General features: G+C 36.1%; 3 protein-coding genes across 12 annotated transcripts; 1 reads left to right on the forward strand and 2 right to left on the reverse strand.

The window, feature by feature from the left end:
• Positions 1-14,458: 14,458 nt before the first annotated feature.
• On the reverse strand, positions 14,459-81,786 carry LOC128224771 (uncharacterized). The gene is made up of 9 exons (XM_052934810.1): positions 81,759-81,786; positions 71,361-71,473; positions 70,976-71,111; positions 52,616-52,678; positions 48,748-48,813; positions 20,211-20,338; positions 19,358-19,461; positions 16,557-16,676; positions 14,459-14,510 (listed from the first exon to the last, which is right to left on the reverse strand). The coding sequence occupies exons 1-9, from the start codon at positions 81,769-81,771 to the stop codon at positions 14,459-14,461; spliced, it is 795 nt and encodes a 264-aa protein (XP_052790770.1). The 5' UTR covers positions 81,772-81,786.
• Positions 81,787-86,613: 4,827 nt separating this feature from the next.
• LOC128223837 (uncharacterized) lies at positions 86,614-95,916 on the reverse strand. Of its 8 annotated transcripts, none has more exons than XM_052933265.1 (2): positions 95,893-95,916; positions 86,614-89,540 (listed from the first exon to the last, which is right to left on the reverse strand). In XM_052933265.1, the coding sequence occupies exon 2, from the start codon at positions 89,335-89,337 to the stop codon at positions 87,895-87,897; it is 1,443 nt and encodes a 480-aa protein (XP_052789225.1). In that variant the 5' UTR covers positions 89,338-89,540; positions 95,893-95,916; the 3' UTR covers positions 86,614-87,894. The 8 variants fall into 8 exon arrangements, with proteins under 8 accessions (XP_052789225.1, XP_052789227.1, XP_052789222.1 ...); XM_052933267.1 differs by lacking the exon at positions 95,893-95,916 and adding an exon at positions 94,919-95,348 and having other exon boundaries at positions 86,614-87,278; XM_052933262.1 differs by lacking the exon at positions 95,893-95,916 and adding an exon at positions 94,919-95,020.
• On the forward strand, positions 94,411-105,132 carry LOC128223838 (band 7 protein AGAP004871-like). Of its 3 annotated transcripts, none has more exons than XM_052933270.1 (9): positions 94,411-94,626; positions 95,419-95,544; positions 95,938-96,059; positions 96,879-96,951; positions 97,171-97,253; positions 97,790-97,993; positions 99,171-99,226; positions 100,339-100,417; positions 103,754-105,132. In XM_052933270.1, exons 2-9 carry the CDS (start codon positions 95,421-95,423, stop codon positions 104,012-104,014), a joined length of 1,002 nt encoding a protein of 333 aa, XP_052789230.1. In that variant the 5' UTR covers positions 94,411-94,626; positions 95,419-95,420; the 3' UTR covers positions 104,015-105,132. The 3 variants fall into 3 exon arrangements, with proteins under 3 accessions (XP_052789230.1, XP_052789228.1, XP_052789229.1); XM_052933268.1 differs by having other exon boundaries at positions 94,413-94,626; positions 95,416-95,544; XM_052933269.1 differs by lacking the exon at positions 94,411-94,626 and adding an exon at positions 94,656-94,802 and having other exon boundaries at positions 95,416-95,544.
• The last annotated feature ends 17,368 nt before the right edge of the window (positions 105,133-122,500 follow it).

Raw genomic sequence — 122,500 nt, forward strand, 5'->3', positions numbered from 1 at the left:
GCTTCATTTTTCACAATTCTTACTTAGCAAATAAATTCAAACTGTGAACTGAACAATGCCAAAATAAGTGTACATTGTTAAAAACACCTTGAATACCTGTTTATAAAAAAAAGGTTGCAAGCTGTCAACTTCTGAAAGGTTTTAACCGTTTAGCAGTGGAACGTTTTGTCTAAGGGCTTCCAAAAAAACCTTGATTTTAGAGATAACAGATAGTATGGTGGTAAAATGTTTTATCTAAACACTTTGATTAGCCTAAATTGAAATTGTAGACCTACAAAACAACTAAAAGCAATCCAAATTGCTACATTTTTGTGTGAGCATGTTACAAGAAGATAGTTCGCCCAAGTGCGAATACTCTTCAAAACTGACTAATACATTAGTATCTAAAGTGTTTCACTTTCATCTACACTTACATAGGGACTGCATGTTGAATTACTTTGAAGTTATAACAAATGACAAGACCACAACAGAAACTAGACAGAAAGGCGAACTGAAAGAACTTAAAATAACCTACCGCCATGCAATATAATAAGCAAGCTGAGTTCATCAGAGTCATTAAAGACTAAAAAAAACATTATACCGAGCTCACATAACTAATAAACGTCAATTAAGAATTCTGCAATGCAATGTCTTGTTATATTGTACAAAAAAATAGTGATATTCTTAATCATCAAGCAAGAGTATTTCTTTTTTAATTTAAAAAAAAGCAAAAGTAATGTCACATCAAGAGACAAAATAAGCTTATTTCTATGTGTGGTATGTCAATATACATCACAATCTGTTACCATGGAAATCAATGACTTAATTCCAACATACAAAGACAAGCAATAATGCTTTAGGTCCCTATGTCAACCGTCAGACAGAAATGAATCAGCTCTCAAATTAATCACAAATATTTCTTTGCAAAAACTTTCTCAGGGTTAAGAATGAACAAAAATGGGTAAGAAATGTTTTAAGTACAAATTCCTTAGAATCGGCACAACATGCTACGAGTTATTAGACATGGCCTGAAGGCTGCTTCTATAGGTATGCATGCAATTTCTGATGGACAACAGTCTATGGATAAATTTTAGAATGCAAAAATGTAAAATGAATACTTTGATATATATTGTATTATTGTGTTATTAAAATAACACAATAACTGTCGATCAATATAACACATTTCTTTCATTTTTCCTTCATCTAATTATTAAAGGGACTGTTTTAAATCCGTAAATAGATAAACAGGGATATAAAATATGTTTTTATTAAGAAATGTTAGTCAGATGGCAATAATGGAAAAACAACAAACTTTTCACTTTTCAATTACACTGGTCACACGTCCTTCACAGTGGTTATTTCCCTTTGTCAAGTGAAAAACCCACATGCTTGAAAATCAAATGCACATGATTATCATATGGTTTAATGATAAGGTAGCTCAGGGAACCAGTCACAGGTTTAAAGCAAATGACTTTAAGTTGATTACATTCTAGATCTGAACCTTACATTTATGGAACATTTTCCACATTTCTCCTACAAATATCCCACAGACATTTAATGCAAAATAACTTATTGACTGCCATGCTGGTGGTGGGATACATGTCATGTTCTATTTAATCTTTAACATGTTTCTGACTGGATTAAATATGTTCAACCCGGGTATATCAATTCATCATGTTACCCCTGCATATTTCCATTAACCCGGGTATATCAATTCATCATGTTACCCCTGCATATTTCCATTAACCCCGGTATATCATTTCATCATGTCACCCTTGAAAATTGCCTTTAACCCGGGTGTATCAATTCATCACGTCACCCCTGAAAATTGCCTTTAACCCGGGTGTATCAATTCATCATGTCACCCCTGTAAACTGCCTTTAACCCGGGTATATCAATTCATCATGTCACCCCTGCAAACTGCCTTTAACGCGGATATATCAATTCATCATGTCACCCCTGCAAATTGCCATTAACCCAGGTGTATCCCATTCATCATGTCACCCCTGCAAACTGCCTTTAACCCAGGTGTATCCCATTCATCATGTCACCCTGCAAACTGCCTTTAACCAGGATATATCAATTCATCATGTCACCCCTGCAAATTGCCATTACCCGGGTGTATCCCATTCATCATGTCACCCCTGCATATTTTCATCACTTATTAGGTGAAACTTATGTTTACCCTCATTAATATTATGATAAATAAATATATTCACACTCAAAACTTAATTCAGCTGCGTCTTTGATGTATTTTTACATCAAAATTTGCATTGTTTTAGCTTTAAATCGGTATTAATGTCCAAAAGAAGCTTTATAGTCGTATAAATGTCCAAAAGTAGCTTTATAACATGAGCAGCTTGGCTGATATTGAATTCCTATTTTCTAATCAGTGTTTGAAGATTGATTTATACCAGAAATATATTACCGTATACATACTATTAAACGTGCAGACTGCATGTTTTTTTAAGAACCCTGTGCGCTAAAAAAGAACCATTTTTCCCCTGTCAACAACTTTTTGAAAACCACTTTATTCAGTCGAAAATCAGAATCCGCTGCATCTAGCTGCATTCACACCCTGGTTTATAAATCAATAAAATAGTCCTCTGAACACATGGCATGAGTGAGGAATCGCACCTGTCATTGTATACAATAGGGTTTGTTCATGACGTCAGCCAGTGCTTTAAAATGGCTGCAGATTGAATGTTCATTAGAAAAATTAGCATTTTTTTGTAGTTTGGGAGTTAAGCACTGTTAATGTGGCAGAAGCAGCAAAAAAACACACACAAAAAGACCCCCCTGCGTATCTATAAGAGTATGCACGTTTAATAGGACATTTATGGTATCTATAACATTTCAATATGCATCTGATCATGAATTTAGGTACTGTGCTATACATGGAAGGGATGTTTAGATGTATTATAATGATGGGAAACATTCATCACAAAATAATGTAATAGGATGATTGCTAGCTCAGATACAGACCTGGGAAGCTGGCATGAAAATTGATGTAATCCTGGCCTATTTTCTACATTCAGCTCCTGTTTAGTTTAAAAACAGACCTATTAAATGGCTTGTGGAAGTATGCTTTGAAAATGTATGGCTTAGATTAAAATGATTACCTGGAGTTTTTTACCAAATATTATTAATGTCTTTATTAACTTTTTTTTTTTTTTAATACTTCAATTAAATATGAAACCCAAAACAGAGCATGTAATCCCCGTCCCCCATTGTGGCTGAATTTTCCAATATTTCCCACCCCAAACCTGTGTAGCTTAAGGGTCTGCATACCAAATTTCGAGTTTCTTCGTATGGCACAACACCAACAAGTGTCTGGAATACACCTTAACAAACCCCTGAATGGCATGAACAAGAAGGGTGTATGTGTGGGGGTGGGGGAGGGCTCAACCTCAAGGCATTAATTCTTTAGGTAACATTATGAACCAGTCAATTGAAACCATGCCCCCCCCCCCACAGGTCCGGGGATAAAATAAAATCCCCGTTCTGCGGACACAAACTGCTGGTAAAATCCCCGCCAAATTCCCCCGCACCTCGGAATACCTAGGTAGGTAGGTAAGGCCCGTTCCATGCTATTTTCCGAGTGAAAACAAACCCATCGCAATCACTCGGCACTGCGAAGCCATCTGTATGGTAAAAACAAAAAACACTTTCCCCCCGCTTTCCCTGGTATACCTCCAGACCTGGAAGGGGAGGGCGTGATTACAATTGACTGGTGCATTATGAACCTTCAAAGTTTAAAATTACACATTACTGGTGCATTATGAACCTTCAAAGCTTAAAGTTACACATTACTTACTACTTAACAACTGTAACAAATCCAATTATTTACACAGTAAAATCATTGCTACACCATATGAATTATACATTCGTGTATATATCTATCGAAGTAGCTTTTTTAAATGCACTTGAACACCCATAATTACTATAGTTGCTGTCAATTTGTTGCAATGTTAGGTGATTAATAATTATCTACTGGTATCACAGGTGCAATAATATTATGATGTAAACCACCGTATTTGTCCAAATAGATGCGCATGCCCTAACAGACTTGCAGTGTAAATATTTCAAGCCCTTGATGATGCCTATTCTCCAGTTTTCAGTACCAGCAAAATCACACAGGATAACATATTAAAAGAGAACGTTTATGCATGGCATCTTTGTCACTGGAAAAGACATGTGTATGACTTAAATTCTTTTGATGGATTTCGTGTGAGGCCCGTAGCGGCGAGAGTCTACCGGTCCACGAAGAGGCCCTGTGCTGTGGCTGTGCCAATTGTGTATCAAGGTGTTTTAATTTACATAAACTATAAATGACCCTATACCCTGCTTTTGTCATAAAGTTGTCCATTCTCCATAAATATATATCAAAATTATAAGTTTCACAATTTTATAACATGAAATAGCTGCCTGAGAAAAAAGGAAAGGTGCTCAACTTCATTGCCTGAACAACAATTCCCCTACGGTTATGCGTGACTCTATGTGAAATAATTTCTAGTAATTGTGCAACACATGTTTAAAAATGCCAATTTTACTTATTCAAGGGCCATAACTCTGGATATACTGTGTGCAGCGGCAAACATTAAGCCCCAGGTGCAAAACTTCATCACCTGAATAGCATTCCCTCAAGTTCCATAAATCTAGGTAAAATAGTTTCGGAGTTTTGAAGTCCAGAAATGCCAATCTTTGCTAGTTCAGGGGTCATAACCATGGTTTTATTAATAACAGCGAGAAACATATCCCCAGGTGCACAACATCTGATCACTTCTACAACATTCCAATCATTGTCCTTCTGAGCAACACAAGTTCGGCAGAATCACACACGGACACACACACGCAAGGGCAGACAAGGGTAAATCTATATGCCCTACCATTTTGTGGGGGCATAAAAAATACATCTATAAAGTCCTGCCTAGAGACCAATGCACAAATTATTTTATCTGCATTCTCCAATACCTTCTTTGTGTATGCTACCATCATATCCTAATGCCCTTCTTCGCCATTCCAATCTGCACTACTATATCTGTATGTCTTCTGCATTTTATATCAATGGACAAGTAATTCATTGTTATTCAACTATCGGAAAAGAACACTAAAGGCACCAAATCCTTATCCAATATAAAGAAGTAAATACAGAATGTAGCATAAATAAATATTCTTTAAACAAATACAACTGTTTATATTCTTAAGGCAAATACATGGAACATTGTAATCATCTAAATATTAAACAACTTCTATAAAATTCTGGCCTTCTGGTCAGCGACTAATACAAATTATTCACTTTTTATTAAGATTTAAGTTCATGTGAACAGCTCATGCAAAAAAGAATACAATGAATTCTTTGACATTTTGTTGAGATGTTTTGTTTATGAAAAGCCTGTACTGTCAGTGTCAACAATTACAGCATTTATGTTCACAATAGATGGCCTTCTTTTATCATTTTTTGCCCAACAATTCTTGTGTTTTTTACTTCTCAGGGTTCACTGAAAATATCTGCAACATGTTGTCCCTAAATTATATTACAACAAAAGAAATATCTCAAGGCTTCATTATAAAGTTCAGACCATGAAGAGAGTAACAAAATGGTAACCATATTTGATCATTCAAAAATCATAAACTAAAGAGCCTACCTGAATAATCAAATCCTTATATCTCTTGTTCAAGTGGAAGTTTTAAAAATCCACTTGTTTGAATTTCACTATCTCAAAATCTCAAAAGCGTTTCACTCTCGAAACCTACAGCACAGGTGCACTGGACTCAAAACCATCTATATATTTATAACAAACTCTTAAAGCAGTCTTGTAGTTAATTCACACTGCAGCTCAAGCAGAAATATTCCAGTGTTTTGTACATAAAAGTAATCTTGAAGAGTACACTATAATTTTAGGCACCAGCCACATTATGGCATATCAGTAGACTGATAATGTAAATAGGAGCCATTGACACAATACCATGTACTCAGCACTATTTGCTTTGAACAGTCAAATCAGTCTTCATGTACACATGTACACACAGGATCAGCAATATTCTCTTGGCACCAGCCACACAGAGGCTTATCAGTAAACTGATAGTGTAAATAGAAGCAAATATAAACAAGACCCAGACACACTTTTCAATATAGCTGAAGCCTTGGGTGATGTTTGATTCACATACATTCAGTTAAGTTATCACAAACCTGATCTACAACATAGGTTACAATATACAACCTTTCCACAACTATATAGTCACTGAGGACATGTATAATCTTTGTTTTATGCTCCATGTAATATTCCAATTCCCAGCCTCTTTTCTAATTAGGAGAGGTTCTAACAGCTGATAATTGTCACTCGTAAAAAATAGCTGGAAAATCTTGTTTGAGTACAGGGATTCCTGCCCACAGCAGGGTTAAGGGCTTCGACCCCTCCTTAAATTGCTTCTAAAGTCATATCAATAAAAGGTTCTTCCAACTGTTTTTGTTACAAATGTCTGAACAATAAACAATCTTGACAGCTAGAACAATAGGCTCTCAATCCAGATTTCGGGATTAATCGTCAACTTTAGAACCCCTGAAATAAGATTCGAGCTCCCTCGTCTGTTGTCTTTTGATTTTATGATATCTAGTCTTTTTTTTAAATACTACACGGGCTAAAAATAATTGGTATTAAAAACAATGCACAAGTATATCCAGCAAATTTTACAAATAAAGTAAAATGTTCACCAATTGATCTTCAGAAAGTATAAAGTCCATCCAACCATCTTCATGTATAATATTTGTATTTTCTTTCCAGAAACACAAAGAGAAATATTTCCTGTTTCCTGACCACAGATTAATTATTTAAACAATGTTACCAACATCACCGGAAGCCTGGCTCGAGCTCTTTTCACTTACCAGGCACCAGTTATTTCACATGCAGGAGACAGAAATGCTAAAACATATATCAATTTCAATTAGAGTTCATCCAAAATCCCAACAAAGAATTTCACCCCTAAATTTTAAAACTGACAAAATCCACTAAAACAGTTCAGAATGAAGGGAAACGTTTTGAAACATGAACACATTCTGTGATAAGTCCCAGGAAGAGATATTGATTTCCAGTAGTTCTTTCTGTTTATTTTTTCCCACCCTTGACAAAGGAAGCGTAACCTTTGACCCTTGACCCCAGCATCTGTTTTAACAAGTTGCTGTTTCTATTTATTGTCATTCAGGGTCTGACAGCCACCTTAGTCTAAAATAATAGAGGTGTTATACAGGATTCTTCCAATCCCTAACGTCTAAACGGGAATGTGCAAAAAACAGGGGTGTTTTAAAAATATTGAAATTGTTTTAAGTGAAGTATTTTATGGTTGAAATTGATCATAAAGAGTTATATTCATATTTTGCCATGTAAGTGAAATGTTATTTTGCACTAAACAAGCATTTAATGCATTAAAACAAGTTGTTTACCTTTCCAATAAAACGAAAGTTGACTGACACAGATAACAATTATACGAAGGGGAACAACTCGATACAATCGTAATAACTCAGCCTCTTCCGGCAAAGCTTCGAGATAGACCTCGTTATACAATCGTAACAACTCGGCCATGGCCGAAATGTTCCGAGCAATTTAAAACTGTGCGCTGAAGCCTTGCAGATGCCCTTCATGTATATATCGTTATGTTTTGACAGAATGAAATGAAGAAAACCCGTCAAACTCATAATTATAAGTTGGATATTTATTTTTGGTGTACAGAACTAATATAAAATAACATTATCTGGTAATATTTCTTGTTTTTATGATATTTTATAGACGCTATATGCTTTAACCCGGAATCCTGATCGGAGCAACTACCCACTTTTGATACTAAACAATTTGTACTTGAAGGATTTGCCATATCAAAAATTTAAAAAAAATCCTTCAACGTACAATTATTTGGACTAACAGCCACCTAGGCCATTATAACATATTTTACTGTGTTTCAGGTTAAACAATCTTGTAGTATGGAGTGTTCATAGAACATAAACCTAGGACATTATTCTTAAAAGTCGCCATAGTTTCCAATAATAATGATATAATATCAGTCGCCATAGTATTCAAATAATAATGATATAATATCAGTCACCAGTCACTGTAGTTTCCAAATAATAAAGATATAATATCAGTCGCTGTAGTTTCCAAATAATAATGATATAATATCGCTTCAATGCAAGTGTACAGAAATTCAAAATGCTAATTTATAGTGTACCTATCAATTGTTTTTAGACCCAGTTAAATATAATATTTTAAGGAAAAATTGAATATGGCTGACATGATTTTTAAAGCATAATTCTAACACTCACATTTGGTGCCAGAAGGGATGTTCAAATCCCAAAACTATTTATCACAACATCTTACCATACCATAATATGCTCCATCGTCTTGCATCTTAATTGACTTCAAAAGGTAAAACAGAAATTTGAGATATGAACCTGTTTTAAGTTCAGAATAACCTTGATCCATAGTAAACTTGATCCAAAGTAAAGTCTACCTCTATTACTTCAAATTGAAATGAAAATTCCTTACCTCATATGTTTGAACAAGAGGAACGTACTTGTATAGGTCTATTATAACCCCTCAGTAAACAAACTGACCATTAAAATGTGATAAAATGTTTTCAAAAAGTATTCCTTCACTTTAACACCACAAAGTATCACAATTTTCCCACCAGAATTTAGAAATATTCCATGAATATAAATCTCAAACTATGTCCTAAGGTTTTAAACACCTCAGATATTAAGTTACACATGTATAGCAATAGATGGTCTATAGATAACCAACTTCTGTCCTCTAGTACATATGCAAAATGTGGGTCACTTCGATTTATTTACATTTCTAAAGGCGAAAAACGAACTTAATTAAACTTTCCTATGTCACATTGTCAATTTTTTTTTTACAAGGAATCCGTTTAATGAAACACAAGACAGGTCATCAACATGCCACTGGTATTTCATTATTTGAAATATAATTGGAAATTTAAGACATAACTATTTCTTGCCTATTGATGAGTCTTGTTTCAATGAATAAGGAAACTAGGCTTAAATGGCAATGTTAGCTAAATAAAACTTGATAAAACTGGTCTCTTTTCTGTAACCTGTTAATATAGGGAAAAATTGTTTTGAATTAAATTTTGAGATTTTCTAAAAGTTACGCTGTAATTTGCATGCCCAGTTTATATTCAATTATTTTTTTTAAATCCAGTTAATTCAGAACTCACAGTAATGCCTCCAAGTTTCGAATGTTGTATGCTGAATTTTATCGGGAACATTTATCAATGAGTATATGAACAAAAAAACGACAAAATTATCTAAAATTTTGTATGATAAAGAGTTTCAAATACACATTCAGTGAGTATCATAAAATGAATAGAATTTTTTACTTGCAAAAACTAATCAACTTTGCCTAAACAGACTAAAATTACAAGTTAATAGAAACAAGAAATAAATATTACAACTACTAAAAAATATTCCTTCCAATAATTTATTATGTGACAATTCGTTGAAACAATAGCCCAATTTTAACTTAATTAATACAACTAAATTAACCTTTTAGTCTTTATAAACCATGACCACTGAAGGTTGAATTTATAAGTCTGATTCTGTGTCTGATTCAGGTCCTAGGTTAAATTCCCACTTGGTCAATGATTAGTTCCCGATTCAGGTCCTAAGTTCACTTCCCGCTTGGTCAATGATTAGTTCCCGATTCAGGTCCAAGAATCAATTCCCACTTGGTCAATGATTAGTTCCCGATTCAGGTCCAAGAATCAATTCCCACTTGGTCAATGATTAGTTCCTGATTCAGGTCAAAGAATCAATTCCCACTTGGTCAATGATTAGTTCCTGATTCAGGTCAAAGAATCAATTCCCACTTGGTCAATGATTAGTTCCTGATTCAGGTCAAAGAATCAATTCCCACTTGGTCAATGATTAGTTCCTGATTCAGGTACAAGAATCAAATCCCACTTGGTCAATGATTCCTGATTTAGGTCAAAGAATCAATTCCCACTTGGTCAATGATCAGTTCCTGATTCAGGTACAAGAATCAAATCCCACTTGGTCAATGATTCCTGATTTAGGTCAAAGAATCAATTCCCACTTGGTCAATGATCAGTTCCTGATTCAGGTCAAAGAATCAATTCCCACTTGGTCAATGATTAGTTCCCGATATAGGTCAAAGAATATTTCCCACTTGGTCAATGATTGTTTCCCAATTCAGGTCAAAGAATCAATTCCCACTTGGTCAATGATTGAATCCTGATTCAGGTACAAGAATCAATTCCCACTTGGTCAATGATTAATTCCGCTACAAGAATCAATCCCACTTGGTCAATGATTAGTTCCCGATTCAGGTCCAAGAATCAATTCCCACTTGGTCAATGATTGATTCCCGATTCAGTTACAAAAATCAATTCCCACTTGATCAATGATTAGTTCCCGATTCAGGTACAAGAATCAATTCCCGCTTGGTCCTAAGCTCAATTTGCGCTTGGTCAATGTTTAGATCCTGATCCAGGTCCTGGTTCAATTCCCACATGTTCAGCACTTTCAACTTTGAAGATTTAATGCTAATATATAGTAAATAAATGAATTTTACCTTTATCTTCCATACAGAATCCAATGATAATGACATTCCAATGTTTCAGTTAAAAAAAATGAAATCGGCCATGACAATTTTGAAACAATAATGGAAAACGACTGTGACTATTAGTATCGAAAGCAATCAAATATTACATCAATTTAGCTTCCCCAAAGGAAACCTATTTATTTGGCGTAAAACTAATATTTGTTTTAACTGCTCTGCTCAAACTAACCTTTGATAAAAGGTTAATTGAGCGATATATATTGATTTTATATTAACTTTCTGATGGAAAACTGTTTGATGTAAATATTTCATTTTTGCTTCATTGTTTACCAAATTGTAAATATTACATTAGTATTTCTAAAAGGTATGTGAGAATGACAAAAATGTTCAATTGTAAATGAAACACTTCTAGGGACGTAGTTTGGCTAAAATAGATGTTTAGACTGATTTCTAATACTTATATTGGTGCCACCCCAACCCCCACCCCAAGGAATTCTCTTTCAGCTAGATTGTTGGAGGTACACTTTGGCATATTTATTTTTTTGTACGTTTTACATATTTATACAATATAATAACAAGTACACTGATTTCCTAGAAACTAGAATTTAATTATTTGATTTACCTTTTTAGTTTTGTCATTTTTTTAGAAAAAAAGACTAAGAGTTACCATCACCCCTGACTTCTTTATAAAATATTATAACAAGACCTTCGCAGAGTTCTTGTTTATTCAGTTGAACAAGGGGCATAACTCAATAATTATAGAGTCAGAGTTTTGGGCCATGCATGCTTTGCATGAGCATTCCTGTATATTTCAACATGTATACCAAGATTCAAAGGAATACCTTGAATAGTTATCAGGTTTTGGCCATGGTTAAAGTTTTCGCATAATGCTGGCACAGCCGCCACAGACGATAACAACATTCGTGACATTTATTCAATATTTATCTTTACTAAAACCAATTAAAAATTGGATGTTATTTCAGACATAAACTTATATGATTTATGCTGAATTCCACTCTTTCCAAGGCCACATGAGGTCTGGTAGGACTTAAACCAGGGATGATCCTTTGGATCGGAGATTAACACCTATTCCACAACACCAACTAAGAAATCTTAAACAAATTGGTATTTGCCAGTGAATTCTTAATGGTGTTTTTTGAGCATTTTCGGAGTTTCTAAATACTTCCAAGATAATGCTTATAAATAACTTATAATGATGATATAATCATATCTCCTGCAACACAAATCTATTTCACTGAAACTTCACTTTTAATTCTAGATTTTGCATTTCACCCAAAAAAAACTTTCATTAATTCTCTTGAAATTTCTTGAAATAGTTTCCCACTCATTTATAACCGAAATAAGATATAGGTTATCTCAGATATGTCTCTGTAATGATTAAGGCTTATCAGTTAATTCCTGGTTTATTATTATAGGTAATAGGCCAGGAATATTTCAAGCTAATCGGTGTTAATTTTTTACATGAAAAATGTTTCTATTCAAAACAACTTTCTTTATTTCCTAAGCCAATGTATACAAATAAACTTTGTTGACATGATAAAGTAAAATGGATGCTTCATTTGAAGTTTGTTTACGAAATCCTGCACATATATTACGAAATCCTGCACTTACAAAGGAAATTGCTAATTCATGCATTTTATGTGCAAAAATCACAAATTTAAGATGTTAAAATGCTTCTAAACAAGAAGAAGCAAGTGTACCTTGAACAGATGCCATTGCTCACTTTTTGCTCAAGGGTTCAAAACTCTACAAAGGATTGAGACAGAGTGATGTGACTTGCATTATATAGGCACAATTCGTTATTGCAAAATTGTACCAAGCTAGTAACTTTGAATTGTTTTTGTATTTATTAAGTTTTTCCTTGCCTACGCCTATGCCAACAGTAGTTTCAACACCAAGGTAGCGATGATACCTTAAATGTTCTATTAAACGCGCCAGGCACATGACTCTTTTTGAAAACCCTATTCAGATTTTTTTTTTAAATCTGCTAAATTCGATGAGCAGTCATTATTAGAGTCAAAGGATATGAAATACAGACTTCTTTTGTAACAGTTACCCAAAAACATTCTATCGTGACATTTATTTTTTTAGTTAAGAGTTAAGGTAAGCTTCGTTCATGTGGCAGAATAGAAAAAAAGACCCACTAACAAAGACCCCCAGAACATTATTTAGGGCATGTACATTTATTAGGACATTAATTCTTTATTCACAGAACCGACAAAGGGGGCACCTGTCTGACTCATTTAAACAACAGTTCTGCGACCATTTCTTCCAAAATTATCCGCAAAACAGTTGTTTCAAGTCAAATTTATGCCAGTGAGGCCATTTCGCTTGTAAATGTTTCCAAGCATATTCATATTCATTTTCCCAAGCAAATATAGCATGCAAACTTAATTCATTTCTCTTCATACCAGTCATTTCATGAAATTTTCCACACACAAAAAATCGTTACCTAAACATCTTTCATGCTGATTCAATAAATTCCCTGATAACATCAATTTTCTGAGTTTCAAATCTTTTACCATCAACATCAATGGCAGTTGCTTCCTTCAGTTCTGATAAAAAACATAAACTGGATGCTGTCCAAGAATATTCAAGTGTTAAAAAATGCAATTTTTACTTAGTAGGATGTAACTAGAACTTATATCCTTTTTCAAAAGCTTAGATTATAGACTTAGATTTTAGACCACTTAAATAACAAACTTATCATTTCTTGCACACAACATATACTTATTTACTTTTTGCTGTTGTTTATATACACACATATAACAAGAGCAGCACAATCTGATGTTAACAGCTGGTCTGGCTTTTAATTCTGGCAATCAAGGGGAACAACTCATGATTTATTTCTGCAGCTTTTATAATGGACCATGCTGGATAAGAAAGTACGTATTGTCACTGGTGACCATGTATACAGTGCTTAATATATATATGCATATATACATATATATATATATATATATATGTTGAACATATTTTTTATCTAAAGTTTAGTTGAAGATTTTGCATAACATTTTTAAACAATCAAGGGACATCACTCACAAAATATTACAATCAGAGTAATAGGCTTGTTGCATACTAATGTATTTATTTGAGCTGGTATCATTATTACAAAGTTTCATGCAAATGTTTAGAATAAAAATGACCAGTGTATCAACGTTTTTGGAATCCAACACCACATCACTAAGTTCAACTTTTTTCTTCGAAAGCAGTCTCAGTTGCTTAAGAAATGAACATAAAATGCATGCAAAATACCATATTTGAACATAGTTAAAAGAAAAATTAGCCTAAAAATCATTCTGAAAGTAATTACCTTTGATAATTAATACCTCAGGTATTCATTCAACTCCACACTGTATCATCTTGGAGGCAATATGCAAGTCTGCATATTAGCCAAACCATTTAGATTACCAGATAATGCATGTTAAATTGTTCCAGACTTATTATACCTGTCTCCAGTTCAGGGAACAGCTAGGTAGGTTATTTGATTATAAGCCAAATTATATTGCAAAGAAATTTCATTTCATCAGAAGGCAATTCTTTTAAAGAGCTTTGGGTGGGGTTATGTGGGCTTTTTCCAACAAACAAGAATCCAACATAAATATTTGTTTTGGTTTCAAATTCATCCTATCATTTTTTTAACTGTATGAGTATGTTTGTGTATCAAATGCTATCTTAGGAGATTTAAAGATAATTTTCAGATTAACATCACTGGAATGTTAAAGTTAGAGACACTTGTTTTTATCTATATCTGGTTATCATAAAATATACAAACATATAGCAAACAAATGTTTAATGTCACCCGCAATGGTTTTTCTAAGGCAATTTAAGTGAAATGATAATGCAAATGCTAATGCAAGCTCCACCTACCAGGTGCTGCTAGTTTCTGGGCTTGGAGTGACGCAGTCGCATGGAGTGCTGGAAATGAGATGAAAAATGAATGAATGACAACAGAAATGTTATTGACACTGCTGCTACAGTGAGTGCTGATAAAGGCATTGTTGTTGCTGCTGCTGTTAGAGATGATGATATTTGTGGAGAAGTGAAATGTAAATGGTGATGCAAAGTAATATTAAAAGAATGATAACTGTGGCTGCTGCTGCTGCTTATGATGGTGATACTGCTGCTGCTGTTGCTCATATATATCTAACAATAGTGTTGATGAATCTTGATGCTGACTACTCTAGCTGCTCTTTATGTAATAATGCTCTTTATGTAATAATGACATTTTTTTTTTTTTTTAATTTTGTTGGAGCTCTAGACTGTTATTTGATGATGATGATGATGATGATGATGATGATGATGATGATGATGTGATGATGATGATGATGATGATGATGATGTGATTATAGTTATATAGACCAAATTGATGTTGTTTTTGTTGTTGTTATTGATAATCTATTACTGAGGTAATTATTTAAGTTGTGTAAATAAACTGACAGCAATGACAAACAACATGTCCAATGGCTGAAATTCCCTATCAAGAGCACAATGCAGCACAATCAATGCTGAAAAACAGAAATCCAAAGGTGAGTCATTCAATTTCCATCATCTGGTGATTTTTCTATTGATTAATCAAGGCAATATTGTCACAGAATCATTCTTGCATTCACACTGTCTGTACAATTACTTCCATCCCGATATTCAAATGTGTTAAACATGCCCAAATGCTATAGGTAAGTAAGACTTAAGTATTGTTTACAGATTTAGAATAACAGTATCAAATTAACCACTCATATACATTTCATAAGTTATGTTCATTTTTAGCAATACAGTGATAATGAAATATGTATCAGGCTCTTCAGCAAGGAGCTTTTATGACAAAAACAGAAGAACGTAGGAGATTGTTGTGACATTAAGAAGGAATTCAAAATAAGGAATTGTGTAAATCATTTTAGAATCATTTTAAAACAATTTTCTTTCTTAGCAATTTTTGAATGTCTTATACCCTTTTAATTGTGATGAAACTTAGCCCTAAATTGCAGTTAGTGGTAAAGATTATTGCCTAAAATGGGCCATCTCCGGTCAGCAATATTTCAATTTACTTATATGCATCACTTCAGACTAACCAGATAATTCTTGAACAATATATACTAATATATTAAATAAAAACTGAACAGCAGTTTTAAAAAAAACGAGAAGGAAAAATAGGTAATTTAACAGTAGACATAAGAAAAAGTAAGAGCTGGCCCTTTCGAACAATAGGAAAAGTTGGAAAGAGCTGGAAAGCTAGAGAGCCTGATGTACTATTGCATTGTTAAATGGAAACAGTTTTATGTACATATAAATGCTCTAAAACCTCAGAACTTTTGACAATTGTAACACCTAAGTAAGTTTTACGATTTCATAAAAATATGCATAAATAGCACACAAAGCTAAATTATCACACAGAAACCAAGTCAGAAACCAAGGAAAGCAAATAAGCTCCAACAAGAGCACCATGTGGGGATGTTAACGCTTGTCTGTTTATCTTGTTTGATAAAAGGGAGATAACTGTGTGAGCAATTGAACTCGAGTGATGAGACTATAGCATCTTGTATGTATAACATTGGGCCCGATTGTTCAGAACTTTGTTAAAGTTAACAATGTTGTTAACTTCATCTTAGTTAACTTTTTAAGGTACTGATATTCTATGTAAAACAAGTATAGCTGAATCAGCTCTCTCAATATTTGTGAAAAGTACCTGCAGATCAAAGTAGAATCTTTAAGGTATTAAAGATTTGAAAGTGAATTATGATCCAGGGAACAAAGTAATGTTAACTTTAACAAAGTTCTGAACAATCAGCCCGTTATGTGGTATTATTGCTTGAAGTCACATGGTACCAAGTTTCTATTAAAAATACAAATCTTGACTTCCTTCCTTCATTTCTTGATTTTCAACAACACCAAGGCTATGATTGAGTACCTCATCAGTTTCTACTTCAAAAGACAGGTAAGCCATTATACCAAAGACTAGCTACTCACAAGTGCTCGGGTGTGCTGTGCATTTTGTTCGTGCTCAGATCCGTAGATTTCGATCGCGCTCGTTTCCTGGTCAGTCGTCCAAGACTCATCGTTCGTTTTAACGTGCCAACAATTGTGTTGCTAGAGAATAACAAGAACAAAACAGGGACTAAAGCAGCCATTCCCGAAAAACAAATAAAAGTAAAAGCTACACAGCAAAACAAGTTGTCACACAGTGCAAATAAATGGTTAATACATGTGTATGGAGATGTTTGTGTAATAAATCTGTATCTAAACAAAATGCATAGCTGTACACTGTAATATAGTGTATGTAATAATAGTTTTTCAACAAAAATTTGCCTGAAAAATGCCACTAAAATGAATCCTCATATCAAAAAACAGAAAATATTTCATAATTTGTTTTTAAAATGTAACAACAAAAAATACTACATTAGACAAAATATGTTTTTAAACACTTAATTACTTCAGTCAGCATTTTTGTTCTCACAATTTCTTAGCTTATTTCTAAGAATAGCATTAATCTGAATTAAGTTCAGGAAATAAAAATCAAATGGTAACCATTAGTCCAAAAAGCTAAAAATGAACAATTTAACAGCTGTCCTGTTTACTAAACAGCGGCAGTACATAAACAGGATTCTGTTTCCAAATATCTCTCCTATCTATAGTACTTATATAGCTAATTAGACAATTTCTTGTCAAGAGATTACGTTAGCTATATTCACAAACCATATACAGGTGGGGGGTGTCATAGTTTCTTTATTTTCATATATGTTATGTACCAAAGGGCAAAGCTGGTGAACGGACATGCAATCATCATCTTTTAGTTGAAATGTGATAAATGAACACTTTCAGTAATGCAATAGAATGTATATATGGAAGGTGAGTGTGGGGGTGGGGGTGGGTGGGGTGGGGGGGGTCGGATGAGGGGATGAAGGCATATGACCCTCCAACCCATAGCTGATAGGCAACATCGTAATTGAACTATATCAACAACCCTGTGATAACAACAGGGATGTAGGCATTATTGGCAAAAACTAGGGATGCAATATTCGAATATTCGATCAAACGTTTGGTATTCGAATGTCAAAATCGGTATTCGAATATTCGATGTTTTTGTATTGAATAATTATAATAATAAATATTTTGCCTACAACTACGTTGTTGTGTTTAAGATTCGTTTGTCTTGTTTTAACAACGATTGGCCCATAGTGCCAGAGGTGTGAATGTGATGACAATAGACTAAACACGCGGCATGTGTCATTTAGAGACATATCGTCGGTTACTATAAAAAGTCCCCGTGTTTTTACCATAACTGGCTTATTTTAAAAACACGGGGAGTGACAGAAAACGACAAGTGACAGAAAAAAATCCAATAATTTTAGGTAAATTAAGAATTTCTGAAATAAACTAGTACCCAAGTTTGTTTAGTTTTTCCGTAGTTTGTATAGTAGAGGTCAATCCCAGAACGAGGCTGCTCGTTCTACGGAGACTCTCTATTGGCGCATAACGCCAATTGACCAGCAATCCATCTAGGTTCACGTGGTTTACAAATATGAAGACAGAGGAATATTAATTAAAAGTTTTTGTTTATTTTTCTTTGTTCATAAAGTATGAATTTTTGTCTTTCTGAAATGAAGAATTTCAAAGGCTCATTTGGTGAAATTCAGGGTCCGCCACGCGTAGTTGTTACGACAAAGTAGAGCTAAAATGCCCCGGCTATTACTTTAGAGAATATTATAAAAGTTTACTACAACTTTTAAAAGATGTATCTTGGTAATCGAATATTCGAATATTTGTTCGAAAGAATTACCGAATATTTGAATATCAATTTTGCCATTCGTTTGCATCCCTAGCAAAAACTATCATGATAAATCACAATATTTCATTTGTGGATCAGGTTATCCGAAACATATTGCATTATACCGTGTTTATTTTTTTTATATAATCCCTGGTGATTATTTAGTTTTTATGTTTATATCATCATTATTTCACTGCCTGTTTCAATAATCCATAAATATCAGACAAAGTAATTAATGTGTTCAGCTGTGTTCTTTATCATGTATTATACACCATATGTTTATTATGCATTTAGCTATCAGGAACTATGCATTCAAACAGGCAATCCCTTATGCCATACAATACAAAAGAAAATATCTACATTATTGCCCCTTCATATGGGTATATATATCTTCTGATCCCTATCATAATATATCAGTTTATCGATAATAATGCACTCAAAATGCCAACATGTCCTCAGATACTTTCAATATAAGGGACATCACTCAAAAAACTTTCCTAAAAATCTTAAGGAGTTATGCTCTCTTAAAAAGGCTTTAATGGGAAGTAACTGATTCCCTACAAACAAACAATAACTGAGAATTACTCCCCTTTAACTATTGACCAAATATTTGCACATGCTGTCCGACTGACTCAAGTATTCAAGGACCAAGACTATGCACATATAGCAAATATAAACCAGCTTTTCTTTTATAAATTACTGTCAACTGCATTGGCATCACAAGGATTTTGTTCTCTCAATATTTGTATTAATGATAATAAATGCTTTTTTTAGTGATTTTTTTTATAGGGACCATTACTAATAGAATTTTTATTTTTTAAACCATAGATATATAAAAAAATAAAATGAAAAAGAAAACCCAACCTATGTGATGGTTGAGAAAATTAGGCATGCTTCTGAAATTCAGTCAACATGGAACTCAGTTTTTATCGTGCATAACACTCTTTTAGTACCACATCTAATTGCTGAAAGATGCACAACAAACATAAAATGAATGACTTACCTTTCTGGTTCAGGCGTTGAAATTCCATTACGTTTTCTGTCCAACTTGTGAGCCGATTTTGTTCGCTTCAAATTGGTTTTGAATCCTTTTCTTATCAGAAAATTCTGCAAAAAATGACATTTTTTCAATTGTAACGACTGTTTTCAAAATTTATAAGCAGCTTTTTCCAAGTAAATTTAAATTGTTTAATCGATAATCTATCCAAAGAGGAGTGCATAAACCTCTTCCACCTTTGAAATTTAGAAATAATATTAACTATTTGAGAGTCTGCATATCAAAGAAAGCCAAATTTAGATTTTCTGCATACCCAGTACCATTCTCTTTTAGGAGAATACAATTAAAGAAAGCCATGATTACCTTGTACCAAATCGATAAAAGGGTATATAGTATGTTTTCATTATTGCTGCAGACTTCACTTGAAAAAAAAACTATCTAAGGGAGGTCACGCATTCAGTACTAATTGTAGTAAAGCTTACTAAGAGTTATCTTCCATTTACTAAAGTTTGACAAAATAATCTACCATCATATGCATGAAGAGGGAAAAAGCATTATGGCTATCATATCTTTTATTTTCTGATGTCTTGTTGAAATTAGTGTAAACTAAAACATATATAGTTACAGTTATTTCATCAATAAAATTAGCACATAATTTACTATGCAAGGAAGTAATTTGGCTAAGAATTTTGAAACCATGAAAACTATGTGCCCATAAATTTGGTTCCAAGTAAACATTGAATAATTTTCAGAGATTAATATGTCACTATAGGGAATTCTTCATTTTTCGAATTATCTTCTTATTTAAGATATGAATGAATATCTAAGACATGGCATAAGAAAGGGATGGCAAACTTACAGTGAAGCGTGAGGGCGTAGAAGTGGGTGTTTCCATGGCAACCGTGTCCTCGACGACAACAGATGGAACCACAGGCACACTGCCCCTCCGTGAGTCTCGATCTCCTGACAGTTTCTCATAGGATGTGTCTGAAAGTACACAAAACAAGAAAGCTTTAGGATGATACAATTTGAATTGTACAGGTAAGATGCTTTGGTTCTGACCAATGAATAGCCTTTTCAGTCCAACCACCAGGTCCAAACACAGGTGTATAAGAACCATTGTCATGTTCTGAAATACTGAAAAGATGTAGAGCAAATTCAATGTTGTTTTGATCTACAAACATTGCCTTGGACTAGTAGGTCAACAATGCCATGGTCAAGGTCAACAAATACTATGTCTTGAGCTGCTCCTCGGATTGTTTTTTCCCTTTTTTCTCTTTTATCAAAGCAGAAATTCAAGTCACAAGATGACGGCTACTAAATATAAGTACTAAATATAATGAGCATCGATTTGCAGGGCATAAGTAAATCCTGAACTTTCAGCGGTTGTCCGGTTAGCGCACTCGCTTCCACCAAGGCGACCCAAGTTCGATTCCCAGCCTCGGCGCATGTGAGTTTGGTTAGTGGTCACCAAGCTGGACAAGTGGGTTTCCTCCGGGTACTCCAGTTTCCCCACAACTCAAGACCACACTCTTGCTCAACATCGTGCCAATGAGAGTGTAATTTATCATAACTTTCTTCACAATACTTATAAAATATATAATGTGTAAACTTTATCCAGAATTTAAATGTTTACACATCAATAAGGATTGGGCATAAAACATTTAAGTATGTATATGTATTGTTTGTTTGCCTATTGTTGTTGAAGAATATAATTATGAAGAATATTGGATAGATACAAGTGAAAGGAAGTTGTGTCATAATCTTGTGGAAAAAATAATTGAACACAGTCTTAATATCATGTAAAAGATCTCTAATTTATTGCTGTTACACTAAACTGGTACTCAATTTCGAAATTCACTCAAATTATTTCTTTTAGATAACATTGACATGACATGCCAAAGTTTGACTTCAAGGACTATTCTTTTTTCACTAAAAATGACGAAAGATCCAAACTATTGGAAATACTATGAATAAGAGCAACTGGTTAAGAAGCTTGATGAGCTGATACAGGAAGGTCCTGGTGTTATACTGAAGTGTTCCAAAGGGCAGGCAGCCCTGCCGATGTCTCCAATGGAGCTCACAGAGAAGAGCCAATGAAGGGACAAACTGGAGAAGGTATGGCTAAAGTGCAGGCAGCCCTGCAGATGTCTCCAATGGAGCTCACAGAGAAGAGCCAATGAAAGGACGAGCTGGAGAAGGTATGGATGAAGTGCAGGCAGCCCTGCAGATGTCTCCAATGGAGCTCACAGAGAAGAGCCAATGAAGGGACAAGCTGGAGAAGGTATGGCTGAAGTGCAGGCAGCCCTGCAGATGTCTCCAATGGAGCTCACAGAGAAGAGCCAATGAAAGGACAAGCTGGAGAAGGTATGGATGAAGTGCAGGCAGTCCTGCAGATGTCTCCAATGGAGCTCACAGAGAAGAGCCAGTGAAGGGACAAGCTGGAGAAGGTATGGATGAAGTGCAGGCAGTCCTGCAGATGTCTCCAATGGAGCTCACAGAGAAGAGCCAATGGAGGGACAAGCTGGAGAAGGTATGGCTGAAGTGCAGGCAGCCCTGAAGATGTTTCCAATGGAGCTCACAGAGAAGAGCCAATGAAGGGACGAGCTGGAGAAGGTACGGCTGAAGTGCAGGCAGCCCTGCAGATGTCTCCAATGGAGCTCACAGAGAAGAGCCAATGGAGGGACGAGCTGGAGAAGGTATGGCTGAAGTGCAGGCAGCCCTGCAGATGTCTCCAATGAAGCTCACAGAGAAGAGCCAATGAAAGGACAAGCTGGAGAAGGTATGGATGAAGTGCAGGCAGTCCTGCAGATGTCTCCAATGGAGCTCACAGAGAAGAGCCAATGGAGGGAAGAGGCTGAAGGGGGTCAATATACGGGAAACATATTCAAGACCTGGCATTGAGGATGATGAGCAGATCAAGCCGGTATGGAGAGACACACGCTACATTACCTAGCAGGAGGGAGAGAACGAATGCCACGGTCTGGCCTCAGTAGAAAGGGCACAAGGGAGATGATGAGTGGCCTATATTGAACAGGAAACTTACTGATGCCTTAAATTTTTATAGTTAGTTGCTCAGAAACACTGGAACATGTTCATGGACAAAGAAATCATTCCTGAAGATAAACACTACAACTGTGTCTAAACAGGAAACAGACTATGAACCAACCCTGACAAGGTGTCATGAATCCATGTCTATGCATTTTGCTGTTGGATCTGAATACCTCCTTCGTAACAAGTTTGGTTATATCAAACAGGTTTTGAAACACAATGTGTATGTATTCACACAAGTATTTGTATGTAGTAACATTGTATAATTTTCTTTAAACTAAGTCTTGTTGATAATCACATAAAATCAGTTTCTTCGTGTTACCATACATGTCATTTTAAACATATACAATGCAGACACACCTGGATGTAAACAAAAAGAAGTCCACACATACGCATGAAGTAGTCTTTCGCATCCTCTACAATCTTGATTATAACAACATCTATCAAACCAAAACAATTTTTCTATAATTGTTCTATTATAATGGTTAAAATCATTATTGAACCAATTGGAGGGCAGTATTTTTCAAAACTGGACTTTTAAATTCTATATTGATTAACATTTTACGTCCTGTTCTTATTGTTTGGAACGCCAGCATATAATTGCCGTTCACAGTTAAGTTGAAACAAAATAGTTTGTCTGATTATTTGGAGATGTATTCAGGCGTCTTACTTCTTTATGGGTACTGAAAGATATCTGCAGTTATTTGCGGTTCTGCGTAGATTACACACTAAATTAAAATGCAGAATTTGTTTTGTTGTAAAACTGAGTTTTAATACTAGGCATGAATCACCAAAAAACAAGAGCTCTGCATGCAGACAACAACGCTTCTACGTTTAGCTGAATAAAAAAGACGAAAACAGTGTGTCCAAAATCAGACATGTTGAAATGACCTTTAACTTGTGTTATATTAATTCAGTCTCTTACGCGTTCATATTTAAGCAGCTATGGGAGAAAACATGTTCCTTTGAAAGGGGTGACACTGTCTTGTTAGTAAACATAAATGACTTAAACCATTATATATACATTTTCATTGATTTGGAGGTCTTTGTGATAATTGAGCATTCGCCTAGCTGCACTATGCTTGAAGGTTTAATTTCCATAATGACCTTCGAATAAATAATCACTCATACTTAGTAGCAGTTGACCTTGACCTTTACAAAACTGTTTTAACGTCTACTTACTGAAGAAAAGTCTTTTGAAAAAGTTGATGAGCATCATCGTCTAAGATTGGTTTTTTTCTTCCTCTTTACTTGGTTGCTAAGACATCATTGTCAATGAAATAATAGGCACCATAGTAACACATAGTCTCCATCCATCGATAAACATGTATACGTGTATTTTAAATTATTGTCACAAAATAATATCTACACTTAAAACTTTCATCCATGTTTTTTTCACAATAATAAACGTAACTTTCCTCCAAATATTAAAAGAATTGTTCACTATGAAAACAGCAAAGTCCGCATTCACATTTATTCGATACCAAACTTCTTCAAAATGATGAGTCGAAATACTTTTAAAACATAACCTTACACTGATTGGTCAGATGGACAGAACAATACACGATGTAACATAATATCCTTTTCACTAAGAACTTAAATTTTATTCATACTATGGTAAACTGTGTTCTATATATTGTCTGTACTAATTATCATATATATATATATATATATATATATATTACTGCCAAAAAACAAACAAAACACTTATGATCAATAAATTATTTAAAACCAAAGTGGTCCCAAATGGCCTCTGAAATGTTCACTCAAAATAATCTAAATTTATTGAACCCATTTCGGAATGAGTCAGATCTGCAAGCCTTATTCAATAACAATGTTTATATCCCCGCGCAGAAACTGCGACTTTCCCCGCTATTGCACATCGCACACCCCCATTGCACAAGGCCATATCAAGAAACGATATCCCATTACATAAAATGTCCCATTGCTGCATTGACTTATTTAGGGCTATTTGTGATTCCCTCGGCACCGTTATGGAGAGAAATATATGATGCGCAGACCAGACAGTTCCAGGAGCAGTAATGCTTGTAGGCATGAATATTTATGAGACTTCATTTTTTTTCATATGAGAATGAATAATTGTTAAAGTTGTTCAATTAAACAGAATCATAACAGCATACAAATGACCATTTTTACATTCAGGAAGCAATATAATTCAATGAAAGATAATATCAATCATAATTTTATATTTATTATACTAAGAAACGCCCAAAATAGGACTCAGGCCTTGAACTACTGCCATAGAAGTAACCCGGAATTCACACAACTGGATTTTCCCATGCCAGTGCAAAAAAATCCCTGTTATATTTAGGCTATTAAAAATTCATATCACATATAAATAAGTCAATTATTTTGAATTAAGGTGTGTCTATTAAAACTTAGCTTGGGGAACCCAGAATGTTTATTATTTCTGGTTTCAGCTAATGGGCACCCATTGTCCAAATGGAACGCTTTTATTTACAGTTTAAGAATTTTTTCACAACCAATTTCTTTTACAATGCAAACTTTAATGCACAACAGAATATAACTATAAATTTTAGAATAATTCAAGCTCTCTAAAAAATTACATGACCATGTGATTTCTGTAAATATTTTTTTCGATAAACAAAGTGTTCATCACAGTTATATTTATCACTTGTTTCAAAATAATATACTATACAATAATAATAATAATAATTAAATAATAATATTAATAATATAATAATAATAATAATAATAATAATAATAATAATAATAATAATAATAATAATAATTATTATTATTATTATTATGATTAATAATAATAATAATAATAATAATAATAATAATAATAATAATAATAATAATAATAATTATAATAATAATAATACTCATAATCATAATAATAATAATTATGATGAATTGCACAATACCATCTTCAAAGTATACACCAAACACATTTCAAACACAACACGCACATAGAGTAGTATAATATACAATATATAAATCCTGAACAACACTTTTCTCATTTGTCCAATCTTAACCAACACACATGCATGTTCTACCATAAAAAGTGAACAAATACTTCCTAGTCTTTAAGTACCGTACATCCTCCACAGGAGGTTCCTTCACAGTTTTGAATCAAGTTTACCTATGAGCAAAACTTTGTTCAGTTTAATAATATGAGAATTTAAAGCAACTGTGCACCAGATGATCAATTGCAAGAAAAAAAGAAAATTGTCCCAAACTGTCATGAACTTGGTATTAATGTGAACAATGCGTTGAAACTTACTAACTGAAGTACCACATAGTTTACAATTTATTAAAAAAGGTACCAAAATGTAAAAAAATATTGTGTTGGAGACCGGGTTCGAACCCGTGTCGCCAAAATTGCAGTCTAGCATCGTATCCACTGAGCTACGACGGCTTGCTCTAATCGGGTGACATAATTCAGCTATACACCTAACTCGGTAATATCACGTGATAACACCGACTAGCCAATCACGCATAAGGCATGAATTCTACTAGGTAGACATACCCAGTAATCTTTTTTATTGGAAAAATACGAAAAACTGCGAAAACTAAATTTATTGTAAACTATGTGGTACTTCAGTTAGTAAGTTTCAATGCATTGTACACATCTATACCAAGTTTATGTCAGTTTTCGACAATTTTCTTCATTTTTTTGCTGTTTCATCATATGTAGTACAGCCCCTTTAAAGAACAATTAAGCTAATATTCAGTAATAAATTCTACATTTTTTAAGAACAAATAGTTCTCTCTTTTTTCACAGCATTATAATCAGTTGTTTTATTGGAAATAATATGGTACCTCCACAATGGACATATTCATGAAATACCAAAATATTCAATCTATTAGCTGTAGAATAATGACTTGTTTATTCTTTCATTATTGTGTACTGGGAGAATGCCCACTTCACACCTGATACTCATTTAGTTTTAGGCCTACAAAAAAATCTGTGTAAAGGGAAACGGTTTCAAAAGCTATAAAAAAATAATATATAAAGTCCAATCAAAACAGCAAAGCAAGTCACAAACAACATTTTGGTATGTTAATTAAATCTTAACTATTCATGTTGAAAATTGTTATCAACACAATTAAGTTAAAGAATCCATCCATATACACATGATATCCAGATATATATGTATTATTATCAATTTAACTTCTTCAAAAATTACGGTTGAAAAAACTCTTGGGACTTGGGGTGGGGGTGGGGGGGGGGGGTGTCATCTGTCAGGTTGCCAGAAACACATATTTTTTCTTTTGGCCTAACCTGGTAGTGTTTCCAATCTACCAATCAACCAATATTTTTCCGGAAATTACAAGATTTACACAAGTTCCTTAATAAGTTTGCACTAACATTGTCAACCAGTCAGTCAGTCAGTTAATGTGATTTGGTCAAAGTGGTCTGTCTGTTTGCCTGCCTGTCTGTCTGCTGTCAGTCTGTTTGCCTATCTGTTTGCCTGTCTGTCTGTTTGTCTGTCTGTCTGTCCGTCCGTCCATCCGACCAAAATGCCCCCCGCCCAAAACCCGCCACCTGCCTGCCTGCCTGCTAGCCAGCCTGCCTGTCTGTCCGTCCGTCTGTCTGTCTGTCTGTCACAGTCTTATTGCTGCAGGTTGGTCAGCCTGAGTTAAGCGATGGTTGGATCTCTCCGAACATCTTTCTTCACTTCTCTGAGGAATCAGGATGATGGATGATAGTTTGTGAACAGACATGTCCACAGATTATAGATGAAACAGAAAAAAACCCCAGTAAGTCTTGATGAAAGCTCTTCTTACAATGGTAGCCATGGTAAATCAGTAATAAATCAGACAAGATGTCACTGATTAGCTATAAACATGAAGCATAATAAATGAAGACCAGTGCTATCCTTCTATATGTTCATCAGATGTTCCAGCTAGGACCACCACTGTACTTCGAAGCCCCATAATGCTTTGAAAACATAAGTTACTGTGGACTCAACACAAATGCTTGGCTTATCAGTAAATGAACCAAATGAGCAGGTTACACATAGGAACATGTCAAATGTAGTGGCTACTTATGACTGATAAGCCCTCTGTCTGGGAGATATTGTGTACATTATTGTATTTGTTGCCATCATATATTTATGCGGTAGCTGGGAGTACTGAGGGTTATTGGTGCCATGTGGTAGTGAAAGGAGGGGAGTAAAAGATGAAATGAGCATAAGATTAATTAACAAAACTAGTTTAAGAGCTTTCCTCATTTAAGTGATATTCTAAATTCGCAAGTAGCAATGTTAAATTCCAAAACTCCCAACAAATTATAGGGCTTTTTGACATATTCTACAATACATGGACATATGAGAAGTGACATTTACATGACATAAAATCAATTCTTATATTCATCAGTGAAAAATGACCATCCAGGAACTCAGTTGCATTATATTGACCCTTTTTCACCTATGATGTTATTAAAGGAAAGAACAATTTTATTTATATATATGTATATTTTTAAATTTGATTTCATATTTATAACATAAATTTTATGATATGAAATTAATTTAGTAAAAAATTGCTGGACTCAAGTGACCTTTAAATAATCGAGATGGTATTTTTCTAATTCAAATAATCTCATGAATTGTATCTGGCAATATACTCATTTTCTTTTAACAAAGGGAGGTCATCATTGCAAACAACCATTGGCCAAAGGGGGAGAACTCATTATACAGAAACTGTGTGTGTGTGGTCTTAAGCATTACATTGATTTTACTGTTTTATATGTTTTCAATCTTTTCCTGTTTCAACTTCATTATATCTGACCCATTGACATTGTATTAATATATCACAGTTTAGGTAGTCAATCTTAAAGAACATAAGTGTTATGGAAACACATGGTACAGCCGTGTTTAATAAATAAAAATATTTATGAATTAAAGTGACAATCTTATTTAAAATCAATACATACACATGTATAACAAACATATATTTTGAGTTATAAACCTTTAACTACTTACCTAAAAATACATTTATGGAAAATATTATTTACTGATAACAAAATTGTAACTGTGCTTTAAATCACTGAAAATACAAAAATATTTAATGATTGGTAAGTGCTTAAAGATTTACTGCAACCTACTATCGTCTCAAAAGGTAGAAATATCGTGTTTTCTCATTCTTTTCACTCTTTTCTTTCAAATTAAACTCAATTTCCTTTATGAGCACAATTGTTTTCAACATTTATTCATCCTTTTTGGTATATTAAAACAATTGTAGTAATTGTGGTAAATCTTATTTGGGAGTAAAAGTGCATTTTAAAGGAATTGTGTGTGGTAAACCCATGGTTGATCATTAAAATTATTTATCTATAAATCAGTTTTTGTTTAAATATACTTACATCAAACATCATCATTTGTTCTAAAATTAATACATGTCCTAAACATCTACTTATACTTAATGGCATATCATAAGATCTTTAGAATTAATTCTTCTTGTCAATATTTGGAATATCAAACTGTAATTATACTAGAGATAGCTTTTTGGCTAAAGCACTTTTCTCCGACATTGGTGACAAATGATCAATGATGGACATGAAATTTCTTCTTTAGGACTGGAGATAAACCAACGTAGGGGTCATGTACTGGTCATGACCAACCTGCATACCAAGTATGATGTTCCTGGGTCCAAGTATGAAGTTCCTGGGTTCAAGCGCTCTATAGCAATTGAGCGGAAACAAATTGTGACCTACACACTGGTGACTAACAAATCGTTTTTCAGCTGCAAGTCTCTTATCATGTACAACAAGCATAGCAAGCATGAAGTTCCTTGTTTAAGGCAGAAGTGATTTTCGAAATTAGAAGTTTTTCTTTTATTATTTTGATGTGATTTTAGGTTGAAAGGGATGGGTCTTCCAACTTGAATGACGGTAGTGATATTGCAGCAGTATACCACTAGACCACTATCACCCTGGTGGGGATCGAACCCACATCCTCTTGATTAAGAGGTGGACACCTATACCACTAGACCACTGTCTCCCTGGTGAGATCGAACCCACAACCCCTTGAGTGACAGGTGTACACCATAATACTACTAGACCACTCTCACCCTGGTGAGGATCAAACCCACATCCTCTTGATTAAGAGGTGGACACCTATACCACTAGACCACTATCACCCTGGTGGAGATCGAACCCACATCCTCTTGATTAAGAGGTGGACACCTAAACCACTAGACCACTCTCACCCTGGTGAGGATCAAACCCACATCCTCTTGATTAAGAGGTGGACACCTATACCACTAGACCACTCTCACCCTGGTGGGGATCAAACCCACATCCTCTTGATTAAGAGGTGGACACCTATACCACTAGACCACTCTCACCCTGGTGAGGAACAAACCCACATCCTCTTGATTAAGAAGTGGACACCTATACCACTAGACCACTGTCTCCCTGGTGGAGATCAAACCCACAACCCCTTGAGTGACAGGTGTACACCTTAATACCACTAGACCACTCTCACCCTGGTGAGGATCAAACCCACATCCTCTTGATTAAGAGGTGGACATCTATACCACTAGACCACTGTCTCTCTGGTGGAGATTGAACCCACATCCTCTTGATTAAGAAGTGGACACCTATACCACTAGACCACTGTCTCCCTGGTGGAGATCAAACCCACAACCCCTTGAGTGACAGGTGTACACCTTAATACCACTAGACCACTCTCTCCCTGGTGGAGATCACACCCACATACTCTTGATTAAGAGATGGACACCTATACCACTAGACCACTGTCTCTCTGGTGGAGATTGAACCCACATCCTCTTGATTAAGAGATGGACACCTATACCACTAGACCACTGTCTCCCTGGTGGAGATCAAACCCACAACCTCTTGATTAAGAGATGGACACCTATACCACTAGACCACTGTCTCTCTGGTGGAGATCAAACCCACATCCTCTTGATTAAGAGATGGACACCTATACCACTAGACCACTGTCTCCCTGGTGGAGATCAAACCCACAACCCCTTGAGTGACAGGTGTACACCTTAATACCACTAGACCACTCTCTCCCTGGTGAGGATCAAACCCACATCCTCTTGATTAAGAGATGGACATCTATACCACTAGACCACTGTCTCTCTGGTGGAGATCAAACCCACATCCTCTTGATTAAGAGATGGACACCTATACCACTAGACCACTGTCTCCCTGGTGGAGATTGAACCCACATCCTCTTGATTAAGAGATGGACACCTATACCACTAGACTACTGTCTCCCTGGTGGAGATTGAACCCACATCCTCTTGATTAAGAGATGGACACCTATACCACTAGACCACTGTCTCTCTGGTGGAGATCAAACCCACATACTCTTGATTAAGAGATGGACACCTATACCACTAGACCACTGTCTCCCTGGTGGAGATTGAACCCACATCCTCTTGATTAAGAGATGGACACCTATACCACTAGACCACTGTCTCTCTGGTGGAGATCAAACCCACATCCTCTTGATTAAGAGGTGGACACCTATACCACTAGACCACTGTCTCCCTGGTGGAGATCGAACCCACATCCTCTTGATTAAGAGATGGACACCTGAACCACTAGACCACTGTCTCCCTGGGTGACAGGTGGACACCTATACCACTAGACCACTGTCTCCCTGGTGGAGATCGAACCCACATCCTCTTGATTAAGAGATGGACACCTATACCACTAGACCACTGTCTCCCTGGTGGAGATCACACCCACATCCTCTTGATTAAGAGATGGACACCTATACCACTAGACCACTGTCTCTCTGGTGGAGATTGAACCCAAGACCTCTTGGGTGACAGGTGTACACCTATACCACTAGACCACTCTCAGCCTAGTAGGAGTCAACCACAACCTTGTGATTTAGAGGCGGACCTCCCTGTGACCACCGTAATGACTTAAAATTAATACTCTTACCTCTTCCTGCTAATTCCAAAAATAATTTCTTCATTGTGAATTATTCCAAGTTAAAAGTCATTAAAGGCACATGTTGTTAAATTGTTTAATTGGCTCAATCATTTTGACCAAAAGTTACTCCTTCTTTCTGTTTATAGTTTTTTATTCATGTTTTTTTTCTTTAACATGTATGTTTTGTTTTTCTTTTGTCTCAATGATTTATCAAAACTGTTGAAAACATTCTTTTTATACACACAATATATCGATCAGTATAATGTTGATGTTAAAATCACAACATTAATGAATGTCGACAATCATTATCAAAAGTTATTTTTTTATTATCCTTGTTTGTTTACTCCTCATTGAAAAACTGCACTAGTTCCACATGTAGATCAGGTATAGTTTCTAGTACATTATCCACAAAAGGTTATCGCAGTGTACTGCTTGAAATCATGTCACCGAAACAGGAATTAAATTCTTCATGAATAAAGAACAATGATTCATGAAAACTTCATTATTTTCCTCACTATAGCCTTCATTATGAACATTTCTTTAACACGTTTCAGCAGCTCAACATTCTGATTTAACAATAAATAAACATTTAAAAATCACTATTCAGGTTTAAACCATTGAAATGTTTATTATATGACTAATACGGTTGAACTATACGAACACAAAATAAACTGTTCAATACCGATTACAATCAAGCAACAAATACAAACTATTGATTAAAATTGATTAAATTCCATCTAAATTTTTGGTAACAAAATGGTTTCCCATTTTGATATAAAAGCCATTCAAATCAGTCACCATTTCATGCACTTGATCGATGGTAGCACAGTAATTCTTAAGGGATTTTTCACTGAATGGAAATTAACAAGCAGATGGCCCTGTTAAGATGGCTTCCCATATTTAGGGCTACAGAGGTATTTAAGAGGCAATCAGGCATGTGACAATTATGGGTCTGGTCATAAAGGCGCGACCCTTTGTTAGGTCAAATAATCTTTGTGATAAGTTGACACAGACATAGATATGCATGAGCGTTAAATCCGTTGGAAAAGTAAGGAAAAAAAAAAAAGTCAAAACTGAAAGTAACAAGAGCCGTTTTAAGACAGCTAGTGTGCTTGACTATATGCTGCTTTGTCTATCAGACATGAAATTGAATAGCATGCACTATTGATGAAAAGCCAGTGGCTATAATTTGTATTCAGGATCATTGATGGAGCTATCTAACTGTCTAATGGCCTTGAACACTAAGGCTAAGTTTAATGCCAATTACATAAAACATTTTCGAGATATAAAATTATTAAAAGTCCCAATATGCTCAACAACTTTAACCAAACTTTTAGAATCAATCAGGGGACATAAATTGTAACTAGGATCATATAGAGTTGTCTAAGATATTTTGTCTGATGGCCCTGAATAACTATGTGAATTATCATGCTCAGGTCAAACAATTTTTTTTTGAGATATGATAAAAACTCCCAATTAACATGCCAATAAAGTATAACATCTATCAGGGGACATAATTTGTATCTAGGATCATTCAAAGTTGTCTAACCTAATTTTGCTGATGGCCCTGAATAACTGTTTGAAGTATCAAGTGAATAAGATGAACAGTTTTAAAAACATGATTAGAATTCCCAATGTGTAAAAAAGTAAAACAACACTTTCTTAGACAACCAGGAGTCATAATTTGTATTGTGGATCATACAGAGTTGTCCATCTTAATTGTAGGATGGCCCCGAACAACATTGTGAGGTAAAAAGTCAATGAATAAAAAATAAATAGATTATGACATAAGACTAAAAACGCCAACTTGCCAAATATTTTAATTCAGATGCCAATGCAGACGTCAATGCTGGGGTGATTATTCTTTGAATAGTAAAAAAGAATGCATGACGATCAAGAGGTTGGTGGGAGTAGTAATTTTATACGTTACTTAGGTGTTACGTCCATAAAAGCACTGAAAGCCGATGCACGCATGTTGTTTTTTCAGTAAATAAAGGGGGATTACTCCATAGTTGTTAGTCTATGATACACATGTGCATAATGGCAGTGTTAAGCGTGTACAAAGTTTCAAATGAATATGTTGGACATTTGTTGATGTATGGCAATGTTTAAAGTTCATACATGCCATATATCTGGAGACCATTTCAGGGGATTTGTTCAGAAAGGCTGAAAATTCAGGGGGATTTTGGTAGTATTCAGGGGGATAATTTTTAGCAGGTCTAAGTTTGCAAAATTTTCTAGGTTTTTTCAGACGCAAGAACAAGAAACTGTATTCACATATATTTATTACTATGAAAACCGCTAACTTTTTGAATATACAGAATTATTTCATATATCATGATTCATCCTATTCTTATGATACTCTGTCATGTCATACTGTAATGAACTTACAGAACAAAATATGTCATATGAAAAATATGTTTTTGAGACATGGCATGTATGCAAGTTCTTCTTTTCAGACTATTCAGAGGCACAGCTTGACATTTTTTATGCCAAAGCAATCATATATTTCAGCAAGTTATGAAACTTTGTCATTATTAACATGTGTACAAAGTTTTATGTGAATATTTTGAACATTTGTTGAGTTATGGCCACGTACATTATAAGTTCTTGCATGACTTTCCAAACTTTTTATGGAGACAGCCTGATAATTATTAATGCCAGAGTTATCATACACTTTAGCAAGTTATGACTTGCTGTAAATGTGCACATTGTGTTGTTAACATGTGTTCAGAGTTGCATAAAGTTTTCATATCATGGCAGTTATTGATGACAACTTATGGATTGTTTTCTTCCAGGTACATACTTTGGCAAAAGGTTCGTGAACTTCTTTTGATGAACTTGATGAACAGCTCATGAAAAATTCATCAACTTTGGTTCATGAACTGTTGATGAACTACTTTGATGAATTTTTTCAAGAACTTGATGGACAGTTCATTAACGTTCATGAACAGTTTATTAACAGATTCTCGACAGGGAAGCTTTTAAAAAGTCTAGTTCATAATATATTCATGTAAAATATACATAAAAATGAATGTAAAGACTTTGGTGCAATTTCGGTGCAAAATCTGTTTTAAGTAGCTGTATGATTCAGTGAAATTAAGTTTGATGAAATTTGCCGGAAATGGAAAGTCAAGTGACTTCAGTGCAAAGTCCAATTAAAGTCAGTATCAGCATAAAAACTTAAAGTTTAAGTGATTATTATCTCACATCATGACAGAGAGATCTTTAAATATGAAGAAATAACATTAAAGGGCCACGAAAGAGGTTGATGACAAAAACATTTTTTTCAGATTTTAATGCATTGTTATGCACCAGTCAATTGTTACTACGGCCCCTCCAGGTCCAGGGTATACCCAGGATAGCCTGGGAAATGGGCCGTGTTTTTTACTTTAAGGTGGCCCCCCAGTGCCAGAGAAATACGGTGATTTTGACTTTGCGCAAAATATAGTGGGGAATGGGCCTAAGTTCCCTTGGGTGCGGGGGCATTTGGCAGGGATATTAGAATCAGTTTGTCCCCGCAGGGCAGGGATTTTAGGCAGGTTGGTTGGACTGAAAGTCAAAGTCCCCGCTATTCCCCGGACCTTTGGGGGCGTGGTGCATTATCGTTAACTCATTTGACTTTAATGATCACAACAAAAAAAAATCATATGATTTGTGTACAGAAAAAAAGGTGATGTTTGGGCGCTTTTTTACCTGGAGAATTTGTGCCCATGTTGCTCTTAATTTAAAAAAACCCACATTTAAAAATTATTTTTTTACATTAAAAATGTCATAATAATGCATTAAAATAATTTCAATTTTTTATCATCAAACTAAATTGTCCCCCTTTAATATCCCTTGTAATATATTTTCCTGAGTGCTGTATTTTCTCATAAATTGGGCAATCTTTCCCCATAAATTGTTTATATTCAGATGCAACCAATATTTGATTGTCTCGTCTTGTTTCTTAGAAACCATAAAAGTATTACCATTTTTGTTCTGAATCAATAAGCAGAGTAATATTAAAATGTCTGGCTTATATCAGACAATGATTTTGTTTTGTGCCGACGCCAACTTGCTGGCAAAAGGAAATATGAGACTTGTTATGTCTAAAGGGACAGTTTTTTTTGTTGAAAGAAACACTACAGAACTGCTTATAGATGCCCTCAAAATGAAAACACAAGTCTGTATTTGAATGATAATTACCAACTAATTGAAATTATAATGTATATATGACCACTTGTTATGACAAAAAGTTATACACTTAAAAGAGTTATAATTAAAATTTCTTTAACATTTAGCTGCAAAGGTTTATGAGATCAAGTTTCCAACTTTTGAAACTTTGGGATTGGTCGGCATTAGGAAATAATATAAGGCCAAACTTCTGAAACTCAGAGATATCAACATAAGGGAAAAAAGGAAAACTTCTGAAACTCAGGAAATAATATCAGGAAATAAAGCGCGAAACTCCTGAAACTCAGAAAATAAATAACAGGCAATAAAGCGCCAAACTCCTGAAACTCAGAAAATAAATATCAGGGAATAAAGCGCCAAACTCCTGAAACTCAGAAAATAAATATCAGGGAATAAAGCGCCAAACTCCTGAAACTCAGAAAATAAATATCAGGGAATAAAGCGCCAAACTCCTGAAACTCAGAAAATAAATATCAGGCAATAAAGCGCCAAACTCCTGAAACTCAGAAAATAAATATCAGGGAATAAAGCGCCAAACTCCTGAAACTCAGAAAATAAATATCAGGGAATAAAGCGCCAAACTCCTGAAACTCAGGAAATAAATATCAGGAAATAAAGCGCCAAACTCCTGAAACTCAGAAAATAAATATCAGGCAATAAAGCGCCAAACTCCTGAAACTCAGAAAATAAATATTAGGGAATAAAGCGCCAAACTCCTGAAACTCAGAAAATAAATATCAGGAAATAAAACGCCAAACTCCTGAAACTCAGAAAATAAATATCAGGGAATAAAGCGCCAAACTCCTGAAACTCAGGAAATAAATATCAGGAAATAAAGCGCCAAACTCCTGAAACTCAGAAAATAAATATCAGGCAACAAAGCGCCAAACTCCTGAAACTCAGAAAATAAATATTAGGGAATAAAGCGCCAAACTCCTGAAACTCAGAAAATAAATATCAGGAAATAAAACGCCAAACTCCTGAAACTCAGAAAATAAATATCAGGGAATAAAGCGCCAAACTCCTGAAACTCAGAAAATAAATATCAGGCAATAAAGCGCCAAACTCCTGAAACTCAGAAAATAAATATCAGGCAATAAAGCGCCAAACTCCTGAAACTCAGAAAAAAAATATCAGGCAATAAAGCGCCAAACTTCTGAAACTCAGAAAATAAATATCAAGGAATAAAGCACCAAACTTGGGACATCAACATCCACAAATAAACTTCTGAAACTTGATTGGGACATCCACATCCACAAATAAACTTCTGAAACTTGACTGGGACATCAACATCCACAAATAAACTTCTGAAACTTGACTGGGACATCAACATCCACAAATAAACTTCTGAAACTTGATTGGGACATCAACATCCACAAAAAACTTCTGAAACTTGATTGGGACATCAACATCCACAAATATACTTCTGAAACTTGACTGGGACATCAACATCAAGAAATAAACTTCTGAAACTTGATTGGGACATCAACATCCACAAATAAACTTCTGAAACTTGATTGGGACATCAATATCCATAAATAAAAGGCAGAACATTGAAACATAGGACCTCAACATCAAATAATAAACTTCTGTAAGTTGGGACATCAACATCAAAAAATATACTTCTGAAATTCGAGACATTATCATCAAAATATAAACTTCTGAAACTCGGGACATCAACATCAACATAAAATAAATAAATTGCTGTAAGTTGGGACAACTACATCAAGAAATAAACTTTTAAAACTGGGACATCAACTTCAACATCAAGAAATAAAGGACCTTACTTCTGGAACATGGGACTAGGGTCTGATTGTCATTTAATAATGTCCTACTGGTAAACCTTACCATGTTGTTTTGCTGGAGAACTGGGCTGGTTCCTTTTGCGTTTTCTTTTAAATGTCCTCCGAATACTGTACGAGAATCTGCGAGAAAATCTCCTGCTTTTTTTTCTTTCAAGCTTAGGAGTAGCCTCCATATCTTGTACCCCCTAGATAGTTTTGTTTCACCTTCCTATTTCCCTTATTCATTAACTATCCATTCTAAATTATTTCACAATAATAAATTTATATGCACTGCAGTTATTCACACAATTTTCACCTGTCTGTGGTTAAAAACCTTCAATGTTATCAAATTCTAATATCTTAAAAGCATACATATCAAATTTAAAACACACGTATCCTTAAAATATTATCCAATAAATAATCTATTGTAAATTTCTGATCCAAAACACTAAAAGCCTGATATTTAAAAAGTACAAATTCACAGCTTAATATAAAGCCTTATAAACTAGAAACATTCCCTTATTCCTCACATTTCAACCATACTCGACACTAAGCCTAAAGTGTTATACTACAAAAGTCATTATAAGTCAACCTTCAACGGCCATAAACACTTATTAAGGACGTTCGTCAATCATACGCCAAACACGGCGTAAGATAAAAAAAATATGTTCATGTCATTGAGATAAAGAAATTCAGCAGACGAAGATATTGATTACAAGTATTAAGTAAACAGAAAGCTTGGATTATAATATTGACTGAAATGCCTGCAAGCAATATTTGTGATTTATAAATTGGCGACTAAATGATGCTATTATCGTGACAATCTGTTGCGCTCGCTACAGTGAAAAAATTGTGAATCAAAATGACCGATAAAGCTGGGTCAATATTGTTACAAGGTGTCATTCGTCACTGTAAGGGTGGGATAAGTTTGCATTTAATAATTCATAACAAATAATCAAACATCAATGACATGTGACATTTAATAATCATTTTGATAAAGATTATAAGTCATCTTGTTTATAGTGCATTCAATAAGCATTGAGTAACATTATCCAGTCATCTGAACATTCTAGTACAAAACTGTTGAGTGACACTATGAAATTAACAATTCAAGACTCCAACAAAATCCAAACACAGGCCTAACACTTCAAAATACACAATGGAAATTTATATATATAATTTCCAAAGAGACATACATGATTACAATCGAAACAAACATCATCCAGTCATTCAAGTGTTCTATATCATGGAGGATGGTATTATGTAGTGCTCACTACACCATAAAAGGAAGAGAAATATTTATTTTATTTTTATGTCTATAAACAAACTCTTCTGCCAGGGGCAATATCTAGTCAATATATACTGTCACACAAATACTGTATTAACATATGGCCTAGCTGAAATACTCTATTTGCAAGTATTTGTAAATTTTAACAAATTAGAGGAGCAATAATATTGACAAGTGAAAATAAGAGCTTTCAGTTAAATAATTCAGACAAGATAAAACTGCAATCATTTGTAACATATGTAATTAACAATTTTCAAGTGATTATAAGGGCTGACAGAATAGCTTTCTTGCATGCATGCATGCTGACCATTGTTTTGAGATTGCATGCTAGCTATCTAGTATGTTGGCTTGCTATCTTGCTGATTGGCTTGTTTGCTGGCTTTCTAGCAAATACGTTTGCCTACTGTCTTGTCTGCCTCTTACTAGATTGCCTGCAAAGTGACTGGCTTCTCTGCTGTTTTGCTAGCAAGTTTGCTCACTAGCGACTTGTATGCTGTTTTGCTAGCAAGTTTGCTCACTGGCGACTTGTATGCTGTTTTGCTAGCTTCTCTGCTATCTTGCTAGCAAGTTTGCTCACTGGCGACTTGTATGCTGTTTTGCTAGCTTCTCTGCTGTCTTGCTAGCAAGTTTGCTCACTGGCGACTTGTATGCTGTTTTGCTAGCAAGTTTGCTCACTGGCGACTTGTATGCTGTTTTGCTAGCTTATCTGCTGTCTTGCTAGCAAGTTTGCTCACTGGCGACTTGTATGCTGTCTTGTTAGCTGTATTGCTAGCTTGTCTGCTGTTTTGCTAGCTAGTCTGCTGTCTTGCTAGCTTGTCTGCTTGCTGACTGACTTGTATGCTGTCTGTTAGCTAGTATGCTGTTTTGCTAGCTAGTCTGCTGTCTTGCTAGCTTGTCTGCTTGCTGACTGACTTGTCTGCTGTCTGTTAGCTAGTATGCTGTTTTGCTAGCTTGTCTGCTTGTTGACTGGCTTGTCTGCTCCATTGCTAGCTTGCTTGTCTGCTGTCTTGCTAGCTTGTCTGCTGACTTGCTAGAAGACGTTTTGCTAGCTAGTATGCTGTATTGCTAGTTTGTCTGCTTGCTGTCTGGCTTGTCTACTGTCTTGCTTGCTTGTCTGCGCTTGCTGACTGGCTTGTCTGATGTCTTGCTAGCTTAGTCTGCTGTTTTGCTAGCTTGTCTGCTGCCTTGCATGCTTGTCTTCTTGCTGACTAGCTTGTCTGCTGTCTTGCTAGCTTGCTTGTCTGCTGTCTTGCTAGCTTGTCTGCTGACTTGCTAGCAGACATTTTGCTAGCTTGTATGCTGTCTTGCTAGTTTGTCTGCTTGCTGTCTGGCTTGTCTACTGTCTTGCTTGCTTGTCTGCTTGCTGTCTGGCTTGTCTCTGTCTTGCTAGCTTGTCTGCTGCCTTGCATGCTTGTCTGCTTGCTGTCTGGCTTGTCTGCTGTCTTGCTAACTTGTCTGCTTGCTGACTGGCTGGTCTGCTGACTTGCTAGCTTGCCTGCTGCCTTGCTAGCAGAAGTTTTGCTAGCTTGTATGCTGTATTGCTAGTTTGTCTGCTTGCTGTCTGGCTTGTCTGCTGTCTTGCTTGCTTGTCTACTGCCTTGCATGCTTGTCTGCTTGCTGACTTGCTTGTCTGCTGTCTTGCTAGCTTAGTCTGCTGTTGTGCTAATTTGTCTGCTGCCTTGCATGCTTGTCTGATTGCTGATTTGCTTGTCTGCTGTCTTGCTAGCTTGCTCGTCTGCTGTCTTCCTAGTTTGTCTGCTTGCTGATGAGCTTGTCTGCTGTCTTGCTAGCTTGCTTGTCTGCTGTCTTGCTAGTTTGTCTGCTTGCTGACTTGCTTGTCTGCTGTCTTGGTAGCTTGCTTGTCTGCTTGCTGACTAGCTTGTCTGCTGTCTTGCTAGCTTGTATGCTGTATTGCTAGTTTGTCTGCTTCCTGACTGGCTTGTCTGCTGTCTTGCTTTCTTGTCTGCTTACTTACTGGCTTGTCTGCTTCTTGCTAGCTTGTCTGCTGTTTTGCTAGTTTGTCTGTTCCCTTTCTAGCTTGTCTGCTTACTGACGGCTTGTCTGTTGTCTTGCTACCTTGTAGGCTTACTGATAGGCTAGTTTACTGCTGTATAGCTGCTGCTTGCCGACTTGTTTACTTCCTTGCTTGCTTACTTGCAATTAGGCAGTCTTGTTTGCTTACTGACATATTGACAAACAGACTTGCTTGTGTGTTGCCTTACTGACCTTTTGCTGCCTTAATTGCTGTCTTTATTGCTGGCTTTGGGCAGCATAGGCGTCTTACTGTTTTGATGCACTATGTATGGATGTATGTTTTTGCACTGTCTGAGTTGCTGCCCTTCTTACTATCTTGATGGCTGTGTGTTGAGTTCAATTGACTAGCTTGCTAAACTGTTAGCTTGATTAATTGCTGTATGGGTCTGCTGAGGCTTGGTTATGCCATTGTTTTGCTGAAGTATCAAGTAATGAACTGACACATCAATGGGCAAAATGTTGAACCATGGCTTTCATTGACCAAAAAATGAGGAAAGTCTGACGACAACTGGATTAATGTATAGATGAATCAACGGAACAAAACAGAACAGAACAGAACAGAACAGAACAGAACAGAACGGAGGTTTATTAAGAATTTAGAATAACTGACAGAAAGACCACATTTTGCAGCTGAATTTTGATAACATCATGGTTTGACATTTAATTTTCAGTCCACTTGTCAAATTGCACATGTATACAGAAATGATTCGTGTTCAACCTAATATGCATTTGTCCTAACAGGTCAACCTTTTTCATCCCAAATGTTAAGTATGAATGGTTTCTAACAACATTAAATGGTTAAAAACACATGTATTCAATAACATTTATTACCTAAACTTTACATGTTAATTGTCAAGTATTATATATGGCAAAAAATGACAGGAAAAAGGTCCAACATGGTTTTTAGATGACAGATGAAAGTCTATGCAAATAGATTCCTTAATTATGTAGCGAATCTATGTTATAAAAAAAATAAGACAATATTTATAATTGATTTAAGCAAACTTCTTAGAAGACTGAAATATCCCCTATTTATTTCACTGGTTTTACAACGCAAAACAAACTGTTTACGGCTGTATTTCTTTAATACGCACCTGCTTCCCCAACTTCAAGTAAGATGCATACATGCCATATTTTCTGGAGACCATTCAGGGGGATTTGTTCAAAAGGCTGAAAATTCAGGGGGATTTTGGTTGTATTCAGGGGGATTTTTTTAGCAGGTCTAAATTGGCGAAATTTTAAAGTATTTTTAGACGCAAGTATGAAAAAATGTATTCACATATAGTTTGCTTTGAATACCTTTTAACTTTTTCATTATACAGAATTATTTTATGTCATGATTTATCATATTTTTATGATACACTGTCATGTCATACTGTAATGCACTTGCAGAACAAAATACGTCATTGGAAAAATATGTTTTCGAGACAATTAAATTATATTTACCTTCCTCCAAAGTCTTAAAAAAAAATTGTGCTTAATTCTATCAGCTTTGATGACAATAAGAGAATAGAATAAATATTATTAATTTCTTCCTTCCAAAAGAGTAATATTTCTTTGCCTTTGATAATTACTACAAATTAATTGATCACTTGTTGTAAAAGTTTCCTTTTGGAGAGTTTCACTCACATACTGTGGTTTCACTTTGTCATTATTGCCTGATGTAAAAATCAATTTTTTTTTAATTTATTTAAATTCCGGGGGATTTTTATCTCCCGCCGGGAGATCGGGAGATGGATCGAAATTCCAGGGGATTTTTCCCCCCGCCGGGGGATATGGCATGTATGAAGATGTAAACATAGTCATGCAATGTGATGTTCCCCGAAACACTGGTTTTTAAATGCTATGATTTTTCTTAATTTAAGGCACTAAAGTTGATCTTGAGATTTTTCTTATTTTAATTCAACTTGTCTCATTGCCAGCTACCCCCCCCCCCCCCCCCCCCCCCCGAACATCGGACTACCATTAATGTCAACCCCTTACCATGATACCCTTGATCCCATTAACTCAAAGATTCCATCAACACGATCATCAACTGACACACCATGGGGGCAAGTTGTGCCGGCACAGCACTATTCAGTAGAATTGCAATGAGCTCCCGTTACATTATGCAACCACTTTAATTCCAAAGATCGCTTCTTGTTTAAAATAGATGTAGTTAACAAATAGACAAAGAGTTAAATAGTCAAACCAAGTCTACAGCAAAATAATAGTTCATTTGATATGGAGATTTCTATGCCAAACATTGCTGCTAAAAAGCACTATTAGTGAGGCAGTTTAAACCTTTTGCTTTGTTTAGTACTGATGTACTTTCTTGTAACTAACCTGTTTGCTACAGGACCCTTCATAGCAAAACTCTCAATACCAGATCCAATTTCAAGCCATTCATAGGTAGTGATGTTCCAATGACCAATTAAAATTGAAAATTGATAGGTTAGGCCTGAAATCAACAACAATCGATTGAATTTGGTCATAATCGATCATTGGTTAAACCAGTTGTTTTGCTTCTGTAACGTGCGTGCGAGCCTAACAAGGCCAACAGATCCCTTCACAGAAAAGCATGCTTGAACCTGAAGGGGTCCCCTGGTCTTTATATACAGTAAGTTCTCAATCCACACAGAGCCCGGGCTTTGCTAATTTGCATATAACCAACCATACATACTATGAAAGGTTCGATCTGCTTTGTTTAAAACCGTCTATAACGGAATGTTATACTATGAAGGCACATCAGCCACCTACAGCGGACCATTACACTTCTTTCCTTTTGTTATTTGTGTTTAGTTCATTTTCGCCAATTTTCTGCTTTCAGTTTATCATACATTCAGAAATGTTATCGTTAAAAATATGGCCAAAAGCAACAACAACACTAAATAACTTCAAACATACATATAGCATAATTGAGGATTACGAGTTATTGTACAATAATAAAACTGCAATATATAAAAGGTATTGTCAGTAATCGATTGTACTACCGATAATCGATTACTTCGTAGAACTGATTATCGATAATCAAACTGGAATTAATTCTCAATACTATATTCAATGGAGTGCAAACAAAACATTTCATGATATTTATTTGGTTAATTATTGGGAGATTATCAAGTACTCAATGCAACTTTAATTTTATGCAAAGATTGTATAAAAATTAAACATCTGGAAATTGCATGCATACTTCTTCCCTTTCAGAAGTGTAATATTATCACTGATCAGGATATTTCAGCCACTGTCAAACTTATAAAGGCTGCCACTTGATTCACTAATTAAGTAATTAGTTTCCTATATCAGAAGCTGGGTTAAGTGCAAACCCATGATGGTATCTTATATAGAAGCACAATGTATGCTTTGTACAACCAGAGTGTCATTTACAGCAGTTGAAACATATTTCCTTTTCACAATTGTGTGTTCTATCTTCCAATCACAAGTATTCGGAACACATTTCTGTGTTCCGTTTAAGATTATCCTGAATATCTTATTGCTTAAATATTATAAATTACATACATTATATACATATATAAAAAAATGTCATGTGTTACATAAGTGAATTAATAAAAACAAGAGATGTTAGTGAAACATTTATGCCCCCTTGGGAGCCAAATTGTTAGTAGGATTTGGACACTTAAAATATGGACAATCAGAAAACCTTTTTTCAGCTTACAGTCACACTGACCTTGACCTTTGACCCACTGACCTCAAAATCAATAGGGTTCATCTGCTGGTCATGACCAATAAGCCTACCTAGTATGAGGTCCCTGGGTCAAAGCGTTCTCAAGTTATTGATCGGAAACCGTTTTTCATGTTAAGGTCACACTGACCTTGACCTTTGACCCACTGACCTCAAAATCAATAGGGTTCATCTGCTGGTCATGACCAATAAGCCTACCTAGTATGAGGTCCCTGGGTCAAAGCGTTCTCAAGTTATTGATCGGAAACCGTTTTTCATGTTAAGGTCACACTGACCTTGACCTTTGACCCACTGACCTCAAAATCAATAGGGTTCATCTGCTGGTCATGACCAATACACCTACCAAGTATGAGGTTCCTGGGTCAAAGCGTTCTCAAGTTATTGATCGGAAACCGTTTTTTCATGTAAAGGTCACACTGACCTTGACCTTTGACCCACTGACCTCAAAATCAATAGGGTTCATCTGCTGGTGATGACCAATACACATACCAAGTATGAGGTCCCTCGGTCAAAGCGTTCTCAAGTTATTGATCGGAAACCATTTGGTATTCCGACCGACCGACAGACAGACAGACAGACAGACAGACAGACCGACCGACATGTGCAAAACAATATACCCCACTTTTTTCAAAAGGGGGCATAAAAATGGCACAAGAATTAAGATTAAAGGAGGCAGTAGCTGAGTGTTTAAAAACACCATTATTACCGACGATTATAAATCTTCATTATTCCAGCCACGACACACATTTTTTTTTTAAACCATTATTCACTATGACTATAATAACAAATGCAATGCAATTCAATACAACAACTTATACAAGAGCGCTGCAGAAGGAACGGTTAAGCTTGTTTTCTTCTTGTTTTTATTTTCCATTCAATTAAGGGGGATAACTTAAGGACAATTATTAAAGACAGAGTCACCAGCCTTGCTGTACATGTATGCATTGTCTCTTGTGTATCAAGTTTTATTTGAATGTTTTTAGGTATTATTGCCAGATCAACGATGATGCCAGTAACAGCACAGAAGAAAATGTCCGAGCAGGAGGGTGGTGGGGTGTTGGTCAATTATGAAAATTTGCTGGAGGGTTTGTTTTAGTATGAGGGATTCATGCCCAAGGCAGGGTAAAGGGGCCTTTAAAGACCCATTTTGAAATGGTTTCAGAATGATTTTATATTCATTTCAAGGTACTTCCTACTCTGAGGTTAAAAGCCCTCAAATCAATCTCAATACTTCACCTGAAGCCTCTTATTCTGGATTTACAGATTTATCCTGAATTTAAGATCTCATGTTTGACAAAACCTGATATTTTTTCTCCCCAAATCAGACAAGCTTACATCGCTGAAAGCAGAAAGGTTCGATCTGCTTTGTTTAAAACCATTTTGTTTTCACTGGCCTCAAACTGTAGCCAAATATCAAGATCTCTGTCCATGCTAGGAGCTGAATTAACTAATCTAACAAAAAAATACCCAAAGACTTGAACAGAAATCAAAATACCTTCCAAACCTAGAACTCAAAGGGCCTTTCATGCAACAGACGTCAAAACATGCCTGGACTGAGGAGATACCATCTAGAACCAAAGTACATCAAGATAGTGTAATTATCTTAGAAGCACAGGCCTTCCAAGTTTGAATGGCACAAGTCAAAACATTTCAGTATATTCAGGTATATGAGAACATTGTTTTAGACAATGTGAGTTCAACAAGTTGAGAACACAATTATGTTGAATGAATTTGTAGTATACTGTGAAAGATTGCCTCAAACTATTTTAAGTGATAATTAGAAGTATGACCGCATAACATTGTATTTATTACCTAATATCGTAATTCAATAAAGGAATAGATAATCTTAATTGGTTGATTTAAAAAATGTCCTTCTGGAAAAAAATAAGCAGCATTTAATGCTAATGTGAACAGTCTGCAAAAACATGACAAAGGAACTGAATTTATTTAAAGATGCACTCTTACTGCCAAGAAAGATTTACCACAATTAATAATATTGTTTGAATATTCCAAAAAAGGATGAATAATCTTTCTTATGAAGGATACGGAGTTTAATTTGAAATAAATGAGCAAAAAAACTTGGTATTTTTACGTAATGAGACTATAGTAGACTACAGTAAATCTTTTAGCATTCACCAGTCATTAATATTTATGTGTGTTCTGCTGTTAAATACATGGTTGCAATCGTGTAACCAGTAATTAATATTTTCCATAAATGCATTATTCATTAAGTAGTTAAAGGTTTATCAGTCAAAATTGATTGTTATACATGTGTATGCTTTGATTTTGAATAAGTCAGTGTCATGTTTGTAGTCAACATCATCATAAATGTCACCAACTCTCAACTTGTTCAATATTCAACCATGTGCCTGGGCTAATCATTCTAATCCATTATTTGTCATCCAAGCCATGGTGTTGGACGAAGGGTCCTCAGGTACAGCCTCCATTGTCTGATATTGTCCGAAACAGCAGGTTTCTAGATGGCATCATGTAAATTATTACTGCAGTTCAACTATTGATCTGAAATCTGAATTGTTATCCTACGATCTCATAATGATTGTATCCTCCACTCATTATAAACATGACATGATAGTGCATGGGTGGTCAACATCTGGGTGCTAGGTGCGATTTATTCATTATTATTATTATATCAAAGCCCAGCCTTCTTGTTAGGTGTTTCATCTGGTAAGGCGACTATAAATTTATTGCTAGGTTTTCATCCCCGCTCGCCCCCCCCCGCTTTTTTCTGCCACCAACCCTTTAGTTTTATTGACTCAAATAAAAATATTGAACTAGGGTTTGCGAATTGTTACGATCATTTTTGTTGTTCGTCTGCAAGCACATGTATATGGTCCCTTATGCAATAAGAGAGAGCATGAACACATATTCAATGGTAAATATTCATCTAAGACAGATAAAAAATAAAATGTCACCCTCCAACCTGAATTAAAAAAAAAAATGGATGAAAATCTAGCAATTAATTTATATTGGCCTAATTGTTATACAAGGCTGTATTTCTAATGATGTTTCAGGGGGAATTCAACCCCATTCTACACTTTAAAAGTATTTTTGTGTGGGCCAATGACAATGGCGGATTTTTTTAACTGTACGCAGGTCGATTCGGACGAAATCACCAACAAACACCAAATAAGTTGAGTTCAATATGGACAATCTACAAAAAATAGCGTGGGTTGCCCTCTCTATTTTCTGGAGATCGCCCAAATTGAACTCCTAACATGTACATATTTTTCCACTATATCCTGTTTATGAAGGATAATATTAGATAAATTTGTCACAGAATGGCAATGGCTTCCGCCCAAGACTATAATATTACGCCTTCTTTATCTACAATGGTCTATACAAGGCCAAATAAGAAATATTTAGGTTTACATCCTTTTCGATATCAGGTATGGTAGGTAAGCTCTTTATAATTTTAATATATATTCATCATTGGAGACAATGGTGTTAAAGAAACAATCTGTATAAAGCGTTGAAGGTTTCAAACTACAAATTTAAACACACTTTTTTCCTTTTTTTCCAACTGACTATAAAAACATGTTGTGTCCTATTTTTTTAGGCTATCTAACAGTAAACCTGCAATAGATTGTCTATATGACAACAATAATATCCCAAGAGAAGAATGCGTTTGTCGGTTTTGTCTTGATAATTATTACCATTTTTGTTTTAGACTGAGAATACCATGCATTCTTTATATGTTGTAAATATAATGATATACGAAGGCAATATTTATTTAATTGGTATTCTAATGGTACTGAATCAGAAGATTTTTATAGGTTATTAAACACAAATCAATCTGAAGATTTACAAAAACTAGCTTATTATGTATACCACCTCCTTCTAAACATTAATGGTTAAGGGGAAGTAATCATGATTTTTATTTACACTTTGCTTGTATCGATGTATTTTGGGCCAGTGGCCTTTAATTACTCAATAAGCTGTTGACTTGACTTGAATTCGCTAAAGAAAAAGTATTACTGTAAATGTCCTATTAAATGTGGCCCTGCCCTTGTAGACTTGCCTGGGGTCTTATGACCAATTCTTTTTAAGTTATTTACCAACTTAATTCCTAAAATTTTCATTCAAACAAAAAGAAAAGAATAAGTGTTTTTTTATCAAAAATGTATGTATTCTCAATAAAATCAATGACAATATTTCAGATATAATATATAAGTAATTATATCTAAGATAAGATAGATACTTAACTTGAAAATGACTTAAGTTAGGAAATGACTTACGATGATTTATGAATTACAGCCCTGACTTTTAAGATTGGAAACATTACACAAGTTTTACAAAATTAAAAAAAGTGAGCTAAGCTTAATCCTCTTATGACAGATTTCAGATGAATTGGGGACAGAAGCTCCAAGTGGTGACCAATGATTTCTTAGCTTTCACAGAAACCACTAAGCAGTTTAATAAATAGAATAGTCTGAATTAAGGAATACATACGAAATAATTTCTTGAATGTTGAGCGCTTCTTCGAAAACAAAGCGGAGTCATGACTGCGGGTAAGATCTGAAAAGAAAGCAGGAAATATGTTAAGGCAAGAAAGACAACTCTAGAAAAAAATATTAACATATTCAATGCATAGTTGTTTCCCTTTATATTGAAAAGAGTGGCCAAAACAAAGAACTAGGCAAGACAAGAGCACATTGAAATAAAAAGATGTAAAGGATTAGCATCACACAGGCCACGACAAATTGACTCACCCACTTGCATTTGCGAATAAATAATCAAGGTTGGGCAAGTAAAAATTCAATCTCAGTAGTCCGCGCGTGCGAGTAAGATCCCCCAGACTTAAATGCTACTCCCATCTATTTTCCAAAATGAAATGATCTGGATGTAAATCAAATCAAAAACGGAAATGCGACTTGATGATGGGCATGTATATTTTTTATCAAATTTGAATGCGGAGACTGTTTTATCGAATATATGCCCCAGGAACTGAAGAAAACAAATTATCATAATAATTTCATTATTTAATCTTTATTATATTAATTATGAGAGTGCTTTTAATACTTCATAATCCATTATGAGCCAGTCTGGTTCCAGACCTCATCATTAATGAACTGTGCAGCGCTAGGTAAACAAAACACTAATAGAGCGGATCAAACATTTGTCATCAATGATTTTATGTCCTTGATAGAAAATTTGAGTGGCTGCAAAACCAGCTAACTTGTAATCAGTGTAACCTGATTTTTGTTTGTGAACATGAAAGGCAAGGAATTTTCATGCAGGGCGAGTAGATTTTCAGCGCCGCTTGTCCTGCAGGGCGAGTGACAATAAACAATTTTTTCGAGGCCTGTCATAATAAAAAAAAATCAGTCAAGTGATCTAGTCACCAAAAAAAGGCTTGAAAATAATTTCAGTGTTTCTTTCATTGGTAAAAAATAAGTGAGCAAGAATTTGTTGGGGATTGTCAACAGCATTCTGAGCAAGTAAAAATTTCAGAGTTAAACTAATCATTAACACTCCTGTTAACCCTTAAACCACCTTTCAACCTCTAAGGGTAAATACAAATTCATCCGATTTGAAACATGATATCATAATCAGTTTCAACTCAGCATGGATTATAAGGTGTCAAGTCCATCTTCTCATATCTTTTCATGTTTCTTGCTAGCTATCAATTGTTGAACGGACAGTCAACTGCAATTTCGGGAATGGCATTAAGTTTTAATTTAATTTGAAAGAATTATATTGAGTTTAAATAATTGTTTAATAAAACATTCTCAAAGTTCAAATAGCCACATTGTCAATGACCTTTGGGAATACAATTTTGTTTCAATAGTTGTTTACAACAACTTACAAATAGCCTTATATTGAAATATAAACAACTTGACTGCATTATAGTTTATACTAATTTATTTTATATCAATTATAAAGACAACGATTGGCTGATATGAATCAGTCTCCAGTCTGTCCGCTGGGTAGTAACCATCCTTTTGAGAGGACATTAGGAAACATGGTCCCCATGGTGGGGATTAGAACACCTAACCTACAACTTGCAGGCTGATCCAACCCAATGGATTATAAGCATACATGCCATATCCCCCTGAATTTCGACCCATCCCCTGGTCCCCTGCCGGGGGATCCATATCCCATATATTTTCTTAAAAACTTGCTTAAGGTTGACAATGGAAAGCATCAATAATATTATGAGTGTGAAATTCCATGAAGGACCATGATAAAGTCTAAAAATTATTGTAACTTGAGTGTATTTCTGTATTTATTCTTATATTATAAATGCAGATATTGCGCAAATTTTCATCGCGTAAAAATCCCCTGGTGTGATATCAAAATCCCCTGGAATTCAGACCAAAATCCCCTGGGAAGTCTCCCAGAAATATGGCATGTATGTATATAAGTATCTTTCACATGTTTGTAGCCTGTATGGAAAAATCTGACCCAAGACCATGTGCTGAAGTCGATAACGAGGCTAGCCCAGGAACGGGCCATACAACATGCTTAAGAGTCAGATATTTTCATCCCTCTGGCATACATGTGAACAAAACCTTTTTTTTTTTGCATACTGCAAATATAAGTTTAAGTGTAATTTGGATGGTGCAAGTGTTGTTTTTAGGTAATGCACCAAATTGCGCTTGCAAATTTGTTTATTGTTGCCAACGTCATTGTGCAGAGTAATTTAAAGTGAATGTCAAAAAGTTCCCGCTGTTTCAAGGTTTACTTTAAGTTTGTATTAATATTTTCGTTAATGTAAATTGTTCGGACTCAGCTCTTCTAAATCATTCTATTTTTAATCTAGTATTATTATCATTTTAAAATGGCATAGATGCAGGCCATCGTCTAACCTAGGTTAGGTAAGACAGAAACTTCCCCGGCCAGGTAAAAGCACAGAAATGCATCTCTCTTATACAAGATTATTAAATATCACTTCTATAGAACATATAGTAAGAGCGCCAGGGAAATATTTTTGACTATAACCCTCTGCGGCAATAGCTGTTACCCTCTGATGTCGTGCGAGAGTTCATACAGTATTTCTAATAAAGTAGATATATATAATTGCTGTTCTCGATTGACAGAATTTCACCTCAGGTTGACAATATGCACTGCCACCCTCAAGACAGTCAATATTTATATAACATGTATTCTATATAACTGATCAGTCTTTCCAGAACTTAACAGAGTGATATCAGGAAGGTGTTCTTTGTCTTCCTTTTCTAGTGATCGCTTAAAAATAAATAATTGTAAAGTTAGTCCTTCAAACAAAACATAAATATGGTGTGCCCTGGGGAGTATTGTAGAAGAAGAAGACAAGTCATGGAAATAAGATTTTTGGATGAACAAGCCAGAATCCTTATACAAGTGCTTGTCATATAAAATTGAGAAATTGAGCTGGGCCGGAAAGCAATTCACAAGTACATGGTTGCAGGCTTATGCTAATTTGGACCACTGGAAGACCTGATTATTTGTTTTCAAAATCACTACATTAGGGTTTCAGCTCTTGGAAGTTCAAAGACCATGATGTCTCCAGTTTCGTTAGTCCATGTTTATTCACCTGGTTTTATATTCTAATTCTCAAAGATCAAGTTACAATTTTAAGTACCCTCACCCTGATAAATATCTGAACAATCAAATGATAACAAATTGATTCTATTAAATATGTACCATATCATAAAACTTGATCAAAACTTTGTACAGATATTTATCAGAAGGTGAATTAACAACAGAAAAATCATGTAGCATTTATGCAGGATACTGCTACATAAATCAGCTTTTATTAATTTCATATTTAAAGAGACAATATTCCTCCCAGGTGGGCTGTTTTCAAGTTGTCTCCCTTGAAAGTCCTCCATTTAAAGTACATATTGTCATCTTTGGCTTATATAGAGACATCTATGCTAACATTAAAAACTTTTGTATTAAATTAAGTTTTATATCTTTATTATGCACCAGCCAATTGTAAGCAGGCCCCCCCCCCCCCAGCCTCCCAGGTCTGGGGAATAGCGGGAACTTTGACTTATGGCCCAGCTAATCCAAGGTAAAGTCCCGCCCTGTGGAGACAAACTGCATATAATGTACATATTTAAAGCAAATGTTTTGATCTCATTAAACTTTGTGAAAAGCTTGGCAAAAATGTGGACAAATCCCGTTAATAGAACGGATATTTCCTGTTACGGCCTATTCCCCACTAATTTTGGACAAGGAAACAAAACCACCACATTTATTCGGCACTGTGGGGCCACCTGAAAGTTGAAAACACAGCCCATTCCCCCTGGTATACCCCCAGACCTGGGGGTGGGGGGGTGGGAGGGGAGTTGTGGTTACAATTGACTGGTGCATTAGAACCATTGCTCACCTGGAAGGCTTTCATTCATAAAGTTGGCATCCAATCTGTTCTTGTACAGTTTCTCAGTGGACACTGAAAATATAAATTAAATCATATAAATCATTCAAATATTTTTTTATTATTTATGAACAAGAAACTAAACAATACATCATAAATATCAAGTTCATGATACAAGTATTTGCAAATAAAAATGACTAGCTGCTGACATAAACTACAAAGATAGGAACCCACAATTGGCGCTAGACTGCACATTTTTCAGATTTAGACATACATGCTGAAAAATTATCACCGTGAACATTCACAACAACCCCTTATATACCCCTACCCCAGCCCAGCCCAGCCCCAACCCTCAAACAAACAGCATGAGCACAGCCCTACGGAGTGAAATGTTTGTACATTATAATTATTTAATATAATCTAGTGAGTCTCCTCTCCTTAAAAATCTTTCATCGCCTGACCCTGGCCCCAGCCACTACGCCCATTTTTTTAATCTCCATGGAATCCTGGTTTTTTATCTCAAAGAATATGATAAACATCATATGAACTCTTGCTAAAGTAATTACTGGCACTGACTTTCCAACATACCTTTAACAAGGGTGTATTGTTTTTTTCAAGAACAAATAAATTTGAACTGCTCAAAGAACACTTAGAAATAAACAAATGTAATGGCTTCCTGTGATTCAGGAGCAGTAGAACTTCTGTCTCTACCTGTTGAATGATGTCTTTGTTCCATTCTACCTAACCTTTACCTGAATAATTATAATTGTAATACAGGATGTTTCAAATGACTTGACCCCTCACCCTTATAAGACAATAATTAAGATAGAAATGAAGGCAGGAACAGGGTAAGAAAAATATTAACTTTACTTCTATGACCATACTTGACTTCCCTTCCCCAACCCCCTCTATTTTTCTTTGTACCGTAAATGCTCTATTATACGTGCATGCTCTTATACACGTGCAGGGAAACTGTACGTGCGACATGAACAATGATAATCTTAACTCTATATACTCCAAAAAAATGCAATATGTTCAGATTAAAAGTATTCCATTGGCTGCATTTTCCAACACCTGCTCAGTGGGCTGACATCATGCATAAACTGTAAAACTGTACTCTGTTGTATACAATTTAGGTGTGATACATGTCACGTGATAATGAAACTGTCATGTGATTCGTCATACATGCTTTATTTCTGAGAGACTTCCCACGGGATTTTGGTCTGAGTTCCAGGGGATTTTTACGCGGTGAAATTCTGCGCAATATCTACATTTATAATATAAGAATAAATACAGAAATACATTCTAATTACAATAATACGATATTGGTCATTATGTTCCTTCATGGAATTTCACACTCATAATATTATGGATGCTTTCCTCTGTCAACATTAAGTAAGTTTTTTTTATTTTAGGGGATTTAGATCCCCTGGCTTGGGACCAGGGGATGGGTTGGAATTCCAGGGGATTTTTTCCCCCGCCAGGGGACATGGCATATGTTCGTTGTCAGGTAGAATAAAAGCTGGCAACTATATTGTGTATACAGCAGGGAAGCAGCGGATACTGATCGCTCTCAAGTCATCATTTCATATTTTTGACTCTATTCATGACTTATCATCAAATTTAAAAGCAGATTTTTAAAGTTTACTGAATGTGGAAAAATGGTTCATAATAAGCGGGTTCTCAAAAAACAAGCACCATGAGCATTTAAATGGACACTTATGGTACATTCTTTTTTAACTTTTGTAAAATTGTTATTCAGAGCTCGTCACATGCATAACATAACAACATACCAGTGCATGTTATGATCGTGTTATCAGATTTGCATTTACTAATGAAAAAGTCGTGTTTTGCGAGTACTAATGTGTCATTTCCACATAAACTGGCGAGGTCAGGCAATTAAGTGTCATGTAGTAATTATTGTATTCTATTTTCACTTTTTTATGTACACCGTGACATATAAGTGTATTCATGGTGCAGCCTAACTTTGTCCCTTTTTAGTCTGTTATACTCAATCAAATAGTTATCACATATTTGAAAATTATAGTTTTATTACAGAGTTGTTTTTTCCCTGATCAAATTTGGGGCAGATGTTCAGCCCCATTCTCTTTAAGAAATACAAAAATTCCATAATTTCTGTGTTTTCACTTTTTTTAAATTTATTTCATCCTAACCATATTTGTATGAAAGAGTTGAAGTTTTTTATAAAGAAATAAATTACATTCTCTTATTTTTTCTGTCCATTTTTTAAAACTCTATAATTCATTTAGAACTAGCTCAAATTTTAATTCCGAATTTTAGTGAAAATGATGCATTTTTACAGATCATAAAGGCCAAAGCCCCATTCCTAAAGTTGTGGAAACAAACACTGAATTAAGCAGCAACTATTATTGCTTTTAGCGAAAGCCTGCACTAGTTTTCATTTCTTTTTTTATGAAAAGGAAAGAAAACTCGGAAAAGTACAAATTCATTGAGCAGCTAGTTGAAATTAACATGCATTCTGCAGAGCATACACCAACACTTCAGTCAAACAAAGGCCATAACTCTACAATCAATACAGGGCCTTGCTGAACATGCAGTACACAGAGCGCACACCAACACTTTAGCCAAACAAGGGCCATAACTCTACAATCAATACAGGGCCTTGCTGAACATGCAGTACACAGAGCGCATACCAACACTTCAGCCAAACAAGGGCCATAACTCTACAATCAATACAGGGCCTTGCTGAACATGCAGTACACAGAGCGCACACCAACACTTTAGCCAAACAAGGGCCATAACTCTACAATCAATACAGGGCCTTGCTGAACATGCAGTACACAGAGCGCACACCAACACTTCAGCCAAACAAGGGCCATAACTCTGCAATCAATACAGGGCCTTGCTGAACATGCAGTACACAGAGCGCACACCAACACTTCAGCCAAACAAGGGCCATAACTCTACAATCAATACAGGGCCTTGCTGAACATGCAGTACACAGAGCGCACACCAACACTTCAGCCAAACAAGGGCCATAACTCTACAATCAATACAGGGCCTTGCTGAACATGCAGTACACAGAGCGCACACCAACACTTCAGCCAAACAAGGGCCATAACTCTACAATCAATACAGGGCCTTGCTGAACATGCAGTACACAGAGTGCACACCAACACTTCAGCCAAACAAGGGCCATAATTCTTCAATTAATACAGGGCCTTGCTGAACATGCAGTGCACAGAGCGCACACCAACACTTCAGCCAAACAAGGGTCATAACTCTACAATCAATACAGGGCCTTGCTGAACATGCAGTTCACAGAGCGCACACCAACACTTCAGTCAAACAAGGGCCATAACTCTACAATCAATACAGGGCCTTGCTGAACATGCATGTATCCTCATTCATTTGAATATCTTCAACTGTTTTTGATGGGACAACAGCATTGCTGTGTACCAAATTTCATTTGAATATCTTCAACTGTTTTTGATGGGACAACAGCATTGCTGTGTACCAAATTTCATTTGAATATCTTCAACTGTTTTTGGCTGTGTACCAAATTTCATTTGAATAATCTCAACTGTTTTTGATGGGACAACAGCATCATTGTTGTGTACCAAGTTTCATTTGAATAGCTTTTGAGTCATTATTAAGTTGAAAGATAGTTCGCTGATGCCAACGCCCATAATATTTACACCCAAACTATGACAAAACCCCCACTTTTATTTTAGAAAAACAGACAAGCTTAAAATAAATTTTAATGTACAATCAATGCATTTTCTGTTCAGGCAATATTTAAAAAAAACTTCAACATAAAATTATTATGCCGTTGTCATAAAAAAATACTCGAGTCTCACAATTTCACCCCATGAAAAGATTTCAATGTCATACATTTTACAACTTTTTTACAAGCTTTTTGTAATAAAATGAGCACTATGTCAAAATAAATCTAAACAATTTTCCACACTGAGTAAATAATTGTTTGCATACTAAAAAATAAGACATGCTTTAGATATTGCCTATTTATTTACAAAGCTTAGGATGAATAGATTGAGATTGTGTTCAATTGGAACTGCAGTCAGGTCACAGAAGCTAGATAGACAAATATCAATATTTTATAAAATAATTTAACTAATTAATTTTTCAATATGACATAAAATATCATTTTTGTCAGACATTTCTGTTAGACTTCTTGGTCACTGTAAAGGCCCAACCCACCCAGTCCCCTCCACACTGTACTCCCCTCCACCTTTCAATTTCCATACCATTAATTTGTTATCACTAAATACTGAAATAATTTTACACATTTGAATGTTACAAGGCAAAAACATATCATGTCTGAGACAATGGCATCAACTTGGTAGTTATTGTTTAGGAATGGAATGGATGGGACGATAGCATTACGTTTGCTTGTAATGGACAGGACAATATATACTTTTTGCTTGAAATGATGGGTTGTAAAAAGACTACATGCTTGCTTTTTATAGATAGGGCAATGATGTCATGCATGCTTTTTATAGATAGGGCAATGATGTCATGCTTGCTTTTTATAGATGGGGCAATGATGTCATGCATGCTTTTTATAGATAGGGCAATGATGTCATGCTTGCTTTTTATAGATAGGGCAATGATGTCATGCTTCATGCTTTTTATAGATAGGGCAATGATGTCATGCTTGCTTTTTATAGATAGGGCAATGATGTCATGCTTGCTTTTTATAGATAGGGCAATGATGTCATGCATGCTTTTTATAGATAGGGCAATGATGTCATGCTTGCTTTTTATAGATAGGGCAATGATGTCATGCTTGCTTTTTATAGATAGATCAATGATGTCATGCATGCTTTTTATAGATAGGGCAATGATGTCATGCATGCTTTTTATAGATAGGGCAAAGATGTCATGCTTGCTTTTTATAGATAGGGCAATGATGTCATGCTTGCTTTTTATAGATAGGGCAATGATGTCATGCATGCTTTTTATAGATAGGGCAATGATGTCATGCTTGCTTTTTATAGATAGGGCAATGATGTCATGCATGCTTTTTATAGATAGGGCAATGATGTCATGCTTGCTTTTTATAGATGGGGCATTGCCATCATGCTTGCTTGAAATGGATGGGCCGAGAGTTTATTGGCGAATCAGCATGTTTGCCTTTAGCCATTTACAAGATGATGTCATGCTTGCTTGTAATAGATGGGGCAATGATGTCATGCTTGCTTGTTATTGGTGTGGATATGACATCATGCTTGCTTGTTATAGATGGGGCAATGATGTCATGCTTGCTTGTAATAGAGAGGACAATGACGTCATGATTGCTTGTAATAGAGAGGACAATGACGTCATGATTGCTTGTAATAGATTGGGCAATGATGTCAGGCTTGCTTGTTATAGATGGAACAATGACGTCATGCTTGCTTGTTATTGGTGTGGATATGACATCATGCTTGCTTGTAATAGATGGGGCAATGATGTCATGCTTGCTTGTAATAGAGAGGACAATGACGTCATGATTGCTTGTAATAGATTGGGCAATGATGTCAGGCTTGCTTGTTATAGATGGAACAATGACGTCATGCTTGCTTGTTATTGGTGTGGATATGACATCATGCTTGCTTGTTATAGATTGGGCAATGATGTCATGCTTGCTTGTAATAGAGAGGACAATGACGTCATGATTGCTTGTAATAGATTGGGCAATGATGTCAGGCTTGCTTGTTATAGATTAGGCCATGACGTTATTCTTGCTTGTAATAGATTGGGCAATGACGTCATTCTTGCTTGTAATAGATAGGACAATGACGTCATGCTTGCTTGTAATAGATTAGGCCATGACGTCATTCTTGCTTGTAATAGATTGGTCAATGATGTCATGCTTGCTTGTAATAGATAGGACAATGATGTCATGCTTCATGCTGGCTTGTAATGGAGGGTCAATGATGTCATGCTTGCTTGTAATAGATAGGACAATGACGTCATGCTTGCTTGTAATAGATAAGGCCATGACATCATTCTTGCTTGTAATAGATTGGTCAATGATGTCATGCTTGCTTGTAATAGATTGGTCAATGATGTCATGCTTGCTTGTAATAGATAGGACAATGACGTCATGCTTGCTTGTAATAGATTAGGCCATGACGTCATTCTTGCTTGTAATAGATTGGTCAATGATGTCATGCTTGCTTGTAATAGATAGGACAATGATGTCATGCTTCATGCTGGCTTGTAATGGAGGGTCAATGATGTTATGCCTGCTCGTAATTGATGGGGCAATGATGTCATGCTTGCTTGTAATCGTTGAGACAATGGTGCATATAAAAGCTTGTAATGACTGTGTCAAAATAGGTTACATGCTTGCTTGTAATATATAGGGCAATGGTGTCATTCTTGCTTGTAATAAATGGGATAATGGCATCATTCTTGCTTATAATGGTTGGAACGTGATGACCTTATTCTTGTTTTTAATGGTTGGGACATAATGGCATCATACTTGCATGTAATGGTTGAGAAAATGGTGTCATACTTGCTTCTAACCACTGGGTCAAAACAGACTTAGCCTACAAGCTTGCTTGTAATGGATGGGACAATGGCATCAGAAATGTATTTAAAAAATGTGGAGTTTTCTTGACATGTTGCAATTGCATGTAACAAATATATATACAATCTATAATATAAATAATCTATAATACATAAAGCATCAACATAAAAGGAAGTGTTACAAAGTTAACACCATGGGTAATAAGTTACTACTTGGTCAAAATAGGCTGAGACAGAGACACAATAACTTTTGCTTGGACAATCCGACTACAAAATTATATACATACATATAGAATCATGATAATAATATACATATAAACCCACCTAGGTCATACTTCCGACTGTGACCTCTGAACAGCAGCCTGGACATTTTCAGTCTTAGTAAATCCAAGCGGCTATACACAAAATTTGAACTAATTTATCCATTTATTTCCAGGTAAACTATTCATGCCAGCACAATTAAATTCCACATTTAAATCACAGACACACATGTTGTTTCTCAGAGCTGATTCCTATTGCCTCTATATCATTAGCTTTTCATGAATTTTAAAATAACAGTGCAAAATTCATTGTACAATAAAATTTATGCACAGCATATAAGACAGACTTTTCTCTGAATATCTTTCACAGAAGCCACTTAGCTTTCATAGCTGTTTTTCCATTCCTCATTATTATGTTGATAGTAATAATTATACAGTCACTAATTCTCAGAAATTATCTGCACTGGCTGTTATTCTGAATTCATTCTACTTAGTAAATGTCTGTTCTTATGTTTACTTCTGAATGGAAGCTTGCATCTGGTTTCCTGAGAAACTATTATAATTATAAACTCAATGGTAGAATGGTAAAACATAATCAGCGCTATATCTTATATTTTGACATATTGCTTGATGTTTTACATATCTCAGAAAGGAAAGAAGATAAGAAAGTGATACATGAGTTGTTTTTTGCCAAACCTTTCACACAAAATGGTGTCAAAAAAACCTTTATCTGATCATTTGCAGGGGCGTAATTATAGGTGTATAGCACTTTGTTTCCAAGCAACTGGCTTCCCCATTAAAATTCAAAATATTTTTTCTTGTTATAAGTGTGAAGAAATTTCACTGAAAATTGATGTTTAAAAAAAGCTTGAATATAGTTCTTCCATTATAAAATTATGTTCTTTAAAGAACGAATCGAAAGATGGGGACGGCCCTTATGCTCCCCCCCCTCCCCCTACCCCCCTACTCCTCTTAAACCAAACTGAAACAAAACTGATGAACCATCTTCTTATGTTTGACGGTTCACTAAACGACATGAGTGGGCGTACAATTGATAAAGTTTCAAGTACTGCCCCTGATTTGTGAGAAAAATCTAAACAAGCGCAAAATGTATTCAACTGAATAACTGCAAAAAAGAGACTTGATATTGCGAGGCTCGAAAGTAATTAATCAGAAGCTATCAGCTGAAAAAATTTAATAACAAATTTGTAACCAATATTCTCTGATCCATTTAACTTAGGCCCCATATGTTGTGTTGTTTTAAGTTTTAACTTATTTACTTAACCATGATTTTGAAACAAGTTATTACAAAAATATTTTATTAATCACTCTTGATGAAACAAAGTTAAAAGTGATTGTATTGTTGTTGTTGTTGTTGTTTAAATGCTTTTAGCTTACAAAATCATATAATTTTTATATTGTTATGACAGGAATATCTTGTTTAACCTTTGACAGTTTGCAAAAGGTGAATTTAAAATAAAAAGATAAAAATCTAAATAATTGGCACATCAATTATAACTCATGCACTAGCCAAATTATCTCAAATTTCCAGTAAACTTGAAAACATCTGTGAATCTCGAGAATATATTATCTTTGAGCAAGATAATAAAAACATGATAATTATCTCAATCATTATCTTACAAAAAGCAACTCATTTTTAGCTAGCGTTTTGGTCATTCAACTTTGTACTAAGAAAAATGTTGTTCTTAAAGGTAATTTTTTTTTTATAACAGAATTATTATTATTATTATTTTGGCCTTTAGAACCATTCATAATAAATTTGTTTATTTCTACTTCCGTGTGTTTATACCGTGTAATAAATTACATCATATATGTTATGTTGGAGGACAACATTTTACTTAAAATAAATTAAAAGACTTAAATCAAAGAAAACTAAATATTGCCTTCAAACGTAGCATTTATGACACAATTTATCACATGGTTTACACACACTATACTTGATTTTCTGAAGTTTATCAAATAATTAATCTTTTTTCCCCTGACAACCACGACTCATGTTTCTATATTAACAATAATATCTGCACTGAAGACAAGACAAAAAAATAAAAATCCATAAAACAAAATCACTTATAAATTATCTTAATCAGAAAACATTAAACTTTTATAATCACTTTTTTCTAGTTCAAATCACTCAAAACCTCAAAACAGTAATAAAAAAAACACTTTTCGATAACCTCCGTAATATGTTTTCATGCAATATGCTTTATAGATAAGTGTTTCATTGCCTGACTGGGAATATAAATATACGAGGCTCAATTGTGCTGTGCAATATGTCCTTATTTATGGCGAATATCAATCAGCCAGTGGTTTATAGAGATGTAGGAGGAAAAATGAAACAAACTATTACTGGGGGGTCACATGACTCCCAATTGACATTTATGGACTCATCTTATATTTGTTTATTTTAGGTCTATTGTGACTAAAGCTTATGGAAGATGATGGCTAGAATCATGGCTCAGAGTCCTTTTCCACTATAGAAACCAGTAGTGTTTGCTTTTTAATAGGCAAAGAGAAGATACCCCCGGTGGGGGTTGGCACCAAAAAATGTTTTTTTCTGTAATTACTCTCAGGACAATTATTTAATGAAATGTTTTACTCTTTGATATCATAATTGTAAAATAAAATACCAAAATGTGAGAAGAAAAAAATCAAGTCAGAGACCGGGTTCGGACCGATGTCGCCAAAATTTCAGTCCAGTGTTATAATCCACTGTGCTATGAATGCATACCCTAAACAGTTGGAATATTTAAGCTATATACCTTACTTGGTAATATCACGTGATAACATCGACGAGCCAATCCCGCATAAGAATGAATTCTACTAGGTAGACATACCTAGTAATCTTAATGGAAAAATACGAAAAAACTGTGAAAAATAAATTAATTGTAAACTATGTGGTACTTCAGTTAGTTTGTTTCAATGCATTGTACACAATGATACCAAGTTTATGTCAGTTTTCGACAATTTTATTTTTTTCGCTATTTCATCATACAGTGTATAGCCCCTTTCACCTACAACCTTGTGGGTTAATTAGGGGTGGATGCCTATACCACTACAGTCCACTCACATCTCCTAGCTCTCTATGGTCTTAAACATTATAATTTATAAGGAACAATTTTGGAACTTAGCTTACAGTAATGTTAGTCAGACTTGTCCCATTTAAATCAAACTAATTAAGAGAAATTTTTTAATTCATTTTAATTCCCGGTAGGTTTCAAAAGGAAAGTTGGGTGGACAGGCAGATTTTATTTTTCTTAATATAAAAAGCATTTAGGCAATCATTACTGCTGATGCGCGAAAGGGATAAAAGAGGGATGAAAAATTTATAGTATTTTTTTATCCTCATGAATAATAGAAGTTTGGAGAAGTATATTTCTTAAAAAAACAAAAACAGAAATTGACAGAAAATAAAGATTTCAGTAGATAAACCATAAGGTTGAAAGCGAAAAGGTTCTAAGTGACATTAAATAAAGAAGCAGATAGAACCTTTTCGCTTTCACCCCTCGCATTGTTCCTGTTCCCCCAGAGTAGTCACCTGAAAGTTCCCCTGCTAAGACTCTTGGGGGAGCAAGAAGCCTTCCGTAAAAGGCAGACACCTTTAACCATATTATGTGCTTAAAATGAGTTTTTTATGGAATGAATTGCATGGGTGATGTCATTTTGGGTAAATGAACCCAGTTGGGCTGGTTAAAGTGTGTGGAGTTTACGCGAACTTTAACCAGCCCAACTGCATTAATATCTCTAATAATGACATCAATCACGAAATTCATTCCTGATATTTACACCAATAGTTCATTATTTCTTTCCATAATTGTCTATAAAATACCTAATTTCATTTTAGAAAACCTAAATACAGTAATTCTTTCTCACTAATGTTGTAAATAAAATGACCCAACCGGTTTCCAAATTCTATTGCTATGGACAAAAAAAGTCCCAAAATAAAATAAATTTTTAACGTAAAATCGAACCGCTTATGACAACAATACATTTAACAAATCATAAATTATAACTTGTCAACATCTTATTTAAAAATTCGATGACTGCTGACACAATACAAACAAAGGTATACTTTATTAATAAACAAAGATTCGGATCTGAAAATGTTGTGTTCAACAAAAAATATTTTCTATTAATTACCAAAAGGCTGCTCATTGAAGGAAAATGGAAGTTGAGATGTAAATATACATGAGCCAACATTTTTATATCAACAAGCAGAACAATTAATGATAACTTCATCACCAAGAAGCTAGATAATAAATGAATAAATCCAATACACATATTCAGCTTTCTTCTTTTAAAGAAAATCATTGCAATTCTAGCTTTCAAATTTCAATCACAACCCCTTTTAAAAACTTAAAATCCATAAACTAGTTTATATATATCCCATCATAAAAATAACACTTTTATGGTACATTCCATAACTGAAGATAATAATGATGCTTAAACACATGGACAAACGAAGGGATTTACATTCTTTGCTCCATTAAGATGCTATTGAATTTGAACCTATGAATGAACAAAAAATTTGAACGGTGACCGAGTACATATATCAAATCCACAAGATTTGTAACCACTTCAGAATACAAAAAGTTGCTTAACAATATAAACAATATATTTAGTCTTCAAAAAGAGTTCTCCTTTAAACACATCAATATACACTCTTATCGAAGAAAAATTTAAAAGATAGCATGAGATATGCTTTCACCTAACACGAGGTAACAAAAAAATTATGTTATTCCTTCAAATATGACAACTCCGTTTTATTTTTATAGTCCATCACTTTGTGTCGCTCAACTATAGCGTAATAATTACACTCTTGATACTTTAACCAAAATATTTATAACAAGTTTCACTCTAATTAATCTCCATTTCACAAGTTTCGATAACTTTGAACTTAAACTCCAATAATAGTATATGATACAATAATGTCATAAAACTGCTTAAATGCCGTTAATGTCTTTAAAATACTTCCGCAAATCCACAATTTATGGAAATGTGATATTTCCCCCATTAGCAGTCAACATCAAATAACATTTATCAACTTTAATCCAATGTTTCCATTATTGTTCAATTTAAAGATTTAGATCTGACATGATAAATGTGGCCTTAAACACCTGATTTAAGTCAAAGATTTGCAATTTAAGCCAAAGATTTGCATTTTGAATTGTAACAAGTACTGAAGATATCTATAGAGGGTGGATGAAACTATTTGAATGAAACTTGTGATAAACGTCTGATTATTTTATATGTTGCCCATTTGGCATTATAAATATATTACTTGAAATTGTTTGCTTAAGATGACTAAGAAAAGGGGAATAACTCAAAAAAGAGCTAAGCTTGTAAGAGTTACATATATTATTCACAATTTATTTGTCATTGGTAGCAATGTTATTCAGGTTAAGTAGTATGGATGGGACTCTCAGGGTTTTGTAACAGCATTGGCAACATACAGTACACAGATTCAAACTCATGTACAGTCGAACCTCGGTATGTCGACGTCGGATAAGTCGACTTTCCGGTTATGTCGACTTTTTTTTTCCGGTCCCGAATTTATTCCTTCTTATTCTATATAAAATAAATCTGTGTCGATTTTTATATCTTGACTTTTTCGCTATGTCGACCTCGTTTTTCCGTCCCAGTGGTCGAATTTCACACATTTCCTATGTTCTTTATGTCAAACTGTAGATCGTGAAGTAGGTGTGAAAATATTCATGACGGTTTGCGGCTTGTCGCAAAATACCGTGCGTGTCAATATAACAAACTGTCATAATTGGGGGATACAAAAATGTAATTGGTAACACTCATTTTCAATAAGCGGGTGCATTGATGTCGCCGATCGTTTATAACTTTATTTTGGTATATAAAGTCAAGTTTGTCAGTCATATAATATGATATTGGTCTATGTTTACAAAATAATAGATAAAGACACGGATATCTCTCAAATTGTGAAAAAAATTGGTTCACAAAGTGAGATTTTGACATGTTCGTTACTGTCGCCGTCCCGCAGTCAATGTTTACATATCAATGTATAATGTTAAATACAACAATGCATGTACCTTTTGCAGTATATTTAACATGTCCGAACATTGTAGTACATAATAAAATTCGGCTCCATTCCGGTAAGAATTGTGTTTTACCAATGCAGGTCAGTAAGAGTTTAGGTTTAGGAAAACATTTTTATTTGAAATGTTCGTGTTGCAGCTTTAGCATGACATTATTTGGCAGGCTTACTTTACTATGCTGACAAACTATTACCAGAGATTAAATATCTCGTGCCCGGGGTATCGTGGGTACATTATTGGACGGACAGTCCAACGTCCCAGTATAGGAACAAGGCCATATTTCATTTTATAGCAAACCACATGGATATGCATGGTATTAACGCAAGGTGGAACTATTGGGAGGCTGGGCATGGGAAAGGGCCCTGTGATGGCCTTGGGGGCAGGGTAAAACGCATGGCTGATGAGGCGGTAAACTCGGGCAAAATATGCATTCAAGATCCATCTGATTTCTATGCCTGGACCCAGTCAACAAGCTGTTCAATGAGAAATGTTAGTTTTGTGTTTGTTTCATCCGAAGAAGTTGAGAAGAAAGCTACAGAAACTAGTAAACATCAGCTCAAACCTATAGCCGGAACAATGAAAATACATGCTGTACAGGGTAAGGGTGAAAACAGCGTCTTTGTTCGGAACACTAGTTGCTACTGCAGGATATGTGTCGCTGATGATGGCGAAGTTTGCGGCACTTGGAGAGACGAAAATCTTGTTCCAAAAATTACAAAATCAACACCAAAAGTATCAAGTAACCAAGTGAATACCACTATACTTACACACGGAATTCTGTCCCGGATTCTGTCAGTATCGACACACAGGAAAAGTATCATGCTGGTGATTACGTAGCTGCGTCGTATTTGAATCGCTGGTACATTGGTAAAATCATGAACTGCGATGATGAGGACAACACTTATGAAATCACATTCTTGGAGAAGCGCAAAAAGATGTTTCAGTGGCCAACAAGACCTGATGAGATCTGGGTAAACTATGATGATATTTTATGCAAGGTATCAACTCCTGTGGCCAGTGGAAAGTCAAAACGCATGCTAGTGTTACCTGACAATGACTTTGAGAGAGTTGAGCAACTCTTTGATAAAGAATAATGGGTATAAATGTAAAAGACATGTTCGTTACGATCATTTCAGCAGTTATTGATCTTCATGCTTCTTTTCAAAGCTGTACATGTTTTGGCCTGTTCATGATCTAAATCATACATATTTAAAGTTAGGAATAAGCATTTATATTATTTCTAGACATATATTCGTAATTATATTGAGTATAAACTTGACGATGTAAAAGGTAACGGATATTTCAGCATTACTGTGTATGTAAAATTATGGTTTTACGTGTGACATATCTGAATAATTTGTTTAAACAAACAAACTCGGCATCAATTAAATTCAGGAAAAGAAAAGTAATACCATATTTTACTGTAAAATGATACATTATGTGTCAATATAATGCTGAAATTGTGTTAAACAAGTTAGTTTGCCAGTTTTTTTTTTCATTAATTGAGTTGAAAACCAGTTTCAAATGTTTTTTTCGTGTTAAATTGTTAGATTAACTGTTAATTCAATTTAATTGTTGATTGTTTCAATGTTTCAAAGTTTTTTGACAACTTAACGTGTATTTTTCAATGGGGAATTATTTAGTAACGAACATTTCATATATCATTACTCTTGTACTCTCGTTAAACAATCAATTTAAGTAACACTTTTAAGTCAATATTTTTGCTTCTCTCAACTTTCAAAATGTTCCTGTGCTCGATACAAAGACAACTTTAGGCAAATAATAAAAACCGAAAATTTTATCATCTATTAAATGTTAAGGTAATGTTGTTTTTCAAGAACGAGAGTATACACAGTTTGACAAAACACATGAGAATCTGATTTGGTTTATAAATGGGCATGTTTTTTTATTTTTTTTTCTAAAGACTGACTCATTGTTTGTTTGTTAGAAATAAATGAAATATGTATTTAACGAAATATTTGTTTCGTGTTCTGCTTTAAAACCACTGTAACGGACATTTCAGAGTATCGTTTGTACATCACTACCCTCGAATTTTGAATAGATATCTAGCAAAAACCATTAACATCATGTTCAAAATATTTTAGGAATATAAAGTTGATAGATGTATCTTATCAATAAAAATGTTTCATCCAGTATTTGAAAACTTTGGTTGTCTTGTCTTTGTTACTGCTTAATTGCACCCGTATATTGAAAATGAGTGTGAGTGCGAATAATTAAAGTTGTTTGTTTATGTATTTAATTAAAGAGACATTTATTGCTCAAGCTCTTTGGTATTGTATAAAAAATGAACATTTTATTGATTAGACATCAATCCCGAATGGGAACAGAAAGAATAACTACAAAATGTCAAATGTTAGTTCCACTGCTCTGGTCGACCAATTCAGAGGACCCGGTATACAATCTTACAATGTACAAATGTATGCAATTGTGGTTTTATATGTGTTTTGTGTGATCCATAAACGTAAAAGAAATAAATTTGACACAAATAATTCTTCTTTTATTTCACTTTATTTTTCAATAATAAGTTTGCTGTTTTCACGATGAAAATATTTAACAAGACCGTTCAATTGTGGATGTAAACATCGTACAATCCAACTCAAACGTGTTGGGATTGGTGATATTTTTTGTAATTCGGATGAGTCGACTTTTCGTTATATCGACTTTTTTCACTAGGTCCCGAAAAAGTCGACATAACGAGGTTCGACTGTAATAGTAATAGTATTTGTTATGCAGGATTTGGGTAGGAAATCAAAGTATTCAGAAAGCAAGAGGGAGGAAGGTCAAACCCTTTATTATGCACCAGATTGTTGTCGGTAGCATTTACTTACCAATTGTTAATGGAATATCATTAACCAGTTCAGTGTTATGTCCCACACGAATCATTCAAAGACGTAATAGCTCAATCATGTAGAAAGATTTTAAACACTCTCAATACTGAGTCAGCTTCCTCTGTTAAAAATACACAAGGTGGACACTCTACCTCCCGACAAAATACCGTAAATGACTGGGAAAAATCTGAGAAAAAAACTTTTAAACTATGTTTTGGGTTAAAGGACGCATAAAAAAAGTTGTCAAAATTGTCTGCCAATTTTGGCCACAATGTTTGTCGACAGTGACGAACATTTTTTTTTCCGTGAAAATGGTGATGGTTATCTTTAAAATCATACAAAGATAATGCAAAATATGTTACATTTTTATTCGTTTCTTGTAAGATAGGCACTGAAAAGTACTGACTGTGACAATTTGTTTCTGGATGGCACTGAAAAGAACCTTTTAATTATGACAATTTGTAAGATTTCTGGACATTCACTGGACAAGCAATAAATGTGGTTTGGAAAATCTGACCATGTATTGATTTTAATTAGAGGTAGCAAAGTGTCTTACTCTGGTGCAAGGGGTTGTGGGTGTGACCCCGGGCACCAGAATCACATTGTAGGGTTCTGAATATAAAACAGACTACTGGCAGAACGGACAGTTCAAATCACAGTGATTTGAACTCTCCATTTGGCTGGCAGTCCATTTTCAAAGCTTTATAAGAATGGTTCGAACTTGTCAAATAAGATTTTTTCCCCAAAAGTACCTTTCTTGAACACCTAGCTTAAGTTGGTTACCTTTGTGTTTTTGGACAGTTCAACTAAAATGGTTTTAAAAAACCTGTATAGCAATATTTGTGTATTCAGTTACGCATTACCTGGGCCGAGCAGACTGGTTACCCTGTCTTCTAAGTCACGATTGGTAAACCAGCGATTCATCTTCAACAATTTGATATTTTAGACTGTGTTCTTCCTTGTTGAGTGGTTTCATTAATTCCTTTCTTCACTTTTTGTTGGTTTTAATTGAAATAATAAACAAATACAAGGACAATTATAGAATCATGAGAGCCACTTTGTGAAAGCTAGCTGTGTTTCTGACATTATCCAGGTTTCTGTTTCAGTGTAATCCAATTATTCACATAGACATTGTTTTTTTTAATTTTAACACTAAACTGAGGTAATTGTTACTGACAAGTATATCCATCTGTCTTTACTTGCATTGTAATTATGAATGTCCAGATTTTTTGTTTTTTAAAGATTCAGAGGACAATTAAATACACAATTAATGACTCAAAATTAAACTGCACTTTATTAAGAAAAAAAAACGCTCACATAAATCCATATATTGTTATCAATACCCTTCCAATGTCTCTCAAATCAATTAACAACTTAATGAGCACTTCATTATTCGAATGAATTACCTAATACGGCTGAGTACACATTAATTAATATTAATCCAGATATGCTTAAGGATATGAAAGAATTATTTAACTTAAATGCAGTATGCCATGATTGATTATATTCTCTTCGTTTTAATTCAAGTTCATGAATGAATTAAAATAAAATATATTAATTCACTGCACTGTTTTTCGTTATTATTTTTATATACCACATAATTATGCTTAAAAATCCAAGTAACTGCTGTATTAGTAAACTTAACTCCATTAGAAAAATAAAGAAACAATCTTTTTCAAATAATCTTTATTATTCGGAAAATTGAATTCATGTTTTTACGCATGCTCCATTAAATTATGTGTAAAACAAAACAAACCCTTATACTTTCTTAACAGAAGTATTTGAAAGGTGAAATTTGAATAGACAAAAGTATTGTTTAAAGCAAATGGACCCAGTGAGATTATATTGGTGAGATCCTAGTTTCACATTTCTCAAAATACAATACAATGCATGAAATTCTCACTTTCCTTTGTAAACAATATGCTTTTCAAAAGATGGTTTAAACATAGGAAACAATAACACCAAATTCATTGTGAACATTTTGAAAAGCCTTCTTTTCCCCTATATAAAATTAACAGGAATTTCACAATATATAAAATTAACAGGAATTTCACAAAAGGGTATCTTTCATGCTTTTTAGGGTCATTGGTTAAAAATGCTTTCATCTGAAATGTGAATAAAACGTTTGATTCAATGAAAAAACAATATTGCAAAAATAAAACCCTAATATTGTTCATATTTATTTTAAAATGTGACAGAAAATAGTATATTTGGCAAAAAATGAACAGATACATGTTTGTTATTTAAAATTGAATGACATCAAGCATGGATTTATGAAATATTATTTCAAAAAGTGCATGTATCTGCCAGCTGCTGTGTGATGTTAATTTATAAATGTATATGATATATCTCAATTTCAATGAAGTTTAAAAAAATGTTTCCTAAAATAATTTCAGTGAATGAATCTCAAGTTTGATGACCATAGGTCAAGGTATTTCTCTAGTTATCACTAGGACAAGCTTTTGTCTACCAATGGACGGATGGACCGACGGACTGACCGACATTTGCAAGTCAATATACCCCCTCTTCTTTAAAGGGGGCATAATAATCAGGTCCTGTACAGATGCCACACATTTGGCTTATTATTGTAGCTAACATGAGCATCAAGTTTCATGTGAATATCACCAACTATTCACTGTCTGAAAAAAGCATTCTCACCAATATGAAAGTGTTGTACAGTGTTCTCCCAGATTCTCTGTAGTGTTTCGTAACCCCATCTCCGGTCAAACTGTCGTTTCCCATCGTCTAGCCGAACAACAGGCAATCGGACAAGTCCTGGCAGCTCTTCAAAACTCTGGTGGAAAAATGTGAGCTATGATACTACCAGGTGTAACACTTAGAGCTTGTTACCCAGTTCACTTGAAATTATAAAATACCCCGGTTCTGTTATAAGAGATTGACTCAAATTTTGCTGCAGTGATACATTTAAAATATTTCTTAATATACAAGGTAGCAAACTGCAAAGTAACTCGGACATCAATAAAGGTAATTTACCTCCCTTTGATAAATAAAATTATTATGCCTATATTTCTTGCATACTCACTTTCTCAGATTTGTGGCATTGGAATGTTTTCAAGTCTTGCCGTAGCACACAGAAGTAGGGCTCAAACACAGGGACTGGTGCTTGTCCATATGCCAGCTGCTGTTCAAGCTCATCTGAAGACACATCTAAAATGGAGTTGGTTATTTTAGGAGATTTTATTAATTTTGTGATAGCGGTTGTATTTTTTAGTTATAGAATACTGTAAACCATATGTACTAGAAAATCCAAGGAGGAGGAAGAGGAGGACAGATGAAGAAGTGTGTGTGGTGTGTGTTGGGGGGGGGGGGGGGGGAGGGGGGGAGGGGGGAAGGTAGGAGGCACTCGCCTCAAGTTCACCAAGTTATTAAGAAATTAAAACAATGTAGAAAACAGAAGAGAATATACCAAAATGCACAAACAATGTAGAAAAACGAAGAGAATAAACCAAAATGCACAAACAATGTAGAAAAACGCAGAGAATAAACCAAAATGCACAAACAATGTAGAAAAACGCAGAGAATAAACCAAAATGCACAAACAATGTAGAAAAACGAAGAGAATAAACCAAAATGCACAAACAATGTAGAAAAACGAAGAGAATAAACCAAAATGCACAAACAATGTAGAAAAACGAAGAGAATAAACCAAAATGCACAAACAATGTAGAAAAACACAGAGAATAAACCAAAATGCACAAACAATGTAGAAAAACACAGAGAATAAACCAAAATGCACAAACAATGTAGAAAAACGTTGAGAATAAACCAAAATGCACAAACAATGTAGAAAAACGTTGAGAATAAACCAAAATGCACAAACAATGTAGAAAAACATTGAGAATAAACCAAAATGCACAAACAATGTAGAAAAACGAAGAGAATATACCAAAATGCACAAACAATGTAGAAAAACGAAGAGAATATACCAAAATGCACAAACAATGTAGAAAAACGAAGAGAATATACCAAAATGCACAAACAATGTAGAAAAACGAAGAGAATATACCAAAATGCACAAACAATGTAGAAAAACGAAGAGAATATACCAAAATGCACAAACAATGTAGAAAAACGAAGAGAATATACCAAAATGCACAAACAATGTAGAAAAACGAAGAGAATATACCAAAATGCACAAACAATGTAGAAAAACGAAGAGAATAAACCAAAATGCACAAACAATGTAGAACAAGAGGCACATCAGTGCCTGTGCTCCACTGGCCAAAAGGTTCAAGCAATGACCACCTAACGAACATTTTCGTCAAGTTTCATAGAAATACAATCATCAATTTTTGAGGAGAAGTTATTTAAAAAAAATTTTTACTTTAATAGCTCTGGCTGCCATGTTGTGCAGTGGACCGAAATGATTTGGGCAATTTGAGTAAAGGAGCACTAAACAAACATTTCTGTCAAGTTTTATCGAAAAAAGGTCATCGGTTTCGACGACAAGTCGTATAAAGTTTTTTTTTATTTTTTAGCTCTGGCAGCCATGGTGTGCAGTGGACTGGAACCATTTAACAAATTTTGGTTAATGACCATCCAAGGAACATTTCTGTTAAGTTTCATCAAAATCTGATCATTGGTTTCTGAGAAGATGTTCTTTAAAGGTTTTTCTATTTTTTTGCCCTGGCAGCCATGTTGTGCAGCGGACCGGAACCATTTGAGCAATTTTGGTTAAGGACCACCCAAGGAACAATTCTGTCAAGTTTCATCAAAATCTGCCTATCCGTTTCAGAGGAGATGTCGTTTAAAGATTTTGCTATTTTTAGCTGTGGCGGCCATATTGTGCAATGGATCAGAACCATTTGAGCAATTTTAATAAAGGACCTCCCAAGGAACATTACTGTCAAGTTTCATCAAAATCTGCCGAACCGTTTCAGAGGAGATGTCGTTTAAAGATTTTGCTATTTTTAGCTCTGGCGGCCATATTGTGCAATGGACCGGAACCATTTGAGCAATTTTGGTAAAGGACCATCCAAGGAACATTTCTGTTAAGTTTCATCAAAATCTGATCATCGGTTTCTGATAAGATGTTCTTTAAAGGTTTTTCTATTTTTTTGCCCTGGTAGCCATGTTGTGCAGCGGACCGGAACCATTTGAGCAATTTTGGTTAAGGACCACCCAAGGAACAATTCTGTCAAGTTTCATCAAAATCTGCCAATCCGTTTCAGAGGAGATGTCGTTTAAAGATTTTGCTATTTTTAGCTGTGGCGGCCATATTGTGCAATGGACAAGAACCATTTGAGCAATTTTAATAAAGGACCACCCAAGGAACATTACTGTCAAGTTTCATCAAAATCTGCCGAACCGTTTCAGAGGAGATGTCGTTTAAAGATTTTGCTATTTTTAGCTCTGGCGGCCATATTATGCAATGGACCGGAACCATTTGAGCAATTTTGGTAAAGGACCACCAAAGGAACATTCCTGTGAAGTTTTGTCAAAATCCGCTTATCAGTTTCAGAGGAGATGTCGTTTAAAGTAAAAGTTTACGCACGCACGCACGCACGCACGCACGCACGCACGCACTCACGACGGACAATCTGTGACGACATAAGCTCCATGGCCTTCGGCCAGTGGAGCTAAAAACGAAGAGAATATACCAAAATGCACAAACAATGTAGAAAAACGAAGAGAATATACCAAAATGCACAAACAATGTAGAAAAACGAAGAGAATATACCAAAATGCACCATTTCAGACTCTTTGAAATAGCCAACTATTTCTCGATGTATCATCCAAACTTTTCTATCATACAAATCTCTCGCTACACCCCTATCATCCTCAGAGATCCATACATGATGAACATTTCAATGCAGCAGAATAAAGCATTTAGCTTGTTTATATATATGTGAAAGTATGATAGTCATAAACATCAGATTGATAAAACAAGCAACCTTTTATCCGCCATGGCATTTGTTTTCCTCTGGACATAAACATGACATAAAGTAACATGGAGTATTTACTGAAATAAAGCTTGTGTCAACAATAAAGATATCGTTTTCTAATACTTTTCCTCAGGATGTGCAAACACATAACGCCTAATTTAAGAAGATAAATGCTTATTGACATATTGTCTTTCATAATTTATCAATATACTTTTTAACTTTATTCTACAAAAGACAAGATTAGTTTTTTCAAGCATTTTTTGGCCGAAAATCCAATAAATTAGCAAATTCAAAATTTCAAATCAAATGCTATCAACCTAAAAGATAAAATCATCCGCATTGACATGTTTCCTTGCATGTAATAATACATCTTTATGATGAAAATTCTTCTTGCATTACAGTTTTGCCATAGAAACTTACCAAACATCATTTGACAAACAACTTGGTCGCCTTTAATAGACAACTTCCGTCTTTTTATTTAACATTAGCACTAGAGAACCTCTTGAAATGAAAAAGATGTTTATACTAGGATGTGCAAGAATTTTCTGAAATATTATACTTTGAGTCGTTTATAGTATGATGAGTTTTATCCTTGAGGGCTGTAGTGGGCAAATAACCCAAGGGGAAAATGTTTGCATATAAAGTAGGGATGCCAATGAATTGCAAAATTTGATAATCGAATATTCAGTAATTCTTTCGAATATTTGAAAAACAAAGCACATGTATCTTTTAGATAACTACAATTATTTGCTAAATTCATAGCCGTGCCATTTTAACTCTTTAACCGTCATAGCCGGTAAGCGCGACAGACCCTATATATATTAAGATGACGGAAACACTGGAGGACACCACAGTGGCATATATTAAGTTGAAGGGAAGACCGAAGGACACTACAGTGGCACATATTAAGATGAAGGGAAGACCAGAGGTCACTTCAGTGGCACATATTAAGAAAAAGGGAAGAATGGAGGACACCACAGTGGCACATATTAAGATGAAGGAAAGACCGAAGCACACTACAGTGGCATATTTCAAGATGAAGGGAAGACTAGAGGACATATAAAGACAATGGAATGGCACCAGAGTGGCATATATTAAGATGACGGGAACACTGGAGGACACCACAGTGGCATATATTAAGACGACGGAATGGCCGGAGGACACCACAGTGGTACATATTAAGATGACGGAAAGACTGGAGGACACAACAGTGGCATATATTAACACGACAGGAACACTGGAGGACACCACAGTGGCATATATTAAGACGACGGGAAGACTGGAGGACACAACAGTGGCAAATATTAAGACGACGGAATGGCCGGAGGACACCACAGTGGTACATATTAAGATGACGGGAAGACTGGAGGACACAACAGTGGCATATATTAAGACAACGGGAACACTGGAGGACACAACAGTGGCATATATTAACACGACAGGAACACTGGAGGACACAACAGTGGCAAATATTAAGACGACAGAATGGCCGGAGGACACCACAGTGGTACATATTAAGATGACGGGAAGACTGGAGGACACAACAGTGGCATATATTAAGACAACAAGAAGACTGGAGGACACAGCAGTGGCATTTATTAAGACAACGGGAAGACAAGAGGACATAACAGTGACATATTAATACAACTGAATGGGCAGAAAACACCACAGTGGCACATATTAAGACGACTGGAAGACTGGAGGACACCACAGTGACATATATTAAGACGACGGGAAGACTGGAGGACACCACAGTGGCATATATTAAGACGACTGGAAGACTGGAGGACACCACAGTGGCATATATTAAGACGACTGGAAGACTGGAGGACACAACAGTGGCATATATTAAGACGACGGGAAGACTGGAGGACACAACAGTGACATATATTAAGATGACGGGAAGACTGGAGGACACCACAGTGGCATATATTAAGACGACGGGAAGACTGGAGGACACCACAGTGGCATATATTAAGACGACAGGCAGACTGGAGGACACCACAGTGGCATATATCAAGATGACGGAAACACTGGAGGACACCACAGTTGCATATATTAAGATGACCTGAAGACCAGAGGACACCACAGTGGCATGTATTAAGACAACGTGAACGCGGGAGGACACAACAGTGGCATATATTAAGACAACGGGAAGACCAGAGGACACCACAGTGGCATATATTAAGATTACCTGAAGACCAGAGGACACCACAGTGGCATATATTAAGAGGACGCTAACAGAGGAGGACACCCCAGTGGCATTTATTAAGAAGACAGGAAGACTGGAGGACACCACAGTGGCATATATTAAGATGACGGGAAGACCGGAGGACACCACAGTGGCATATATTAAGACTATGCAAACACCGGAGGACACAACAGTGGCATATATTAGACAGCAGGAAGATACCACAGTGGCATATATTAAGAAGATGGGAAGACTGGAGGACACCACAGTGGCATATATTTAGACAACAGGAAGACAGCTGGACGCCACAGTGGCATATATTAAGATGGTGGAAACACCTGAGGACACCACAGTGGCATACATTAAGACAACGGAAAGACTGGAGAACATAACAGTGGCATATAAAACGGCAACAGGAGCATCAAAGGATACAACAGTACTATCAATTTTGCCAATGAGATCATTAACACACATGGCAGCATGATTTGTTTTCACAGGAGAATCAAAGACATGGCAATGATATAGAAAACGCTGACTTGAACAGTGGTGAACATATTAATGACATCAAAAATGATGATCATTACTATATTTTTTGCTACTTCTTGGTTCAATATAAATCATTACTCAATTTCTAAAAATAAAATATATATAAAATCCCAAACCAAATCACTGCTTAAAATCTGGGTCTATACCCACTGCAAACAAACTTTTTTTATGATTGCCTTATATCAAAGCTGCACTCTCATAGATTGAAAGTTTTTACAACTTTTTTAGTTTTTGCCTTGGAAAGAGCAATTTTTTTCATAAATGTCTGGAACCCAGTGATTTAAGACAGCTGACAAAAGAGAAGATCACAGTATTCATATTTACGTTTAAAAATTTATGTTTTATGGCTAAAAGCTTTACTCACACTTTAAGAAAAATGAATTTTTTGGCAGATTACCAAACAATTGAGATCTGTTCTTATGTGAATTATCTTATATGACTGAATTGAAGCCATTGATGCCAAAATGAGCTGATTCTGAGACAATTAAAAATATGAAAATGTCAAAACTATCAATTTATGAGAGTGCAGCTTTAAGTATACAAAAGGATAAAGTTGAGTAAAACACAGCTTCTCTCCATAGAAGATTCATAAACATTATCCCCCTCTTTGGAAATATTCCCCATTGTGCCATCATCTACAAGCTTAACATCATTTCAATTGTTAATTTTTCGTGTTAATTACAAAATGTACATATTTCTCTACTTGTCTCTCATGACACATCAAGGCAAATGGATTTAAGGCAGATATTGTAACATGCTGTACAATAGCCTTTCATAAACATATTTTTTTTTAATCTTAACATATCTTTTCAGAATAGGACACAATTCCATTCTGGTTTGTCATCGTTAGATCCTGAATAAGCCTTATCACATTTGAGTGTGATACGACCAAAACATGTTTTTTTTATATAAATTTGCCTTTCATTGTCCTTTTTCTTATCCAAGTTTGAAAATACCACTATCACACTGTAATCCTTTTTCATGATAGTGACTTGTTTTGAATGCAGCATTTTACACAGTGATGTTTATATAAGTTTTTTTTACCATATTTACTAAATGGAACAACATATTTTACCATAACATACTGTTATTCCTGAAAGCTGAGTTCACGACCAACGTTAACCTACATTTGGGCAAACATCCAGCTCTCAGCTAGCAAAAGATGTTAAAAGTTTGTAAGATTTGCTGTTTGCTGGCAAACGCTGGCTAAACCTGGTGGACATTGTGATCGTTAGCTAAATGCTTGTCCGTTGGAGGCAAATGGGTACACGACACAATGAACGCAATGTAACACAAGGGGCTAGAATCTATAGGCAAACTTTCCACAGCAAACCAGTGTCTAAGGTAAACTTTGGACTTCTTCAATAAAAACAACAACAAAAAACTGCCAGTCAGTTTCCACAAAGTTTGGCCATATATAGACGTCACCTGACGCTGACCATAGTTTACTATGCTTAGTATTTGTTCTTTTATGTTGGACTTAGTTGGCGACCACTGCACATATGCTACATCTGCATTGGCAAATGTTACAGCGTAAAAATACAACGCTGTCAAATGCTAGGAAACCTTTGTAAAAGTTGATGACTGTGCCAGATGACATGATGCTATTCTTACATCTTGTATCATCTCAATTTCGGTATGTTAAAACAAATCCATCATTATACATGTAACATATTTTCATCTATATCATTCCCCCCCTCCCCCACTCCCAACTTTAATTCATTGTCAAACCTAACTTAACAGAAATGAAATCTTAATTTTTGGCAATGAATGTGTCATGTGATAAAAGGAATCTTACATTTGTTGCAATTTTTAACAAAAATATATGAAAACCATTATGAAAAAGTTATAAAGCCCGCAAAGGCTAAAATGGTTGATTTTTTCCGCAATTTTTGTATTCAATGGCAACTCATGTAAAATCCAATATTTGTTTTGTAATTGCTTCCAAATTTATATATCTATATGTACAATATGAGGCCGCCCTCTCCAAATGTAGAAAGACAGCCCTGGCCCGGGTTTCAGGAGTGGTGGGTGAAAATAATTTATTAATTGAACTGTATTTTAATCAGACTGTTGAATAAAATTTTAGTCTACTTCCCAATTAAAATAATGTTGAAACAGGGTATAAACTAACAAATTAATGCATATATAAACAAGGCTAAACTTGCCAATATCAACTAAATCTATTTCCAATCCAGAAAAATTAGTTTTTAATTGCTCCAAAGATACTCTTATCAGGGATAAATACACAGGGAATACTGGCTAAACTAAAGAACATTATGTGAACATACTTATTGACAAAGGACCAAGTCCCTGTTTAAAGCAGGACCCCACCCCCATCAACCCATATTTAATGAGGAATTACTTCAACAATAGGTAAATCACAAAGACAAGCACAACTTGTCAGTTTTATCCCCAAACTTGTCACATAAGCAATTTCCCATTAGTATAATTTGACCTCAAGTTGCCTTGGGGCAAAATTTCAGCAGGTGTGTGAAGAATTGAGCTTTTTGGTCAAGTTGATACAAAAGGTCATAGCTGAACAAAAAATGAATTGTTGGGTGGGGGGGGGGGTCTTAGGACCATGACCTTTATGTATTGGAAGTTAGGCCTTTATCTTACCATTCCATGCCTTAAAATTACATTAAAATCAGGCAGTTTTCCCATTTTGGGCAGGGTCCCCCCTAAATCAAGTATTTAATCGATAAATATTCCCAAATATAGGTCCAAATACGTGTTCCCAGAAGAAGCCCTGGAAGTTTTTATATGTGAGCTTCACAATTAATTATTTACTATTAATATTATGAAGCTTGACAATGATGCAGGTTTGTTTGATCCTTACATGTATAGTCACAATCTAGCCTTAAACTTAGCTCGTGTATCGTTATGCACCAGTCAATTAAAACCACTACAACGCCCCCCTCACCCACCCACCCCAGGTCTGGAGAATAGCAGGAATAGTAGCAGGTCCTGCCAATCCCAGGTAAAATCCTCGCCCTGCCTATTATCTGCTGTATTTCTCAAAAGATTTAAGACAACTTTCTTAGCTGGTCTTGTTTAAATCAAATTTAAATATGTGAACACATTAAATTTGTTCACCATTAAAAGTTAGCAATAACGTTGTTCATCATCATTCTGAACAATCGGTCCAATTATGTTTTTTATCTGAAAATATATGGGACCTAGCTGAAAATGTATAACTACACCATGAACATTAATTATTGTACAGGTACCAAATATAACTTCATTCAGAAAGCAATTACTCATTTCAATTGATAATTTACTGTTTTAAAAGCTATTATTTCAAACAGTATTGTGAAATATTAAACCTATAATTATAAGTGTTAATATTGATCCCTTGTCATAATACTGTCTGGCTGGTATACTCCTATATAATGGTTTTCCCCATTAATCTATTAAGTAACACTTCAAACCCATTAAAACAAAGAGCCATATTCATAACTATCTTAAAAATTAATCATCTATGACATGTGTTAATTAAAGGCCAATGAATCGAAGTAAGCACTTCACTGACTTGAAGATCAGTTAAATATGCAAAAAAATGTAACATATTAACCAGTATTCATTTCAACTGAAAATTATTTACATTTTTTTTTATCACCATTCCAGTCTTTGCCTTATTTTTTTCAGCAATTGCACATGTACTTTTGGGCAAGTAATTGAAGAAAAACACTTCCCAAAAACAGTTTTACTTGCCCAAAATAACCGATTCATGCATTTCAAATATGTGAAAGCCAATATTTATTATAATAATAATGTTCAATCAGAATGTGTGAATTGTTGCTGAAGAAATTATGAAAAAAGAGGGATATGATTTTAGGGAAAATGCACTTGCCCATTTGGGCAACCACCTGGGAATTTCGACTTGTCCGAAACAGTTAATTTACTTATCCCGGGCTTAGGGCAACCCAGTTATGACAAAGACTGCCATTCAAAAGAAAGAAAGAACATGGAGAAAACACACAAGCTCATCTGTCTTGGTGCACAACTTGAATAGTTATGACAGAGTTAACGGCCTTGCCACTTATGGTAAAGCCTAAAAAATTTGCGCAATCAGGCGCATACCTGACTGTACGCAAATACGCAGTTGCACTGACAATGAATTTTTGTCAGGTCAAAGTTTTTGTCAAACCCAAAACCCCGATTTTGAAAAAAAGAAGAAGGGGGGTAGGGGGTGAAGGGGTTAATATGCTGTCTGTCATCTATCTGCGTAGTCCCATATTGGACCTAGCTACGTGCCTTAGCACAATTTCCTTGACTTAATCTATAAAAAACAGACCAGCTAATAAATACCAAGTGTTAATTAAGAAATCTATCTTGAACTCTTCTATAATGTCATGTAAATGATTTATTCCTTTAACAACCACTTTTTCTATAAAAAATTAACTGCTGTCAATATTGCATCAGTTGGTGCAGATGGTTGGTAATCCACACATTTATTAAATTGTATTTACATTCTGTTTCTTTCTCCTTTATCAAGATATACAACACGATTATTGATTCTTGTATACAGGTTCAAGCATATGTTGCATATTTGTTTTCTGGATATAGTTTACTTTGCAACAGTTGTTGTTCATTTTTTCTCTTTAAAAGCATTTTTCCATCCAAAAAAACACGCACCTTTTTTCATTCAATACATCATTTTCTAATTAATGCACTAGTCAATTTGTAGCCATGCACCCCCCCCACCACCCCTTGTGCCAGGAAATATCCATTCTTTAATGGGATTTGTCCGCTTTAGACATGCTTTTTATATGTACATTTTATAAGGCCTTACCTATTTTCCTCATTTGGTGGGGATTTACCAGCAGTTTGTCCCATGAGGGCAGGGATTTTACCTGGGATTTGCTGGACAGAAAGTCAACCTTCCCTCTATTCCCCGGGATGCTGCATAACGAGAGAACGCCTTACCAAAGAATCCCATGCCACTCTGTTAAGTCCCAAGTTCTCTTCAAAACTCCCTTTTACCATCCACCCTAAACGGGAACTGTGTGCGAGTGTGTGCGGGGGGGGGGGGGGGGGGGGGGGGGGCAACCCAAATAAAATAAACTTTGAAAAAAATTGAAATACATATAATTTTATATATTATTATAGTTTAAACAATTTTTTTTTAATATGTATAAATTGTGTACATCTCATTCAGCTACGCACATTTTAATTAAGTTAAAATGGCGCCAAATATTTTAGTGTCGTCTGCAACCTGTAAGCGCATGCTTATTAATGCAAAAAGTGCCTACCCCAAATATTCAACCATCCGACTATTTTGCTCGGGAAAACTATGTCCTTTTGATTTTTTCTGTGAAACATATCCAGAAACTTAAACACTATTTAATCAATAGCCCAGTTGTGAACAATTCAAATATAAACCTTGTGTATCAAAACATTTTCACTCCACATAAACAAAGAGGTACTCACTATTAAAATTCACACGCGGCTATCTTCAAAGAGACACGCTTGTCGGATTTACTTCACGAGTTGACGTTCTTAGCCAATGAAAACATCGACTTTGCTGTCACGTCAAAATTAGGGCGTTGCGAATAAACAGTAATTTATATAAAATATTGATATCATTAAAGAAAATGTTTTAGTATGTAATAGCAATAAAATCAATTTCCAACTCAGTTTAACTGAAAATACAATTAGATAACTAAACAATATACTAGTACTTCGTATTCATTTATTGATAACAGGGGCGACTTTTGGAAATGATGTCGGGGCGCCAGCTGCCCCTCCCGCTTCCCTTAGAAACCTATAACATATCTGCGTCTTATTGGAAGAAAGGTGAATATTACGCTAAATCCGGGGCGGTTCCAGGATTTGCCGTTAGAGGGGGCGTATCTTAGGGGCGCAATCTTTTGACGTGCACCTCTCCCTTAAACTGAAATATATTTAGTTTAAAGACTTTCGTGCATTTTTTGCGTGTTTTTTTTTTTTTTTTTTTAACTTTTTTCTTCTACATTGAAATAAAAAGTAAACTTGGACGATGAAAGGGGTGGGGGTGCCAGGTGCAACCCCCACCCCGGGACCCGTTAGTGTAAATGGTGTTTAGAATGCTTTGCTAAATACTGAATATAAGAGATGGGAATGATCGCGCTGGATCCCCCTTTCCCCCCTCCTCCTAGTTCTCGTGCTAGTGGGGATACAACGTGAATATCCGTGGGTATTGGGCGATTTTCAATCAGAATCGTTACACCGGTCAACATGTTAAAATATAGAATTGTATACAACCCTTTTTAACTTTGCGCACACAAAAACTAGGAAACATTTTATTAAGATTTACGATCAAAAATTGAGGAAAGCATGAGGTTGATGCTCTCATACCTACTGTATCAATAATTTGACGTTAGATGGCGGCACATTCTTGGACCGTAAACCCCCTCCCCCGGTAATCCAAAACAAAGGCCGCTTGGTTTGAGGCTAGCTGAGATACTGGGTGCGTACGGAAATTTGATGGTCAAGTGTGAGAACTTATAAACTAATTAATAAATGATGTTTTTCTGAGTCATGTGACCCTTCTAAGGCGGTTACCTCAACCATGATGTGCTTGCTGTATGTGTATATGGAGGCGAAACAATATCAAAGGGAGTTAATTAGTACAAATTAATCTTGTTCTTTTAAAGGATGATTTGCTTCCCTTAGAAAAATTGACCTGCCGAGTTACTCAACTTCAACGATTAACGAGATCTCATGGAAATGTTTGATAAATTGTTGCTTTCTTTGTGTTTGAACCGGAATAAAATGAAATAAAAAAATATATATAAATAAACCTATAGGTATACAATAGTTCATACCATGTGTCCAATATTAGCCTCAGATTAGATACTCGGATATAAATATATCAAGAAAGAGAATTTTTTTTAAAGCAGCAGTCTCACAGATGGGGCGTTTTGACAACGTTTTATTTTCTGTCTTGGAACAATTTATGCGAAAATGCATGGAAACCAGTGGTATAAGGCAGTGATGTATAAGACTGCTGACAGATTCTCGAGAAACTCGAGATTTTCATATTTAAGTTAAAAAAATGATGTTTTATGCAAACCGTTAGTAACGCTTTTAGCCATAAAACATTAATTTTCGAACGGGAATATAAATATCTGCGATCTGATCTTTTGTCAGCAGTCTTATATCACTGGTTTGAAGATATTTACGCAAAAATAAGCTCATTTCAAGACAAAAAAATGTTGTCAAAACGGTAAATCTTTGAGAGTGCAGCTCTAATAAAACAAATTCATATTTGTATAGCTATTTTACCCACAAGAAAGGGTTGCTATTTGCGCATCATTTTCCTGACGATTTATGACAACTTTGTTTTCATAGCAACCATGGGTTTTGTGCCGACTATTTCGACAGCATTCTCAGTGTCTGTTCCAAACGGATCTATTGTTTAAGCTACTAAGATGATACATCAAACTTTTCTTTATATGTTTCATAAAGGTTTCGCGTAAGGATACAAAAATAAAATACCAAGCTAGTTCTAGGACCACATGCAATTTGTACCTTTGGACTGTAGACGAACGAACAGTGATTTACGGACTTGTTTTTAACCTGGAGGTCACTGTGGCCTTGACATACTGACCCAATAGGGGTTATCCACTAATTATGACCAACTTCAGTTATTGAACGGAAACAGTTTTCTTTACATCAAGGTCGTCGCGACCCTGACCTATGACCCTCTGGTCCCCAAATTAAGAGGGGCCATCTACTAGTCACGGTCAAGTGGCATACAAATAGAAGCAAGATTTCCTTAGTTAATTATTGAGCTGAAGTCATTTTGTTCAGCTTAAGATCACCGCAAACGTACCGTTTTTGACTTGAAGGTCATTGCGACCTTGACCTTTGATTTGCGGATCTCAAAATCACTCGCATACCAAGTATGAAATTCTTAGGTCGAAGCATTCTTTAGTTATTGAGCGGAAAACGGTTTTTTTCACCTCGAAGTCACCGTGACCTTACCCTTTGACCTACTGGTATCAAATTCAATAGGGTTCATCTACTCGTCATGACCAACCTGCATACCAAGTATGAAGTTGCTGGGTCAAAGCGTTCTGTGGTAATTGAGCAAATCGTTTGACGTACGGACGGGACGGATTGAAAGACAGGGGAATACGTCTCCCCATGAATTGGGTGTGGGAGACAAAATAATAATCATGGTTTTCACACACTTGTAAAATGGATGTATAATTTGATTAGAAAAGCACATTTTTTCGCAATGTTCCCTAAAAGTTAATTTTAACGGTATATTTGACATTCACTCCTTAAGGCCTACCCTAAACAGTTGGAATATTTAAGCTGTATACCTAACTTGGTAATATCACGTGATAACATCGACTAGCCAATCACGCACAAGGAATGAATTCTACTAGGGAGATATTCATAGTATTGTTTTAATGGAAAAATACAATACATTGTACACATCGATACCAAGTTTATGTCAGTTTTCGACAATTTTCTTCTTTTTTCCCGCTATTTCATCATACGGAGTGCAGCCCCTTTAATATAAAGGGAAAGGAAATTTCGATAGCTAATCGGGACACATCGGCCTGTCTTCCGAAGCTTGACGGAATAAAATAACCATATTTCAGATACGACTGTGTCTTACATGTATTTATACATATAGCCTGTCAATCAGTTAACTTCCGCCTTGTAACTTAGGGTTTTATGTCGTAGTAATGTCTTTCCTTAAAATAATGTCGCTCTTGAGAACAATTTCGTCTAAATTTGTTTCATTTAATAATGAACTTCACTGAAATTTCTTACATTGATTTTTGTTCTGTAACTTAGTTAAAGTGACACTCTTATTCAAATTCAATACATTCACATGTATATCAAACATACATTTTGACTGATAAACCTTTAACTTCTTACTGAATAATGCATTTATGGATAACATTAATTTCTGAAAAAAAAGATTGTTCTGTAACTTAGTTTAAGTGACACTCTTATTCAAAATCAAAACATTCACATGAATAACAAACATACCTTTTGACTGATAAACCTTTAACTACTTACTGAATAATGCATTTATAGAAAATATTAATTACTGATAAAAAGATTGTAACCATACATTTAATAGCTGGAAATGAATAAAATAATAAATGATTAATGAATGCTTAAATGTTTTCTGTGATCAACTATGGTTTCATAGTGTAGAAATACCGTGTTTTATGCACATTTCTTTCAAATTAAATTCGGTATTTTCATGAGAACCATTGTTTTCGACTTTTGTTCATCGTATTGGTGATGAATTTCATTATTTGTTAGAGTGTAGTTATTTCACTAACGAAAGGCGACGTTTCATTGATAACTGTCATTTTAGAACTCCGAATATATTGTCATTTAAACGTGTTATGAAATTAAACCCAGAATGTATTATGTTTTCAATGTTGTGTAAATTTATGAAATGTATCATTAAAAAAGTCAATTATAGAATATAATGTACTCCTCTTTATACCATGATGTTAATTATTATTATGATTGAAGTTCATTTTTCAAAGCCTCTTTATGTGTAACTGTATAATATGTTCATTGCAATTCTCATTTTGTCATGCATGTATGACATGAGTTTACTGAATAAACTTGAAACTTGAAACTTGACATTTGTTCATCCTTTTCGGAATATTAAAACAATTCAATAACTTTAAAGATGGTAAATCTTATGTGAGAGTAAGAGTGCATCTTTATTTTTTTTTTTATCACATACCATTCTTTAATGCATTTTAAATAATCATAAAATATGACATATCATGTCATTTTTAAATATTAACATGTACGTGATGAGATCCGAATCATTCCTCATCTCCAACTGTAAAAGGTAGGTTTTATTTGAATAAACTATAGTTGACACCAGAGCGTGTTTGTTGTAACATCTATCATGTTTATTTTTGGTTTGGAAGTCGTGCAAGTCAATTGAAATCATGACAGTTCTTTCATCACACGCCGGGCTAGTTCTTCGTATCTATCTTTTCCATCGTACTCGCGCCAAGCTGGCCAGACCATATCACGAATTTCATCACAAACACTATAAAGACAAATGTCTTCCATCAGTTCACGTGTAGCTTCTTTCTCTTTGTCATAAGGAATGTCTTTCCTCCAAATATTGGCGCGCTTCAGATACAGTTCCTCGAGATTATATCTCCATCGACCTTTTTCTGCTAACTCACTCCGGGTAACTGTCAAAGCTGATTGCAGTTTTGGACATTTGAATATCTGCATTGGGTGCTCTATAAGGTCGTCCAGCTGATCAGTCAGTTGTTGCTGTTCTGGATCCGCTATCCTTTCTTGCAAAAGGTTCCGCTCACTTATGAAATAATACGGCAAGTGTTTTTGTATAATTGCATCTTTCAACTTTGCCAAACATGCAAACACATTTGTTTTATGTTTTCAAAGTTGTGTAAATTTATGAAATGTATCATTAAAAAAGTCAATTATAGAATATAATGTACTCCTCTTTATACCATGATGTTAATTATTATTATGATTGAAGTTCATTTTTCAAAGCCTCTTTATGTGTAACTGTATAATATGTTCATTGCAATTCTCATTTTGTCATGCATGTATGACATGAGTTTACTGAATAAACTTGAAACTTGAAACTTGACATTTGTTCATTCTTTTCGGAATATTAAAACAATTCAATAACTTTAAAGATGGTAAATCTTATCTGAGAGTAAGAGTGCATCTTTATTTTTTTTTATCACATACCATTCTTTAATGCATTTTAAATAATCATAAAATATGACATATCATGTCATTTTTAAATATTAACATGTACGTGATAAGATCCGAATCATTCCTCATCTCCAACTATAAAAGGTAGGTTTTATTTGAATAAACTATATTTGACACCAGAGCGTGTTTGTTGTAACATTTATCATGTTTATTTTTGGTTTGGAAGTCGTGCAAGTCAATTGAAATCATGACAGTTCTTTCATCACACGCCGGGCTAGTTCTTCGTATCTATCTTTTCCATGGTACTCGCGCCAAGCTGGCCAGACCATATCACGAATTTCATCACAAACACTATAAAGACAAATGTCTTCCATCAGTTCACGTGTAGCTTCTTTCTCTTTGTCATAAGGAATGTCTTTCCTCCAAATATTGGCGCTCTTCAGATACAGTTCCTCGAGATTATCTCTCCATCGACCTTTTTCTGCTAACTCACTCCGGGTAACTGTCAAAGCTGATTGCAGTTTTGGACATTTGAATATCTGCATTGGGTGCTCTATAAGGTCGTCCAGCTGATCAGTCAGTTGTTGCTGTTCTGGATCCGCTACCCTTTCTTGCAAAAGGTTCCGCTCACTTATGAAATAATACGGCAAGTGTTTTTGTATAATTGCATCTTTCAACTTTGCCAAACATGCAAACACATTTGTTAGTAGATTTTGCTTTGAAAATTTGTCAATTGAGTTTTGCTCAACATACCAAAAAGTAACATTTTTCAGAATAAAAGAAGATATTTCATCGCAAATAGGCTTAAAGAAACAGGTTTTGATCTGTTTTAACAAAATGTAGACCTTATACTGAAATTCATTCCAACTGTCCGTTAGTTTTTGCTCTCCCTGGACGAAGCACACTCGCCACTCAATGTCTTTTTCTTTGCTAACCTTAAATCCAACTGGAACCATTTGTGCTTCCTGATCATTAATCCCTTGAATCAGACTTTGTGAAGGCCATCCATGTGGTCGATCCCTCAGGGTCCATTTTAAAAGAATATTTTGTTGACTTGTACAGCGGAATGCGTTGACATAATCCCAGCTCAAATATTCGTAACTCTCCGATGCCGCTGGCCCTGACAAAATACTTTTAGCGTCTGACATCAATCCTGTAGTATAGAGTTTATTAGATATAAATTTTTCCCCATTACTATCAACAAGCGCTTTTTCAATTCTATGCAACGGCTGTACCTCTGTTGAAAATGCTCCAAGTTTCAGTTTATAATAACCTGCACTCACTTGTTGCAAGATAAACTCTGAAAAGTATTTTGTATCGTGTTTTTTATCGCAGGGAAGTCTACAAATGGCGTACTTGTAAACATATAACCTGTCCGTATCACTTTCATACGTCACCGAGAAGCCTTCTCCCTTGCTTCCTGTGGTAATCCTCGTGTCTTTTTTAAATTTGTCTGTCCTTTTATTGTCCAATTCTCTCCAAAAATTTCGACGAAGATCAACAATATACTTTCCATAACCGACGTTGTCTAAAATATCACTTACGTATTCAGATAATGTTTCAATGTTCTCGAAACTCTCCCTTTCACCGCCGATATTCAATTCAAAAACCATTAGCTTATATTGAGGATATTTCTGTGCCAAATTTCTCAATGTAATGTAATCGTTCAGCCTTTGTGCGCTTATCATGACATGTCAAACCCAACCTTGATTTGAGCATGCTTTGCTTTATGGATTCTAATTTATAGCGCTTTATCAAATCATGAGACATAATTATATGGAAAGTAGATCGCATCAATAATTATCACGACATATACACATCCTTTACATCGCTGTGGGTGCTTTGATTATTCCGATGGTCGAAATTCATTGTACTTAAAGCAATATGTGTCCTGAAAAAGAGGGAGAAAAAAGCGAAAAACTTTTGAAATTAAATATGTTAGAAAGGAAATATGATTTTATAATTTAAATATCTTTATTATTATTTTTTATTGAATATAACAGCTACTGATCAAGAATAAATTATCTATACTGTATACGTGTGTGCATTTTTTGTGAGTGAGTGAGTGAGTGAGTGAGTGAGTGGGTGGGTGAGTGAGTGAGTGAGTGAGTGAGTGAGTGAGTGAGTGAGTGAGTGAGTGAGTGAGTGAGTGAGATGAGTGAGTGAGTGAGTGAGTGAGTGAGCGAGCGAGCGAGCGAGCGAGCGAGTGAGTGAGTGGCTGGATGGGTGAGTGGCTGGATGGGTGAGTGGCTGGATGGGTGAGTGGGTGGGGTTGGTGTTTTGTTGTGGTGGTCGGGCGGGCGTGAGTGAGTGAGTGAGTGAGTGAGTGAGTGAGTGAGTGAGTGAGTGAGTGAGTGAGTGAGTGAGTGAGTGAGTGAGTGAGTGAGTGAGTGAGTGAGTGAGTGAGTGAGTGAGTGAGTGAGTGAGTGAGTGACAGAGTACTTTAATAAACTGTTTTAATAACCAAACCCTACCCGAAACTGTGAGGTTTTAGAATTATTCACATCACATTTCATAACGAAACACCAGTGTAAACAACAATAACAATATGGAGCATGCTATGCTCTGCCAATATCTACGCATATGTGTAATACGGAAAGAGCCACTTCACCAGCAAATGATATTTTGCATAGATGTTTGTATGTATGTCACATAGCATGATGTGGTTTCTACTGGGAATAGTCGACTGGACGGATGGACGGACAAAGCCGCAACTTATGCTTTCCTTTTTGGAAGCAAAAACAAGTGCATTCCGTCTGTTCGTTCGCCAGCCCGCCAGTCCGCATGCATGTCCGTATATCTGTCTGCCTGCCTGCCTGTCTGCCTGTCTGTCTGTCTGTCTGTGTGTCTGTCCTTCCTGTGTCTGTGTGTCTGTCTGCCAGCCTGCCTCCCTGTCTGTCTGCCTGTCTGTCCTTCCTGTCTGTCTGTCTGTCTGTCCTCCCTGCTTGTCTGTTTGTCTGTCTGTCTGTCCTTCCTGTCTCTCAGTCTGTCTGTCTGTTCTTCCCGTCTGTCTGTCCTTCCTGTCTCTCTGTCTGTCCTTCCTGTCTGTCTGTCTGTCTGTCCTTCCTGTCTGCCTGTCTGTCTGTCTGTCTGTCTGTCTGTCTGTCTGTCCTTCCTGTCTGTCTGTCCTTCCTGTCTGTCTGTCTGTCCTTTCTGTCTGTCTGTCTGTCTGTCCTTCCTGTCTGTCTGTCCTTCCTGTCTGTCTGTCCTTCCTGTCTACCTGTCTGTCTGGTTTTCCTGTCTGTCTGTCTGTCCTTCCCTTCTGTCTATCTGTCCTTCCTGTCTGTCTGTCTGTCTGTCCTTCCCTTCTGTCTATCTGTCCTTCCTGTCTGTCTGTCTGTCTGTCTGTCCTTCCTGTCTGTCTTTATGTCTGTCCTTCCTGTCTGTCTGTCTGTCCTTCCTGTCTGTCTGTCTGTCTGTCCTTCCTGTCTGTCCGTCTGTGTGTCTGTCTGTCCTTCCTGTATGTCTGTCTGTCCTTCCTGTCTGTCATTCCTGTCTGTCTGTCTGTCTGTCTGTGTGTCTGTCTGTCCTTCCTGTCTGTCCGTCTGTGTGTCTGTCTGTCCTTCCTGTATGTCTGTCTGTCCTTCCTGTCTGTCTGTCTGTCTGTCCTTCCTGTCTGTTCGTCTGTGTGTCTGTCTGTCCTTCCTGTATGTCTGTCTGTCCTTCCTGTCTGTCTGTCTGTCTGTCTGTCTGTCCTTCCTGTCTGTCTGTCTGTCTGTCCTTCCTGTCTGTCTGTCCGTCCGTCCGTCCGTCTGTCATTTACACACCATGAATATAACCTTAGGTAGTTATTATTCAAAATAGCATTGAAACTTACCAATAGTGATATTACATTCAATCCCTACCTGGTAGAACTTCAACACACCTCGACACACTTCCATCACATTACATAACGAAATATATAGTTTTTGTCAGTCCTTATTACATTAAATTTTGGAGAGAGAAAACAAATCCAGTGAAAGAAGCACTGGTGCACATACAGACAACGTTTACTTGCATCATATCGATTATTATACACATACCAAGCAACACAGGAATTACCACTTCAGCATTTACAGATATTTGGATGATTGTAGTAAGAATGTAAGCTCGAAAAACTTGAATAATATCTGACAATGTTTAGTTTGGTAATATAAAGGTTACAGACAGTAAATTCCACATCTAAATTCATCGAGTGTGCATTACAAAATTAAATACTCATATTTCTGGCGTTTCACGACCGTAACACCAGATATAATAGTAGCTAGAAAGGTTGACACACGTTCTTAAAGGGACTCGCTCAGGGGTTTTAAAATGCATTTTTATTACGAAATAATGTGTGTCAAGTCAGGAGTGTTTAAACAAAGATACTGACAGCTGAAATAATTCAGCATATGTTGATACTTGCTCAAATATAAACTTTAAAGCTGCACTCTCACAGATTTGTTGATAACTTTAAAAAAAAATAATGTTTGTCTTGGAACGAGCCAATTTTTGCGAAAATCCATGGAAACCAGTCATAAAAGACTGCTGACAGAAAATTACATCGCAGATTTGTATTCTTCAGTTAAAAAATGATGTTTTATGCATTTTTCTTAAACCGTAAGTAACGGTTTAAGCCATAAAACATTAATTTTCGAACGGAAATAAGAACATCTGCAATCTGATATTTTGTAAGCAATCTCAGTTTATCATTGCAGATATTTACGCAAAAATTGCTCTTTCCAAGACAAAAAATAGTTTTAAAAATGGTAAATCTGTGAAAGTGCTGCTTAAAGGACCAAAACTTTCAAAGCGTCACAAACGCTTTCAGCGATTTCGTTGTTTCGTGATTGGTTGATTGACACTATCACGGGATTTTACTAATGTAAAGTTATGAGGTCAAAATATTATTATCTTCGTGTAAGTCTTTGTGGTCAAGTGTATAGACGTTTGCTATCTATTTTATGGTCTTTACGGGCGTGGGTTCGCACCCAACGAAAACCAAAATGTTTTTTAAACTTTAATTGTATTTGTCTGCAAATTCGATACCATAAATTAAACCAATGACAAACAAGTGTTTTCAGATGCATATCAGGGAAAACAAATAGAAAAAATCCAGACAAGGACCCACACTTAATTTCCATGAGGGTGCCACTTCTGCTACACTGCCATTTAGTAATCGGTTTCCGGGTAAATACTTACTCATTTTAAGTAAGTCAGTGAAATTTCCTGTATTTTTTAAAGCTTTAAGGAGGCTTAAATTGAGTACTACAGTATGTAAACACAATCCACACAACAGCTTTTTATCGAGGCATATATATGCCATAGGCAACTATTAAAGTAAGCTTTATAGATAAACCCTCAAACTCCAGCGTTGGATAAGACAACACTAGCACCATGTTTTAGATGTTTATAGATATCATTCTTTTCGGTGGAAGAGTGCAAAATATTGGTTTGAATTAACACGTGCGTTGGCGGAATTCGAATGTTTGTTAAACAGATGCGAAATGGGGTAAAATATGAGAAGATGTTTTAACTGTTTCGTACGTAGGTCATGATTTAAAAAAACAACAACATACAAACACTTGTTGATGCTTTTTCATTGAATTTGGTAAAGAATAAATGCATGTTCGGTGCTTTCGAGACGAAACGCGTACAGGAGAGGTGTCTTTAAGTTAATAACGACTCACAATACTGTTTCTATTACAACCGCTGCATTTACATGCATTAATATTGAAACCTTTTACCTTTACATTGTGAACATTATTAATTACATTTGCATAACACTTTACGGGTTTCCGTCCTACACTTGTAACCACTTTTGAACAGCTCATTACTTCAAGCTAATCAATTGAAACTGCTATGCCATTTCCCATCGTTAAAACCTCCAGGGGCGGACCTAAGTTTGGATGATAAAGAGACGTAACTCTGGGGCAGAACCTTTTGACTTGAGCCCCTCCCTCATAAACGAAATTTATTTGGTTTGTAGTTTTGGCCGGGGTGGGGGTTCGGGTCCTCCCCCAAGAAATTGTAACAATTTCTTGTACGAAATGGTGCATTTTGGTTGTATTTTGTTACATTTTTTCTCCTATATTAAAAAAAGAGATAAACTTAGACGATTTGAGGCGGGGGGGGCGGGTTTTCCCCTCTCCTATCATGCCAGCACCCGCTAGTGACCATCGATGTATTAATCAGAATTACGTTAAACTACGCTGGAAATAGATCGCAAAGTAATTTTCAATTTAACAGTTAAACTTTGGGACTTTACTCTTAAGAATATTTACTATTAAGGCAATAATTCACTTCATTGGGAATAAGTTTGAAGTCAGTAATACAAATTATACGTTAGATCAGTACAATCAATTAATATTATTAAGCGTATTTTTATTTTTTAAATGGATAAATAGAAAAAATTAGAACGGTTAGTTGTTCAATCTAGAGAATACGGTTGGAATAGCAATTATTATCATATTGCAAAGTATCCAGACACAACTATTCGGCGGATTTTACTTAACAGAATTACACCTATTTCATAAGTTCTTATTAAGCAATAGTTTTGTTCTATTGAACTGCTAATATACCCAAAGACTCCTTGATTTTCCATTTATCATCAAAACTAAATTACGACTTTAATAATTTATTTTGCCTCTGGCTTCAGAGCCGGAAGCCAGCCCTTTCATTGACATCTGTCATTCACATTAATAAGATAAGGGGTCATAACCCTATTCCGATCACAGCATGATAATATAATTAAATATTGATCACGATGATAGCCCTTGTAAAGGATCGTTATCCCTAATAATAGCGCATCTTGGCTGCGCGCGCATCGCGTCAGTTTCATATGATTTGGGATTTCCCCATTGTTTAAAAGGTTAACATATTATTAAAGAGCCTTATGCAAAGCATTGCTATTACTTATTGTTAGACATCCAGCTGAAAGGATTTATTGTTCGACTGCGTTATTGTTGCTTTTGCGAGGATTATTTCAGTGTATGCTTTAAAGCATAGTTTTACAGGTAGATATTTTTCGCATATTTTCTGCTTTAACAAGCAGGTAGTATAACTCTTATTATAATGATATGGTCAGCAGCCGAAGTATTTTGTGGTATGCGAGAAATAAAATATAACAGGTAGATCAGGTTTTATTGCAAGCCAAGGAAGAAATTTTATGTGGATAGTGTATGAATAACAGGTTAGATTTTTTTTGTATTTATATTATGTCTGACTTTGTAATATAGTGTGTTTCTGTAACGCTGACGCTTGCTTTTATACAATACGTACATTTAATAAACACTTTTTGCATCATACCTGATTAAAGTAGCTCCATGGCTATATACACAAAAATGCATGTTTTCTTCTAACTATTCTACATTCGGAACTCCTCGGTCATTTTCGATCGACACATCCTCGGGTGTATGCCGGTACATCAGTAGAAGTAGTTCGTTCATTTTTAAATAATAGTATTAATAGTGTTTAATGTGTATTGTGTATTACTAAGTGTAAATGAATTGCCATTGAAGAGTATTACTGCACAAACTTTTATGATTTCCAAGAGAAAGGTCAATAAGTTTAACTGCTAAATTTAAATTACTACGCGATCTACTTTCAGCGTAGTTAAATGTAAGGATTTTTTACAATGTAAACCGTCCATATACATCCGATGTTGTTTTCGCCATACGCAATCCACAAGAATAAAAAGAAAAAAAAATGGTGCACTCAAATCATTCGTACTAAACGGTGCCCTGTAATATTATGAAGTTTTGAAACAGTACACGTATATGTAAACCATTTGTCCTTTTTCATAGCAGGCATGTCTGAGAAGGTTGTGGATGTGGAAACTGCCATGGAAGAGACTCACGAGGAAGGGAAACCATTGACTGCCCCTGAGGAACGGGTAATTGCCGCAGGTCCTTCAGATATTGACCCGCCAGCAGGTACTTCAGACTTGTTTACTAAGGCTCTGGGTGTATATCCCAGATGAGTTTTTCTGACTATAAGCTAAACTCTGGGAAATTGTTATTGGTCCAAGCTATAATTCATAGTGTTTTCTTGCTTCCTTGTTGTAAGGAGTGAAATCTTATGTGAACTGAAGACAAATACATACTTTTAGCTCACATGCCACTTAATTGTAAGATCATTTGACACTTAAGGATATATCAGGACATCACATCACTGTGAATATAGGAAACAAAGTCTGCGGCAAATATACGATAAAATAGCCATGCAAATACATTAGTATGATATCAAAATCGATGATTTCGAATAATTTGAGAGCGTTCTACCTTAATTCAGCAATGCTTGCATCGATACCATTTTCCATTTTCCAGCCAAGATGACCGCCGGTGTCCCGGATGAAGACGAATCTAACGCATGCGCAGGACTTCTCCAAGTCTTCTCCATTATCTTCATCATTCTCTTCTTTCCGTTTTCACTTCTGTGTGCCTTAAAGGTTTGGCTGTGATATAAACCATTCATGCAATTTAGAATTAAATGTAGTTTATCACCATTTTAAATACACACCCTGATGTAGCCGCTTGCCATGAACATCTCATTTTTTTAGTAATTGAAACCAACACTGATGACGTCATTTAATATACGTCACAAGACATCATTCTGGGCCAGTATTCAATATGGACACACCTCAATGATTCCTTTCAGCCTATTGGTCAGCTAAATATACAGGCCAATCAAAATACTTAGTTTCTAATCATATAATAAATTTTAGTTCAATCTAAGTTACTTATTGAATACGGCCCCTGACCTATTTGATGGAAGAGGGGGACCGATATAGTTTTAAAGGTTTACAAAAAGGAGTATAACACGAAACAAATGTGTGTATACAGTGAATGTATATCTAGATCTATAGGAATTTGAGCATAAGTTAAACCTAGAATTGAAATGCTTACCATGAAAACATAAAGAGTTTGTGGACATTAGATCGAATTTAGTGGTTTAATTAAGCCAATTTGTTAACCGTGTATTTACAAAAGTGATATGTCTCTTTCTTTTTAAAAGAATTAAGTTAAAATGTGATTTGACATTACAAAACAGTGCTGAAAAGAAAAGACCAATGATATAATAAGAAAAGACTAACAATGACCCTTATTTATGATGGTCATGTTTCTGAGCTCGAAGCATCCAAAAATCTACAGTTTTATACACAAATAATTATTTGCAATGCTGATAAGCCCTTGCTGAGTTCCAGTAGGACCCTACTGAATATGAATTTGTTAGACTGGATAATATCATTCTGCCGTTTATTCAACAGATGGTTCAAGAGTACGAGCGAGCAGTTATATTTCGACTGGGGCGAATCTTACATGGTGGTGCGAAAGGACCAGGTACGAATCTGAGTTTGTGTTTATAATTGTAAATAAATGAACGTATTGTTGCCAACCAATCAGAGCGTTCGACGGCCATGTTTTTGGCTCTTGTCGCTCTTTTTGCGCTGATATTTTCCATTTTCTTTTGCTAGAACATTCAGTCGAAATAAAATAGATGTTTATTCCATTATTATACATGTAATTATGTTTTTATTATTTTTGTTTCGTTTTATTTAGGTTTGTTTTTCGTGTATCCGTGCATGGACGATGTTGTGAAAGTGGATATCAGAACCCGATCCTTCGACATAAACCCTCAAGAGGTATGTTTCAAGATTCTGCACCTTAATAGCCCACAATAATTTAATATTTTGTTCGTCGAATTTCTCCATCGACCGTACTGAAATAACACGTTTATTTTGCATGTGGGTTCATTTACAGTAAGTCCGGCGAACAAGGTATCAATGTCGTGTGGCCTGACGGTAATATGAGATACATTTGTATTTTGAGATAAATTGCAACGAAAATATTAAGATAATGGCGTATGCTTTTAAATGTTAAATATCCATAAGGAAATTATTTATCAAGATCTTTGGTTGAATGTATAAGTTTAATGAGTATACGCTCTGTTTTGCTACTCTGGTAACGGAAATTCTTAGTGTATTTGACAGGCCATGTATCAGAAGTTTATTTTTTTAAGTTACGACCTGTGATCGTGACACTATCGTGCTGAATAGACGAAGGCATTATCTTGATTTTAAGCCTTTTTACCACTTAAAGCTGGTCCACGGTGGAAAATTAAGATAATACTGAGAGGCGAGGAATCTATATACAGTATTTTACATTTCATGCTGTTTAGATACTAACACAAGACCACGTGACCGTGACAGTTGACGCTGTGATGTACTTCCGGGTCGTTGACCCAGTTCTTTCCGTGACCCGTGTGGAGGATTTCATTGGTTCTAGCAAAATGCTAGGTGCGACAACTCTAAGAAACATTCTTGGAACGTACAAAATGACAGAACTGTTGATGCAGAGGGATGATATTAACATGAAAATGAAGGTAAGTTGATGCCATTTTGTCATAATCAACACTTGAAACATACATGAAGAGTGTATTGTATATGAGGTGTGAGTGCAGCAAACATGAAGTGTGAGTGTAGCACACATGAAGTGTGGGTGAAGCATAGATGAAGTGCAAATGCAGCACACATGAAGTGTGAGTGCAGCACACAAGAAGTGTGAGTGCAGCATACATGAAGTGTGAGTGCAGCATACATGAAGTTTGAGTGCAGCACACATGAAGTGTGAGTGCAGCACACATGAAGTGTGAGTTCAGCATTCATGGAGTGTGAGTGCAGCATACATGAAGTTTGAGTGCAGCAAACATAAAGTGTGAGTGCAGCACACCTGAAGTGTGAGTTCAGCATTCATGGAGTGTGAGTGCAGCATACATGAATTGTGACTGCAGCAGTCATGAAGTGTGAGCGTAACATACATGGAGTGTGAGTGCAGCACACATGAAGTGTGAGTGAAGCATGCATCGAGTGTGAGTGCAGCACACATGAAGTGTGAGTGTAGCGCACATGAGGTGCTAGTGCAGCATACATGGAGTATGCGTGTAGAATACATGAAGTGTGAGTGCAGAGTGCAGCAAACATCGAATGTGAGTGCAGCACACAAGAAGTGTGAGTGCAGCATATATGGAGTGTGAATGTACCATACATGAAGTGTGAGTGTACCATGCATGAAGTGTAAGTGCAGCAGACATGAAATGTGAGTGTAACATATATGGTGTTTTAGTCTGGCATATTTAAGTTTTGCATGTAGCATATTTAAAGTATGAGTGCAGCTACCAAGAAGTGTGCGTGTAGCATACATGAAGTGTGAGTGTAGCATACATGAAGTGTGAGTGTAGCATACATAATGTGTGCGTGAAGCATACATGAAGTGTGAGTGTAGCATACATGAAGTGTGAGTGCAGCATACATGAAGTATGATTGTAGCATATATGAAGTGTGCTTGGAGCATTCAAGAAGTTTGCATGTAGCATACACGAAATTTGCGTGTAGCATATACCAATCGTGAGAGTAGCAAACATGAACTGTGATTGTGGCATACATTAAGTGGCTTGTAGCATACACAAGGTCAGCGTTAAGCATACATGATGTACCTACCGCGGTATATGTTCACGTTCCATCATGAATGCGTGGTAATAGTTTGAAATGTAATTATTTCAGGTCCTTCTGGACGAAGCCACCGATCCATGGGGAGTGGACGTCGAGCGAGTGGAAATGTAAGCCATCATTTCAAATTTTCGTGCATGGATATCCTAAACAATTTGTTTGCCTCATTTGCATTGGTCGTTTTAGTTGAACCGAATGCGTGGACACCATTCAAAAATAGTATATATCTCCAGAGAGAGACAACAAGGAACACGCTATCAGGTTGTATATTACCAGTGAGTGTAGCGCGGTTCAAAAGAGGTTTTGTGTCTAATTTCGTTGGCGAATATGTAAAAATAGCCGTGTTAAGCCATAATTTACCTGATAAGTAGTATAAAAGTGACAGTCTTATTCAAAATCAATATATACACATGTATAACAAACTAAAATTTTAAGTGATACACCTTTAACTACTTACTAAATAATGCATTTATGGAAAATATTAATTAATGATAACAAGATTATATTCGTGTATTTAAAAACTGAAAACGCAAACATAGTAAATGATTGGTGAGTGCTAAAAGATTTACTGTGATCTACTATCGTCTCATAAGGTAGAAATACAGTGTTTTCTGCACATTTCTTTCAAATTAACCTCGGTATCCTTCATCAATTGTTTTGGTATATCAATACAATTGTATTTATTGTGGTAAATTGTATTTGGGAGTAAGAGTGCATCTTTAATTATATAATTCGTAAAAAGAAAGAGGAACGTGATTGAAGCGGTGCCTGTTCTCAAATGTGAAAAGCGAGAACTTGGGACCTACTAACTTAAAAAATAAAACAAAACACACTGAAAAACTACAGTAGAGCTAAAAGGGCGTCATCTCTTACGGAAAATCAATCAATATAAATATTTATGAGGGACACCATGCCCCAACACAAGTTGATTTCTAAAATTTCGTCGCCACCTTCGAAATTAGTCTAAAAAACCTTGCTTGAACCACACTAGGGCCACACATGTACCCCGCATTAAATAGATTAAGGGTTAGTGTGTACATAAGAGCGTATGTCTTGTTTTAGAGAACAACACTGAAAAAAATCAACAATTACCTGCAGCGCTTTCGTTGACCATATGTTAATGTCTGAGCTTGTATGAATGCATAAGTACACAGGTGCGATGATTTGGTCATGTTCGTATTTCTCAGGATCATTTAAAGAATGTTGCTGAAACTCTTTCCAGTACGGACGTGCGTCTACCGGACATGCTTCAGCGGGCGATGGCAGCTGAGGCGGAGGCGACCAGAGAGGCAAAGGCCAAGGTCAGTTAGGCAAAGTTATTACTGACATTTTACGTATATTTTAAAGTTCATTTTGGCGATATACAGCAACTACAGGACCAGGTAGCCCGCTCTATTGTAAGTAGATTGTCAAAATTGGCCTCTAACTTGCAATGTATTTGGTGATTCTATGGCGCATTCGTCAGAATCGATCTACGTAAAATTATAAACAGAACATTTGGGAATTGTCTTTGGCCCCAGAATCGATCGACGTGAAGTTAGTAAACAGAACATTTGGGTATTGTCATTGGCCTCAGAATGGATCGACGTGAAGTTAGTGAACAGAACATTTGGGTATTGTCATTGGCTCCAGAATCGATCGACGTGAAGTTAGTAAACAGAACATTTGGGTATTGTCATTGGCTCCAGAATCGATCGACTTGAAGTTAGTAAACAGAACATTTGGGTATTGTCATTGACCCCAGAATGGATCGACGTGAAGTTAGTGAACAGAACATTTGGGTATTGTCATTGGCCCTAGAAAGGATCGACGTGAAGTTAGTGAACAGAACATTTGGGTATTGTCATTGGCCTCAGAATGGATCGACGTGAAGTTAGTGAACAGAACATTTGGGTATTGTCATTGGCCTCAGAATGGATCGACGTGAAGTTAGTGAACAGAACATTTGGGTATTGTCATTGGCCTCAGAATGGATCGACGTGAAGTTAGTGAACAGAACATTTGGGTATTGTCATTGGCTCCAGAATCGATCGACGTGAAGTTAGTGAACAGAAAATTTGGGTATTGTCATTGACCCCAGAATCGATCGACGTGAAGTTAGTAAACAGAACATTTGGGTATTGTCATTGGCTCCAGAATCGATCGACTTGAAGTTAGTAAACAGAACATTTGGGTATTGTCATTGGCTCCAGAATCGATCGACGTGAAGTTAGTAAACAGAACATTTGGGTATTGTCATTGGCTCCAGAATCGATCGACTTGAAGTTAGTAAACAGAACATTTGGGTATTGTCATTGGCCCCAGAATGGATCGACGTGAAGTTAGTGAACAGAACATTTGGGTATTGTCATTGGCCTCAGAATGGATCGACGTGAAATTGAGAACAGAACATTTGGGTATTGTCATTGGCCTCAGAATGGATCGACGTGAAGTTAGTAAACAGAACATTTGGGTATTGTCATTGGCTCCAGAATCGATCGACTTGAAGTTAGTAAACAGAACATTTGGGTATTGTCATTGGCTCCAGAATCGATCGACGTGAAGTTAGTAAACAGAACATTTGGGTATTGTCATTTGCTCCAGAATCGATCGACGTGAAGTTAGTAAACAGAACATTTGGGTATTGTCATTGGCCCCAGAATGGATCGACTTGAAGTTAGTGAACAGAACATTTGGGTATTGTCATTGGCCCCAGAATGGATCGACGTGAAGTTAGTGAACAGAACATTTGGGTATTGTCATTGGCCTCAGAATGGATCGACGTGAAGTTAGTAAACAGAACATTTGGGTATTGTCATTGGCTCCAGAATCGATCGACTTGAAGTTAGTAAACAGAACATTTGGGTATTGTCATTGGCTCCAGAATCGATCGACGTGAAGTTAGTAAACAGAACATTTGGGTATTGTCATTGGCTCCAGAATCGATCGACGTGAAGTTAGTAAACAGAACATTTGGGTATTGTCATTGGCCCCAGAATGGATCGACTTGAAGTTAGTAAACAGAACATTTGGGTATTGTCATTGGCTCCAGAATCGATCGACTTGAAGTTAGTAAACAGAACATTTGGGTATTGTCATTGGCTCCAGAATCGATCGACGTGAAGTTAGTAAACAGAACATTTGGGTATTGTCATTGGCTCCAGAATCGATCGACGTGAAGTTAGTAAACAGAACATTTGGGTATTGTCATTGGCCCCAGAATGGATCGACTTGAAGTTAGTGAACAGAACATTTGGGTATTGTCATTGGCTCCAGAATCGATCGACGTGAAGTTAGTAAACAGAACATTTGGGTATTGTCATTGGCCCCAGAATGGATCGACGTGAAGTTAGTGAACAGAACATTTGGGAATTGTCATTGGCCTCAGAATGGATCGACGTGAAGTTAGTGAACAGAACATTTGGGTATTGTCATTGGCTCCAGAATCGATCGACTTGAAGTTAGTAAACAGAACATTTGGGAATTGTCATTGGCCTCAGAATGGATCGACGTGAAGTTAGTGAACAGAACATTTGGGTATTGTCATTGGCTCCAGAATCGATCGACTTGAAGTTAGTGAACAGAACATTTGGGTATTGTCATTGGCCTCAGAATGGATCGACGTGAAGTTAGTGAACAGAACATTTGGGTATTGTCATTGGCCTCAGAATGGATCGACGTGAAGTTAGTGAACAGAACATTTGGGTATTGTCATTGGCCCCAGAATCGATCGACGTGAAGTTAGTGAACAGAACATTTGGGTATTGTCTTTGGCTCCAGAATCGATCGACGTGAAGTTAGTGAACAGAAAATTTGGGTATTGTCATTGGCCCCAGAATCGATCGACGCGAAGTTAGTGAACAGAAAATTTGCAAAATCCCCGATTGTCATTTGCCTACACAAAATTCAAACACCAACATTAATCAATAATGTAAATATGTGCTTTAAATTTATAGTTTATAAGCTTCTAGTTTATTTGTTGTTTTCAAGACTAGACCAGATATGCGCATAGCGTTGATGTTGTCTTATAGGTCACCGTCGAGTTCAAACTTTAAACCTTGGGCAATATCCCAAGAACTTTTAACGGAATTCACATGAAATGCACTTAACATGTTTCTGATTAAATTGTATATGTACATACATTTAGCAATGCCAATCACTCTTGCTATAGCAATCGTCAAGTTATCTCTCCTCAACCGACGAGAAAATGGACGAGCGTTACCACCTCTCTCGATTATTTCGCCATTAGTTTCATCTTTTGGATTTTGTCAAAAGTTACCATTGTAACGGTTCATAGTATAACATTCCGTTATAGACGGAATTACGTTCATAGTACGTATGTTTATTTGATTGGTAATATGCAAATTAGCAAAGCCCGGGCTCTGTGTGGATTGAGAATTTACTGTATATAAAGACCAGTGGACCCCTTCTGGGTCGAGCATGCTTTTCTCTGAAGGGATCTGTTGGTGTTCGTAGGCCTCGCACGTTACACCATTAACCAGACGTCGTAAGAGCTTAACTAGTGCATGGATACATGTCACGATGATGTGTATAAGAATGCTACCCTGATCGCCCCAGCCGCTTGTGAAGCGAGCACTACTTAAACCCCTTTGTAATATCGCGCGTGCATTTTTACCATTTAATATGAATTGTTTCAGGTTATTGCCGCCGAAGGAGAAAAGAATGCTTCCCGTGCGCTGAAGGAGGCAGCCGACATCATGAGCGAGTCACCAACCGCCCTGCAGCTCCGGTATCTCCAGACGCTTAATACAATTGCCGCTGAAAAGAATTCGACCATCGTGTTCCCTCTGCCGCTTGATTTGTTGCAAGCATTTAAAGCGCCCGCGCCGAGGCAACTTCACGCACCTGTTCACGCTCCAGTGCAGTCGTCACAAGCGACAGAAGATTGTGCCGAATAAGACATTGTGATTGAAGACAGACAGATCACTTAAATGACCTAAATGAGCTTATATAATCCATTCAGCCATAGTGGACCAAGTATCTTTTTTCTCAGTTTTAAAACTTGATTCAGGCTGGGAGTAAGATTACTATTATTATACTATATTTTTGGTCCCAGATTCAGGGAAGTGAAGAGTGCAATAATTCATTTAAACTGATAATCTAATTTGATCAGAAAAGAAAACAAAACCGAAAACATTATGCTCCTTGAACTATAACACTACGAACCGATTTTCTACGTAGTATGCCATATTGAACATACCTTTGACGAAAAGTTAAAACCTCAAGGATTCAATGCATGTTTGTTGGCTTTACATTGCCACAATTAATAAAACAATTTGTTTGGCCTCACAAAATCAGTTGTTTAGCCTCGCTGGTGGTCATACCCGCCACCCGATATTGTTGTTTTAGCCTCGTTGGTGGTCATACCCGCCACCCGATATTGTTGTTTTAGCCTCGTTGGTGGTCATACCCGCCACCCGATATTGTTGTTTTAGCCTCGTTGGTGGTCATACCCGCCACCCGATATTGTTGTTTTAGCCTCGTTGGTGGTCATACCCGCCACCCGATATTGTTGTTTTAGCCTCGTTTGTGGTCATACTTGCTTCCCGTTTATCACTTCGGACTAAAGAAGTAAAAAAAACCCACAACAACACTAAAATCTCACTACCTCAACAATTTTTGGTAGGGTAAGACCACGCATGGCATTTTTTTAATGAGGCCTTATATAAATTTGTTTTGTCTGTTATATATAATGTTCAATTTGCATATTTTAAAAAGTTACTTGTAAGACATTTTTGTGTGATTTTACGTACATACACAGTCTTTAACTCTGCCAATGTGTATTTTTGTAGTAAATGTATGCATGGACATGTTCTTATATCACAAATTATCACATTATTTATACATCATTTAAGTTATATTCATATAATTGTGTAAATACCAGCGTTTTCTATATTGTTTTCTTATTTGTACTTCTTACTTGAACGTTTTTATGATGCCTTGTATTTTTTATTAATATTACGCGCCATGTTTATGTTATCTTATATACACAAATATGAATAAAAAATAAATTGGAATTAATATAAGACTTGTGTTTATCGATGTGATTGATTTAAGTCTTTAAACCTTTAAATGACTTGTGTTGGAAGTAAAATGAAGTGTATATTTTTTGATGTTTTTTCAAGCTTACCGTCGCTTTCAGGGACGGATCTAGAAATTGACGTTAGTAGTGGCGTAGCTTAGGGGCGCAACCTTTTGACATGCACCCCTCCCTATGAACCGAAAGTATATGGCATAAACTGTTTGCATGGGGATTTGGGGTTACTCGATCAAGTACGAAGTTTGCAGGGTGGCAATGATTTCAAGGAAGTAACACTGCGTGGAGTTTACCTCGGATGTTTGTCATGCAACGGGGTTTATATTTAAACTTTTGGCTATTGAGCTTGTTTCTGTAGTTTTTCACATAAATAGTTATCAAAGTTCAATTATTCAAAATGCATTGAGGTTAGAATACAATACAAAACAGATAGTGTTGTTCCCGGTAATGGAAATAACACCACGTGGAGTTTGCCTCGGATGTGTGTGGACGGTTTACACGGTCAGAATGGTGCATACTAATGTACCGGCATACATTCGAGGTTGTTTTCGATGGAAAATTGCCGAAGAGTTCCAATATCAGTTATGTTAACTTCCGAAAGTCTCAAAAATATATATTTCATACTACAGGTCTGTGTTTAAGTTAATAATAAAAGAAATCAAATGACAATGACACACTTAGAATTTCTGTGTACCGTACATATGTTTACCGAGTACGCAATGAAACTGCATTTAATACCCAGTTCCAAAAGACGGGTCACAGTTTTAATGATGACACCTGGTCAAAACAAGTGGCGACTACTCTTATGCCAGAAAACATCGGGAGTTTCTTATCGTTGTTGCCCGAGAGGATTGGGTTATTATTGACTTAAGTTGATTTCTAACACAGATTTGCTTTGGTTATAAAAATGTTATATACAACTTTTGAGTTGTTCAAAGTGTTTGAGTAGCTATTAGTTTATATTGCATTTTTGAAATTTTGTCATTTTTCAAAAAAGTTGCAAGGCCTATATGTAGCTACGCCACTGAAGACGTATAGTGTATTGAACCTGTTTCTGGAAAGACGAATGGGAAATTAAAAAAATAATGTTGGACGTCCAATTAGAACAATTGTTTAGTGTAGACCATACGGTTAAAACAGCAATTAAGGTATCCTTTTGTTAAGAAAATAATTGCAAATAGAACCAATTTGCGGCTAGATTTATGTCATGTTTGTATTACACCAACCGTTGAGTCATGTTTCTCTTCTTTAATACATGTTTACTTAGTATGTAATCTTGATCATTATGAAGGCCGTGAATACTTGAACCAATTACACTGACTAATATAAAATTATAATGAATTTGTCGTTCAACACTCGATTGTCGCACTTAAAGTAACTCGCTCATGGTTTGTAAAATGCACTTTTTAAATTACGAAATAAAGTGTGGCAAATCATAATGAGTGTTAAAACAAAAATACCAAAAGCTGGAACCCTAGCGCTGGTCAGGCCGGGGACTAGCTCGCCTCGCGGCAGGCAGGCAGGCAGGCAGGCAGGCTCGCCGAGAGGCGCGCGCGCCTGGCTTGGCGAATGCCCGGTCTTCGTCCGCGTGTTTCTCCGGGACGTCCTGGCCGATCTCGACGTTCCAGGTACCGCTGGAAAGCTACTTGTCTTGGCCGGGTCCAGTGCTGTCGACGCGGCGATTCGCCGCCGAGCAGAGGTGTCCTGCAGGCAGGCAGGAACGCAGGCAGAGGCCCGGTGTGAGCCCGGGAAGGTATCTCGGCCGAGCGGAGGCCTCCCGGGCTAGGGGAAGACGCGATAGTACCAGGCAGGCAGGCAGGCATAGGCCCGGTGTGAGCCCGTGAAGGTATCTCGACCGAGCAGAGGCCTCCCGGGCTAGGGGACGACGCGGTAGTTCTAAGCAGGCAGGCAGGCAGGCTCGCCGAGACCCCGACCAGCGCGCAAAAGTGTAGAAAAAAAGTTAAAGTCAAAGTGGCCGACCCACAACCAAGTTGTCATTCCATACATATGTGGGGACGACGTCTGGAAGCTCGCGGGAGGCGAGCACGGACACGTAGCCGAGCGTCGGCCGGGCTTCGCCTCGAGGCAGGCAGGCAGGCAAGCAGGCAGGCTCGGCGGCCGGGCTTCTCGCGGTGGCCGCCTGCCTGCGAGCTGTGGTACCGTCGGAAAGCGCCTGGTCTTGGCCGTGTCCCCGTGCTGTAGAGCAGAGGCCTCCCGGGCTATTGGACGGCGCGATAGTACTAGGCAGGCAGGCGGGCAGGCAGACAGAGGCCCGGTGTGAGCCCGGGAAGGTATCTCGGCCGAGCGGAGGCCTCCCGTGCTAGGGGGCGACGCGATAGTACTAGGCAGGCAGGCAGGCAGGCATAAGCCCGTTGTGAGCCCGTGAAGGTATCTCGACCGAGCAGAGGCCTCCCGGGCTAGGGGACGACGCGGTAGTACTAGGCAGGCAGGCACGCAGGCAGAGGCCCGGTGTGAGAACGGGAAGGTATCTCGGCCGAGCAGAGGCCTCCCGGGCTAGGGGACGACGCGATAGTACTAGGCAGGCAGGCAGGCTCGTCGAGAGCCCGGCCAGCGCGCAAAAGTGTAGAAAAAAAGTTAAAGTCGATGTGACCGACCCACATTCGGGTGGTACATTTGCCTGGCCCGAACCACAAACCATATGTCATTCCTATGTATGTGAGAGGGTGTGGGAAGCAAGTCAGGCAGGTGGCGAGCACGCGGACGTTGAGCGGAGCCCGGTGGTCCGTCTCTTCGGAAACTGCTTCAGCACTTCAGAAGCCCGGCGTTACAAAGCTCCCCGGTCTTGGCACCCACTCCGCGAAGGTAGGCCGCGGTGTCTCTTGTCTATACAACGAGCTTGACGTGTCCTGCGAGTCCGGCCCGGTTCACCCGGGGCCCGAACGGCGACCGTAAGAACGGTATTTGCCATTTCGTTAGTGTGTAAATTCATTAACATCATGAGGCGCATTCGCTCTACAATCTCCGTGTTTCTCTCGGCTTTTTTTTTATTTTTAAATTATTAGCTAACGGTAATAAAGTTATTAAAGGAAAATCTTCGACCAGTTTGACAATTACGAATTTGGAAAGCGAGATTTTGAAACTTTAAGGGCATACTATTATAAAACAATATAGTTTGCTATTATGTATAATTGTCTATTAAATTTCATGCAGCTTAGATGCCCAAACGTTCTTATACTGTTATCGGCACCCATTTAGGTGGTTAAACTAAAACAAATTGATAATGAAAGGTGTTATACAGCAATAAAAGCCTCAGGAAATTTATTCCGTTAAGTTAAGAACTTGAAATAAAAACAAACACGGAGATTGCAGAGCCGAATGATTTTCATAATTTTTGCTACTAAACAGGCAAAAACAGGTTCCCAAAATCCTATTTTTTCAACGTCTCGCCGCCATCTTGAAGCTCAGAGTCAAAATCCTCTCTTAAACCGTTGCAGATTTGAAATACGTGTAACGCCTGGTCCCTGGTCTGCTGTAGTGAATGAACAGTGGTTGTATATCCCCCATTTTTAGTTAAACCAAATACTATGTGTATTTATCTTCTTGTTTGAAATAAGATCTTCAACTTGGTATCGAATATTTTGATGATATTATTTTGTCTTTTTTTTTTTTATCTTACTCCATTCTCAGGGAGCAGCAAAAATGCAGAAAAGAAAATCTGAAATCGGCATGATATTTTTGTTTTTTCAGTGTCCTCAATATGAGAGTATAACGACGAACAATCTTTTAAATTGGTCGGGTGGTCAGAGATGTCAATTTCATTTTATCATCTAATGCATACCTATGAGTCGTGCACTATTCAGTAAACAGATAGCATACGTTTCACAAAGAATGACTTCGATTGAATATAGATAAAACACTCAAAAAAGAAGGGTGGCACTATTATTTCATAGTTGTAAACATTGATTATGCTGTATTCTTGGCCAGTGGCCTTTATTTACAATAAAACATGAGTTAAGTTGAGTTGTGAACGTAACAAAGCATTGTGGGTATTCAATTTCTTCGAACGAAGTCTACTAGACTGTGTCATTTAATGTGCAAAACACGATTAAAAAAGATGACTTTGAAACGTTCCAGCACCACCGATGTTGTTGTTGTTTCCATGAAATAAAAAGTAAATGTGTTTGCTTTTCGTAACTATGAAATATACATAACCTCATAGTGATATAATTTTCACATTAACACTTGTTCTTTTCACTAGTAAAATATTTAATGTAAATCACTTCTCTGTAAGATATACTCCATTTCTACTTGAACAAACATCCTCCATCTCTCAAACTGTTCGTACCCGGTTCATCCCGGTTAACCCTGGCTCACTGTTCCAGGATACTTCAGGAGCTGTAAATAGATCAGTCATACCACACAAGAGTGTTTATAAAGGATTTGCAACATTTAGCGTTGATGTGGCGACATACAGCTGCAGTACACTTTTTTGCGTCATTTAACGTTATGCTCCAGTCAATTGTAACCACGGCGGTTTTGTTTTGCTCCGAAAATACCGAGGACTGGGCCTTACTTAGGTATCCCGGGGTGCGGGGGCATTTGGCGGGGATTTTACCAGCAGTCTGTTCCCACAGGGCGGGGATTTTACCCGGGATTAGCTTGACCGAAAACTAAAGTTCCCGCTCTTCCCCGAACCTGAGGTGCCGTGGTTACAAGTGACTGGTGCATTACAGATTCGACATATAACGTAAGCCGATTTTGCGACCTTAAGCATTTATTGCGACATTTAGCGACAGTCTTGCGACATATAACGGAAAGTGTTACATTTAGCGCTGGTGGAACATTTAACGTTGCTACAATCATTATTACGTCCGTTGGGACGGTTATCTGCAATCTGACTATAATCTCGTAAACCAACATATCGTTCATGGTGTATTTTGGTATTTAGTCCGAGAGCTCACCCCGCGTGATTTTAGGGGACATGTCAAATACACAATATCGCGATCACCATATTTACAAACATTTTTTATAAGTTAGCGTGATTGAACATGCTGAATGATACCAATGTCTAACAGAATGGTGAATAAATGGCCATAAAAGCGTACGTCGACTGTCCACATAAGATATGTACAATTGGATCTAGTATTGCTTTTACATACATTTGGCACGTGACTGATTCAAAAAAACATGGCTGACATTTGACCCTCGTGCATCCAGTGTCCCTTCCTCGGCGCTGCTTTATCACGCCTACTAAAGCTCCACCACGCATCGAAGGTGCAAAGAAAATGATCTGTCGACCCTTCCGTGGTGCAGTTGTGCCTTTTGTTGAACTTTTATTGTTTTGGAGCCTGTTACTATGTTGATGCTAGAATAAATCTATGTGATAATAATTATGTTACATTTGGATACACTCGACTAAATTTAGGGTTGAGCCTTAATTATACCAACACTTTTACTTTAAGAGTAACAGCCTCAAAAATACTAAAATTCTAAATCACTTTAGGCTTTTCACTGCGGAAAATGGTTGAATATACGGAAAAGAACGGTCCCGTACATCTTGAATACACGCGCGTGTTCGGACCCGTACACGAATACGTATACGGAACACCACGTGTACGGACTTCCGTATATCCATCCCCGTACCCGTGGATATACGGAGTTATCATTGTATATATAAAAATATTTTTTTATTTCTTTCACGTGTTTTTGAAGAACACATATTTTTAGCATAGCATTTTTTTGCCAAAAATATATGTATGGATGTACACCCGCATGTTCAGGATGGATATACGGACCCGGTACATGCAACGTGTACGGGATGAATATACGGACCCTGTACATGCAACGTGTACGGGATGAATATACGGACCCCGTACACGCAACGTGTACGGGATGAATATACTGAGCTTGTACACTCAACGTGTACGGGATGGATATACGGACCCCGTACATGCAACGTGTACAGGATGAATATACGGACCCCGTACAGGCAACGTGTACGGGGTGGAGATAGGACTCCGTACACGCAACGTGTACGGGATGGATATACGGACCCGTACACGCAAAATGTACGGGATTGGAATACCGACCCCGTACACGGATGAATGTACGGACCTTATACGGGATGGACAAAGAAATGGTTTGACCGTGTCCGACACAAATGATAAGAAATAACAAATACATGCTGTTTTTTATAAAACATTATTTATAGACATAGGAAAAAACTACTATTTATATAAATTCATAAGATTTAAAATTATCATGTTTGAGTAATCAATGTTTAATGTCATTCTAGATCTGCCTTAACATAATCATTTCATTGTGGCATTTGCTCAAACAAAATGTTGTATGATTAAAATTCCACTGTCTTGTCAAACAACAATTTATACAGGCTGTAATATGAGTTCCATTCCGCGATTTCTTGGTTTCAGGCAATAGGTCAAATTGCGCACGGACGTCAGGTCACTGAAAAAAGAAATTATACAGACACAATAAGCTTATGGCGTACAAACATTTGAAATGCAGATTTGATATAATACAGCAATATGGCAAATTCATCACCATAAAGTCAGAAAACCCCGTGACAGAAAAAACATTAGAAAATGTGACACAACCTATATATGTCTAAGTCTAGACTTGTTAAAAATGCACTCTCAAAGCATTAAAAACTGTAATCTTTGGCAGTTTTTTAGCAATTTACTATGATCTTTGTGCTTGAATTGAAGTAATTTATACAAAAGTTAGCTAAATCTGAGACAAACTATTTTATGTCAAAACGGTCAATCTGAGAGAGTGCAACTCTAAAAAATCAACCAGTCCATTCCCAGATGTGATGATAATACATAAACATAAATCTGTGTTGTACATGACATTTCTATGAACAATTATCAATATATGCCAACTAATATTTAATCAAAGTAAATTCAATTCATAGCTTGTATTAATTCATAAAGGCATACATATTTATTATCTTGTTTCCCCTCAAAATTGTACCAGCGAGCCGAAATTTTCTAATGTCAAAATGTCAAACCTTTTAGATTGCCATCTTTATTCTGATGTGCATTTATTCTAATTAAAAGATATTTTAAGCTCACAATGCTGTACCTTAATTCAAATACCAAACCCACATTTCATCAGAATTAAAGTTTATCCGGTTGTTCAATGGTTCACGTTCGAATGATAAATACCTATGCACAGTTCACAGACATAATAACTAACTAATAATCGGTGTCCCATCAAAAAATAAATAACAATTATATCTTATAATATGCTAGCTCGTAGTCTTACCACATTATTGTTGGGTGTTCTTCCTTGTTGATATTTGGCTCATGTAATGACACAGATGATATCGATTCTCGCGCTTTCTGCATCCCGCTGTAACAATTGGCTATTGATTATACGTGATTATACGCTCTTGATTGGTTTAATGACCTAATGACCTAAATATTGGCTAAAACTTACTCATTTCTTGAAAATTTAAACTAAATATTGAAATTGTTTTATTTATTTATTTATTATTATTATTATTATTATTATTATTATTATTATTATTATTATTATTATTAATATTATTATTGTTATATCAACGTTAATTGAAATTATTTTAGTCGCATAACTATGCACAGCAAAAAATGGAAAAAATATGTTGTATGGCTACAAGCCAAATTAAGCTGATTCTGAGACAAAACGTAAATAAGTAAAAATTGTCAAATTTAAGAGAGTGCAACTTTAAAGATAGGGCATCTTTATTGCAACTCCCTCATACTAATGGGTAGGTTAGAGTCAACCGCTATCAATGAAAATCATGCAAACTTGAAATTAATAATTATTGTTCTTGATTTTAATAAGTATTCAATCTAATTTCTTTAAAAAGCAGATGCCTCTTAGTTTATATATGACATCAGAGCGGATTTTATCAGCATTCTTCAAGTCAGTTGTCACAATTGTTTAAATACAATAATTAGTGAGATAAGGAAGCTGGCTATTTATATATGTATTTATTTTTCATATGTATTTATTTTTCATTATTTATATTTATATTTTATTCGGTTATTAAATTTCCCGCAGTCTGTCGAATTAATTAATAAGATTTAGAATTTGTGTGTTTTAATTGTATTTCGTATAGTTTTTTGACCCACTGGCCATGTGGTTTTTCAAAGCAAATGATCATGTCACTAATTGACATAACGCGGGCTGTCAGTCAAACTAGCCGGCCAATACCCGACTGACCAATCAGCGTCCAAATAAGGCGTGGCTTATCAGTCGCCATTCGTTATCCGCCATGACCTCCGACAATCTGTACTTCAGTAGTATAATAACCGTGACTCTTACTTACATATTCCTGTTTCTCTGCAAGTCAATGGTATAAGTGTTGTTCATACATGTATCATATATTCTGTCAAATGAATGAACAAGTAACCTTACTTGATTTCACAATTCAACACTAAACAGCATGGGTGTACGGGAAACAGTACATTTCCGTATATCTATAGTGTACGGGAATTCTTACTTTTCCGTACACTCAGCGTGTACAGGAACTTGTATATTTCCGTACATCCATAATATACGGGAAATGTAAAATCCCGTCTATTCATCGTTTACGGGAATGGTTTAATCCCGTACTGTCAAAGTGTACGGAAGAGCATGAATTCCCGTTCACTCAACATGTACGGAGACCATACATGTCCGTCCGTTCAAGATATACGGAGATGTACGGTGCCGTATATTCATCAAAATATTTTTAGTACTAGCCGTAAATCAACCCTACCAGCATTGCCGAATCTCATTTTTTATCATTAACATGTCGCTTTAATTTCATCAAAGGCTGTTGAAACCATAAAAGCCTTACATTTCCTACCCAACTTGACCCTTGCTAACACATTGCTGTTTCTCTACTTAACACGGAAAAATGTATACAAGTCAATGGTTTAAATGCTGTTTATATCATATATGCTCTCAAAAAAAATATTTTTTTTTTTACCTTACTTGATTACAAAATTCAAAACTATTTTATAACATGGGTGTACGGGAAAGAGTACATTTCCATATATCCATAGTGTACGGGAATTGTTACTTTTGCGTACACTCAGCGTGTACGGGAACTGATATATTTCCGTACATCCATAATATACGGGAATTGTACACGCCCGTATATTCATCGTGTACGGAAATAGTATAATCCCGTACACGATAAATATACGGAAGAACATAATTTCCCGTATTTTCAACATACGGAGACCGTACATGCCAGTACACTCAAGATATACGGAGATTTACGGTGCCGTACATACATCAAAATAGTTTAAGTACTAGTCGTTAGTCAATCAACTCAGTATAGTCCAATTTACTAGTATTTATTTGTTACCATTCAGACCCTTTCTAATTTCATCAAAAGCTGTCGAAACCCATTAAAGCATACAATTTTCGACGAAGGTGATTTTTACTGACACCATCCTGTTTTTCTACGAAACTGTGATTTTTTTTAAGTCAATGGTATAAATGTCGTTCATATCATGTATGCTACCAAATTAAACACCGAAAGGCCTAAATTGATTACAGAATTCATTTTTTACTTATAACACTGATGTACGGGTTAGTACACGCCCGTAAAACGAATCCCGTATACTCAAGATATGCGAGTTTTATGAATATACGGGTCCGAACACACCCGTATATCCAACATCCCGTACACTTACCGTACACGTTGGGTGTACGGGTTTCAGTACATTCCCGTATATTCAACCGTTTTTCGCAGTGTTTAATCCAGTAAAAACCTTTCTAGTTCTCAATACCTTGGGTTACCCTAAACACGTTTTTGTTTTGTTTTTGCCTTTTGTCTCTTAATTTGTAAATGTATTTTAGGTAAGTTAACATCAATGCTTATTGTTTTCGCAAAAATCGTATGATTTGTAAGTTGTATATATTAAAAATGCTTTATCATCACATAATACACAGTAATAAACAGGAGCGAAATTTTAAAATCATGCACGTGATAGTGGTTCTATACATAGATGAAGTTTTTCTCTCGGATTGTTTATTTGTATACCGGGGTAGACTAGTTTACAGTTTGCGGCCAAGAGAGGATAACAATGTAGAATTGTCAATTCCAGCTAAACGAAATAAATTAAAAAGATTCATTGAAATACAGTGATCAATGAAACAAATTTTAAATTGTGAAATGGAAAGTTTAAAAGTCGTATTACAGGGGGAAAGACATAAAAAGTCATGCAAATATTAAGTGAAAACAAACAAACAAAATGGTGGACGGCGGATTTGTAAGGAATAGTATCTACTTTTGCTTGGTAGGTAAACTTTCTCTATACATTTTGAAAAAGGTATACGTCTATTATGTGGCGAAAAACATACTTTCCGATCGGCACCTTAGTTTGGTATCATAACTCTAAGATAGACAGTTATTGAACAGATTGTGGGTAACGATGCGATGTTTACAAATAAACGTGTTGATTTTATCCACAATATTTCGTATTTTCCCGGTAAATATGGCGATTTTGTGCATGTTGTAACTGTGCTTACATGTATATCTTCTTATTTTCAAAGTTGATGGTTATCACTTGACTTAACACAATATCTGACCGATTTTATGTTCATTGATCCCCATGTTGTTTATTACAAGCACAATACCAGCATTTTGGAGTAGCAGGCAAAGGAAGGTACCAGAGTCTGTATTTTTCCTTACAAATCCGCCATTTTGCTTCCACTGAAATATTTTTCTCACTTAATGAGAGGAAATTAGCCTCCAACTCCTAATCCTAAAAAAAAGAAATCCCAGCGTCTATACCATTTAAAAGGGACTCGCTCATGTTGTTGCGTGATTGGTTGATTGACATTATCACGTCATCTTAAAAAAGGTCAAAATTTTCTTCACATATGTATAAATGCTGGTTGCATGGTGGTGACTGTGTCGGTTTTCTTAATTTTTCTTGACCTGAGCGGTGTGGGTTCGCACCACTTTACCCCCAAAATACTTTTTGTGTACTAATAATGATGCAATAAGTGTTTCAGATGCATTACCGGGAACAAATTATTGGTCCAAAAAATGAGGGAGTCCCTTTAACGCCGAACTGATCAGTGAAAAGGTTAATAAAATCCTTTCTGTAAAGATTGTCTACTAAAACGTTGATGTGACAAAGTAAGTGCAGTGAATGGAGTAAGGGAAGTAACTTAGGTTCCTTTAAACTGTCATTGACTTGTGTCAATTACTTCCATAAATAGAATCACTAATAGTATACATGTATGTGGATATGTTGCGACTTTTATATACAGGTTGGTTGTATTAATCATTTATTGTTGTTTTGTTCATATCCTTGTTTTTTCATGTAAGAAACGAGCTGTTGCTTAACGTCTTGGTATTTATTGATACAAATGATTACATTTGAAGTTTAATTGAATTGAATACGAGTTCTTTTTGAGCTCGTGGGGCTGATTTCTTTTCCAGTAGTATTATTGTGTTACTTACTAAGTAAATGATTTAATGTATCATTTTTGGTATTTCTCGTATAACTGAAAATTTAGTTTTATATTCTTTAAAGATGCGGCATGTGGTAATTATAAAGGCGCATGTATTGTCGTCTTAATTCATTGAAAGGTGCACTATCACAGATAAACTGTTTTGACAACTTTTTATTTTGTTGTCTTTGAGCGAGCCAATTTTTGCAAAAACCATCGAAACCAGTCATATAAGACTGCTGACAAAATATTAGATCGCAGATTTTTATATTTTAGTTCAAAAAATGATTTTTTATATATTTTTCTTTCCATAAAACATTAATTTTAGAACGGAAATATGAACATCAGTGATCTGATCATTTGTAAGTAATCTTTTATCATTTGTTAACTCATGCGTGTGCTTTTGTTAACTCATGCGGATCAAGGGGGTGGGCGCAGTCGCCCCCCTCCCCCCTAAAATGTCCAAGTATACTTTTTACGCGTAAAATTCTTCATTTCGGACTAAAAATTGTTACTTGCCAACCATGACTTTAATCCAAATACATTTCGGTTTTTAGGGAGGGGTGCAAGTCAAAAGTGTACGCACCCTCTGACATTGAATCCTGGATCTTCCCCTGGTATCTTTATGTTAGTGAGTGTGCAATCACACTGTATCTTGTAAATGCACTGAGGGTGATTTGTTTAAATGTCATCCGAGTTTAACTCGTATTGTTTAAGCTGTATGATTCCAGGTTATTCATTTTTTTTTACATATCAAGTTTTATAATACATGTAATAAATGCGTTCTATATAGTTTTTACTGGGTTAGTTTTAACGTTTTTTTATTTTTACTGTACAAGATATTCAATTTTTGATATCCAATGTCCAATGTTTTGCCGACACGACATTCATTTTGTTCATCTTCAAAATTAAATGTCGCGCCAGTGCGACTTTCATTTTTATTGTCTTTTGTCCAATGTCGTATATTTAGCTTAATTCAAACAACTCTTTTCATTTATACTCTGATTTCCCCAAATGTAGCTCAGCCCATGCAGGTCAAATTCAGTTTTTACGTTCCATTGTTAGCGTTTGTTGATCTATCAGCTGTAAAGGTTTGTTTCCTTAAATAAACCTCTTTAGCTTTAGCAGCACCCGTGTTGCCTCTATCAAATATCGGTACAATAATATCCTTTCCACAGAATATTCCCCTTTGGCAGTGACGTAGCTACATAGAGGCATTGGCGGTCTGCGCCTGCAACGTTTTCGAAAAATGACAAATTAAAATAACCCTAGAATGCAATAAAGCGGCTTTAACACTTATAACAAATTTTGAACAATAGCAAGTTTGGTGTTTAATTATAAGTACGTGCAGAGTGTATTTCTCGATTTTATTGTAACCGTCGCAAATATAATTAAGTGTGTAATGTACTGGCAAATTCCCTAAACTCACTTAGAACCATCACGCCTAAAAAATATAGGCTAAGCTACGCCCTTGTTTACTATGCATTGTATTGTATTTATGAATAAAGCGTGTGAAATGATTTAAAATAAATCTTTGAACATTTCCGCTACAATTTTATTTATGCCAGGGCTCTTCGAGTTATTAATATTTGAAGAGACAGTATTTTTATTCAGTGCCGTTAAAGGTTTGACAAATTTCTTGTTTTTGTGTGCTACCATGTGTGTTTGTTGTTGTTGTTGGTGTTGGTGTTGGTGTTGGTGTTGGTGGTGGTGGTGGTGGTGGTGGTGTGGTGTGGGGACATAATTTTGTTGACTCGGGTATGATGCTCTTATTTTCCTGATTTTATTGTGTATTTTTTATATATTATTGAAGTATTCTGGCACTTTGAACCTCGTTAAATTGTGGCGGTTTGTGGCATTTAATCCTTGTTTTACATATGGTTTGACATTGCCTTTGAATAATTGTCTCCGTGAGTGTCTGAAAGGTCGTTTGAGATCTTTGGAAAAGCTCTCAGGGAAGTTGTATTAATACGTTGCGTCATACATGTAGGTGTTATTTTCATGATTTTTAAAAGTAATAATTTCGTAATCTTTGATTTTTTTAATTAAAATATATGATATCTGTTATTTATGAAAGTTCTTTGCTTCATTGTGCAGGAATATATAGCATATGATGCACGCGAAGTTAGCGGCCAAGCGACGTGGAGTAAGCGGCATAGCGAACAAGCGGACGGAAGTCAGCGGCCTGGCAGCCTAGCGACGTGAACTTGGCGGCCTAGCGGCCTATTTTTTCCTCTATTTTAAAGGCATTGTTGATGCATTTTCTTGGAAAACAATGGTTAATCAATGTTTTTATTCATACTTTAACATAGCGGCCTAAAATGTTTTTCATTTTTCAAAGCATTTTTGTATGCATATCCATTAAAACAATGATACATTTACTGTTGTAATGCAGTTCGGCGGCCTAGCGGCGTGAAGTTAGCGGCCAAGCGACCTAGCGGCCTAAACTTTGTTTCTATTTTAAAGCATTTTTACATGCACTTGGTCGAGTTTTGGAGAAAATGCAGATATTCGCTAAAGGATGTTGATTTGTGAAAGAAACCATAAATTTATCATTGTTTGAGAAGAAAAAGCATGTATAGGTGCTTTAAAATAGGAAACCATTTAGGCCGCTAGGCCGCAAACTTCACGCCGCTACGCCGCTGAAGTGCTTGATCGACTTTTTTGAAAACATGTTAAAAATCGCGTCAGATTGATATTTTTGCGCATTAAACAGTTAATATATCATTTTAGAAGTAAAGGCATGTAAACATGCTTTGGAATAGGATGCCATTTTAGGCCGCTAGGCCGCTAGGCCGCTAAGCCGCTAACGTCACGCCGTTAGACCGTTTAAGTGCTTGATCGACTGTTTTTGAAATGAGTTGATAATCGCTTCAAATTGATAATTTGAGCATAAAAACTGAACATATATTATTGTTTAAAAAGAACTGGCAACTTTACGGCGCTAGGACGCTAACTTCACGCCGCCAGGCCGCTAACATCACGAAGCTGAGCCTCCAGGCCGCTAACTTCACACCGCTAGGTCGCTAGGCCGCCAATTTACGCCGCCAGGCCTCCAGACCGCTATGCCGCTAACTTCACGCCGCTAGGCCGCTAAGCCGCCAAATTCACGCCGCTAGGCCGCCAGGCCGCAATGCTGCTATGCCGCTAGCTTTACGCCGCTAGGCCGCTTACTTCACGCCGCTAGGCCGTTAACTTCACGTACATTACCATATGTGAAAAACAACAACTTTCTTTTATAAAACTGCAAAGTTAATAGAGGTGTTTATGATTACTATTAGCAAATGAAACATGATCAAGTGAATCATTATAGCAAACACGTTCAATACCTTTAGTTGGTCTATTCATATTATTATCGATCTGGCAATCATATTATTCATCGATGCGTGAATTCAAATATAGTGTGCAGATGACTCGTGTAACGTTATAACAGCTAAGCAATTGTATACAGCGTGCATTATTTTTCTCCAGAAATGTTTGTGCCCTTTCGTATCTGAGAAAGAATATTACACTTTTATTTCGTCATTTCCTCGAACGACTAACGAACTAACGTATTTGTTACTTGAATATGTACTTACTTTGATAATATGGCATTTCAGGACGGGCCGCTTTCCACCCTTACGAATGTTAAATTGGGTAACATGATCATATCAGAGGGAACGTTCAGACGTCTCGTTAGTATTGTGATACAGTCGGGACATTCTGTGAACTGTAAGTTAGAGTCCTGTATATTAGAGCCTGATGAGGACGTGAGACAGCTGCAGGTGGAGATGGAGAACCAGTCCGCTCTTCAGATGGTTGCTCTACAGCCCGTCTCAGCTGACTATACAACACACATTAGAATACTTAAGACGACCATGTCAGCAGGAACGTTCAGACGTCTCGTTAGTATTGTGATACAGTCGCGACATTCTGTGAACTGTACGTTAGATGTCTGTACAATAGAGCCTGAAGAGGACGTGAGACAGCTGCAGGTGGAGATGGAGAACCAGTCCGCTCTTCAGATGGTTGCTCTACAGCCCGTCTCAGCTGACTATACAACATACATTGCAATACTTGGGACGACCATGTCAGCAGGAACGTTCAGACGTCTCGTTAGTATTGTGATACAGTCGCGACATTCTGTGAACTGTACGTTAGATGTCTGTACAATAGAGCCTGAAGAGGACGTGAGACAGCTGCAGGTGGAGATGGAGAACCAGTCCGCTCTTCAGATGGTTGCTCTACAGCCCGTCTCAGCTGACTATACAACATACATTGCAATACTTGGGACGACCATGTCAGCAGGAACGTTCAGACGTCTCGTTAGTATTGTGATACAGTCGGGACATTCTGTGAACTGTAAGTTAGAGTGCTGTACAATAAAGCCTGAAGAGGACGTGAGACAGCTGCAGGTGGAGATGGAGAACCAGTCCGCTCTTCAGATGGTTGCTCTACAGCCCGTCTCAGCTGACTATACAACACACATTTCAATAAAGAGAATGACCATGTCAGCAGGAGCGTTCAGACGTCTCGTTAGTATGGTGACACAGTCGGGACATTCTGTGAACTGTAAGTTATGGTTGTGTACAATAGAGCCTGATGAGGGCGTGAGACAGCTGCAGGTGGAGATGGAGAACCAGTCTGCTCTTCATATGGTTGCTCTACAGCCCGTCTCAGCTGACTATACAACACACATTTTAATAAAGAGAACGACCATGTCAGCAGGAGAGTTCAGACGTCTCGTTAGTATTGTGATACAGTCGCGACATTCTGTGAACTGTGAGTTAGAGGACTGTACAATAGAGCCTGATGAGGACGTGAGACAGCTGCAGGTGGAGATGGAGAACCAGTCTGCTCTTCATATGGTTGCTCTACAGCCCGTCTCAGCTGACTATACAACACACATTTTAATAAAGAGAACGACCATGTCAGCAGGAGAGTTCAGACGTCTCGTTAGTATTGTGATACAGTCGCGACATTCTGTGAACTGTAAGTTATGGCGCTGTACAATAGAGCATAATGAGGACGTGAGACAGCTGCAGATGGAGATGGAGAACATGTCCGCCGTGAAACTTGTGAGGCCCTTCCAGCTTGATGTATACCATGACTGGTCTGTTGAGTTCAACGTAAACGTAAAAGGTAGGTGACATTCTCACAAGTACTTGAAATATATGACTGATGAAAGATTTAAACTGAAACTGGCTGAATGATGAAAAGATCTAAAGTAAACTTTCTGATTACGTTTAGATTTACTTTATATTATAAAGGCAGTTTTGTGTCGATCTGCAAATCATTTCAATTTGCAGTTATCATGATAGAAAACGAATCAAATCAAATCATTCTTGTTCAAAATTGTTTTATCAAATTATGATGTTTTATATATATATATATATATATATATATATATATATATATATATATATATATATATATATATATATATATATATATATTGTACTTATTAAATAAGTGTAATTTTTGAGCCAAAATTGTAACTGTATGTATTTGAATATCAACACGTAATAATTCGCCCTGTCTACGTTCTATAATTAACTAATAATTTACTGCCAATTTCTCGAAACTTCCTAAGCTTAACAGGCTTAAGTAGCTTATTTCAATTAGCCAAAATACATATTAAATTATATTTTGATAAAAATGGCTTATTTTGAATATCATAAAGAAAAATCATTATTTAACTTTATACTCGTACAATTTTCAGATAACATGTTTTAACCTCTTTTAATAAAACATTAGATAATTGCTGCCACTGAAACGCTTACCAAAACTAACATCAATTATACACGAGCGCTAAGTACGAGTTATGTATTCTTTAGACACGAGGGTAATGGGTGCAGTAACTATTGTTATCATACTGTCCGAAAACTGTCAAATATGTAACCTGTGTATATTGGAATAGCGCTGGAGTTTATCATAATGT

The sequence above is a fragment of the Mya arenaria genome, chromosome 17 (assembly GCF_026914265.1).
Source record: "Mya arenaria isolate MELC-2E11 chromosome 17, ASM2691426v1".
Classification (NCBI taxonomy): Eukaryota; Metazoa; Mollusca; class Bivalvia; order Myida; family Myidae; genus Mya; species Mya arenaria.

Excerpts from the sequence above, each read along its gene's own strand:
- LOC128223838 (XM_052933270.1), top strand. The coding sequence starts at position 95,421 with ATGTCTGAGAAGGTTGTGGATGTGGAAACTGCCATGGAAGAGACTCAC. Across the intron at positions 96,060-96,878 it reads CACTTCTGTGTGCCTTAAAG|ATGGTTCAAGAGTACGAGCG; the intron begins GTTTGGCTGTGA and ends TTTATTCAACAG. Across the intron at positions 96,952-97,170 it reads TGGTGGTGCGAAAGGACCAG|GTTTGTTTTTCGTGTATCCG; the intron begins GTACGAATCTGA and ends CGTTTTATTTAG.
- LOC128223837 (XM_052933265.1), bottom strand. The coding sequence starts at position 89,337 with ATGATAAGCGCACAAAGGCTGAACGATTACATTACATTGAGAAATTTG.
- LOC128224771 (XM_052934810.1), bottom strand. Across the intron at positions 20,339-48,747 it reads AACATTCAAGAAATTATTTC|ACACATCCTATGAGAAACTG; the intron begins GTATGTATTCCT and ends GTGTACTTTCAG. Across the intron at positions 19,462-20,210 it reads CTACGCCCTCACGCTTCACT|AATTTTCTGATAAGAAAAGG; the intron begins GTAAGTTTGCCA and ends CATTTTTTGCAG.